Below are 144,179 nucleotides of genomic sequence, written 5' to 3'. Positions count from 1 at the left end.
TAAGGATACACTATATGACAAAAACTATATAAAATTGGACAGTACCATGGAAGAAATGAGATTTATACACCTCACACTTTATACATAAATAAGCCCCAAATGTATACAAGAACTGGATGTAAAAAGTCACATCATTAACAAATTACAAACATGGAAAAAATTACCCATCGAATCTATAGATAGAAGTTCATAAGCAAACAGGAAATAAAGGGGACAATAGAAGATAAGATGGATAATTTTGATTACATAAAATTTTAAAACTTTTGCACAACAAATCTCATAAAGCTAAGATTTAAAGGGAAACAATGGGAAAATCTTTCCAAAAAGTTTCTCTAAGGTCTCATTTCCAAGATATATGAAGAAATGATTCAAATTTATAAGAAAAAGAGCCATTTCTCAATTTATAAATGGTCTAAGAATATGAATAAACAATTCTCAAGGGAAGAAACCCAAACTGTTTAGAGCTATATGAAAAAAATGCTCCAAATCACTACCAAAGAAATGAAAACTAAAACAATTCTGAGATTCAACTTCATATACATCAGAGTCTCAAGGTTTTTGTTTTTTTAAAGGAAAACTATAAATGTTAGAATTGCTGTGAGAAAACAGACACATTGATGCCCTCTTGGTAGGTCTATAAATGAGTGCCATTCTGGAAGGCAATTTGGAATTATATACACAGTTACTAAACAGTATGTGCCCATCTATAGCGCTACTAGGCATATACCTAAAAGAAATCAAAAAAAGAAAAAAAGGCCCTTTCTGTACAAAAATATTTATAGCGACACTTTTTGTAGTGCCCCAAACTGGAAACTGGAAGAGGATTTTCAACAACTAAGGAATAATGGCCAGATAAGTTGTGGCATGTGCATTTCATGGAGTACTCCTTTGCTGTAAGAAACGAGAAAATAGATCATTTCAAAAAGACACTGAAAAAACATATAAACCTACATAGAGTGAAGTGAGCAGAACTAGAAGAACAATTTATGCTCTAACATCATATCATAAAAATTAAAAATTGTAAAGATTTTTATAAACTAACAAAGACTGAAATGGGAAGAACCAGAACATTTATATAACAACACTGTACAAACAACTTTGAAAGCTGTGAGAACTAGGATAAATGCAATGACCCTTCATTACTCCAGAGGATCAATATTGAAACATGCTACTCATTACAGAGAGGTGATGAATTTAGGATGCTGAATGAAAGATGTGTATACACACACATACACACACACACACACACACACACAATTTTTTTTCCTTTTTTTCTCAATGGAGTGGGAGATGGGATGGAGAGAAAATATATTTCTGTTATTTTTTTAAAATAGGTAGGAGTGAATATAGATACAAAATGTTGCAGGAACCTTCAGATATGGTCACTGTATTTTTTGTTTTTCTTTACTGTTTTATTTTGTTACAAGAGACGTCCATTGAAGTGGGAGTAAAATGTAAATATTTGTAACGTATATAGAAAACATCAATAAATCTATAAGCATAAAAATCTTTAAAAAGTCACTTAAGTGACTAATTTGTACATGCTCCATCACCATTAAATTGGGGGCTAAGGCCAATTATTGGGGCCTAGGGCCAGAATTCCATGGATGAGTGAATTAACTTCCCTAAGAACTGAAGAATGAATTCATGAAGATTCAGGTTTATAGGTCCAAGTCTCAGATATGGTGTGGAAGGTGCTGGTCCAATGGAAGAGTACCATGGAATTGGGATTCCAAACACATAAGACAATTTCTCCCATCACTGTGTTCTTCACATTGAGTGAATCTATCACATTTCTAAACCACTGGGGTGCAACCAGTCTTTGCGAAACAAGTAAACTACTGAGGAGAGCATACTGGAGGCTCTCCACAAAATGGTTGCTCCTGAAGTAAGATCAAATGCATTGGACAATAGCACCTTGTGGTAGTATCTTCATATTTCTTTCTTTGTTAGTTTTTGGAGTCGAGGTCTCCCTGTCCCACCCAGGCTGGAAGTACAATGGCTACTTATAGGGCCAATCCTATTACTGATTTAAGGGGAGGTTTTGACCTGCTCTATTTCCAACCTAGGCAGATTCATCCCTTCTTAAAGTAAACTGATGAACTCCTGGGTCGCAGGGGCCTACTGTTTTGGTACTGGGTTTAGCTCAAGACAACTGATTAGCTAGCCTACTGCAGCTCAGAGCTCTTTGAAGTCAAATAATCTCTCAGTCTCAGACTCCTTGGCAGCAGGGATTACAAGCATGCACTACCAGCCCTAGATTCTATCATCTCCTTTTCACAAGGCAAATATGTGAAAAATCACCATTATCCTGAGAACATAGGACTATTTATATTCTATGATGTTAGCCTCCTTCACAGCACAGATGTCACTGAGGCTGACCTTTGGTCCATCATTTCAACCAGCCATATCGATTTTGCAAATCATTCCCTGCTACCTATCCCAGTAGAGTTAATTTTTAAACACAGCCAGTCCCATAGGTTAGACAAGATATCAGAATCTTCTAAAGCTCTATGACCAGAATGTAAGAGGTCATTACTTTCATGTTGCCAAAGATATGCCTATCAAGGGCTAAAGCTACAGGTTCACTTAAGCCACTGAAAAAAACGATCTACCTTTCTGTTCTATCCAAAGACATCTTCTCAATCTTCTGAGATCTTTCTTTACAATTGCTAAAGTACATATACTCTTTCTTTATATTTACCACGATGGCTCAAAGTTGGCCAAAGTTTGAATACCACTCCAACAGGTCTCCCATCCAACCTTGTTACGTTATTGACGTTAGTGGCCTTGTAAGTCTAATAGATGTAAAAACTATAAATGTCAATGCTGAAACCATAAGGCTACATGTCTAGGCTCTCAATAGGAACTGAGCTCCAAAACTACGAGAAAGCCCTTGTTGCCATCTTCCTATTTATTTCAGATAATGTTTTGTCCTGAGTCAACCCAATAAAGCTATTTGTCTGAAGTAGGGTGGGTGTCAAAGTCAAAGGCTCTGACATTCCACAAGTTGTAGACAGAGAGGATGATTTAATTGTTTTATGGCTCTAGTGCTTATCAGCTATCATGTGGCAAAAGGCATTCTTTTTTATTAAAGTGAAGGAAAGTGGTAGGAGTACTGTAAGTCCTATTGTCAGTATTCAGTGGTCTGAATATCCACAAATAAAATCACCAACTGGCATTGCCAAGCAGAGATTGAATCAGTGCCCACTGCTGGAAGCACACTCATTCCATTCGGCTCCTGACATCCATTACATAATCCAAATGACCTTGAATTATTTCAGGATTTTGATCCTTCAGGCAATAGGGAGCCATTAGAATTTACTGAATAAGGGGTAACATAGACCTGCACTTTAGGAAAATCACTTTAACAGCTATGAAGAACATGGATTAGCATGGAAAGTTATCTAAGGTAGAGAGACCAAATATGAAGCTGTTTTAGTAATCCAGTCAAGAGTTGATGATACGGCTTTGGCCACTGGTTGATTTTTTGTTTCTTTGTTTGTTTGGGGATGGGGTTATTTTCGGTTTGGTTTTTTGTTTTGGTTTGGTTTTTTTGGTATGATCAATTCCTTCAACTAGCATCTACCCAATGGATATAATGCTGATAATAAGTCATGCCAAAGGGATGAGGTGAGTCATTTGCTAAAAGTTCATGGTTCAAGCCTAGCATATTACTCTGTTAAACTGGCATCCAGGTCTTTCCAGTAGAAAATAATTTTCACACAATCAATAGTTAGGCCATTTGTCCATCCCATGGACTTTTCACCTCACTCAGTCCAAAATATTAACCTTTCACCATAGTCTAATGACAGAATTCCAAAGCTATCTAGATCCTTTTACTCCAGAACTTGATGGTGCTGTTGATCAGTTTTGATACTTAATCACAAGTTGTTCTAGAGTCTGTCCAGTATAAATTCTTTCCTATCCAGTTGACAGCCATACCTTCTGTATGATCTAAGCCAAACTCCATATATGCTTCAAATGTGCTACTATTGATAAAATCTCTACTGATAGTATCCAGAGAAAAGCAATCTACTAAGAATGACTATCTGTCACATCAAAGTCTAAAGCAAAAGTTTCTTTGGCATCAGTAAGTAAGATCTGCTATACTGTTGTTTCCAAAAAGACTTGCCTAATGTCTACTCTCCCTGAAAACCAGAAGAAAGCTTCAAGAATAGTATAAGTCTCCATTTCACTAATAATTTCAAAGCTATTGGGACTGGCACAACAAAGGCCCTGAGATCTGAAGAGGAAGAGATGGCTGCAGCCCTTATTATCATTAGCATGTATCTTAGAACCAATAATTTGATAAACATTTTTGGCTTTCACACCTACAAGGTCAGGCATCTGCTCTATTTTCCTTTCAGAACTTTGTTTGCTAAGTGGCACAATGGATAAAGCATTGGGCTTAGAATCAGTAAGACCTGAGCTAAAATCCGGTCTCAGACACTAACTAGCTGTGTGAGCTTGGGCAAGTCACCTAACCTTTGCCTCAATTTCCTTAATTGTAAAATGAGAATAAGACACTTATATCTCTGGGTCGTTGTGAGGACCAAGTGAAATCATATTTGTAAAGCCCCTGGTAAAGTTCTTTTGCTGTCATTGGTCTTTAAGAATGAAGGACGAATAACAGCAATATTCTCTGCCCTCCATTCACATCCATGCTTCTGCCTATCAGTCTAGGAAATGTGGTCTTCCAGCAAAATGAGCTGAAAAAAAATTTTGAGTGGATTTGTCTACTACAAATATGTATTTTCCAGTACCATCTGCCTTCATGACCTCAATCCTATCTCTTTTGGCATGTGCCCAGTATATTTTGTCTCCATTATAATCTGGAGCTAAACAATTTGGCCTATTAAGAGATGTATCTGCCAAAATTACTCAGTCAGACCCATCCAAAGCTGCTCACTCAATTCTGGAGATTTCTTCCCAATCCAGCCAATACATATATTCAATGTGGGTATCCAGAACCCAGTTCCTTTAAGTCCTCTGAAATCACAAGAGGAATAGAAACCTACAGAGAGAAACTCAATAGCCAATATGGTCTTATCTAAGAGTTTGTGTGTGTGTGTGTGTGTGTGTGTGTGTGTGTGTGTGTGTGCATGCGCATGTATCTGTGTATGGTCAACTCACCTTTTTTTACTGCATTTAAGAATGAGATTCATATGGTGTCCTCCTTCCCCACCCTTTCCTCTATACTTACACATTCTTCTCCCACACCTTAGTTGTAAGAGCAAGCCCTACTCCCTTCTTCCTTTTCTCTATCTATACTAGTATATTTCTTTTGCCCTGTATTTTCTTTTCTGCCTTAAAATCTTCAGTACAGAATCAATCCAACTCCAGGTCTTCTGTTTTCTTTTTAAACCCTCTCAATGTTCTTTTGAAGCATTAAGTTTATCAAGGGATATTTGTTTCTTCTCTCCCAATTAGAATGATAGGGCTATGTTACTAACAGTCCCTTCCAAATGTTCAAATAAATTTACCTTTCTAGATTTGTCTCGATGCAAAATACATGTTTATATTTCATAAAATATGTGTTTATATTTCAAAGTTAATCAACTCTGGTCTTACCATCAGAAATTCTTGTAAATTCTCTATTCCATTAAAGGACCATTTCCTCCTCTGACCCCCACACCCCACCTCCCACTCCCCTGAAGAATTATACTCAGCTTTGCAGAGTAAGCTACTCTTGGTTATAAGCCCATGTCTTTTACCTCTTAGAATATTGTATTCCACGACCTCCTCTTGCTTAAAGTAGAACTTTTGTGATCCTGAGTCTGGTTTCCCACACTTGAACTCTTTTTTTCCTTTGATGTGGAAGCTCTGGATATTGTTTATGATATTCCTGGGACTTTTCTTTTGGGGGTTTCTTTCAGGAGTCGATTGGTCAAATTTTGACCCTCAAAGATACAGCCAAAAGTCTTATTTCTCACCATGAATTTCTATAGGAGAAATACCCATTGAGAAAAATGGTGAAAATGCTTTCACTTTATACTAAGTGTGAAAGCGTCAGAATATCACACTTGATTTTGATCTTTTGACTACAAGTCCATGCCATTCTTCTAGGGTATTCTTAAGCAGAGCTCTCCAAAAAGCAATTGGATTCAGTTTTTGGTTGTTGTTTGTTTGTTTGTTTTACAGTTTGAGGGCCCCTTCACTGTTGATTGTGTAGGAATTGGTAGAAGAAGTCAAGAGTGGGAAAAGGAAAAAGTGCATTTGGCAATACTTTAAAAAAAAACTGAAATCTTTATACACACAGTGAACCAATAAAAACCCCAACTCACTCTCACAATGATATGCAACAAGTCTTCAAACACAAACACACACACACACACACACACACACATACCAGCACAAAGCATGACTATGATGTAGCTATACAAACCTATGTTTCCAAACTAATGAAGTACCAATAAATGGGATAATCCTGAAACACTGAGGACAAATTAGAGGAACTATCTGGCACCACATAGACAGTAATGTGGCAGATAACAATGAGACCAAGAATTCTTTACCTGAAAGAGATTTCAAAAGAAAATCACAGACCAAGTACAGCAAATTAAGAGAATTCTCAGTCTAGTCCAACACATTGCTGCTTGTCACTTACAGGACTATTGCCACCTGAACATCCAAATTTTCTTTTCATTAGGTACTCTCCCCTCAGACCTTGTTGTGACTCCTGATTTTACCCTACTTTTGCATTAAATAGTGTTTCTCATGTCTGGGCCTCTCAGGTGCATGATTCATCTACCTTGTTCACAGTATGATTCTGACACCTGTCTAGGTAAGGGTAGGGATTTCTTAGCTTTCCTAGTCTCCAAACCAGAAAAGATTAAATCAGGACAATGGATCCAATCAGTCACGGCTCTCAATGGGAGCCAACACAGGTCCTGTGCCTTTACCAGCTATCTGACCCTAGACAACTTAAACACTCTGATCTTCAGTTTCTTCATTTTAAAATTGAGATGGAAGATCCCTTCCAACTTTCAAAATCCATGATTCTGTGACTTGATTTTTTTAAAAAGTCCCTTTCATCTCTAAATCTATGATTCTGTTGATCTATCAAAGACTAGAGAGAACAGGAAGAGCCAGCTATAACACAGGAATTTACAAATGCACCATGTTTCGAAAGTTTGTTTATATGTTGGTTGTCTGGAATGTGGAATACATTTTCTCATGGGAACATGGTAGTTAGGTTCCTAGCTAACCCACAAAAGCATCTTTAACCCATAATGTAACTAAAATTAACTTTGTTTATTTAGTCCCCTCCCTTCCATATGACTCATCTACTATTCATGGTGTGTGTGGTCTTCCTAACACTGTTCCTCTACTTACTACTTTCATTTTTCTTCCTCCTATTGTTCTTTCTCTTCCTTTTATCCTTTTTTCTTCTCTTTCATTCATGCAATAAACATTTATTAAGTTCTTACTGTTTACAAGTCACTTTTTTCCCCTTCTTTTGTATTACTCCTTTTCTTTCCTCATTCTCTTTTTATTCTCTTCCCACAATGTTTGGTTTAATTGCATTACAAGTTAAATTATATTTTGTTCACTAGGATAAGAACACAAGCACTATATATAATGTCTCTATTGGAAAATATTTTTTGCTCTGTCAGAACATAGATTAAGTTGATGTGCCTAAGTTGATGAGTTTATTGCCTTTATGCTAATTTTGTCATTTAGCAGGTAGTATTAGCCAGAGAGAAAGTGGGCATTAGCTGTAAGACTGTTATCCTCCCAGCCAAATGCAATGGAGGAGGCCAAGGGATGGCTTATTGTTCACTGTACCCAAGAAGGCAGTTAGTTAGTAATTACAGGAAAAACAATGCTGTGTTTCTAAATCGATGTTTTCTTTTTATAGTTGTCCTTTCAAACTTTGACGGCACTAACTGATACTATAGGTTGCTCACTAGTTCAGCACCAATGTAAAGCAATAGAAAGTATATTTTTTCTATGCTCAAGGCTTACTTTTTTAGTAGTTGTCCTCTCTTGTGGACTCTTGGAGCTTTCTGATTCATAAGACTAGCAGCATGCTTTCCAACTTAACTAGTTGTTTTTCCTAATAATCTAAAAACTGGAGTTTCAGTTTGGGGCCAGGTAGTATCTTGCCTCTGAGTTCCTTTGCCTTTTAAATCATCACAGGAAAGTTCACATTTTCATTCATGTTAGCCTTCTTTCAACCTGTGTTTTTGAATGATCCTATATGGTTTTTCAATTGCTCCATCTTGTTCCTTCTCGGTTATCCTTAGGCGTAAGATTTTACACTATAATCACCTGACAAAATAGCTACTGATTGGGCAGAATAGATATTGTTTGCTCCTCTCTTTACATGGAACACTCAGAAAAAATATATATATATATACCAAGTTCTTAGAGCAGTTTTAAGCTGTAATAGCTTTAACTATACTAAGATTTTGGGAACTTTCTATACAATAAAGTATAATTTATCAAAAGAAGAAAGGAAAACAAATTTAAATTTGAAATTTTACAAATTTAAGAAGCAGGACCAAAGAAAGGATAGCAACAACAACCAACCAACCAGTCTTGACGTAGCATTGCACAGTTTGTTAGTCTGCACATGGTCAGGCTGTCTGTCACACAGAGATAGGCATACCAAGAGCAGATAAAATGCTCTTCATCATGTTTGGATGAGGTCCATCTGACTGTTTGCAGATGGGATAGGTATATTTCTGCATTGGACAAAAACTGCACTGTAACCAAAACATCACATGTTTTTATATGGGGGAAGAGAGAGTTACTGAGAAGAGACTTGTGATGAGGAACAGGAAAGATGATCACTTCTGCTTTGAAGGGCTGGTACTTGGAGAAGAATTAGACATTCTTAGCCTAGAGGGCAGAACTAGAAGCAATGGGTTGGAGTTGCAGAAAGGAAGATTAAAGTTTCATTAAAGGAAAAACTTAGTAATAATTAGAACTATCTAAAAATGGAATAAGAAATCCCTGGGAGTAATGGTTCCCCTCCCCCACTAGAAATTTTTCAAGCTTAGATAGCCATGTGTTGGATATGTCATAGAAAAAAAATTTTTTCAGGCATTGATTGAATTAGCTGGCTTTTTTTTCCTTTTATTAGTGTTTTTTTAAAGTTTTATTGATGTGTCTTAGTATTACATTACAAACATTTACAAATCACTCTTGCCTCATGAGACCTCTCTTGCAATAAAGTGAAACAATTAAGTAAAATTAATAATATAGTGACTTCATCTAAAAGTACATAATTTCACATCTGTAATCTTGCCTTCTACTTTTTAAAAAATTAATAGAAATCTATTTTCTCTCTCTCCCCAACCCTTTGAAAATAAAAATAAAAACAAAAACTTTGTAATAAATATGCATAGTCAAGCAAAACAAATTCCCTCAGTGACTGTATATATACATACATATATGTATGCATATGTGTGTGTGTTTTGGTCTGCACCGTAAGTCCATCCCCTCTCTATAATGGATAGCATGTTTAATCATCAGTCTTCTGGAATTATGAAAGGTGATTGCATTGATCACAGTTTTTACTGTGTTGTTTGATTTTACAATGTTGTTACTGTAAAATTCTTCTTGTTCTGTTCATTTCATTTTTCAGCAATTTATAAAATTCCTCAAAATTGTTTATTTTGTTAAGATTGATGTTATAAAGCATTCTCTCAATTCTGCTTACTTCCCTCTGCATCAGTTCATATAAGTCTTTCCATGGCTTCGTGAAATCCTCTATTTTTTTCACTTCTTACAGCAAAACTCCTTCATCACACTTGTCTACCACAGCTTATTCAGCAATGCCTCAGTTGTTGGACAGCATCTTCATTTCCAGTTTTTTACCAGCACAGAAAAGGCGTCAAAGTCCCTTGTAATACTGAATTTTGAAATTGTTGTTATTTTATGAGATGATAGAGATGAATTTCCTTAGTTCTTATTCACCTTCATCAACTAATCTCTCATGGTATCACTGGATTTAGATCTGGAAAGGACCTTGGGGTCCACTTAATCTAACAACTTTACAGATGAGGAGGCTGAGACCCAGAAAGGGAACTGACAATCAAAGTCACATAGTTGATAAGTATTCCAAGCCAAAATTCAAGCCCCAAATTTCTGATGTCAAATTCAATTCCCTCTCTACCACATCATACTGCTTTTTGCCTCTTTGTAATCCTTCTTTCATAGTAATAATATGGCAAAAGACCTCTTTAAAATGTATGATGATGTTTCAGAAAACATGGCAAAACATTTATAAACTGATACAAAATGAAGTGAAAAGAACCAGATCGCTGTGCACAGTAACAGCAATGTGAAAGATTTGGCTACTCTGATCAAAACAACAATCCAAGACAAATCCAAAGGACTTATGATGAAAAATTGCTATCCACCTCCAGAGACAGAAGTGTTTTTTTTTAAAAATATAATCAATGTAGAAATATGTCTTGTATATTTTCACATATATAATTAACATCATATTGCATTCTCAGTGGCTGAGGCAGAGGATGGAAGGGATAGAGAGAATTTAGAACTCAAAATTTAAAAAGAAAAGAATGTTAAAAATAAATAATAAAAATTTTTAAGTGCTTATAATAACAAGAGTCAATTTAAGTCAATATATGAGAACCTAGGGCTCTATGATCTTTAATTGACAAGCGATAGGTTTCTGCTCTTTGTCAATAAAACTGACATGCATTCTCCATCCTGGTCAAACTGGCCTGAGCTTTTTCTTTCCCCACCATAATTTTCCATCTCCTGTCTCTGTTCCTTTGAGTAGGTGATACCCCACATCCATAACACCCCCCTTCATCAATTTTGCCTTCTAAAATCCCTCACTTCCTGCAAAGCACAACCCAGATGCCACTTCCTGCATGAAATTTTTCCTGATTATTGTTGTTGTTCAGTCATTCAGTAACACTATCTATCAATCTCATCCTCTGCCATTCCCTTTTCCTTTTGCCTTCAATCTTTCCCAACACCAGGGTCTTTTCCAATGAATTCTGTCTTCTTATTATGTGGCCAAAGTATTTAAGCTTCAGCTTTACTATTTGACCTTCCAGTGAACAACCTGAATTAATTTCTTTAAGTATTTAAAGATTTGATCTCTTTGCCATCTGAGGGACTTACAGCACCGCAATTCAAGAGTGTCAATTCTGTGGCTCTCAGCTTCCCAACTCTCCCATACATTATGACTGTAAAAAAACATAACTTTGACTATATAGACTTTTATCGACAAGGCAATGTCTCTGCTTTTTAGTATGCTGTCCAGATTTGTCATAGCTTTCCTTCCAAGGAGCAAGCATCTTTTAATTTCATGGCTGTTATCACTATCTACAGTGATCTTTGAGCCCAAGAATATAAAATCTGACACTGCTTCCATTTCTTTCCCCTCTATTTGCCAGGAAGCAATGGGTCTAGTTGCCAAGGTTTAGTTTTCTTTTTTTTTTTTTATTTTAAGCTACAAGCTAGCTTTTACACTCTCTTTCACCCTCATCAAGAGGCCTCTTACTTCTTCTTCACCTTCTGCCATCAGACTGGTATCATCTACATGTCTCAAATTGTTGATATTTCTCCTGGGAACCTTAATTCCAACTTTTAATTAATGCAGCCTGGCATTTCACATTACGTACTCTGCATATAAGTTAAATAAATGAGGTAACAGCATATAGCTTTGTCATATTCCCTTTTTAATCTTAAGCCAATCAGGTATTCCATGTTCAGCTCTAACTGTTACTTCTTGGCTACATACAGGTTTCTCTGAATATAAGTAGGATGATCTGGTACTCCCATGTCTTTGAGGACTTGCCACATTTTGTTGTGATTCACATGGTCAAAGGAGTTAGTGTAAAGCAGAAGTAGATGTTTTTCTTTTTCCATAACACAATGAATGTTGGTAATTTGGTCTCTTGCTCCTCTGTCTCTTCAAAAAAACAGCTTTGCTTTTCTGGTAATGCTCAGTTCACATATTACTGAAATTTAGCTTGTGGATCTTAAGAGTGTGAAATGAGCACAATTGTTTGGTAACTTGAACATTCTTTGGTATTGCCGTTGTTATCTTTTCCAATCCAGTGGACACTGTTGAGCTATCCAAATTTGCAGGCATATTGAGTGCATGAGGGCATTATTGGTGATGTTAAAATCTTTCTTGTATAGTTCTTCTGTGTATTCTTGCCACTTCTTAATCTTCTCTACTTCTGTTAAATCCCTACTGTTTTGTCATTTATCATGCTCATTTTAACATGAAACATTCCCTTGATGTCTCTAATTTTCTTGAAGAGATTCCATTTTTCCCATTCTATTGTTTTCTTCTATTTCTTTGCAATGCTTATTTAAGAAAACCTTCTTATCTCTCCTTGCTATTCTCTGGAATTCTGCATTCAGTTGGATATAGCTTTCAATTTCTCATTTACTTTTTGCTTTCCTTCTTTCTTTAGCTATTTGTAAAGCCATATCAGATAGCCATTTTGCTTTCTTGCTCTTCTTTTTCTTTGGAATATTTTTGTTGTTGTTGTTGTTGTTGCTGCTGTCTCCTGTACAATATTGCAAACCTCTGTCCACAGTTCTTCAGGTACTTTGTCTACCAGATCGAATCCCTTAAATCTATTTATCGCTTCCACTTTATATTCATAAGGGATGTTATTTAAGCCATACGTGTCAAACTTTCATCACCAGACCCATCTGCAACTGAGCTTTCTTTCAGCTTTGACCCAACCCCTTTATTATTACTGGAGATACTTATAGTTGTCCTCCACTCTCCTCCAGTAGCCTGTTGGACACCTTTCAACTTAAGGGGCTCATCTTCTGGTCTCATATCTTTTATCACTTTAATACTATCCATGGGGTGGCAAGGATACTGAAATGGTTTATCATTTCCTTCTCCACTGAATCACCTTTTGTCAGAACTCTTTGTTGTGGTGTGTCTGTCTCAGGTAACCCTGTATGGCATAGCTCTTAGTTTCATTGACCTACACAAGCCCCTCCACCATGACAAGGCAGTGATCCAGGAAGAGACCTTTGCTGATACCTTTCAGCTATTAATGTTGTCTCCTTCATGAAGTAATTTTTTTTTACTTCATTATATGAAAATACTTTGTATTTACTTATCTATTTGTACATGAGAATCAATGTGGCATTGTGGATGGAGGACTGGCTTTGTAGTAAGGAAAACCAGAGTCCAAGTCCTACCTCTGACACACACTAGCTATGCCACCCTTAACATGTCATTGAACTTCTTAGGACTCCCAAGAAACTCTGGAAAACTCAAAGTTATATAACTGTTGCAAATCTGTACTTGTAGAAGGAATTTATTCACTAAGAATTCCTTGAATTGATGAAACCACTGGTTCAGATTAACCCCTACAACACCACAAAAAAAAGTGTAAATGTTGTATTGCCCAATAGAATGTAAGTTCCTTGAGGGCAAGGGACTCTTTTATTCCTGATTTTGTGTCTAGAGTGCCTTGCACACTACCCTGCACATAGTAGGTACTTAATAAATGGTTGTTGAATTATTTAATAGATCAGGATGTAGAACTAATATAATAAAACTCTTTGAATTAAGTACAATCCATAGATAAATGAGATCCTCTGAATGGCAAATATTCAAGGTTTATATTCATTTACATTCAGTCTAAGTAAAAAATTAATAATAATTGATGCCCTCTGGTATAAACCTGAGTGACAAATGTACTGCCATTCCTCCTTTATACCCTAAATTCTTGCTGAGTTTGATTACAGTGCAACAATGCTTCAAGTGTTTTCCTTGGGAGACCTCTTGGAAAAGACTCATTTTTCAAGAAGGTTTTTTTTGCCTTTGGATCCACTGGACTTTTCTTCATTTCAGCCCATTAGCTCTAATTACTGCCCTGTACAAATCTAAAATAATGATCTCCATCATTGGGGTATCAATCCCTTCAGATATCCAATGATGATTATCACATCCTCCCAAGTAGTTACTTAGCTAAGCTATGCTCAATTAGCTTCTCTAATCTTTTGTTATAAATCAATCTGCTCAAGACTTCACCCTACCCCCATTTTCACAGTGATTTGCAAGTCTTTCAATTCTGTCCATAGAAGTTCACCACCATGGTCAACTTAGTCACACATGCCTTGATCTTTTTTGCTCTCTCCTCTACCAAGATGAAGTTCTAGGAGAAAAACTCTGAGGCATTTTTGAAAGGAAGTGTCTAATCAATGAGGAATATTATTTTCTAGCTGTTGTATGCCATAATTCTGTTAGTACATCCTGGTATCTTCAGGATAGGAAACATGAAGCAGGCAGATCAGCAAGTCAGAACATTTTGGTTTGAATCCAAGCTCTGTCACTTACTAACTTTGACCTTGAGCATACACATTTCTTCTTCTCTAGATATAATGCAGCAAAAGTTAAAGGAGCACTTTGCAGATATGTTGGGAAGGGAATTCTTGTTCAAGTACAGTCTGAACAAGAATGGCCTATGAATACTTTATACCTCTGAGATTCTATGATTCTGTGACTCCAAGATTTGACCTCTCTATGCCTCAGTTTTCCTCATATATAAAATGGGGATGATAATGTGCTGTTGGTGGAGCTGTGAACTGCTCCAGCCATTCTGGAGAGCAATTTGGAATTATGACAAAGGTCTGTATTCCAAAGAGATAATCAAAAAGGGAAAAGTACCCACACATACAAAAATATTTACATCGACTCTTTTTGTGGTGGCAAAGAATTGGAAATTGAGAGGATGCCCAACAATTAGGGAATGGCTGAACAAGCTGTGGTATATGACTGTGATGGAATAATATTGTGCTATAAGAAATGATGGGCAGAGGCAGCTAGGTGGTGCAGTGTATAGAGCACTGGTCCTGAAGTCAGGAGGACCTGAGTTCAAATTTGGCCTCAGACCAAATGTTTGACACTTACTAGCTGTATGACCCTGGGCAAGTCACTTAACCCCAATTGCCTAAAATAAAAAAAAAAAATTTAAAAATTTTTACAAAAAGAAATGATGGACAGAATGCTTTCCGAAAAACCTAGAAAGACTTATATGCAAAGTGAAGTGAACAGAACCAAGAGAATACAGTACACAGCAACAGCAATGTTGTATGATGATCAATTGTGAATGACTCAGCTATTCTCAGTAATACAATGATCTAAGACAATTACATAGGACTCATGAAAAATGCTATCCACCTCCAGAGAAAGAATTGATGGGGGCTGAGTACAGATTGAAGCATACTATTTTTTAAGTTATTTTGTCTTTTTTTGTCTGTGTTTTCTTTTACAACACGATTCATACGGAAATATGTTCTGCAAGACTGCATACATAGAACCTATATCAAATTGACTTCTCAATGAGGAGGGAGGGAAGAAAGAGACAGAGAGAAAGAGAGAATTTAGAACTCAAAATTTAAAAAAACAAATGTTAAAACCTTTTTTTACATGTAATTGGAAAAAATATTTTTTAAAAAGTACAACTACTGTAACCATTTGTGTCACATGTTTGAAAGCTCCCATGTAAACATGAAACCTTGAGGAAATAAAGAAAAGGGAAGTCTAAATGTGCAATGAGCTGTCTCAGCAGGCACTGTATTCTCCCTCACTTGAGATCTTTAATCAAAGGCTGGACTTGAATATGGTGTAGAGCAGTAGTGTTAAATTCAAACAGAAATGTGGGCTACTAACCCATATATAAGAATCCCTGCAGGGGCTTATTAACATAGGAAACCGCATATTAATATTTCCTGTGTTTTACTGTATTTTTATTTATTTTGTTTAAAATGTCCCAATTACATTTTCATCTGGTCCTGCCGCCTTAAGTGTTCTCACCATGTAGCATGTTTGACACCTCTGGTGTAAAGGGTTTTCTGTTTCAGATATGGGTTAGACTAGCTGGCCTCTGCTTCACTTCCAACTATTAGATGCTGTGATTCTGTGAACAAAGAAGAAGCAAATCTTTCTTTATCATGAAGAGGTCATATCATTTACAAAGGGATGTGGTGTTATGGCTATTTATAATTTCCTTTTCAATAGTCCCCACTCTTTCATTTAGAAAATGGAAAAGCCCATTTCAAGCCCAGAGTCAGAAATGTTAGCCAGAGACTCAGTATAGGTAGAAAAACAATTTGAAAGCTACAAAGTCATAGATATTCAAGTCTAAATTAATCCATTCCTCTTATTTAGCCAGCATGGATTAAAAGACCTACTCTATTCAGAACATTGTGCTAGGAACTTGGAAAAGATACAAAGTATAGACAGAGTTCCTGCCCTAATGGATCTTATAGCCTAGCAAAACAAGACATAAACACAGATAATTATACTCTGTTTTTTTAACTGGGTTTCTCTTATTTTGGTATGTCTGCTTTCCTCATCCCCTTAGGAATTTTAGTCTTTGATGGTACTTCCTCTGTTATCCTTGTTTCCCTTTCCTTCTTCAATGGTAGACTTCCTGACATATCTCTGAGTACAGACCTCTCTGGTGTGGGGTCTGATTTCTGAGCTTTTCAGCCCCATCAAGCTTCCCTCTTTCCATATCCTCTCTACTCATCTGAGTTTTCCCTCTGCTAAAGGACTATAGGAGTTTTGCCCTGATCTATCTCTCACAGTCTGTCATCCTGCAAAGTAGTATGGGCTCCATGATCAAGAACAGGAGAAAAATTGGACCTAGTTTTAAAGCTACCCAGATGAGAAGTCTGATTGGAAAAGGAGATTGGGGGCCCCTCTCCCCATCTGCAAAACAGAAAGGATAATAGCAGATTTCAAAGTCTCCTGAGGGGAACAGTCCCAGTACTTTATTGTATCAAAATTCTCTTTTGGTATGGATTTTTGTCTTTAGATGACAAGGCTTGATTTGCAAATATGCTCTTAATATGTAATACAAGATTACATGATAAATGCTTGAGAGATGCAGAGTGCTATGTGAGTATAAGTTATTAATGGCATTGGAGGTCATGAAAAGCTTCATGAAGTAAGTGATACTTGAGCTGTTTTAACAGTGGAGTAAGAATTGAGCAGCCACAGTGAGCAAAGATACAGAAGTGGGAGAAAATGGTATTTTCAAAGGGGAAAAAGTAGTCATTATGTGTGTGGAGCAAAGAGAGATGAGAGAAGGCCAGAAAAGAAGGATGGCATCAATCCATGGAGGGCCTTGAATGCAAGGCAAAGGAGTCTGAATAGAAGGATAAATTAGTCTGGTAGACAAGTACTTAGGTTTAAATTAAGAAATTCACATAGAGAATGTGTGAGATACTTAAAGTTATAAAGCAAGATTTGTTGCAGGCATAAACAGATGTCTTATGGCAGCCCCATCAACAGTGATTACAGTTCACTGCAGGCTCTACACTGGGTGCCCAAACAGCAGTGGGTCACCTCAGACTCCCAAATCCCAATTGCTGAGAGGACTAGAGGCCCCAGTGACAAAAAAAAAAAAACCTAACTGGAAAAGTATTATGAACCACTACCACCCACTGAGTGACTCAAAACTCTTCTTCAGAAGATGGATTTTTATACCTGGGGGAAGAGAAGATAAATGGAAAAGTACTGACACAACTTTGTTATTGATGTTTCACCAAGGCCAGTTCTCACAAAGTAGAAGAATGTATCAGAGTTGGAAATGAATAGGTAACAAAGAGATAGCCTGGGTGCTATACTGGTGTTCACACAATTTTAATAGATCAAGATGGTTCTAGTTTGTACAAAATTTATGTGGGCATATATTATGCAGAATAAAAGGTTTAGATTGGTTGCAATCAGCACTGTTGTACACATTTACTGGCTGTTGATCCCACAGTACTTTGCATACAGTAGGTGCTTAATTAATTCTAATTCCTTTCCCTTTTTCTTCCCTTGTTGTAGAGAGTTAACAATGATGAGATCATGAATCCCTTGAAGGATAAGGGAAGAATAATGATATATTTCTATTGTTACATGAGAAGTTACTTCCATATGGTATTGTTATCAAGTATCAGATAATGCTAACCACTCACATTAACATAGTGTTTTGAAAGTCTGCACAATACTTTCATCACTGACCCCATTTTGAAGCAATTACTGAAAGTATTATTATATTCTGCACATTTTAGAGGTAGGAAAACAAGTCTCAGAGAGGTTGGTCGACTTGCCCCCCATGGTCAGGTAGCTAGTGTCAAAGGCATAATGACCACCCAAGTTTCAGGCATTTTTGTCACATACACATGAGAGAGGCAATATAGTATAATGAAAAAAGCACAGGACTTGGAGTCTGGAGAGACAGGTTCAAACCTTGCCTTTCACACAATAGTGTGACCATGGGCAAATTGCCAAACCTCTCTGAGACTCAGTTTTTTAAACCATAAAAGGAGATAATAACATCTGTAGTAAATACTTCACAGGGTTATTGAGATAATGAACGTTAAAGCAATTTACAAACTTCAAGATCCTATGTAAATGTCAGCTGTAATGATGACATCATATTTGTCCAACTTTGTGGCAGGAATCAGGTTTTAAACTTTTTGTTATCAGCCACAGCTCCTGACATAGTCTTTATGCTTAAAGTAAATATTTATTAGTTTGGTAAAATTGAACCCCTCCTTTCCATAAGCCCTATCTCAAACCCTTAGCTGGTTCAGACCCCTAGTAGTAGAGAGCACAGGGTACTCTGTAGCTCTTTAATCCCAGATAACAATTTTAAGACTAACCAACCATCCTCCAAACCACTTGGAACATGTTCAGCCTCCTGAAGTCACTTCAGATATGACAGTAATGTCAGGGCATAGTATTGATAATTGTCTCCCTGGCAACACTTGGTGGTTTGGTTTCCATGGTGATACTCTCAGAGCCTAAACAGTAAACAAATAAATCATAGAATGAGCTGAAAAAAACTGAATCCAATTCCATTCCTTTTGTAGATGAGGAATGTGAGGCTCAGAGAGGCGATGGAATTTACCCAAGGTCACACAGCTAGTTAGTGGCAAGGTTGGGACCAAGACCCAAGTCATCTGACCCCCAGTCCAGGGCCTGCTTCATTTTTTCACTGTATTTCATTTCAATGACTATTCTAATAAGTTGAACATAATTTCAATATCCTTCACAAATGCCTGCCAAAAACTGATTCTGTGCCATATTTCGTATCTTTTTACCAAGACTTTTTGACTCCAGTTCTGCAACTTCTCTCAAATCTATCGCTTCCTCCCATTTCCATGGCTATTACCCTACTGAAGGCTCTTGTTACCTTCTACCTAGATTACTACAATAATTTTCTAATTAGTTTTCTCACCTCCCAAGTCTGTCTCTTCCAATCCTTCACGCGTCACTCCCCCTCTAGTCCCTCTACAACTTTATTATGCACAAATTGGGTCAGACCACTCTTCTGCTCACTGGGGTGGGTGACAGTTATATTATTGAATCACCCTGATAGGTCCAAATCCTGGATTGACTCTATTTAGCTTCTACGTGATAGTCATATACTGCATGTCTAAGGCATGGCTTTTCTACTTAAGTTTGTTTCTCAGGAATCAGCTTCCCCCAGTTCCTGGCTTTCCTACCACAGACAGGGAAGGCATATATCACCTGGCCTGAAATCCAGACTCCTCTTTAATTGTACATTGTACAAGGCCAGCTAGGGAGGATTGCATATTGAAATAGTGATAAAACCCCCACACCTTCTAGTCACAGGCTTTACTTTATTCCTCCATCCTGTGAGAATAAACAGTGTGTGTGTGTGTGTGTGTGTGTGTGTGTGTGTGTGTGTGTGGCGTGGGGGGGGATTAATAATTAATAACAATCAAGTCATATCAGTACTTTTCCACTTATTCCCTCATCTTTCCAAAGTATAAAAAATACATCCCCTGAAGAAGAGCCTTTGAGTCAATCAGTAGGTGATAGGATATCTGACACAACACATTCCCCGTTGGTTCTTGATCAATTGGGGCCATGATACTAGCAGTTGGGAGTCAAGAGCTTGGGGTGACCCATTTCTATTTGGACACCCTTTATAGGGCCTATAATGAACTACGCAGACTGCTGATGGGGCTGCCATTAGATACCTGCTACCTCTTGCTCTTGCTACACGATCTGCCCACCTCCTTTACTAATAATATATTTTCTTGATATCTTTCCTGCTACTTCTTTTGCATAAGCCATCACTGTTAATATATGATATTCCATGTATACCCACATATATCTTTCCATTTGTCCTCTGAGTCACCTGCAGATTTGATTCTAGGGATATCGCAATGTTTCTTGATGCACAGCAATACAATATCACCTGGGGAATGATGTTGAAAAGATGAGTTTTTGTTTCAAGCAGCAGTTTAAATGCTATGCAATTTCTCAAACAGAGTCCAGCTGTCTCTCTTCCTCCTACTCAGTTCTACAGCCCAGTTCATTGTTCTGTCTGTAATGTCTACTCAAGAAAGAGGTGCTGATAGCACTGAACTTCCCATCTAACTAAATATTGCTGGCATATAATTCTGCTATATTAAACAAAACCCCCAAAAAAGTATTCACAAATTAATGTCCTATTAAAGTAGGAGTTAAGGTTAAACAACCAACCAGCCACTATAGCCTGACAGCAGTGTCCCTATCAGAGGTGCTCAGGTAGTCCAGAGACAGGGGTCAGAAGCTAGGGTGGCAAGGCAATCGATCAATCACCAAGCCTTGGTAAGAATTTATTATGTTCCAGGCACTGTGCTAGGTGCTGTAGTTAGAAGTAGTCCCTGTCCTGAAGGAGCTTACATTCTTTATCAGGTAAGTGTGCATGTGTGTATTTATGGAGACAGAGAGAGAGACAGACAGACAGATAGAGAGAAAGAGAATTACGGGGTGGAGAGGAAAAGGCACTAGTCAGTACAGGCTTTATTGAGAAGGTGGTATTTGAGATGATCCTTGAAGTAAAGAAGGGATTCTAAAGAGTAGAAGTGGAGAAGGATAACATTTCCTGGATGTAAACAGAAACATACATAGTATTTAGAGCTGAAAGGAAGCTTAGTTTGACTCATTTTATAGATGAAGTCTAGAAAAGAGAAAGGACTTTCCCACTTCAACACAAGCAGTAAGCAGGATAGCTGTGATTTGAACATGTTTTCTCACACTATTATCTTGAGTGCTTTCCTATACCATGTTGTCTAGGGAAAAGAGATTTCTACACAGTGGCATATGATTCTTCAGTTTCCTTTTAAAGGCAAGTATACCTGCCAAGTTCTTGTAAAGTGAATAAGGGACTACATTATACAATATAAAACACTAATCTGGATCATTAAGAACCATTTTGAATATAAATTGGACTTCAGTGTTACCAAATAAATAAAAATCATTAAAATTTTGCTGAACTAATTTGATTTCTAGTTAAATCCTGCAATTTTAATGTTCCCTTAAACCTACCCCTGCTTATGTCATTTATCTTCATGATTTTGCTTATTTAATCTTTTTCACTGCTCTTCTGATCTTTCTATTCTTTAAGCATTACCCAGTAGTTTTGATGATTAGGGCATTATAATATAGTTAGAAATCTGGAAATGGTAATCTTCCTGCATTCCTATTTTTTTCCATTATTTCTTTTGAGATGCTTGACCTTTTGTTCCTCCAAATGAATTTTATTATTATTTTGTGTAGTTCTATAAAGTAACCCCTTAGTTGCACAATCTTTATAAATTTAGATAGTATCAGAACTTCATTATATCAGTTTTGCCCAACCATAAGCAATGAATATTCTTCCATCAATTTAATCTTTATTCTTATAAAATGTTTTGCAATTGTGTTTATACAAGTTTTGAGTACATCTTAGTAGAAAACAGATCTTCCTCTAAACCAGGTATTTATTACCTGGAGTCCATGAACTTGGATTGTGACTCTGTGTATGTGTGTGTATGTGTGTATGTGTGTGTAGGTATTATATATTGAGAACTACATTATAGTATAATTCCTTTCCTTTGTAATCCTATGCATTTTATTTTATGCATTGAAAAGTATTATTCTGAGAAAGGGTCCATAGGCTTCACTAATCTGCCAAAGGTATCCCTAACACAACAAAGTTAAGCTCTAAATCATAGGTTCCCAAAGTGGGCAATACTACCTCCAGAGGGTGCTGAAACATTGAGGGGAAGGGAGTGGTAATAGCCTCAGGTGCAATTGGGGAGCATTGAATAAAAATAAGGGGGCAGTGGAATCATAAAGAAGGAAGAGAATAAATTTTTGAAAAACCATTGGTACATGCTTAATCTGTTGTGTAACAGAATTAAAGTTGTAGTGATTACATTATTTTCTAAATAAACACACAAAATGCAAGTTATAACGATCAGTGGTCAAGTCTGCCAACAGGTCTTCATAAGCAAGTATTGGCAAGTGGGCATGCACATTGTGGAGAAGTCCAGCATGCATAGGCAGGAATATGTGTGTATAATGATTATAATACAATACTATACGGTTACATGACCCAATATTGTGTCATCAAAATTTCAATGAAGGAAAAAAAAACACAAATTTACAATAAATTATTAAATTTAAGATGTGTGATTTTAAAAAAAGATATACTTTATATTTTTTTGAAATGATGCAAATTTTAAAAAGAAACATTAAAGGGTTAAAGAAAGTAGACTTCCGGGGGGTGCTGAGTATTTTTTTAAAGGGGGCCAAATAAGTTTGGGAACCTCTGCTCTAAATGTTGTTTTGCCCTTGAATTAGCTTATCCAGACTTCAATCTCCTATCTCCCTGCGCCCAGGCTAACCACAAGAGGGACAATGGTCACTCTCCTAATAGTATGAACAGCATGCCTCCAGTTTCTCCGTCTGGAAAAAAAAACAGGATGTTGGCTAAGTGCTACTTTTGCAGCAAGTGCTTGATGCAAACTCTAGTGTTTTCCTGTCTCTCAGATGCTCCAGTTACTTCTGATTAGACATACCACAACACATGCAGTGGTAGAAAGTGATAAAGATGACCAGCTCACTGACTTCCTTTTTCTAGCATTAGCAAGATTTTTGTGAAGCATTTCACTTTTTGTGTTAACTGTCTTGGGTTATTTCTGTCAGTTAAACTCATGGGATCACTGTTGCAACCTACACTTTCTCAGTGAATCACAGAGTGCCATAATTGAAAGGGACCTCAGATGCCAAAATCTAGTTCGACCTATTCCTAAACAAGAATTTTCTCCATAACAGTGATGTTAAACTCAAATAGAAATGGGGCCAATAATCCAAACATAAGGATTCCTGTAAGCTGCATGTTGACAGTTTTAGAGTGTGATGTTATCTATATTATATTTTTATTTATTTTATTAAATATTTTCCAATTACATTTTATTCTGGGCCCTTGGGTCATATGTTTGACACCACTGTTCTACAACGTACCTGGCAAGTCTTCATCTGGCCTTTACTTGAAGACCTCTGTTGAAGAAGAGCCCACTCCTTCCTGAAGCAGTCCAATTCACTTTTAGATAACTTTAATGATTAGGAAGTTTTCATTTCTGTGGACCTAAATCTGCTCTCTTTTGCTTCTACCCATCACTCCGAGCTCTGCCTTCTAAAGTCAAGCTGAACAGGTTTCATTCCTCTTCCATACAACAGCCTTTCAATATATTGAGACAGTTATTGTGTCCCTTCTCTGTCTACACTGCACTAAACACCATCCCCAATTTCTTTATCTAATCCTTGTGTGGCATAGTCTTTAGTTATCACACCATCAGAGTCTCCACCTTCTGGACCTACTCTAGTTTGGTAATATACTTCCCAAAGTGAAGCACTTAATATACACGATGACAATAACTATGTAATGAAGACCAAATTAAATAGAACAAACAAACAAACAAATAAAACCCCAAATTCATCTCAGGTGAAATATGTTGCACATCACTACTAACTCATTAAAGTTAAAGCAAACATTCTTCCTTTTTTAAAATAATTACTAAACTACCAAAGCATAAGATTATATATATACTGTTTTCAGGAAATGTACTTTGCAGATGGTTTGTTTTCTAAGTTTTGAGGGGTTTGTCTGCTGTATAAAAACAAAATCGATCAATAAAAAGTTAATCCTAAACTGCAAGTATGGTCTGACAAGGTATAATGGATCACTTCCAGATTCAAGGGAAAGAGAGAAAAAAAAATAATGCTCAGGAAGCTTACCTACCTATAATTTATTGAAAGGTGAATGCCGGCTCCTTTCACATGTTCCTATAGTCTTTTCCTTCAGCAACCTGAAGTGTGATTGGCCTCTTACATCTTCTCTCTTGAAGCTGAAACCTTTTGTACTCTAAACTCAAAGAAGACTCTGGTTTGGAGAGTCCTGGGGTACTTTTGCCTTAAGAGACTGAGAAGGGTAGATTGGTTGTGAGATAAATGATTATTTCTCCCTTATATTTTTTTCTTTTTTATTAATTTATTTTGATTTATCAACAAACAAAAACTTTGAGTTTTAAATTTTTCTCCCCTTTCCTCCCTCCCTCCCTTCCTAAGATAGCGTGCAATCTAATATAGGCTATACATATACATTCTTATTAAACATATTTTCACATTAATGATGTTGTAAGTAAGAATTAGAACTAATAGGAGGAACCACCAGAAAGAGGAAACAAAATACAACAAAAGAAAAAAATAGCAAGACACTTAACCTCAATTATTTCACACACACACACACACACACAAGACTATTCAAGAGTGTTGTTGTTTTTTACAAACGTGCTGATCTAAGGGAAGAAATTCTCATTAATCTATATAAAAATTGAGATTAAACCAGATGAGAATGGATACTCAAGTTGTTATAATTTCTTTTGTTTAGTGATCATAGCTATGAATTCACTAGTTACTTTGGTTATTTCTGCCAATGTCTTCCCACCCCTGCCCTTCGCTGAGAAAAGGTCTCAATGTGACCCAGTCTATTTTGCTAGGGGTGAAGAAACTTATCACCTTAGTCTGGTACCTCTGCCTCTCAAAACATAGCCTACAATACTTTTGCTTTTTTTGGGGGGGGGGGGCAATGATAATCACTCTCTTGACAGATCAAAAGAGAAAAGCAGGGGGAGGAAAAGTAGCATTGTATATTAAGAAAATGTATTTATGTGAGAAAAATATGAGAACCAAAGGAGGAAGCATGATTTCCAACTTTTGGAGAAATATTATTAGAGGGAGAAACAAAAGTGATGGTTTCATGGGAATAATCTATAAACCACCTGGACAGAAGGAGGAAATAGATCACAAACCGGATGGAAGGATGATATTAGTGATAGGAGAGTACAGTTATCTAGAAATCTTCTGGGGGCCAGTTTTTGCCAGAAGAATAGAAATTAGGAGTGGCTAGGTGGTGCAGTGGATAGAGCACCAGCCTGGATACAGGAGGACCTGAGTTCAAATCCGGCACTTTTGTGTGACCCCAGGTAAGTCACTTAACCCTATTGCCTAACCAAATTAAAAAAAAAAAAGAATAGCAATTAATAAATTGTTGTCTTATCTTAATGCTAATTTAATCCTTCAAAAAATGGAGAGATCATTGAAAGGAGCTTCTTTTTTAGACCTCATTCTGAAATAGTTTTAGTGATACTGCTTTGTATTACTGCTTAAAGACTGATAATGCTCCCTACAGCCATATTTTTTCTCATTATTTCCTTCTAGACCTTTCTTCAAATGAGTTTTGTTATCATTTTGTCTGTTTCTGTAGAGTATCCACTTGGAAATTTGATTGGCATTGTACTATATCTGTAAATTAATTTAGGTAGTATCATTTTCATTATACTGACTCAACCCATTCATAAGCCCCAAATAGCTCTCTATTCATCTTCATTTATATCTATAAAAAGTATTTTTATAATACTATGTATAAAATTTCCTATTTCTTCCTGGCTTTTGTTAGTACTGTATAGAAAAGCTGATGGTTTTTTTGTTGCATTTATTTTGCATTCTGCTATTTTTTCTATCAAGTCATAAGTCATAAGTGACAAGCACCATGCCATGTGCTGGGGATACAAAGGCAAAAGTAAAACAATCCCTGTCCTCAAAGAGTTTACACTCTAATTGGGAGACATGTCCATATATAATCAAACAATCTAATGGATCAGCAATTTTCATTGGTAATGGGAGTTACCTCCAACCACACAGATCAGAAACCATCTCCCAGAGGTTCCCAAACTTATTTGGCCTACTGCCCCCTTTAAAAAAATTACTCAATGCCCCACTGGGATTAGGTTAGGTTAACTCTTATTTTTATTCAATGCCCCCCCCATTGCACCCGAGGCTACTATTGCCTAGATTGTTCTAGTGTCCCACAGGGGGCTGTATCACCTACTTTGGGAACCTATGAATGCCTACCCATCCTATGCACCTCTTGTCCATGTCCTTCTATTAATCGGCTTCAGGCAATGCACCCAACTAGCTGGAGGCCTTTCTTACTTTCTCCTGACATTTTATAGGTGCTAATGGCATATTCTAGCTCTCTACTTCTCATCCCTATCCCTTGCCATACTAGTCCATCTTCACTGATTTTAAAGTTCTATGATGGCATTTTGTGCTTCTGCTCATCATTGGAGTTTCTCACTGGTCAAATGTTGCAACCTGCTCATCCTCACAATATACCTGTCCATTGCCTTCTTCCAAAACTGCTGTATTCTATGTTTCATTTTCCTACAGCAGTAGAATATTTTATTTTAAAAATATGAACATTGCTTTCATGGGAAACTTTGGGTCATTAAAGATGCTTTATAATTTCCAAAAGGCAAGGCATCTAGTTCTCCAGTTTTGTTCAATTACGGACCTGACTCATTGTTCATTTTTACTGTCTTCATAGCTATACATACTGAGGGACAAGTTCTATAGGTTGTCTGTCCAAGTACATGTTATACTCTGGGTGACAGGGTTTTTAAAGAATAAATCTCAAGTATTTATTTTTAGGAACAGGAATTTATTCAATATACCATTTATACTCCTAATACCATACCTGGCCTTCACCTGAGTGGTCTTTTGAGTCATATATAGAGTTTAAATATAGGTAGGATTTGAAAGTGGACAGTGAAATAATATAACTGGTAATTAGACATTCATATTATGAAATAGTCGTGTTGGTTGGTTCACTTTTAGAATGCGTTAGCTACATTTCCTAACATCTCATCTGCTGTTATAAACATTCTAAGTGTAAACAGCATGGTATATTCTGAAAGTTGCTTTTTCACACACACAAAAAAATAAGAACACACAGAAAATAGTTGTTAGTTCTCTTCATTGTGGAGGTGGGGGAGGTAGTCCTCAACAAAATCAAGTTTATATTATAAAAAGTACTTTTGTGTTTTCTTTTTAAAAGCAAAGCTGTATTGTAAACATTTTCAGAGTTTGCTGTTCACTATAGTTGAGAAGAGCCAGCTTGGTATGGTTGGTTCACCATGACTGTTAACAAATTAAGTTCTCCCTCATCAGTCACAATCCAATAGTGCCCTGCTCATACTATAGCAGTCCCTGATGTATAACCTTGTCAAAAAGGAAATGAGGGGAATATGGGATGACCTGTTCTGGACAGAGCCATTTCAACACTATGATCACAACTTTCTTTTCTAGATGTTCACTAACCATTGCTCTCATAAAAAGATCATTACAAGATGTTGACATCAAAGTCAAGTTCAATGGGCTGTTATTTGCATATTCTATATCATTCTCTCTCTCTCTCTCTCTCTCTCTCTCTCTCTCTCTCTCTCTCTCTCTCTCTCTCTCTCTCTCTCTTTTTTGGTTAGGCACTGAGGTTAAGTGACTTGCCCAGGGTCACATAGCTAGTAAGTGTTATGTGTCTGAGGTCAGATTTGAACTCAGGTCCTCCTAAATCCAGGGCCAGTGCTCCATCCACTGCACCACCTAGCTGCCCCTTATATCATTCTCTTTTACGAAAATCAAGATATTTGTCCTTCTCCAAGCCTGAAGTATTTCTCCATGATCTTTCAAAGATCATTGACAATGGCTCAGCTATCATGCCTACCAGTTCTTTCAGGACCCTAAAATGTAACAGATATGGGACTGAGTGGAGAGCCAAGGTGGTGGAGTAAAATCAATGACTTGCTTGAGCTCTCCCCTAAACTTCTCCAAATACCCATAAAAAAATGACTCAAAACAAATTCTAGAGCAGCAGAACCCACAAAAAGCATGAAACAAATTTCCAGTCCAAGACAACCTGGATGGTCGACCGGAAATGCCTGTTGGGCCAGGCTAGGAGAGAAGCATAGGCCAACATAGGTTGCTCCATCACAGACTGGGTCCCCAGTGGGCCAGAGCAGGCCTCAAGGGACTGAATTACTGGCAGCTGTGGTGGTTTCCAGGCTTCTCAACCCACAAATTCCAAAGACAACTTAGAAGGTCAGTAGGAAACATCTGTCAGACCTGGGTGAGAGGAGCGCAGGCCAGCCCTAGCCGTAGCACAGCCCCAGGGTGGCAGCAGTGGCAGCAGCTGCTTCCAGAGATCTCAGCTGACATGTGATAAGACCAAACAACCGATTAGAATAAGATTACAAGGATCTCTTTGCTGGCACTGAGGCAGGATTCTATTGCTTTGCCCATATTTGGATCTGGGTTGCAGTCCTGGGGCAAGGGGGAGCAATGGCATAGCAGAGCTTGTGGCAGCAGAAGAGAGAAGACCCTCCTCACAGTTCCAGGGCAGAAAAGAGTGCTTGTGGTCACTCGCAGACCAAAGCACAGGCCAGGAGAGGAGTAAACACCTCTCTCTAGATCACACCACCTTAGAAGAACTGAAAACTTACAAGTGCCTAGAAGTATCTCCGAAAACAGCTGCACAAAACCCCTGAAGCTTGGGATAGTATGCCCTCCACACCGAAAGCAGAGCCCTACCTTAACAAAGAGTTAAAAAGTCTAGTAATTGTCTGGGGAAATGAGCAAACAGTGGGAAAAAAACTCATGACTACAGAATCTTACTTTGGTGACAAGGAAGATCAATATATACAATCAGAAGAAGACAACAAAGTCAAAGCTCCTACATCCAAAGCCTCTAAGAAAAATATGAATTGGTCTCAGGCCATGGAAGAGCTCAAAAAGGATTCTGAAAATCAGTTAAAAGAAGTAGAGGAAAAATTGGGAAGAGAAATGAGAGTAATGCAAGAAAATCATGAAAAACGAGTCAACAGCTTACTAAAGGAGACCCAAAAAAAATCCTGAAGAAAATAACATCTTAAAAAATAGACTAGCCCAAATGGCAAAAAAGGTCCAAAAATCCAATGAGGAGTAGAAGGCCTTAAAAAGCAGAATTGGCCAAATGGAAAAGGAGGTCCAAAAGCTCACTGAAGAAAATAATTCCTTACAAATAAGAATGGAGAAAATGGAAGCTAATAATTCTGTGAGAAATCAAGAAAAGTATAAAACAAGACCAAAAGAATAAGATAAAATAAAAGACTGTGAAATATCTCATTGGAAAAACAACTGACCTGGAAAATAGATCCAGGAGAGATAATTTAAAAATAATTGGACTACCAGAAAGCCATGATCAAAAAAAGAACCTAGACATCATCTTCCAAAAAATTATCAAGGTAAACTACCTGATATTCTAGAACCCAAGGGTAAAATAGAAATTGAAAGAATCCACTGATCACCTCCTGAAAGAGATCCCAAAAGGAAAACTCCAAGGAATATTACAGCCAAATTTCAGAGTTCTCAAGTAAAGCAGAAAATATTGCAAGCAGCCAGAAAGAAACAATTCAAATATTGTAGAAACACAATTAGGATAACACAAGATTTAGCAGCTTCTACATTAAGGTATAAGAGCTTGGAATATGATATTCTGCAGGTCAAAGGAGGTAGGATTAAAACCAAGTAGCAAAACTGAGTGTAATCAATGGGGGGGGGGAAATACTATTCAGTGAGGTAGAGGAATTTAATGCATTCTTGAGAAGCCAGAGCTAAATGCAAAGTTTTACTTTCAAATACAAGACTCAAGAGAAGCATGAAAAGATAAACAGGAAAGAAAAATCATAATGGACTTATTAAAGTTGACTGAATTTTATATTCCTACATGGAAAGATGATATTTGTAACTCATGAGATCTTTCTTATTATTAGAGTAGTTGGAGGGAATATGAGTGTATATGTGTGTGTATGTGTATACATACATACATACATACATACATAGAGGGCACAGGGTGAGTTGAATATGAAGGGATGATATCTAAAAATAAAATTAAGGTGTTAAAGAGAGGAATGTACTGAGAGAAGGAGAAAGGGAGAGGCAGAATGGGGTAAATTATCTCACATAAAAGAGGCAAGAAAAAGCTTTTACAGTGGAGGGGAAGAGAGGGAATGAGTGAACCTTACTTTCATTGGATTTGGCTTAAGGGGAGGAATAACATACACACTCAACTGGGTATGGAAATCTATCTTGCTCTGCAGGAAAGTATGGGAAAGGGATACTTAAGGGGGGCAGATGATAGAAGGGAGGGGAGATTGGGGGAGGGGATAATCAGAAGCAAACAATTTTGAGGAGGGATAGGGTCAAAGGAGCAAAAAGAATAAACTGGAGGCAGGATAGGAAGGAGGGAAATATAGTTAGTCTTTCACAACATGACAATTATGGAAGTGTTTTGCATGACTACACATGTATAACCCTATATTGAATTACTTGCCTTCTCAAGGAGAGTGGGTGGGGAGGAAGGAAGGGAGAGAATATGGAACTCAAAGTTTTAAGAACGAATGTTGAAAATTGTTTTTATGTGCAGCTGGGAAATAAATTACACAGGCAATGGGGTATAGAAATCTATCTTACTTTACAGGAAAATAGAAGGAGAAGGGGATAAGAGAAAGGGGATGATAGAAGCGAGGGCAGATTAGGCGAAGGGGTATTCAGAATGCACGCTGTCTTGGGGTGGGGGAGGGGTGAGATGGGGAGAAAATTTGGAACTCAAAATGCTATGGAAGTGAATGTTGAAAACTAAAAATAAATTAATTTATTAAAAAAAGAAGAAGAATCTTCCCATCCCAGCCTTTGTTGTGAAAGGTATCATTTTATCATTTTTTTAAAAATTGATTTGATCTTTTGGGTTATGGATCCATTTGGAACTCATTGTGGTTACGCGAAGTGAGATGTTTATCTAGGACTAATTTTTGCCAGACTGCTTTCCAGTTTTCTAAGTAGTTTTTGTTATCTAGGGAGTCTCTTAGAAGTACTCTATGCTGCTATGTTCAATTGCTTTTAGGTCTCTTTTTTTTCCTAATCCGTTCTTTTCATCAATTTTTCTATTTTTTAAATTAGTAATTTGATAGTACTTATATTTTAGTCAGTATTTATCTTAAAATAATCAGCACTTTTAAAAATAATTTTGATGACACTTGCTATTTAGCATAGCATAGTATACATAGCATAATATAATAAGTATAGCATAACAATGTTAGGTCTCCTTCATTCTGACTCCCCCCCCACAATATCACCCTTGTAATTCTTATCCTTTTGTCCTTCCAGATGAATTTGGTTATTATTTTGTCTAGTTCTATATAGTAGTACTTCATAATTGGATTGTTATGGAACTAAATCTATAAGTATTTTATTATGTTGGTACTGCCCAACCATCAGCATCTCCAATTATTTGTCTTCCTTTATGTCTGTGAAGAATGTGTTGTAGTTGTGATTATAAAGGTCCTAAATGTGCCTTGATAGTTTAGATCACGGATACTTTTTGTGCATTTTCCCATTCTTTTGAATAATTTTTTTTTCTATCTCTTACTATTGGAGTTTGTCTTTAATAGTTAGAAATGCTGATAATTTCTTTGGGTTTATTTTGTTTTGATACTTTACTGATGTTATTTCAAAATAATTTTATTTGAATTTTTATGGTTCTCTAAGTATACTATTATATCATCTGACTATAATGGCCTATGTTTATTTTTTTTACGCACCTCAAGATAATGGCATAAGAGAGAATTGGTTGAAAGAACTAGGGATATCCAGAAGATGCAGTATAGAACAGTGAGGTCAGACTCAAATAGAAATAGATTCCTGCAGGCCACTATTGACTTAGAAAACCACAAATTAGCATCGTCTATGTTGTATTGCATTTTTATTTATCTTGTTAAGTATTTCCCATTTTAATCTGGTTCTGGCCTCACTCTTGAATTTTACAGGCAGAGTTTGATACCTCTAGATTGTGAGGGACATGATAAACAGTTTTCAAAGGACTTCATGTGGAAAAGGAATTACACTTGTTCTCTTTGTCTTTAGGAATAAGACTAATGGATTTTAGTTGCATAGAGGCATATTTTGTCTGGGTATAAGGTCATAGGATCATAGATTTAGAAGTGGTAGGGAACATAGAGGCCATCCAATTCAACTCCCTTATTTTACAAATGAAAAAAATGAGACCTGGAAAGGTTAAGTAACTCACCCATGGTTACACTGGTAGTAAGTAGCCCACCTGGGATTCAAACCAGACCTCTAACTCCAAATCCTGTACTCTTTCCACAATGTCACATTTTCTCCAGGTAAAAAAAAAATTGCAAACAATTAGAGCTATCCAAAAGAGGCACTTCCTTCTTCCCCACTCCTCTTCCCTTTATTTATTTTTTCAGTCTGGACCTGTGATTTCATTGGTGTAGGAAACTTTCTCTGTAAATGTTCTGCAATTTATGCAGTTTTAGTCTTGCCTGGGGCACTGAGATGATAAATGACTTGCCCACAGTCACACAGCCAGTCCATATGAGCAGCAGGACTTGAACTTAGTTCTTTCTGATCCTGAGGCCAGATATCTATTATGCCATGGTGTCTTTTACTGGAGATACTTTAGGAGAATTCTTTTGTAGACTTAAGTTGGACTATGCAACTTCTGAAGTCCCCTGGAATTCTGAGATTCTGTGACTGTAATTGTGTGAAACTGCAAACCACTTTCTTGGACTTTTTATTCAGAGACAATCAGTAGGCACTAAGTTGTGATAGCACCTTGGGGGCAAATATAGACCAGTATCTACCTCAAGATTATGGGAATATGGAAGATGTGGGAAACAAGAGCCTCCACGATAGCCAGGAAGACAGGAGAGCCTCCACTATGCCAGAAAAGACAGAAGAATTGAACTATCTGCCTGGCAAGCATACTATGATTGCATGGCATGCTTTGCAATGGGGCAGAGTAGAGATAGGAAGTTGAACTAGTATAAATCAGTTACCACCAGGAGATGTAGAAAGAAGTGCATATACTGATGAAATCACAGATCCTTTGAAGTATTGAAGTCATTCAGGTGAAGACTAATTTGAGAAGTCAGTATGTAACTGGATAAAGGTAAATTGACTGGAGCCCTACTCTTCAGTGTGTTTTTGCCAGTGTGCATGAGTGAAAGCAGGACCTTCAGAAATAACAGTATCACATGATAGACAGGTACCCAGTGGGAGACTTTATTAAAATTTAATATATTATTTTTTCCCCAATTACACACAAAAACCATTTTTTAACATTTTTTTTAAAAATTCTCTCTCTTTCCCTCTCTTTCCCCTCCTCAGTGAGAAGGCAAGCAAGTTGATATAGGTTATACATGAGTAATCATGCAAAACATATTTCCAAGAAAAATGAAGTAAAGAAAAAGTGTGCTTTGATGTCCATTCAGAATCCATCAGTTCTTTCTTTGGAGGTGGATAGTATTTTTCATCATAAGTCCTTCAGAATTGTCTTGGATCACTGTGTTAACTAAGTCATTTACAATCCATCATCATATAATATTGTTGTTACCATACACAATGTTCTGGTTCTACTCATCTCACTTTGCATCAGTTTATATAACTGATTTTTCTGAGAGCATCCTGCTCATCATTTCTTTTTTTTTATTCTTTTTTAATATATTTTATTTTCCCTCAATTACAATTTAAAAACAATTTTAAACTTTTTTTTAAGTTTTGAGTTCCAAATTCTATCCCTCCCTCCATCCCTTCCCTCCCCATGCCCTGAAATGGTAAGCAATCAGATATGGGTTATACATGTTCAATCATGTAAAACATCTCCATATTAGTCATTTTGTAAAAGAAGTCTTGAATAAAAGAAAAAGAATGAAAAAAAGTGAAAAACAGCATGCTTCAGTTTCTACTCAAATTATATCAGTTCCTTCTTTAGAGGCAGATAGTATGCTTCATCCATCATTAGTCTTTTGGGGATTGTCTTGGATCATTGTATTGCTGAAAATAGCTAAGATATTCACAATTCTTCGTCATGCAATAATGCTGTTACTGTGTACAATGTTTTCCTGGTTTTGTTCATTTAACTTTGCATCAGTTCATGTAAGTCTTTCTAGGTTTTTCTAAAATCATCTTGCTTGTCATTATTTATCTGTTCATCATTTCTTATAGCACAATAGTATTCCAATATAATCATACACAACAACTTGTTCAACCATTCCCCAATTGATAGACATCCCCTCAATTTCTAATTCTTTGCCACTACTAAAAAGAGTTGCTATGAATATTTTTGTACATAGAAGTCCTTTTTCTTTTTGTTTTTTTATATCTTTTTGGGATACAGACCTAGTAGGGGTATTGGTTGGTCAAAGGACATTACATGGTTTTATAGCCCTTTGTACAGAATTCCAAATTGCTCTACAGAATGGTTGAATCAGTGCACAACTTCACCAGAGATGCATTAGTGTCCCACATCACTTCCAACATTTGTCATTTTCCTTTTCCCAGCGGGAGATTATTAGTAATAACCAATAGTGTATGTATTAGTAATAACTAATAGTGTAAGGATATATAGAAAGAGCAGTGAATAGAGACCTGGGGTCAAGTTCTGGCACTTCTCTTTATTGGCTCTTCAGCTTATAAAATGAAGGAGTTGTTGTATATTATTAGGAAGGTATTGTGGTACAATGGAAAGAACATTGGATGTGAAGTCAAAGGACCTATATTCGAATGTTAGTTTTGCAACTTTGTCCATTGTCATAAAATACCTCAAATACATTTGTGGTGGCATCAGTTCTCCCCTCCTTCCCTTCCCACTGAGACTTTTTTTCTGCAAATGTCCTTCCATTTGCCTTCAGCTTTAATAAAATGATATTAATAGATAGCATTTGTGTATTACAGAGGTTTACAGAGTCCTTCAAAACTTCCTCGTTTGATGCTTTTAAATGCATAAAATATATAGGATTACAAAGGAAATCAATTATGTTTCTACACTTATAAAAATATTCCATGTTAAGAAACCCCCAAAACTAACCATTTCATTTTTACAATATTGCCCCTATTTTATAAGTAAGAAAACTTAGATTCCAATGGGGAAGCACCTTATCCAAGGTCACATAGTTTATATCTGAGCCTAATATGGAATTCGGGTTTTCCAGAGTTAGTTTAAGTTTTACTTCCAGTTCCCATACTGACTCTAATTTCCTCTGAAAGGAGGAAGGGGAGTGTGCTTTAATAGAAAGAAAATTCAATGTCTTCTTCTCAATCCTCACTCTCCTTGACCTCTCTGAAGCTTTTGACACTGTTGATCACCCTCTTCTCTTTGATAACTTTATTTTCTCTATGTTTTTGAGGTACTATTCTTTCCCAGTTCTTCTCCTGTCTATTTGACCACTCCTTCTCAGTCTCCTTTGCTGGATCCTCTTTCAAATCATGCTAACTGTAGGTGTCCCGTGGAGGTCTGCCCTGGGCCTTCATTTCATCTCCCTCTATACTATTTTACTTAGTGATCTCAACTGATCCTATGGATTCAATTAGAATCCCCATGCAAATATTTCTTAAATCCATCTATCCTGCCTTAACCTGTCTTCTGACCTCCAATTTCACCATCTCCAACTGCCTTTCAGACATCTTGAACTAGATGTCTAATAGACATCTTAAACTCAACATGTCCAAAACTGAACTCATACCCTCTCCCTTTCCGTTATCTGTATTACTGTTGAGTGTGAGCCATTAAATAACCTCAGGCTCTCAACCCAGGCGTCATCCTCAGTTCTTCATTTTATTGCACTACCATATTCAATCTATCACCAAGGCCTGCAGATTTCACCTTTGCAACATCTCTGGAATATATTCCTGTAAACTGAGGCAGATGCCCCCAAGGGGGAAGACACACTTTGGAGAACCCAAAGGCCAGTTCTGGTGACTTAAGTTCCCCTTTTCCTTAAAAAGAAGAAAACCATAGGAAGACGATGCCTGTGAACTTAAAGAAAGGTTTTTATTAAGCAGGGAAGAAAAAAACATGTACATGGTAGGGTTAGGGTTAGAGTCAGAATCAGAGAGTTAGAGTCAGAGGCTTTTAACAGGACAGCCAGAAAGTTTATCTACCTTTCAAGCAAAAGAAGGTGAGGAATTTGGAGGGAAAGGTGGGCTTAGAAAGGAACGAATCAGTGAACCCTATCTCCAAGGGAAGGGAGGCATGAGGAATGCAGGGTCAGTGCTGTGGGCCTTCGATACACAAGTCAGAGGGCATCCTTGGTGATAAGCAGCCCATAATTCAAGACTTAATGAGATGTCTCCAAAAACAGGATATTTCGAGAGGCCCCTAACCAAAATTAGTAATAATTAAAAAAAAAACCAGGCTATGTCCAGTCTCATAACCTGCAGTCAGGAAAGTCTTTGAAGATAGGGATGTCTCTTGAAGGTTCATAAACCACAAAAGGCTCAGGATCTACTTAAAAGCTGGCATAATCTTAATTGGATTCAGAGTTGCTGATTTTCTGCATGTCCAGCTGGGTTTACTCAAAGGATTACTGGTACGTCTAGCCAATACAGTCAGTCCTTTCATACAGTTCTTCTAGTTACCTAGATAATTGGGGGGGGGGTGATCCTCATCAGTGGGGTTCAAGCAAATCAAGGTACCCATTTTCAATTCACTTCTGTCTTCTGACACTGCCATTACCCTGGTACGGGTCCTCATCACCTCATACCGCACACCTGGACTACTGCAATAGCCTGCTAGTGGGTATGCTTGCCTCAATTCTGTCTTCACTCCAATTTGTGATGGTTAAAAAGTGCAAGAGACATAATTTCTGGGTAATTAATCATTGTATTAATCATGCAATAATTAATAAAAGGAGTCAGTGACACTCTCAAATGCTGAAAACCCCTCATAGAATCCATCCTATGTTTATATGCTCTTGGAAGGGTGGGTATTCCTGAGGGTGGCAATCAATTCTGATTAACAAGTAACAAAAGAAAATGAATATGACAATGAAAGGTGGACCCATTCTAATGAGGGGCTGGGGGATGTGACTTTGATCAAGTCATTTACTTCCAAACATACCCCCAGTTTTGAGCAATCTAAGTAAAGAATTTATTCCCATTCAAACCTGAGTAGAACACAATGGGCTTCCCTACCTGGATGAAGTCTGAACAAAACTTTCTGTTTGGCATTCAAAACATTTCATAACCTAATTCCTTTTACCTGTCTGGTTTTCTAATACCTTACTCCCTGTTTCATACTATTCCATCCAATGATGCTGGCCTCCTGGATGTTTCTTGAAAAAGACCCTTCCTCTCTTGGCTCTGCTCATTTCCTCTGGCTCTCCCCTATGCCCAGAATGCTCTTCCTCTTCATCTCTACCTAATACCTTTCCTGGCTTCCCTTAAGTGCCAATTAAAATCCCATACTCTACAGAAAGCCTTTCCTAATCCCTCTTAATTCTAATGCCTCCCTTTTAATTACTTCCTCTTTATGCTATATGTAACTTGCCTGTACATACTTGTTTGCTTAGCTCCCATTTGATTATGAGGTCCTTGAGGGTAAAGACTGTCTTTTTTGCCTCTTTTTTTTTATCCCTAGCCTAGCACATAATACAGTGTCTGACACTGACTGAACAAGGGCTGAATGTAGAGTTAGAAGACCCAGGTTAAAATTCAGATACTGATAATTCTCTAGCTTTGTGACTCTGGGCAATTGCTTTCCCATTCTTGTTTCAGTTTCTTCCTCTGTAAAAATGAAGGGGTTAGCCTATTGGGGTTCTTAACCTGGAGATTGACATTTGTTACAAATACCTTAGTAATTATTTCAATATAATTGAATTCCTATGTTATCACACATTTTATCTCAAGTAATTAAAAACATTATTCTGATAAAGGCTCCATAAGCTTTACTAGGTTACCAAAGGGATCTATGACACAAAAATACTTCAGAACCTCAGTCCCTAAAGTCCTGTTTAGACCTGACAGCCTAAGGCTAACATGATGCACCTTGAACTCGATGGCTCCGCCCACCCTCGTCGTAGCCCCGCCCACTTCAGTCTCAGGGCTCTGAGCAGAGCTATTCACAAGTCCTGTTCTATAGAATTTTAAGTGGGTGGGGCGGGAGAGGGGTGGAGCAGAGGCGTGGAGGCCCCCTAAGGAGCATGCGCAAACTATGGAGTCCTAGGACGTCGCCGAATCTACTGCCCAGGGTAGCAACATAGACACGCGGAGACGGCACCAGCCAATCAGCTTGCGGGGAGGGGGTGGAGCCTCCCCCCTCCGGCGTTCGGAGAACATTTGGTGACTTCCGGCAATAGCCAAGCGCTGCTCCCTGGGGCTGCAGAGCGAGGCACTTTTACGGGATCGGGGCAGGAGCCAGGTAAGGGGGAGGACACCCCGAGACAGGCTCGCCTCTGCGCTCGGGCTGCCCCCGACTCCTTCGAGGCCCGCTCTCCCTCTGCCCATGTCCCCTCCATCCTCCGCCCCCACCTCTGTGATCCTGCAGTCCCCTCCAGCCGGGCTCCCCATCTCCTCCTCCTTTTGTGCTCCCTGGCTCCCTCTCCGGTGATCTCCATCCTCCTTCTCCCACCCTCCCCTTCATTTGATTCTTGTGCACTCCCTCCCTTTCTCCTTGCCTCCCCTCCTCCACGGTCCCTTTCCCATCCTCTGCTCTCTCCTTCCATCTTCCCTTCCCTGTCTTTTCCCTTCCTGTTCTCATTGGTGCCTGTCTCCCCACTGCTTCTGCTAACCTCCCTTCTCCTGCATCCGTTTCCCATCCTCCCTCCTTTCTTTGTTTCCCCCTCTCCTTTTCATTCCTCCTCTTCTGGGCTCTTTTTAACACCTCTTCTCCCCGTCATTTGTGCTCCTTGGCCTCCTCCTCTTCCTCCTTTCTGTGCTCACCCCTCTCCTGGCCTCTCCTTGTTTTACCCTTCCTCTTGTCCCCGTTTGGCCTGCCTTCGCTGCCTACCTTACACCTTTACTGCTGTCTCCTTTGTTGCCTGTTCTCCCTAACATCCTTCAGATGTCAGCTAAAAATCCTATCTTTTGCAATAAGCCTTCTCCATACTAAGAATCATGCTAATAATCTGCCCTCAGAGATTATTTCTAGTTTATCCTGTATATATTTGTTTGAATGTAGCTGTTTGCATGTTGTCTCCCCCATTGGATGGTAAGCATCTTGAGGGCAGAGACTGGATTTTGCCTTGCTCAGTATCCCAGTGCTTAGCACAGTACCTGGTATGCTTCTTGTTTTGAGTGGACTCTCCCCCTTCATGTATTCCCCCAACTCACTTCTTATTAAATGGAATCTTATAACTTTGTTACCTTTTTCCTTATCACTGATGATTGTCTTCTTCCTATTGTTAAGCTGTAATTCCAACCACCTTTCTCCATCAGATGCTGCCTCTTTTCTCTGTCCAATTAAAATTCAATCACGGGATCACATCAAGATATTGGATCTTGATAAGATCCTAGAAAAATATTTGATCTGGGACATAGGTTTAGTCTTCTTTACACTATACCATCCTTCTCCCATTTGTAAAGACTAAAAGTGTCTTGACTCAACCAACATGAGGCTTTCTCACTGGCCAAGACATGATCTCTTTCCTCCCTTTATGAGCAATTCTAAAACAAGCCCTAAACAAGAAGAGCATCCATCTCCTGATATCATATTTTTATTTATTTTCCTTTGGATTCTCTCTATTTTCAAGTAGTATCACTGATTATTCCCTTTGTTTTCTTTAACTTTATTCTTAACACTCTGCCCTTGATTATTCAATACTAAAAAAGTCTGTTCATTCTCTATTTCTTTCCTTAATGAAACTCAGCCTTGATGTAAACAATCTGGAAATAGAATAATCCTAAATTATTTGTATTAATTTATAGAAGAAATGCCCTATGTGATATGGATTCAGCCTTTTAAGAATGAAGCATGATGTGACCTTGGACAAATCACTTAACCTCTCTAGGCCTCAGTTTCTTCATCTGAAAAAGAAGGGTTGAACTACATAGCTTCTGATGTTCTTTCCATCTCTAGATCTATCATCCTATGTTCCATTCTATTTTATTAGAAGACTATAAAGACTGTACCTTTGAAATATATAGTGAGAAATAATAAACAATCAAAAATATATCCTTCTCTTGGAGATCCATTAACTAGCCATGAAAACAACCTTGCCATTACAATCAGTTGTCAATGCTGTTTGTTATGCTGTTGTATTTAAACTATTTATAGCTCGTACCTTGTACTTAGAGTTTTTATTATCTTGAAGACCAATTTAATAACTAGCTCAATGATTTTCAAAGAGTATTTTAGTTGCTTACCTTCCACTTAACTGAGAAAGAGATGGCAAGGCATTATAAAGGGTTCGGCAAGTTTTTTTTGAGGATTAAAGTTACATTTTGTTTGAATCATGTTTTCTGTATCTTACTGTAAAAGGCATTTCAATGTCAGCTTAATGTAGCTGAGTCAGTAGACTGGGATTTAAATCCTGCCTCCAGTACTTAAAAATTGTGTAATTTTGGGGAAGTCACTTTCAGACTTACTTTTTCTCATCTGTAAAATGAAAATAACAGCATTTGCACTATTGGATTGCTTTGAGGAAAGTGCTTAGTAAACCTTCAAATATTATAATAAATGCCAATTATTATTTGTATTGTTCATAACTTTAGATCTTAAGTGTTACAAAGTACCATGATAATGCGGGTTTTAAATTCTGTTATGATTCAAATTGATTTGAGGAAAGCAAGTGAGAAGGAAAATGCTGTCATATGGTTGAAGAATCAGCTATTTCTTTGCTACCCATGCTTCTGAAATGGACAAGTTCTTCTACTCATACTAGAGCTCATCACTTTTACTTAGTACCATACCAGCTGTGGTTTTCCTCTTAGTGATATGAGAGCTCATTTCCACATTTAACCTGACATCATTTGTGATGAAATATGCAGTAGCCTCATTACAAGTAACTGTACAAGCTATTACATGAAAAGGCAGTAGATATTTACTCAGCAACTAGATACTTACACATATAATACACCCTACATCTGTCACACCAGAATTTCTCCAGTTGCCTCAAAAGGTATGAGACAAAATTAATTTTAATTTAATACATTTTTAAGTGCCAGATAACAAAATTCTCATAGTCTCACTTCTAAAACAGGTTTTTAATCGTTATATCATAGTGCTTTGCACATAGTAGTCACTATAAATATTTATTAAACTGAATTGTGAATATTCCAGTTTTGTTCTTAATACTTAGGCAGTTGAGAGCAATGTCAGATCCATACCTCTTTCACTTGAAGGAGCTAGGCCTTTAATTAAGGGAATAAGGTAAAATGAGGTTTTTATTTATGTATTATTTTCCCCCTAAGTCCATCCCTTCTCCTAACTTTCCTCCTCCCAGTCACCCAGGTTCATAACTTCAGAGTCATCATTCACTCTTTATTTTCTATTATTTTTCACATCCAAGTGTGTGTTTCTCCCCTCCTCCACCTCAGCTCTCTGTGTGCCAGGGGACCCAGCAGATTGGATTCTGTGGGAAGCCCTTTCTAACCTTCCTACTAATACTCCCCTTCCCTTTCTCTTTATTGTCAAGGTGCTAAGGCTGCTCACCCACCCTACAAGAGAGAACTCAGAGTCTGATCTACTATGACCCTTGGACTTATTCCCAACACTCTAGTAGTTGTGGATAGGGCCCCACCCTCACCACATGGGCATAATTTCTCATACTAATTGTATGAGCAGGGAGTCACCAACTTAAGTCCTTCCTGTAACTGAGTGAACTCACGGACCTTACCATCTATCTCCTTTTCCATTTTGCCCTAAAGTCCATCAGGTCTTTTCATTTGCACTGCAATTGAACTGTCATATATAGGTTGTCCCCTCCAGTAAGGATATGAATTCCTTGAGAGCAGGAGACAAAATTGAGGAAGGGGCCAGTCATAAAATTCACAGCCTCAAATGTCAGTATAAATAACCCACTGTCATAGGCAAAGAGGCAGGTGTGCCTTCATAAGAATCATGGATTTGGTGGGATGAAATGTGTGACTAGACAATGATACTGCACAAGTATACTAAAAGATACAGGATAGGTAAAAAGTGGTGGGGGCATTGTTCATTAAGAAAGTATACTCAATGTGAAGAAATCCAGGACCCAGAGGATGAGCAGAATGACAGAGACAAGGGTCAGGGTCAGTGTTTAGAGAAACAGAAGTAATTTTGTCATTGGAATATGATACATACCACGTAGATAGAGTGGAAATATATCAAATTTATGTTATGTGACTTCAACTAGGCCCTCGTGGCTATGAAGCAATCCATCTGTACCTTCCTAAACATCTCATTCTCACACTCATCTAAACTGAACCTTTTTGTCCTTCCTCAAACCTTCCATGACTTCACTTTCCCCTCCCCTTCCCAGGTGAGAACCTTGCCTCATACTTTACTGGAAAAAACTGAGGCCATTCACTCCACTTTTCACCTTCTCATCTCACATCACTCAGATGCCTTCTGCCACCTTTTTCACTGCTGTCTCATATGAAGTGACCCTCCTTGGAAAGGCAAGCTCTGCATACACAAGTGATTCCATTCCATCCCAATTCCTCTAGTAGATTAACCCCTCTGTCATCCCCACTCATCTTCAATCTTTGCCTGTCTCCTGGCTGCTTTTCTACTATCTACAAACATGCCCATGTTTCTCCCTGCTAGCTATTACACCATATCTTTTCTGCCTTTTGTAACTCAATTCCTTAAGAAGACTTTCTACAATAGGTTCCTCCACTTCTTCTCCTTTCACTCTCTTAACTCTACAGTCAAGTTTCCAGCCTCATCATTCAATTGAAACAGCCCTCCAAAGTTACTAGTGTTCTCTTTAAGTGTCAAATCCAATGACGTTGTCTCAGCCTTTATTCTCCTTGCCATCTCTGCAGCCTCTGACACCCTTGATCACTCTCATCTCCTTGATACTCTCTTTTTTTGAGCTGTCAGAAAACTACTATCTCCTGGTTCTCCTCCTACTTATTTGACTGATTCTTCTCTGTCTCCTTTGCTGGTCTTCATCCAGGGCATACCCACTAACTTCAAGTATCCCACAGGCATCTGTCCTGGGCCTTCTTCTTTTCTTCCTCTATACTTGGTGATCACATCAGCTCTCATGAATTCAACCATCTCTGTTCTGATGATTCTCAAATCTACTTATCCATCTTTAACGTCTTTGCACTTTCAGTCTTGCATCTCCAAATGCCTGTTAGACATCTTGAACTATGTGCTGTGAACATCATAAACTCAGCATGTCCAAAACTTCCTAACAATTAAAGCTAGAATAGACTGCCTAGATAGGTGATGGGTTTACCTTTCTTACCAGTCTTCAAGCAGAAGCAAGACAACCATTTATTAAAAATGTTATAGTGGAGATTGCTTTCTTGTATGGACTGAATGACATGGTCACTGAGGTCCCTTCCAATTCTCAAATTCTAGTCCATACAGACATTTTCCTCTCTTATACATTGAATTGTTGAAACTCAACAAGCATTTAGTAAGCACTTATTTTGTGCCAGGCACACAAGAAAAGAACTGAAAGTCTCTACCTTCCTAGACCTTACTTTATAATGGGAGTGGGAAGTGAGAGAGGATGACTTGGTATGCTGATGTTAACAACCATATAGAGGAGGGGGGAGAAATGCATGTCACTTGAAGTTTAATCTGCATTATTAACACTTTCTTAAGTTTAGGCAATCAATAATAATAAATAAAAACAATAAAAATGTAAACAACAATAAATCAAGCCCTGATTTGTAGTATTTGCTGATTTCCAAGGTGTAAATACTCACTGAAAATTTAACAATCAGCAGACTCTTGTAAGTTGTTTGAGCTGGCTGTAGTACACTCCTGTACTATACAAGATACATACAGCACATATAGAGTAGGTAAAAGCCAATCTAAAAGGAGATGGCTTTAGCAGTTGATGGGCTTGGTTGTGAAGAGTTTTAAATCCCAAAGAGGGATTATATTTGATTCAAGAGGTAATAGGGAGCCACTGAAGTTTACTGAGTAGAGGAATAGTCTGGTCAGACTTGCACTTTAGGAAGAATCACAGCTATGTGATTGGCAGCCATGTGGAGGATGTAGTGGAGTGGTGAGAGACTTGAGGGGAGGAAAGTTAGAAGGCTGTTACAATATGAAATTATGCCCAAGAATTATAAAACTGTGTATAACTTTGACCCAGTGATACCACTATTAGGCCTGTTTCCCCAGGTGATCAGGGAAAAAGGAAAAAAAACTATACATTCTGAAATCTTTATAGCAGTCCTCTTTGTGATGGCAAAGAACTGGAATTTGAGGAGATGCTCATCAATTGGGAAATGGCTAAACAAGTTGTGGTATGTGATTGTGATGTAATACTACAGTGCTGTAAGAAATGATGAGCTGGTTGATTTTAGAAAAATAGGAAGATTAGCATGAAATAATGAAGAGTGAAATAAGCAGAACCGTGAAAACATTATATACAATAACAGCAGTATTGTTTGAAAAATAATTGTGAACGACTAAGTTACTCTAAGTATTATACTCAAATTAACTACAATGGACCTATGAAGGAAGATACTATCTACCTCCAGAGAAAGAGTTGATTAATAAATGCATAGTGTGGTTTTACATATATTTATAAATCTGTGTGAAATAGTGGCCTTCTCTACTGCAGGGGAGGAGAGTACGTGGGGAGGGTGAGAGGGAGACAGTTTGGAATTTAAAATGCAACAAAATAAAATATAAAAATAAAAACATGAAAAAAGGAGTAAAAAAGGTTACTGCAGCAATACAAGGAGAGAACTAAGCTAACATCATTCTACCATCTCTGGTTTCTAGGGCCCATATAGTATGGTATCCAAAAAGGGTTAATGTAACTATTGCAGATGTGAAGATATTTTTATATTTTATTATATAAATGAAACATTTTTATAGGAAAAAAATATGCCATTTTTGGGTCAAGATTGGAGATCTCCTGGATGGAGTTGGATTAAAACAGAAGATGGCTGGAAAAGATGTGAATCCTGTAATCAGGAACTTGAAAGAGAGAACAACGAATGTAACATCAATCATGGCATGTAAGTTATAGCTTTTTATTTATTTATGCTTTGATATAGTATTTTAAAATTTTTAAATGACAGATTCATGAAATATACATTTTAACTTTGTTAAAAACATCTTTCTGATGAAGATATGCAATGACTTTAAACATGGGATTGTACTTTGCACTATACAATTTATACTCTGTAGGTTTCAAGGAGAATAAATTAACATGTATGTCGAACTTCCTTGCTTTTTGAGATTAATCACATAAATGTTGGTGTCCATTTATTAAAAAAGCAAGTTATCAAAGTGATTCTTTGGTGACTTTGCAGGGCCTGGGGTTTTATCAAAGTGGGTATTACACCCATCAGTAAAGATTATAGCCACTCTTGTATGTCTTCTTATCCGATATAATTCCTGTCCTTGTGTTTTTTTCATTAATTCTCCATGAAAGATCTTCTCAGAGTGCTAGAGGATCAGTGTGGTACTCCAGCTGTCATTCTCTCTGTTATTCTTGAAAAATGATTGTGACTTTCTGGTCATACGTGTCCTTATTGTTGTTTTTCACATGACTTCTCTTGTTCTGCTATTTTTGTTACACTGTGAAATCATCCTTATGCCTTAAATCTGGATTACTTAAAACTCATTCTACTGAGATTCTGACTTCATGTTTCACAAGCATCTTGCATTGCCAGGGAGAATATTCATATAAGATAAGAGCTTTCAGTGGTGTTGGTGTGTTTGAGGTCATGATTTTTCAAATGTTATTTGGTCTAATCTCTCCTCATCTGAGGGAAGCTAGATGGCACAGTGGATTGAGTGCCAGGCCTGTGGTCAGGAAGACTCATCTTCCTGAGTTCAAATCTGGCTTCAGACACTTACTAGCTGTGTAACCCTGGGCAAGTCACTTTACCCTGACTGCCTCAGTTTCCTCATCTGTAAAATAAGCTAGGGAAGGAAATGGCAAACCACTCCAGTATCTTTGCCAAGAAAACCTCAGATGGGGTCATGAAGAGTCAGACACAGCAGCAAGCCCCTCCTTTAGTTCTGCATTCAGCTTGATTTTTTCCTTCTGTAGCTTCCATCCAATACAAAGTAATAGAGTCCTCGCCACTCAGAGATACTAAGAGCATTGAATACCTGCTCAGAAAGAGATTAGAGGGGACTCTTGTGTGGGCACTGGGCATAGGACTCGGCACCGTTTGGCAACTCCATTACATAATACCCAGGCCCAGGAGCACTTGCAGTCACAAGGAAGCAGGGGCCCTAGTTCCAGGTTGCAGTTCCACAGCAGAGAGGAGTGCTAGTGATTGCAGTTGCAAGAGAACTGTAGCCCTTCCTGGATAAGGACCAGAGAACAGAACAGTGACCAGACCTCTCTCTAGACCACACTACCCTGGAAGCATCAAAAACTTAAAGACCCCTGGAAACAGCTGGGAAAGCAGCAGGGTAAAAAAGCCTGAAGAACAGCAAAGCTGAAGGTAATTTTAATTTAAAGAGAATTGTTTCAGTTGAGGTATGATGTCTGAATCCAGATTATTAGCAAGTGAATAGTGAGTGGGAGGAGAGAAAGTGGAGGTAATAAGAGTATAAAGTATTTTTCCTGGGAATTTGACCATGAAAAGTAGTTGCATAGAAATGCAAAACCAAATACTATGAAGTATATTCATATATTTCTGTCTTTCTGTTCCATAATGACACAGTTAACTCACCATCAGAAGTCAGTGGTTTTTATGACTTGCTTTTCTTTAAATTAGTTGATGCCTGGTATTTTTGTGACCTTGAACAAATAATTTAATCTCTCTGGGTCTCAATTGCATTATTCATAAAATGGAGAGATAATATAGGTTCTTGTAGGTAGAGGGCTTAGTAAATAATATTATAACACTATATAAATGGAAGTTGGTATTATTATTACTGATCTTACAATATTGACTCATCAAGCCAATCCACATACTCCTGCCACTCATCAGCTTATAACTTTGGGCAAGTCTCTGAAGTTTTCTGAGCCCACTTCCATTATCTCCAAAATCTCAGAGGATAGAGTTGGACTAGGTTATCTCTAAGATCTCTTTTAGTATTAAATTCTATAAAATATGAATAATGAATGTTTGTTGCTTAATAAAAAGTCACACTTCTATAGCATATGCAAAGCAGCATCCCCAGTATAACACTATGAAGTTGGTATTATTAGTATTACATCTTCATTTTTTAGATAAAGAAACAGCCAAATGAACCAGAGTTTCAGGGCTGGTCAGTCATTCAGTAAACATTTATTAAGTGCCTTCTGTGTACCAAGCTCTTTGTTAAGCACTGGAGTTACAAAAAGAGGCCCTCAAGTAGCTTACAGTCTAATGGAAAAAACAATAAATAAATATACATATACACACACACATATGTATATAAACATACACACCTATATATCATACACACAACTGTGTGTGTGTGATATATAGGGGTGTGATGTGTGTTTATGATATATATAGGTGTGTATGTGCGTGTGTATATATACACATACATATATATATGTATAAAATCGACATAGAGGATAGATGGAAGTAAATAAGAAAGAGAAGGTGGTTGTATTAAGAGGGATTTTACTTGAGACTTGAAGGTGGAGAAGGCATTAGGAAGAAATAAGGAGGGTAGAATTCCAGGCATTAGGGACAGCCAGAGAAAATGCCCAGAGCCAAGATGAGTGTGTCTTGTTTCTGGGGAGGCCAGTGTCACTGGATCAGAGAGTGTAGGGAGTAAGGTGAAAGAAGACTGGAAAGGCGGGAGGGGACTTGGTTGTGAAGAGCTTTGAACATGAAACAGGATTTTGTATTTGATCCTGGAGGCAATAGGGAGCTAGTGGAGTTTATTGAGTAGGGAGGTTTCATAGTAATGCTGCACTTTAGGGATAGCACTTTGAAGAGTGATTGGAAGCTGGATTGGAGTAGAAAGAGAGTTCAATCATCAAACATTTGTTTAGCAAGAAAAAAAAACAAAACAAAAAAAGTGAATGGATTAGCTTGAAAAGTCACCTGTCTGGGTGCTTGCAATAGTACATTTGTGAAATTGAATTGAATTGGGCAATTTGAATTTTTGATTCACCTTGTTTTTCCCCTTTTTGATTTGGACTCTGTACTAGATATTTTTCATAATGGTGATTAACACCTCTTGCAAGTATGTGTCTCCCTGTTTTATTCTTTGATTAATATTAATAGCCAAAGTATGATCAACCAATTTATCACTGTAGTTACATTTTTTGTATGATTTTAACATTTGCATGGGAGCTATCTTATTGGAAGGGTACCTTTAAGACACTGTTTAATTCCTTAATGATTCAAATATATATAATTTACAGTCAGATAATTAATTCAGAAAATTCTATTCTCTACAATTTTTCCATCAATTTTGTGGTTGTGAAGATGTAGGATTCTATAAGATATTGAGAAAGCCTGCTTCTTTCTCATAGCTTCTGCACAGATATCCTTAATATATGTATGTGTTGATTACTGTTAGAAATATTTCATAAAGATGCTAAAGTGGGCATGTAACTCATTAATTCTATATTCTCTCAGTTGTCCTTTTCGATAAAAATGTCAGATGTTTTGCATGCCTTTGGATCTCAGTACTAATTGTCTGGCCTCTAGTACAAAAATCCTCTGTATATACTTGTTCTAGTGCAGCTCCTTTCTACATCTTTGTTTTCTTTGGTGTCAACCATACTTCGTCCTGTGGCACATTGGGACTGCCATATTAGGACCCAAATGTGGTGGCATCACTCTACTCAATGGTGAAAAGAGTTTGTTGTAAAAAAAAGTCTTTATAGGTCTCCATTTTTCATGTTTATTGTTCTTTTAATTTCATCCTTAAATGTCCTCTTGATGACTGCTTATTAGTTTAGTCTGTCACCAACCTTTAAATTTGTCTTTCCCTCCACTGCCTATAACATTCCACTATCTCGTATGTACAGTTTTTCAAATACGTTTGCTACCTTATCTTTAAACTTGGCATCGAATGCTCATGGACAAAATTGACTTAGTTGTCTCTTGTGCCAAAATTGTTGTTGACCCATTTTCCCCTTTGCTTCCTTCTACTGCTTTGTGAGGCACTTATGATTTTCAAATCACCATCTATTACATAGAATTTTGTAAATGAGTTTATATCTTGAACTAGTGGTGTCCATAGCTACTGGTAACATTTCTCTTCTTGGTAAGGACATTATTTGTTGGCTGAAGTGGTTTCTGGACTCTTTGGTCCTATTCATTAAACTAATTATTTTACCTTCCTTCAGCACTTGTTTAGCCACCTTAGTATATGGTGATACTCAGAACTACTGTATTTTCTTACATCTATTTGTCATTCTTTTGGCATCAATAATTTGTTCAGATAGATGAGGTTGTGTCTGTAATTACACCAAGTGTCATCTCATTTTTGTCCTTCTGATTTGGTGTTGATTTTACCTTTCCTCTGATTGGTTAATGTTCTGACTACATATAGATGATTATGAAATTACTACCCCAGCAAAAGCCATTCATTTTTAAAGATATAGTCGTGTGTGTGTGTGTGTGTGTGTGTGTGTGTGTATGTGTGTGGTGTATGATGTTAGGTGTTCACTATGTTTGGTGCATCTTCTGACTCTTCTTGAAGGTAGTATTCATGACCTGTAGGCGAGAAGCTTAGTATATAAGCCTTTGGCCTTTTTTCTTTTTTTCTAATTAAAAAAATGTTTTAAAATCACTGAAAGTCACTTGAAATGCTACTCCTGGGAGAGCTAAGTGGTGCAATGGATAGAGCACCAGCCCTGGAGTCAGGAGGACCTGAGTTCAAATGTGGTCTCAGACACTTGCTACTTACTAGATGTGTGACCCTGGGCAAGTCACTTAACCCCATTGCCTAGCCAAAAAAAGAAAAAGAAATGCCACTCCTTTTCCACCTTCTCCTCCTCCCCATCGAAAAATAAAAACTCCTGTTATAAACATGACAGTCAAATTAAACAAATTCCCATCTTGGCCATATTAAAAAAAAATTCTTAATCTGTCCTCTGAGTCCATCATCTTTATGTCAGGACATGATCACATTTCATCATGAGTATTCTGGAATTGGAGTTGTTCTAAAGTTCTGAAGTCTTTCAAAGTTGTTTGTCTTTATAATAATGTTATTTTATAAGTTGTTCTGGTTCTGCTCACTTCACTCTACATTGTTTCATACAAGTCTTCCCCAATTTCTCAGAAACTGTCACCTATCATTTTACATAGCACAGTAGTATTTCATTCTATTCATATACTATAACTTGTTTAGCCATTCCTCAATTGATGGTTCCCCCCTCAGTTTCCAATTCAATGTCACCACAGAAAGAACTGCTATAAATATTTTTGTTCATATGGATCCTTTTCCTCTTTCTTTGATGTCTTTGAAGTATAAACCTAATATTCATATCACTGTGTATAAGGGTATGCACAGTTTAATATTGGGGGCATAGTTCCCAATTGCTTTCCAGAATGACTGGACTTAGTAGTTCCATCATTTGCTCATTAATGTACCTGTTTTCCCACAAGCTTTCCAGCATTTGTCATTTTCATTTTTTGTCAACTTTACCATTCTGATAGGTGTGAGATATAATCTCAAAGTTGTTTTAATTTACATTCATTTAATTATTGTATTAGAAAAATTTTATATGGCTATTAATAGCTTGGATTTCTTTCTCTTAAAAGTACTATTCATATCTTTCAATCTATTGGAAAATAACTTATTCTTATATAATTATTCTTTTGAATTTAAGTCAATTCCTTATATATATTAAAAATGAGATCTTTACCAGAGAAACTTGCTACTTAGGCTTTTTAAAGAAAAATTTGGCTGCTTCTGATTTTAGCTGTATAGGTTTTGTTTGTGTAAAACCTTTTAATTTAAATATAATTGCTCATTTTCTCTTTTATAATCCTCTCTATCTCTTATTTGGATCATGGACTTTCCCCTATATAGAGACCTGATGGGTAGTTTGTTCTTTGCATCTCTAATTTACAGTGTCATCTTTTCTATCCAAGTAATGAACCCATTTTCAGATTATTGTATTATACAGCGTGAGATGTTAATCTATGCCTAGTTACTACCAGACTGCTTTCAAGTTTCCCAACAATTTTTGTTGAATACTGAGTTCTTGCCCCAATAGTTGGGATCTTTAGGTTTATCAAACACAAAGCTACTGTGTTGTTTGCTTCTATATATTATATATTTAATGTGTTCCACTGATCAACCTTTATATTACCAGAAAGAAATTGTTTTGATGGTTACTGCTTTTTAGTGCACTATGAGATCTGATGCTGCTATCCCTCTTCTTTCCCAGTTTTTTATTATTTCCTTTGAAATTCTAGACTTTTTGTTCCTCCAGGTAAATTTTGTTGTTATTTTTTCTAACTTTATAAGGTAATATTTTGGTAGTTTCATTGGTAGGACACTGATTCAAGGGAATACAGCAAAATAAAGAGGTTAAAAAATATGTTTCAGGATTAAGCAATCAACAGGCTTAGAAGCTTCACATCTATCTATCATGAATACCATCTATAAATAGAGTCCACATGTGTTGGATACAGTAAGAATCAAATATTACCATAAAAAAATCAGACTAACTGTACCTTAACAGGGAGGAAATGACTGATTATTGAACCATTTCAGAAATAGTCTATCTGTGTACAGTCAGACCTTCAACTAGTTAGAGCAAAAGTAAAAATCAACACTAAATTAGAAGGATAAAGATGAGAAGGTAATGCTATCCACAAGTCCAAATCAAACTTAAATCAGCTGTTGACTCTGAAACCTCCACAGAAGTCCAACTTCAGTCATCTCAGGAAGGAAATAACTGGTTTCTCAAAGGCTATGCCATCATAATACAGATTCAGCTCTGACAGATTTCATCAAATTATAAAGACTTCAAGTATATTCTGTAGATAGACTATTTTCCAAGGACCAGTCTAATAACTAAGTACAGAGTGGTTTGTCAGCATTAGGTTGACCCCTAGGTGATTAATTCTTTAGTCATGGCAACTCATGAAACAACCAATTACAAAATAGCTCTGTACCCTGTGTGGTGCCCCCCCCTCCCCCATTCTGGGAGATTGTAGCAGAGTAATGGAAAAGGGAGCAGGAGGTCTAAGAGTCATTCATCTTTTATGTTACTTAATATTAATTTGACTGTTGGTACTCTGTATGTGAGATCCTTGTCCAGTGAACAGTCTGAGGAACTGAACATAGCAATGACAGCATTCTTGCTATGAAGAAAACCAGAAAATATAAAATTTCAATAAAAACAATTCTTGCTTTGAAGAACATGAAAAAATATAAAGTTGCAATAAAATGGAAGAATAACTCAGTTTCCCATTGGACTGTCAGTTGAAGGCATTGATTTCATCATTTTTCAAAAAGGAAATAAGAATGAGACATGTGGTCAGTTTACCTCAACATTCACGATTAGCATAAGCCAAAAGACCACCATGAAGAGATACCTGCAGCTTAGGCACTGACATCTATTACAAAGGATGAAGCAGAGAATTCTTAGCAAGATCATCCAGACCAAATTAGCTTATACTTTGATACTCGGTAATTTAAATAGAAAGAGGAGAAGGCAGAGAAGGAAAAGTAGAAAAAAGTTGGGAAATATGATTCAGTATTAAGAATTTAATTGAGGCTTGCTTTTAGCTAGGCTGAGCCAATATTTTTAAAAGACAGTGCTGCCTAACTACATGGGAATAGTCATTCTTGATTACCTGTCTCATAAGTGTGTTGTGAAGGTCAGATAAGATTATGCATGTAAAGCAGTTTGTAAACTGTAACGTTCTCTGCGAATGCCAGCTTGTTGCTGCTGCCGCTGCCGCTGCTGTTGCTAATGTATGAGCTTAGCACTTCAGAGATCCATGGTTTCATCACTGTGGGCAGCCCTTCCTCTCTATGTCAATGACATAGATGATTTATAAATCCATCTTGATGAGCTCCTGTGATTATTTTGGTTTAGACCTGTGAGTCGGTTGGCATAGGTAAGTGCTGCTGTAGGAACTCCCCCAGCAAATGCAAATTGGCAACTTGTATGTGATAGACAGTTTATTATAGCAAGTATGTATCACAGTCAAGAAAAGTGCTTTTTCAAATTGTAGAGTTACGTAAGTACATTGTTTCCCAAACTCACACAATTCACTTCGTATCTCTAGCCCGTCCAGCTTTCTGTGCTTAGGTCTTTCTGACCCTCAAACCAGCCCTCTGTCCACTATGCCACATGCTTCTCTGCTGCTATTGTACCTCAAGGTGATAGGGTCTTTCCAACTCAAAAATCAAAGCAAATTATATAATCTTTTTAAAGTTAAAAACTTAGAATCAATGATATAACTTTAAACACAAAGGCTAATAAAGATTTTATTACACATATCTAGAAATATCAGGTTTCTGAATTGTCTTCACTGTACACGCCCGATGTTCTTATAGCAGTTACAGAGGTTATACCAGGATTTTAAATATCTCTGTGTGTACACACACACACACACACACACACACACACACACACACACACATACACTCTCTCTCTCTCTCTCTCTCTCTCTCTCTCTCTCTCTCTCTCTCTCTCTCTTTCTCTCTCTCTCTCTCTCTCTTTCTTTCTCTCTGTCTCCTTTCTCTGATGAAGTGCTTTAGTACTTGAGAAGAGATGTCACAACTAGTTCTACCCTGAGATCTGTTTTTTATATGACTTATTAGTTACTCATGTATTCTTCCACCTCTGCCCTAAACCCACAGTGCATATTTTGAGTGGCTACGATTTTATGTATAAGATATTGTATATTTCCCACATTTACTTAAGACAAGAGTACAAAAGAAAGGTTTATATGATAAAAAAAAAATTCTCCTCTCTCCCCCTCCCAGCCTCTTTCTCCTTTGAATTAACAATTAAAATTTTAAAAAAAAAATTTTTTTTAGGTGGAATAAAACTTGGACTTGCTAGGGCAGAGTTAAATTAACAGAGCCAGTTCTTTGTGACTCTGGGTCAGGAGAGGAGAAGGGGTAGATATCTGCTTCTGCTCAGCCACTCTTCGTACCTGACCCCTTTCTCGTTGCCTCTTTCTTACTTTTGTAAAGAAAGGGACAGGGTGAGAGGAAACAGAGCTCTCACCTTTCTAATGTGACTTCAGTGCTGTAAACAGAGGTCATCACCGAGCAGGAGCTACCTGATCCTTCTTTCCTTGGAATTAAAAGTAACTCAAACTCCAGACCTAAAATTTGAAAAGGACAACAGTCCTAATTCTAAGCAACACTTTTTGATCCACTCATAAAAATATATCATCATCATCGTATCTCTTTGCAAACTTGCAAATTCTGTCAAGGCTTTTCTGAAAGTGTTGAATGCAGATGTGATTTAACTTCTACTTAATGTCCCATTTCTTTTTGCAAAGGTTGGTGAAAATAACCAAAATTAGTGAAGGCTGCCACAGTGGGTTGTAGATAAAGACCCACATGCACAAACAGTTCTTTGTATCTGCTTTTTATATTTTTAATAGTAGAAAATATCAGTAAAAAGGTGGGGGGGGAACTTACTCTTATAAAGTATAAGTTACTTGTTTCCACAATAGCTAGTCTTGGAGCACCTAACTAGTACTTTAGGGTTTTAAAGGTATCTTTTTTTCCAACAGCATTCACTTTAATAAGATCAATTCTACTCAGTAGAATATATAACCATTTTTTACACATGGTTATACATTATGTTTAATGCTGTTTGTGTACTGGAACTATCTGAAGTACTTTGCTATTGAAGAGTAAAAGAAAAGGGACCTCATTATAGGATTTGAGAGCCTAGAGGACAGTGAGGCCTCAGTGAAACATTTTTTTGTGTTTGAGATGTTCTCAGGGACAGCTAGGTGGCACACCTCCTTTTAAGGCAGCTCCAAGTGCTACCTCCTACGCAAGGACTTTCCTGGTTACCCAACTGACAACATTCCTACCTATCCCCAAAATTTCTTTTGAGGACAGTGAGTTTTTATAAGTAGTAGCCCCAGTACCCTCAGTGCCTAGCACTGTACCTGGTACATAATAAGCATTTAATAAATGCTTTTTGAATTGAATTGGATGGAGAGTGATGATAGAGCTAGCTGAATTATAAAGTAAATAATTTGAGAATCATTATGGAATGAATAGTGTTATGTAAATCATCCATAATGTAGTAACAGGATACTTTTGAAGCAGATATGAAATAGTTTTTTATCCATTAAACAAAGATAAATTTGGGGCACAGAACTTGAGACTAAGTTACATAGTGAGAAATAGAACACACATTTCTTTGGTTCATGTCACTTTTGCTTTAAATTCTTCCCCATAAGAGAAATTTCAAAAATATTTGTTTCCTATAGAAGGACGTTATAACTTGAAAGGCCCTTCATGTTCATCTTTGCCAATTCCCTTTCTATGTGTTTTAAATTGTATATCTTACCTTTTCTTTTTATTACTTGATATGCCAGTGTTTAAAATGGATTCTTAATCTGAAAAAATGTTTGTAACAACCTTGTAACAACCTTTTCTTTGGAAAGTGGTTTTCTTCTTTTTCTTATTTCTCCACACTGTTTAGGCTAATAATGGTATCCAGTAAGCTTTTGGAGCTTATTCATAATTTGGCAAACTCTTTTTTTATGATGATCATTGATCATATGGTCTTGAATTCAGTTGTGAGGCAGAACTCTATATACATAGCACTAATGCATGAAGAATCAAATAAGGTCACCTGATATCGCTATTTTCTGGAAAGAGTACCAGAAATATAATAATGACATCATGAGTAATATAAAAACATTTGTTGGCATGAGTAGGTTTTTTTTTTCCCTTCCTATAGAGCAAGGTCAACACACATGGTCAAAGGTGAACATATTCAACAATATAGTGAAACTTTCTTGAATATTCTTATTTTCTCATCCTCAAAATATTTACATTTTCCTTTCCTTTTTCCACAAGATCATTTGACAAAACCTAAATTTTTCTTTTAGTCTTTGCTAATTGATTTCTATGTGGTACCTTGGCCTTTCTTTTTAATTTGTCTAAGTTTGTAGTCAATCACTTCAACTAAAGTCCCATTAAAAGTCAACATTATTATTTTCATCATTTAACCAAAATTTGACTCAATTTCTTCATTTTGTGGCACATTTGAGTCTGAACTTTTTAAAGACTCTGGTGGTGGAATACTAACTCCAGTACTGTTAAGCTAGAAAGGTATGCTGTATCCTCCTGGTGGTTCACATTGTATTTCTTGTCAGAGATGGACTAGCTCATCACTAGCTAGACTGACAACTAGGTAATGCATATTTTTTGGCCATAGCAACTCATTGAGCAATGGAAACATGGAAATATCTTGTTTTTATATGCATTTTTATACTGATTCCAAAAATGCAAACAGACTTTCTTTATCACTAAATTCCATGTAGAAGAATTGTGACCTGCCTACATAAGTAGGGGGAATACATGTTCTGATTTAAAATGATGGGTCCTTGAAATCCTAAAAATATTTCTTTGTACATTTAGCCAAAAAGGTGTTTGTTTTAGATTTAGCCTCATCATGTTTCAAATATTTATCTAGAATAGAAATTTAGTTAACTCAGGAAATAGTTGGTAGGAAAAAAAAATCACAAATTTTTTTAGTAAATTACTTTTTTACTTTCCTTGACTATATATGCTACATACCTCAGCTTGTTTAATACACTTAAATCTCTTCCACTTATATATCTTATTAATACAATACTTCTCTCCCAATTCAGATTTTCTTATCGCTACTTGTTTTCCTTCAGTATATGCTGTACTTTCTTCCTTCTCCCACTTGTCCCCATACAGAAAAAGCAAACAGAGACAAAACTTGCTCTTTCCTCTAGTACTTCTTTGCTTGTTTTTTCCCCTTCATGATAGTGGAGATGGAAAGCTCTGAAGTATACTTGGACAACAGAGTTATTGGCCTAGTTTTGGACCAGTTCTCTTTAGTCACTCTCATCTTTGTCAGCGTTACTAATTGAAGCAAAACTCCTGGTTGTTCTCAACAGGTAATTAGACTAAAAACCCCCATCCTTCTACCTCCCTATACTGTTTATAACACGGAGAACAGAAAGATGAGACATACCTACTAAGATAATGGGGAAGTAACAAATTCACACAAAGGGAAGGAAGCCCCTCAGGATACAAGGTACTATGTGACCAATCTAGCAGATGAATTGTAATCAGTAAATCAGTAAGCATTTATTAAACACCTGTGTACTGTGGCTGTACTCTCTGCTGCTAGGTGGCACAGTGGATAGTGCTCTGGGAGTTCAAATCAGGCTTCAGACCTTACTAGCAGTTTGACCCTGGGCAAGTCACTTAACTTATGTTTGCTTCAGTTTCCTCAACTGTAAAATGAGGATTATAATAGCACCTACCATCCAAGGCAATTGTGAGGCTCAAATGAGACAATAATTGTAAAGTGTTTAGAACAGGGCCTAGCAATATAGTAAGTGCTATATAAATGTCAGCTATGCTGCTGCTGCTAGATACTGGAGATACAGAGATAAAGTGAGACATGTAGTGCCTTCAAAGAGTTTACATTCTGTCAGAGAGACGAGGTGAGCAGTATGCACGTTATGTCAGTCACATAGAGTTCTTGCCCTGTAATCACTGTTCAGAATCCATTTTGTCACTTGGAAATTTCTTGGTCTTTTATATATATTTTTATGATGCATTTTAACAATACAAATAGAATGTCTCTCACCTGCTCTTTTTGGGTGCCACTTCAATTTTGAAATAAATTATGCATTATAAAGCAATGATAAAGTGTGATTTGGTTGAAAGAGGTGGAGGGATGGGAAGGGGCAGGGAAATGAGAAGTTACTAGTTGGCCTGTTCTTTGTAGTCTGTGTGAAGTCCTAGCTTACAATCTGGATCATGAATATATTCATTCCTATTAAGTGAAACACAGTATATAGCAGACTATCTTTCAGTTGTTTGCTGGGTGGCATTTGTTAAACGTATTCTAATTTTTAAAGTGTTTTTTGTTCTTTGTAGATGTTGGCATGCTTTACTTAAATTCTTAGGATGGCTTAAAATTGTGTCCGTCACTTGCATGGTTTATGTTATATGTTCAGTGAGCTAACTTTTAAAGCCCAGAGATGAAACTTTATTCCTAGTTAAGAAAGTATATGAACTTTATTGTGGCTATAAAAGAGGTGCTCAGGATAAGACTTAGGTCAACATTTACATTAGTGTATTAACTAGTTGAAAGCATGGATCTCATCACAAGCCATTTATGGTTCTTAGGATTTAGGGAGAGTAAACAAATATATCAATGATCGCACCTAGTCTAAATATACTGTGTAATATCCAAATATGTTATCAGAGTATGACCTGTATTACATAGTGAAAAGCACTACCTGTACTTTTAAATTTTAAACTTGGATCAAGATGTACTCAATGATTCCAATTACGTTACTGAGGTTCAGCATGTCAAGGCAGAGGGGAAAAAAAAGTAATAATCTCCATTTGAAGTCATCATTTTGTCCTCAGCCTCATTTATAACTCAAGCAGACCTGAAAGACTTTGTAATCCTAATTTATTCAACAATCAAACTGAGCTGTTAGCTTCTGGGATAAAATGGTGAAGTCTCCTGCAATAAAATACGTCCAAACCACGAAACTCCTCCCAAGAAGCATTAAGCATTAAGCATAAGAAGTATTCTTGGCATATCTGTGAGCATCGGGAAGTGATTGCTCTTTTGCTAGGATTACATTTTGAGCATATCAACTACTGATACTTTATTTGTGAACAAACATCAGAATTAGGAAAAAATAAACATTAACAACAAAACAAACAAAAAAAAACCACCACAGGCCTTTAAGAAAGATCTGATCCCCAAGAAACAAAAATGTAGTAAGCCCACTACTGGTTAGACATGAAAAAAAGTTTTCTTGCCACCATATTATGCATTAGACTTGGTTTAATGAAAAAATTAGTCAAGATGATGTATTGAAATGTTATAGGTTTCCTCTTTCTGAAAAAAAAAATAACTTTCCAAGTCTGAATGGGGCTAAAATTAAAGTAATATTTATGTATCCTCAAAAGAAGTGATACAAGATGAACCTGTTAGAAAGCAGGTGAATGAGGAAGATGCTACATGAAACTCATAAAAAGTGAACAAAAACTTTTTTTGGGAAAACTACAAGTCAGAAAACTACCAAGAAATTGCCATTAATCTTAAAGCCAGTGAAAATGTGGGAATAACATGTCACTCAAGATCCATTTTTTCGATTCACATTTGGATTTCTTTCCAGAAAAACTAGGTGCCTATCAATATGAGGAATGCATCTATCGAAAAATTTCTACAATGCAAAAGCCATATCAGGGCAAGTGGAATCTAAACATGCTGGTTGAGAAGAGATATTGGATATTGACAAGGGATATTCCATTGGTGAAACATAACAGGAAATCATGAGCAGCTACATTTTAGGTTAGTTAAATGAATACAACTTTATTTAATAAAAACAATTTCTAGAATATAAAAACTGTGGTTCTTGTGAAAAGAGTAGGTGACAAAATCTGAGGCCTAGTTGAAATCAATACTCCAAAATATGCTATAAGGTTTGCCTTTTTATTGATTTGTGAGAGAAAATGGGAAGGAGAGTCGATGAGAAGTGACAGTGATCTAAAAAAAGAGAAAGGATCAGTGAAACATTTGTTTTTAAAATTAGAGGAAAATATACAGGAGAGACAGCTTAGTCAGTTTACCAGCATTGATTAATCACTAGCTGATATAGCTAGAGACCAGCTACTTCCAGTGGACTCAGAATTTTTTAAAAATAATAAATAGTTGTGAGTATGTGTTAGATCTTTTTTCATAGCATCCTCTAAATGTCTAGTAGGTGCACTTGTGATGTGTCCTTGTTCAAATATTTAATAATATATATACACACACATATATACATAAATATATATATATTTAGATTAATCTCAGCTTATGTTCTTGTAGAGCAACTTCAAATGCATTCATTTAATAAAGTATAAAGGAAATAGAAACTTCTTTCTGAAGTCTGTTATCTTATATTTCTGAGTATAAATGGGCTGTTGCCCTAGTAAACTGTAAAAAATATTTTAACTTGTAAATTGCCTATTGGCAAAGGCAGATTGATTCCTAAAGTCATCGTTAGTTTGATCTGATTTTTACTATAGTTGGGGCAGAAAAAGTTTCTTGGGAACATATTTCCCAATGATTATATTAGAAATCATTGAGAAAATATTTGATACACAAATACAGCAAGATTTACTCTGATTCACCAAACATTTATTATGTGTGCCTACTTTGTTCAAAGTTAGATGTACTAGAAAGTATTAGAATAATTTAACTTTTAAAGATGTGTTTTAGGTCAAAGGGATTTAATGTTTTAAAAATTATTTAATGATTTCACAACCTCTTGAGATAATTAGTGACACTTGAGGTACCATGAAACCAGGATTGAAGATTAGCATTTGTGATGACCAAATGATCTTTTTAATCCTTTGTTTACATAATGCTTGAGATAATTTAAAATGATACTAATTGGGATTTTTAAAAATGCTTTACAATAATTGCTATTTATGTTTATTAAACTTAACAATACAAATTAGCCACCCTGGTTTGTAGGTAAGATACCTATTCTCTATCACCATTGCTTATTGTGACTGTCTTTGTAATACTTAGGATTTCATCCCATGTGTAAATGCCTCTGTTACATAGCAGTAGTGGTAAGACTATATTCCAAATACATTCATTCTAAAAGATACTACAGCAAAACCAAAAAAGAAACAATAAAGAAAGAAAACTGATTGAGGGAGATGATACAATGACAGTGTTGGGTTTTCAATTACGTTGAATTTGATAAAATGTTTGTTATGTAACTGTAGGTGAATTACCTATCTTTCATAAATAAGTGGGAGAATCTCAAAGATCAATGAAGGTTCTAGAGGCCTCAGATTCTTCTGTTTAATATCTTTACTCATTGAAAGTTACTGAAGCTATGCCACCACAATACAGTAATTGCTTTGTGTTGTTCCATATTCAAAAGATCCCCCGAAAAATCTATGATTGCAGTTATTTGGACTACGTCTAATTAATTAACTTACCTTGATTTTAAAAGGTCAGTTTAATTAGATGGAAAGTTATATGTATGCCTCTATGCATCAGTATCAGAAACAAATTTGGTCCTAACAACTAGTGAACTAAGACTAAGTAGCTAGCCTTGTAGGTGGGTGAGACTATTTCCTGAAGTATCAGTGATGTGTTGTAAGTATATAAGTAGTACATCTAGAATCTTTAATGTTCACTTACAGACATGCGAGCAAGAAGATGCTTAAAATTTGAGTTCCTCATAGGTTTGCATGCAGTTTCAAATAAACTATATATAAGAAATCAATAAAAATTTTAAAGTAATATTATAAAGTTAAAAAGTTAATAGGAACAGTGGTAACTTGTTATCCTTCATATGTGAAAATTGAGTTAACTCCCTGACAATAAGGCATGAATTGTACCTTTGTACTTTTTCTAATAGTGATAATAAATTGAACTGGGCCATCTGCCATTTATTACTTGGTTCTTTGGGGACCACTGCCATTCATTTTTATTATAATATCCAAGCTTGTGGGGATGCCTTGGAACTGATGGCCATGGAACTGATTTCTTTGTACCATATTACATTGTCATTGATAACTATGGCAGATGTGAATTAAAACTTAGGTTATTTTCAAATCTAGCATTGCCTTACTTTATTTTTAAATTTTGTAACTTTCATGTACTAAGAAACCTTAGGGTTCTTTAAAAAAAAAATAAGTACCTCTATCTCCCAGAAAAAAATCAAATTCATAAAACTGGATACATAGATGAAGCAATCTGGTATATTGGGTAGAGTGCTGAAATTAGAGCAATTAGTGCATGAAATTAGAGGGGCTTGCATCCCACCTCAGACGTAAGAGCCTGAGAAAATCAGTGAACTTCTCTGAGCTTCCCTTTCCTAATCCGTAAAATGGATTGTGAGGATCAAATGAAATGTGTGTAAAGCACCTTACAAACCTTTTACATGTCATATAAATATAAGCTATTACTACTATATGTGTGTATGTATATATTTGTATACGTATGTGTATATAGATTATGTGTTACATTTGTATATGTATGTTACATACACATAAACACACACGCATGTGCGCGTGCGCGCGCGCGCGCACACACACACACACACACACACACACACACACACACTTTGTATAGCTGAAGTTCAGAGGTGCTTATGGTGATTTTTTTTTCCAGGCTTCTCTTGATGTTAACTTTAAAAAGCCTGTTGAGAAAAAAAACAGTTCTAAAGAAATTAATCAGTAATATTGTGGACCTAATGTTGATACCCATTGTTGGCTATCTGACATTAGCATGATAAATACAAGAATGTTTGGAATGTAGACATTCTCTACTATATATGTTTGTGGTTGAAAGTAACATTTTGAAATTTAGTCAGAATGTACATGTTTGATTTTGTACAATTTGCTTGGCCTTAGGTCATTTATTTCTTATCTCAACTTGAAACACAATGTTCTTGAGATAGTAACCTTTTTTGAAGTTAAATATTAATTTTTTTTGGTAAGGCAATTGGGGTTGTGACTTGCCCAGAATCGTATAGCTACTGAGTGTTATGTGTCTGAGGTCACATTTGAACTCAGGTCCTCCTGAGTCTGGGGCCGGTGCTCTATCCGCTGCACCACCTACCTGCCCCCCTAAGTATTAATATTTTTAACTGATAGAAATATTAAGGGGAAAAAGAATAGGAATAATATTTTATCTAAAAGATATTAAAATTCATACATTTTGCCCTTTTAATCCCAAAAGTGGGTTGATTAATAATAATTAGATTTTTTTTGAGTCAAGATCTAATTATCAATTTTAACATTATAACCACAGGTTCACTCAATTGTTAACATGTATATGTAGCATATCTACTTATAATAATTATTAATATTGTTATTGATTTTTGCATTTAGACTTGAGATTTCATCAGCATAGGAGGTGCCACAGATTCAGATAGTCAGTCAACTCAGCCATAATTTATAATCCTAGAGCGTTGCCTGAGGACTTAGAGGTTAAAGGACTTACCTATGTGTTATCAGAGCAGGACTTGAACACAGATCTTTCAGATTCAAAAGCTAACTCTCTGTCCTGTCATTATTATTGTTATTGTTAAAAACAAAAAAGTGTGTATCTCCTTAAGTGTACAAAGAAGAATGAAATATAGCTCCTGCCCACATGGAGCTTACAGTTAAAAAAGTCAGTCTGTTGGCAAACATTTATTAAGCACTAACTGTGCTAGGCACTGTGCTAAGTGCTAGGTGTACAAAGAAAGGGAAAAGTATCTGCTCTCATCGATCTTGCATCCTAATAGAGGAGACAATGTATATGCATATTTCTAAGAAATAGAAGAATATATTATGATTTAAGTACACATTCACTTGTTTATAGGTGTGTGTTACACATTTCATGAGGGTCAACCCAAAAAAATTTATTTTTATTTTTCAAAGACAAAAATTTATTGAATACTTAATCATAAAGCACATTTTATTCTTTAAACATACTAATGAAAGGAAAACAAGTTTAATTTTTAAAATCTGAAGTTACACTTAAAAATTCAACCTGAAAAAATGAGACAAAATACCAAAATTATATGATTCTTCTGTGTACACTGAGTGAAAGAAAATTAAGATGGTAACCCTCAGAGTCTAGGGAAATCGTTCTGGATCCAGAATGTTTTGCATTCTTGAGATAATACCACTTTTTATAGTTATTTTGTTTTATTTGGTTTTTTTTGGGGGGTGCATGCGTGCGTGTGTGTGTGTGTGTGTGTGTGTGTGTGTGTGTGTGTGCGCGCGTGTGTCTCATTTGAAAATGTATGCCATAATGAGATGTTATCATTAGCTTTTCAGTGCAGATGAGTTCCTGTGCACCAGGGGGCAGTATTGCTTCTGTTGCCTGAGTTTTAGGATGAGAATTGTTCCTTATTTTTAAGCTGTTTAATAACATTGAAATGGATTTAAGCTATCATCATTCTTATCTTCATACAAAATAGGTTTTGACATATAGATCTATTTCAGTAATCTAAAACATAGTTGACATTTTCTCATTTTTTTTCTTGGCACATTGATTCTTCCAGAAGTTTGTCTTTTAAGCTACCTTAGCTACCTTTGGTATTCTATCATTATGCATTCATTTTGATAGCATTTTCTATCAAGATAGTACTTTATTTCAGACTTTTCTCCCCCTTGCTCCATTCTGACTGATCTACATATATAAATTCTCATCTCTGTTGTCCCAAACTTCTGGGTATTTTTTTTTATTCTTTAAAACAATTTAAAAATGCTACTTATGACAGTATAATTTTAACTTAGTATCTATAGTCATTTACTTTAGAAACTTCCTTTAAACTATATCATTTATTAATTTATATTTTAGCACAAGAAACTTCATCAATTTGAGAACTTCTACCAAAGTTAATGACAACAAAATTTAACTTCAGTAGATAAGTCTTAGATTTCATTGTCATCAACTTTGGTAGAAAGAGTTCCCAAACTCCTGCTGTGTGTCAGGCACTGTTCTAAGTGCTGTTAATATCTTCATTTTAAAGTTGAGGGAATTGAGACAAACAGAAGTTAATTGACTTGCCCAAGGCCACATAGCTAGTAAGTGTCTGAGGCTGGATTTGAAATCAGGTCTTCCTGATTCCAGGCCCAGCACTCTCTCCACGGAGCCAGCTAGCTGTTCGGATCCATATTTTAGTGGTACATTTGGATACATCTGTAGTTAGGGGGCCTGGCATGAATAATTGGCGACTGAGAAGGAGCAATCAAACATAGGAAAGGGCAGAAACCTAGAAAGCAGGAAATACTATGGAGGAGAGGGTGATCAATTGTGTCAAGTGCAGCCAAGAAGTCAAAGAGTGGAGAGGATCAATAAGTGGCAAGTACATTGGCCAGTTAGCAGATCTCAGTCTGTTAGCATTCATCCAGTAACCTCTGAGAGTTTAGTGGTAAGGTCAGAAGCCAAATTGCCAAGAATTACAGAGAGAGTGAGAGTAGAAAAAATCAGTGGTTTGAGGATCAAGGAACCAGGAGACAAGAAGAGATTGTAAATTAGAGAGAGGGCTTGTGATAGTGCAGGCATTCTGCTAAAGGAGAAGATAGAATCAAGGATACATGTAGAAAGGCCAGCCTTATTGAGAAGAGGCACTTCTTCATCAGTTACTGGAGTAAAGAAGAAGATGGGGAAGTGATGTCAAGGAGATGAAGAAGGTGAGGAGAAGAGGGAGTTCTTATAAAGAACCTTAATTTGAGAGGAGTGATTTCTAAGGGTGGGCTTTGATTGAGTAAAAACCCTATCACTCTACCCCATTTAAATGAAGTGATGAAATGCTACTTTCTCAATACTTTAACAAGATAAGAACACACTTCAGTTGAACCCAGTCAATCAAAGGCATTCTGACTAAAAGTGTGAGAGGTTCATTTGATCATTTTATGTATTTCTTACAAGGCACTGGATATACTTCAGTGATACTGCCAGAAAACCTGTTTCATTTGGCTGAGAAAACTTGGTAAAACTTATAGAGCATGCTTTAAATAAGGGATCTACTTTAGAACCTGAGAGATTAAAGCAATTGGGACTAGGAGAGAATGGTCCTGCAAAATCCTTGAAGAGGACCTGCTTGGTAGGGCAAGGAGATTGTGGGAGAGGACAACCCCTTAGGACTTCCCTTTCTAAATGCTAAATCTGGCTGACTGTTGATAACCAGATGGTTATCAGATAATCATGGCTGGAAGCACACTTGTGGGGGCTCATAAGCACTAGGAAAGACAAATCTTCAGGGGTACTCCTAGAATCCTGAGTGGGAGATATAGCCAAGCTCTGAAAGTGGGAGTTGGGATAGTTGCCCTAGAGTATGCTACAAAAGTATGAGCAATGGCATCAGATGAGAGGATGGGAGAGAAGTGCTGTTGAAGACTTAAAGAGAAAATAAAAAGTTTCAAGGACCTTTGTGCAGATGTAGAATCAGCTAAGAAAGAGTATAAGAATTATTTTGCTGTGGTCAAGGGCTAGTCAAGATTTAGATAACAGATTTGTAGTGGATTCCCCTTGCTTAGGAGACTTTCTCTAGCTCCATTTAGTAGCATATGAGGAAGAGCAGAAAAGGTGAATTGTGGGGGATAATCCAGGGTTGGAGTCCCCTTGTTGAGCAGCAATAGGACAAGATAGCTAGAAACTGGAGAACAGAAGAGAAGAAAGGGAAATAAGCATTTGTATAATACCTGCTATGTGCCAGGCACTGTGCTAAATGCTTTACAAATATTACCTCATTGGATTCTCACAACAACCCTGCAAGGTGGGTGCTATTTTTAATCCCCATTTTACAGTTGAATAAATTGAGGCAAACAAAGGTTAAATGACTTCCCAGGGTCACACAGCTAAAATGTCAGAGGCCAAATTTGAATTCGTCTTACTCAGCCCTCTATTTACTGCCCCACCAGCAGTGGATATCTAATATATATTTAATATAAAAATGACTCTCCAAAAAGATGGTGACCTGGCCATGAAACTGTCTTATGTATGTTCCAGATTGTCCAGAAAGGTGGCTCAGGAGATAGAGCACTGGGCCTGGAGTCAGAAGACCTGAGTTCAAATGTGGCCTCAGACACTCACTAGTTGTGTGACCCTGGGCAAGTCACTTAACTTTTATTTGTTTTAATCATCTGGAGAAGGAAATGGCAAGCCATTCCAGTAGCTTTGCCAAGAAAACCCCATGGACCTTGCAGTCCATAAAGTGTCATGAAGTATTGGACATGACTGAACAACTGAACAACAACATACTCTGAAAACAGTAGAGAAATTCTGTTGGTGATAAGAGATTTATGTACTCAGGAGAGTACAAATCAAGAAGCATGGAAAATGTCATTTAAACCTCAATTATCTGTGTAGTGTAGCACAAAGAGTACCGGTTTTAAAATCAGCTCTGCTATTTACTACTAACTGTGTGACCATAGGCATGTCAGGTCTTCTCTAGCTCTGTATCCTCAACTCTAAAGAGGTAATTGAACAAGAATCTAGATGATCTCTAAGATGCCATCCCGCTCCAAAAACCCTAAATCTTGATTTTAAGACAGCCATGAGCTTTCCATTGAAAATCGTGAATTCTAAATAGGAGAACTCCTGAGTTAATTTTACCTTAAGTTCTGAGTTGCCATTGATTCTTTCAGAAAAATAAGATTCTGATTAGTTTATACTAATATGATGAAAGAATAGGCCACTGAAGTCTGCATTTTTCTGACATTACCATATTCTACAATATTGGTAAATGAGAACTTCGGCCTTTTTTCTTCTTTTACTAATCTATAAGATAAAACAGGGAGTCAAGGGAACTGATTGAGTCTAAAAGTCAGTAGATAGGGAGAGATTGGAAATGAAAATGAAAATGTTCTCCCTCTTGCTTCTTCCCTCTGGCCCTTGATGTCTTTACATGAGTATACCTTATACATAATGTTATCAAATGTACCTTTTTGAGGATCCTGTTTCTTTTGACCCTAATTTAGTTGTGGTTCTTATCCCATCAAGACATAGCAATACCTGGGAGGCCAGATTTGCCACCTTACATGAGGAGCTCAAGTCTATCTTGCTTATTGACTAGTTTCGTACTTAGTATATTTTTGTATTGAATTTCAGACTGGTTTTTACCACCAACTCACGTCTTGGGTTTTGTCTCCCATGGACACTTGTAATTTCAATTGCTCATCGTCGTTCTGCGTTATAACTTCAACACATGATATCTTTGGACTTTTTTTTTTAACAAAAAAGGTATGAATAGTGGCTATGTTGCTTTCTAAAATGTAAAAATATATCATAGGGTAGAACAAGTACCTGGGCTATGCCAAATTCTGTGTTATGGTGAGGGGAGTTACTCAGGGTACGAATATTTTGCCAGATATTGGAATGTTAGAAAGAATTAATTTTTCTAATCCTTTCATGTCTAGAGATGAAAAGTACTAAACTGTCCATTCATCATTTGTAGAATTAATATTAATGACACATGCACATATATACTAGATGCATATAATTTTGAACAGCTTACAAGTTAGTGTCTCTCTTTGAGTAGTCAGTCGATAGTTACCATTTGCATTTACCTACACCTTACTTTCTCTACATTCATCTTTACTGAGATGGATATCCCTGAGTCCCTGAGTATAGAGTTACATATCGAAACACATGATCACTCAGTAATGTGTAAGCACATTCAACAATATTTACTAAGTGTCTGTCTACCATATAAGGCTGTGAGATGAGTACTTTGTAGACCTTAAGGCACAATATAAATATCAGTTCTCATAATTACTACGTGCAGAACACTGAACTAGGTGCTGGGGAACATTAAAAAAATTTAATGGGACAAGACCCTTTAATGGAGTTTATAGTGCAATAGAGGGAAATGGCATGCATATAATTACAATACAGAATAAAATATAAATTCTCATAATACATACAAAGAAAGCATCTGTGAGGTCTAAGTAGGGAAAGATAATTACCGAATGTGAGAAGGGTAGGAGAGGAAGGAAATTAGAGAAGTCTTCATAAAGGAACACATATACACTAAAATGAGTGGTAGTTGAAATTTATAGTTGATTTCTAAGACATTAAGAATTCTGACCATTGCAGTGACCAACCATGATTCTAAAGGACTGATAAAGAAGCATGCTAAATCACCTGCTAACAGAGGTGATGGTCCCAAGATGCAGAATAAGACATATATTTTCAGACATAGAAAGTGTAGGAATTTTTTTTGTCGACAATGCATATTTGTTACAAGGACTTACTTTTTTTCCATTGATAAGAGGGAGAGGGGAAGGAATAGATAGGGTAGCAAAAAAAAGGAAATAAAAAGGAAAGAAAGAAAAGAGTCATTGAGACACAGAAAAACAAAAGGCCAGAAAAAATCACAGACAAGTAAGATAGCTTTGAAAATAACATGTTGAATTATGTATTATATATCTAATTTGCATTAGATATATATTACCTACATAGAATTTATGTAATATATATTATATATACATATTTAAAAGAAAAGCAAGCTGTACATAAAAGATCTACAGTTCACTTCTATTACATTTTGCATGGAAATGCTGATTTTATTTAGTGCTTGTTAAGCTCAGAATAAACTAAACCATATGCAAAAAAATGATATGTGAGAGGATAATTTAATGAGTTTCCATCCTTATGTATGGAGAAGGTATTGATTAGATAAGAAGGTAGTCGGTAGTCAACATGGCTTTCAAAGATTTTAGGAGAGTAGGAGGGAAATAGGCATTTCTAAAGCACCTGCTGTATGCCAGGCACCATTATAAACATTTTTACAAATACTATTTTATTTGATCTTCACAACAATCCTGTGAGATAAGTGTTATTCTGATCCACATTTTGCAACTGCAGAAGCTGAGGTAGACAAAAGTTCCGTGACTTGTCCAGGGTCACACAACTAGTGTCTGAGATCAGATTTGAATTTAGGTCTTCCTGACTCTTGGCCAGTATATACACTCCACTACCTAGCTGTTGAATAAGAAGAGATTTGCTACTTTTGGTTATATAGTTTACTTTCTCTGAATTTAAACTGGTCCTGAGCAATGCAGTTTTCTACCTGTTCTGAAGCTTGCACTTCCACTTCCATAACCTTCAGTAACTGAGGGTCACTATCACACCACACCAGGAGTAGGACATTAGTGAAGGATAATATGTGACATTTATATATGCCACTTGATAGCTTAGTTAGGGATTTACAAACACTGTTTTGTTTTGTTTTGTTTATCATTATAGCCCGATTAAGGGTAGAACGGGTATTGTTATCCCTTTTTTGAAGATGAGGTAATAGACTCAATGAGGTTGAGACTTGTCCCAAAGTCATATAGCCAAAGCAGTGGAAAGAACTGGGATTCAAAGCCAGTTCTTATGACTGACCACAAATCCAGAACTTTAACATTAAAGCTACCTCTGTATAGATATACATATGGTTGTACAGACATATGAATAAATAGCAAATAGATTTTTAAAAATCATTTTTAAATTTTAAAAACTAGACATAGATTATTACTACATGTGCTTTTGTATTTTGAAATCGTTATTGGAAGAAGAAAAAGATTCTAGCATCCAAAATTTTACATAAGCAGAATGTTTGAGAAATGTCAGAATATCTGCTCAAGAACTATTTATTTGACTTTTTTAAATTAAAACTATAATTGTGTGTATACCACATTCATTTTGTTAAATGTTAATCTTATAGAGAAGTCATCAGATATTACATTCACACTAGTCTTATATGTGTCCCTGAAACTTTTACCATTTGAACACCTGTAAAATTAGTATCACATGTTTGCTCTCCCAGACTCTCAGCTCTCAGTGTGACAGATTACCAGTTCAGGACAATTGAAGAAAATGGATAATGGAAATAATTGACTTTATACAACTGGTTTTATTATTTGACAAAACAAAAATCTTTTGGGGATATATAAAAAAGAAATCACCCATTTTGTAGGCTCTGGAAAAATATTAAAGCAACAGATACAAAAGTTGAATGGCAATGTCTCTTTTGTCTTTTAGTAGTTGCATTAATTCTTGTATAATTCCACTTAAACAGTAGTCAAGGAGAACATATTGTTATCTGGGTAATACATGATAATGCAAAGAATTAGAGGCAGTTTATGTGAGAACTGAACTAGATGACATAACAGGTCCCTTCTACCTTTAAATGTATGATCATATGATCAAATAGGTGCTACTACATTAGGTTTTAAACATTACCAGGTGAGTCAATTATTGCCATACACTAATATGCTGCATCAAAACACTTAAGCAGTCAGCATAACAGTAAATGTTGGGCATAAAGTAAGGGAGTTAGTCTTGAAGATTATATACTTGAAATCCTTTATTTAAATTAATTTTTGAACAAAATAAAAAAAACTTTTCAGGTATTTTAAACTCAGTAATTAATTGGTCACCAATTTCTGTAAGATAAGAACTTGGATGAAGAGTTGAACAGAAGATAGGACCTAGACCAGTTTTCAGTAATCCTAACTGATAATGAAGTGTCTATGAAGGTGAGGGCAAAAATTCCACAGCATTGCCTGTGATTGGCTTTGCACAGAATATTGTTCTATAGAAATGAGTAAAGAACAGAAGTTTGTGGTTGTCTGGGGTAGAATGGAAATAATGATGTGTGCAATCTGCCAGCATAATTATGTGACAAATAAGGAATTCCTCTGAAAAGATCAAAAATGACAGGTATATTAAAGGCAGTTTTTCATGCAGAGAAATACTGAGTGGATCATAAAGCAAAGATAATAATAGATAGATTGATTGCCTGGTGTGTAGACCAAAACCTTCTGTTCTACAATTGGCTAATTGGGGGATGGAAATTCAGTGGGATGTGCCCAGTGGTTTCTCTCTCTCTCTCTCTCTCTCTCTCTCTCTCTCTCTCTCTCTCTCTCTCTCTCTCTCTCTCTCTCTCTCTCTCTCTCTCTCTCTTCCTCTAATTTATTCTTTGGTCTAGGTTTTTTCTCCTATCAAAAACTGAGGAACAACTTAAATATTAATGATATTTTCCTTTTTTTTAATTATTGCTGTTTCCAAACATGATTACCCTACTATTTTCTAAACTACCATTTCTTTCTTACTTTTTTTGTTCACTTGTTTTTCAGTTGTGCCTGACTCTTTGTGATCCCATTTGGAGTTTTCTTGGCAAAGATAATGGAATTGCTTGCTATTTTCTTTTCCAGCTCATTTAACAGAAAAAGAAACTGAGGCAAAAAGGTTAAGGGACTTGCCCAAAGTCACACAGCTAGTCTGAGGCTAGATTTGAACTCAGGAATGTAAACCTTCTTCACTCTAGGCTTGACACTCTATCTATTGTATCACCTAGCTGCCCCACCTCTTACTTTTTTAAACCTCTGTAATTTCTCATGAACTTATGAAATCAGCTTTCTCTTTGTGTGACACTTTGAAGAACGATTTTATTTGCTTTTTGGTTTTTATTTCATCTAGCTAAAGTCAACTATCTGGTGGTCATCAACTATAATTTTATATTTTTATCAAGCTTCTCTGTAGGAGAAGGAACAAACTGCCTACATAGAACTGGCAGAAATACCACATAGAGTAGCAGAGACAAAAAATTTCAGAGACAAGAAAATCCAAAAAAGGAACCAGAAGTAAAACTGATGGACTCGTATGTTTGTGCACTGATCCATAATGTATGAGTAACAAGCAAGAACTAGATGTTCCAATGCAAGGAGGCACTTTTGACTTCCTTGGTACTGCTGAGACTTGGATGATAGGACTTATTGACAAGGAATAGAGTAGGTTATAAAGGTGAGGTTGGGTGTCTAGCACTGTATATTAAGAAGATATTCTAATATTAGAAAATCCAGAGTTGTGGGTAACATTTGGATGAAAATCAATGGAGGCAGAAACAGATGCAATATTATCATTGAAGTATACTATGGACCACTTGCACAGAAAGAGAAGATAGATATGTTCAGGAAATAGATCACAAACCTGGCACAGAGGCATGATTTAGTAGTTGTGAGGATCAAATTAGGTAATATATGTAAAGTGCTTTGCAAACCTTAAAATGCTATATACATGCTAGCTATTGTTATTATTGTTATTATTATTAGGGGTCTCCCTTTACTGTATTCAGATATTTGTTGGAGCTTGCACCCATACCTCATCTTGACCTCTTAGAATCTCTGGCTTCCTTAAAGATTCAGCTCAAATACTACCTTCTATAAGATTTTCTCCTGGTCCCTCAGGCTGATTGTGTGTGCCATCCCTTATAAGGTTTCCTTATATCTCCATAGGATGTGTCTTGTGTATACCTATTTATGTATGTGCTTTCTCTCCTGTATTAGAATGTCAGCTTTTTCAGGGCAGGGACTGCTTTCACATTTTTCTTTGTATTCCTAGCACTTAGCACAATGCTTGACACACAGTAACGTGCTTACTAAATGCTTGCTGATTGATTGATAGCTAATGCAGAATAGCAGAAAATTTCTTGACTTATTTTCATGTCATGCTTCAAAAGGCAGAAGGAGCAATGAAGATTAACGAGGAGGATTGCCATTCTGCATATACTACCAACAAGACTTGGCTACTGAGTTAGAAATGATTTGTGATAGGGGATGAGAGGAAGCACAGACATAGTGTGATCTTCACCTTAAATTTAGTAATAACGGATTTCAGAAGTTTTAGAGAGAGGCTAGATAGATTCTCGTAGTCAAAAATTCCACAGCAAACTTCAGTCCAGGAGGAATGGCAGCATCTAAAGAATGAAATGCTTTAGAAAAATTGTGATGATGAAAAAGGGAATTATCTAAAGAAACCAATATGGGGTTTCTCTCCCCATTCCCACAAACAATGTAAGCTTATTGAAGGCAGAGACTGTTCTGTGTTTAATAAAGGGTTTTTTTAACTGAATGAATGAATCTTAGATCTTAAAAAGAAGATAATATAAAAGATGTGAGCAAGAACAGATGGAGGATATGTACTAAAACCAGGCAAATCCTGTAAGAATAGTGTAAGCAGGCCTAATGTTCAGAATGAGCTTTAGCTGGGGAGCTAATGACAACAAAAAGTATCCTCTCCCTCCTCTTTCCCCCTGTGAAAGAATTGAGTTGAATGAATGATGCTAATGGGTGACAGAGAAAAGACAGAACTGCTCAGTTCTTATTTTGCTTCTGTTTTCTCTGCCAAGGAGAATAGTCATCACACCAGAAAGGCAGAACACAAATGGCTCAGAGAGAGCTGGAACTGAAGATAAGTAGGGAGATCATAACATCAGCACGTGGTGCCCTTAATGCCAAGGGTATTTAACCTTTTTTATGTTATGGACTCCTTTGGGACCTTGGTGAAATCCATGAACCTATTCTTAGAAAAATGGTTTTAAACATGTAAAATAAAATGCATAGGATTACAAAGGAAACAAGTTATATAGAAATAGTTACTGGAATTTTTTTTAAAGTTCACAGACCCAAAGTTAAGGACTCCTGTCTTCATGAGTTTTAGATGGCAGGTTCAAACAAACTATATCCCAAAGTATTGAAAGTACCTCTTAGCCACCATGAACCTCTTAGCCCCTCTGAGTGATCTTTGAAAGCGAGGCATTGCAGCATTAGAGAGTATCAAATGTTTTCCTGCATGCCTGTTATCCCAACTACCAGAGAGGCTGACTCTGATCTCTTGAGCCTGGGAGTTGTGGGCTTCCGAGGGCTTTGCCGATTAGGTATACACTCTAGTTTGGTATTAATATGGTGAACCTTCACCAGCTTGCCTAAGGAGAAGCAGACTAAACCAGGTCAGAAATAGAGCAGATTAAAGGTCTTGTGCTTATCAGCAGTTTTATTGAGTCATATGTAGTAGCCCCTGCACTTCCAGCCTGGGCAACATAGGGAGACCCCAATATTTTTTTAAAGGGGAGGGAAGTAGGAGGGAGAGTAGAATTTTCAAACTACAAGGTCAATGAACTTGACTTCAGCTCCTAACAAAATTCTAAAATGTATTATGAAAGGATAGTTAGTAAACACCTAGAAAAGGAAGTTATGATCATAAGCGTGTGGTTTCATTAAGAACCGGTCATCCAAGACTAACCTCATTTGCTTTTTTTTTTAGTGGGTTATTAGATTGATAGATCATGGGAATGCAAGTATAATTTACCTAGTTCTTAACAACACAGCTGAAAAAACTTTTCATGTTACCTTTGTGAACTAAATAGTGAGCTAATCACTCATTTAGTAGATTTGGAACTAGTTGAGTGAATTGGACCTAAAGGGTAATCATAAATGAGTCATTGTCAGTGTGACTGACAGTCAGTGGACTGACTTTAAGAATTTGTGCTTGGCAGAGTGCTATCTTGACTTTTTTACCAGTGACATGGATCATGACATAGATAGCATAATTAACAAGTTTGAGGCAACACAAAATTAAGAGGAATAGCTAATATGTTGGATGACAAGGTCAGGATATAAAAACAATCCACAAGCATTTATTAAACACCTGCTAAATGTCAGGCACTGTGCTAGGTGTTGGGAATACAGTGAAATAGTCTCTGCCCTTGGGGAGCGTATATAGTATCTAAAAAGAAAGCTGAGAGGCAGCTAGATGGTGCAGTGGATAGAGCACCAGCCCTGGAGTCAGGAGGACCTGAGCTCAAATCTGTCCTCAGACATGTGATACTCACTAGCTGTGTGACGCTGGGCAAAAAAAAATTGCCTTGCCTAAAAAAATTTTTTAAAAAAGGCTGAAACTGTAATCCAGTCAAATAAAAAAAATTGAAAAGAGGTAAGTCTAAAGTCTTATATTTTGGTTTTTAAAAATCTGTTTCATAAATACAAGTTTGGGGAAGCATGGCTAAACAATACCTTCTGAAAAAAGTTTTAGGGGTTTTTCTGGACAGTGAATGTAATATGAACTAACAGTATTATAAGACCGCCAAAAAAATTAACATGAGCGTAGGGTGCATTAAGAGCTATATTAGCTGGGACTCAGGAGACGATAGTCCCTCTCTACTTTATCCTGGGCAGACCATATCTGGAATGTTATGTTCAATTCAGGGCAACACATTTTGGGAAAGACATCGATAAGCTGGGAGTATCTGGAGAACGGAGACTAGTATTGAGATTGTACAATATGAGCAGTTAAAGGCATTGAAGATAGCCCAGAAAAAAGAAGGATTATAGGGAGGACTTTGCTCACTAACCTATGTTTTGCAAATGTCTTCATGCATTTATTTGACTGTTCCTTAGAAGAGGGAGAGACTTGTCCATCTTGACCCCAGAGAGGAGAATGAGGAGCAATGAGTAGAAGGTGCCAAAAGGCAGGATTCAGGCATGATGTAAGGGAGCAGTTTACAGTCCAAAAGCAGTATCAGCAGTCTCAGGAGGTAGTGGGTTCCCCTGCATTGGAAGCATCCAGGTGAACACTGAATGACCACTTTTATGTGCTACATGATAGAATGAATTATTTTTTTCAAGTACAGGTTTAGTTGCTTTTCAGTGCTGAGACTGTGATTCTAAGTATATTAGTGTGGTTCTTGACATTGAATTACTAGAACATAGAATTATACTTTTTTAGGGCTGAAAGAAACCTTAGAAACAATCAAGAAATATGATTGGCAAAGGGGTTGTATTTTATAAAAGTATAATTTTATACAGAATTTTTATTAATTTATTTTTAATTTTCAACAGTCACTTCCATACACCTTTGGATTTTAAATTTTTCTACCCCTCCCTCCCCAAGATGGTGTGCAACCTGATATAGGCTCTACATATACATTCCTACTAAACATTTTCACGTTATACAGAATTTTAAAATGATATTGGGTCTTCAGTGGTCAAGAAAAAAAAGTATCTCAAGTGGCAGAGGAGAAACTTGCCCCGTGGTAGGATTTAAGAAGAGTGCTACCCAGAGAATGAAGAGAAAGAAGAGGACAGCTAACTGTACAATTAAAGCTGGAAAAGAAATTGAGGCATTTCCTGAAGAGAAAGAATCTGAAAACTCTGAAGAGGGAGCAGCTGCTTGGCTTCCAAGGAGTAATGAAGTAGAGCTTTATCAGATGAGGAATCATTCAATACAAATCAATGAAAGAGAAAAAAAGGGCTTTTTGTTTGTTTAGTTATATTATTATAAGAAAAAGGAGGATCACAGAAGGGATAGGATTTTTGTTTGGCATGGATGGGACAATGATAACTCATGATAGAGAAAAGGGAGAGCTGATTAATTCATATTTTGCTTCTGTTTTCTTTGCCAAGAAGAATGACTGTTGTGCTGGAAATGACAGATTAATGAGAAAATAGTAAAACACACCCAGTTATCCTTCACTAACTTAAGTCAGTAGGCCCAAATGCACTTTATCTTCTGGAACTGAAATAAGTGTCATATTTAATTTCTAAGGAGGGTACTATGAGTGATATGTGAAAGATTATAGAAAACAAGAGAGATACCACAAGATTGAGAAATGTAAATATTGTCCTAATTAAAAAAAAAAGGGAAAGGGGAGCAGTCCACAAACCTATATAGGCCTGACCTTGATTCCTGGGAAAATTCTAGAATGGATTATTAAAAAGATTTTTGGTAAATGTCTAGAAAAAGAAGCAATGAATACAAAAAGCTAGCATAGTTTCATCAAGGACAAGTCTGCCAGAATAAACTTATTTCCTTTCTTGGCTGTTATTAAACTAGTATATCAGGAGACTTTTATAGTTGTAATTTACCTAGATTGTGCAGAGCATTTGATAAAGTATCATACTTTATCCTTTGTATCAGAGGGATGTACAGTAGAAGATAGTACAATTAGATATATCTAGAACTGATTGAATGGCTGAACCTAGAGAGTAAGTGTTAACGCTTTCATGTCAGCTTGACAGGATGTCTCCAGTGGAGTGCCCCGTGTCATTGAACATTTTTATCAATCCAGTCAGCTCAGCCAAGCAATAGATGACACAACTCGGAAGGACACCCAACACTAGATGTTAATCAGAATCTAAAAAAGTTTTGCCCTAGAGAAGGGATGAAAAAATATATTTCTCTCCCAGTTTGCAGGGGTGGGAGCCTTTGGATGTGGAAACCTTCACTCAGTTGGTTTCTTAGTTGGTTTTATTGAAATGCTTTTCCCTCCTCCTTTTTATGCTGTGTTATAGTGGATAGTTCTTTGAATGGGAGAGGAGAGAAAAAGGATATATTTGGTTTTGTTTGTTTTATTTTGTTTGTTTTTTCCTAGCCAGTGGGGTTAAGTGACTTGCCCAGGGTCACACAGCTAGTGAGTGTTTTGTGTCTGAGGCTGGGTTTGAACTCAGGTCCTCCTGAATCCAGGCCCAGTGCTCTATCCACTGCGCCACTTAGCTGCCCCAGAAAAAGGATGTATTTGGAAATGAAGATAATGTAAAAATATATTTTATTAAAAGTTGGACTGAAGAAACTTAGTACTGATACATCTTATACTGGCATTCAATAAATTAACTTCATATATTCAAGTCTAGAGAGGAATAATTAAACAGCAATTTGGCTAAAAAAGATGAATATTTTAGTGAATTGTAGATTCAATATGATCCAGCAGTATGATGTGTCAGATTTAAAAAACAAAACAAAACAGACTAATGTGATCTTGAGCTGCATTAAGAGGAGCACAGCTTCCAGTATAAGAAGGTAACATTCCTCTAGTTCTCCTCTCTTGTCACACCTCATATTATGTTTAGTTCTGAGTGTCCCATTTTAGGAATCACATTGATAAACTAAAGAGAGTTCAGAGAAAGGCAACCAAGATGAGGAAGGGCCTTGAGTTTGTGCCATATGAGGATCACTTGAAGATTTTGGGGATGTTCAAACCGGAGAAAAAAAGCCATATTGTTATCAGTTGTTTGAAGAGCTATCACATGTGGAAGAGAGATTGGATGTGTTTTGTTTGGCCCTTGAGGGAAAAAAAAACCAAAAGCTACAGATGGAAGTGATGGAGACAAATTGAAGTGTGATGTAGAGAAAACAATTTGCTAACAATTAGAGTTGCCCCAAAGTGAGTCACCTTTGGAACATAGTGGGTTTTTCCTCATTAGAGGTCTTTAAGAGACTGAATGATCATTTTGTATGTATGTGAGGATTCTTCTTGGTTATAGGTTGGTTGGACTAGATGTTTGCTGCATTCCTTTTCTAACTCCTTTATGATGTCAGCCTTTAATAGTTCCTGTCTAATAAGTTAAATAATTTTGGCTTCAACATTTCTTATTTATTGTGCATTATTTCAGTTTAGCATTATTTAAGTACTCTAAAGGTGAATCATTATTCCTAGGAAGTAGTTGATTTTTTTTTTGAGAATTTAACACAATGTCCTTTCCTGCCCTTAATTTTGTATCACCAGAAGGGATGAAAAATAATTTGTTGAGAAGTTTTATGCATTACCATACATGTTGCCAGGCGAATTCTATAATCATAGATTGAGAACTGAAAGATCACCGAGTCTAGGCTGTCATTTTACAGAAGAGGAAACTGAGGCTCAAAGAGCCTAAGTTTCTTGTTATGATTCACACCAAATTGCTGAGCTAATGTTTGAACCCAGAGCCTGTGACTCCAAATCTAGCACTTTCCAATGCAGCATTTGCAAAGGGATGGTAGTGGTGGAACTTTTGTTCACATTTTTGTTCCCTTTGCTTTTACCTCCCCTCTTCCTAAGCCTTTTTTGTGGACAGTGGTATTGCAGTTGGAAAACCTTTAATCTCAGTGAAACCAGGTTTCCTTGATTTTTAAGGCAACTTAATACAATGGATGGAAAGATATATACATCTTTCAGCAAATTATTTGATTTAACTCTTTTGTTATCCATTTGAAAAACTAGAATGATGTATTAGACTTTTACTATAGAATCACAGTTCTTCATTGATAGGCAAATATATGAAGAATTCTTTGCTTAAAACCCTGAAGTACTTTGGAAAATGATGCTATATACCCAGGTGCACTTGATACCTGGACTGTTGCAATAGACTGCTGGTTGATCTACCTGCCTTAAGTCTCTCCCCACTCTAGTCTGTGTCTTCCACTCAACTGTTAAAGTGATCTTTCTAAAGTGCATGTTTGACCTGATCATCCCCCCCCATCCCTTCAGTCCCCCCAGTAAACTACACTGGCACCTTGTTGCTTCTGGGATCAAATATAACATTTTCTGTTTGGATTTCAAAGCCCTTAGTAACCTGTCTTCTTTCCATGCTTCTTACACCCCCAACCCACTGTGATCCAGTGACACTGATCTCCTTGTTTATCACACACACTCCATCTGTCAACTGTGGGCATTTTCACTGGCTGTCCCCCGTACTTAGAATGCTCTTCCTCCCAATCTCCACCTCTTGGCTTCTCTGTCTTCCTTCAAGTTTCAGCTAAAATCCTATCTTCTACTGGAAGCCTTTCTCATTCCCCCTTAATGCTGGTGCCTTTCCCTTTGCTGATTATCTCCAATTTATCCTGTATTTGTTGTGTTTATACATAGTAGTTTGTATGTCTCTCCCATTAGACTGTGAGCTCCTCGAGAAGAGGGACTGTCTTTTGCCTTTGTATACCCCAATGTACAGTGCCTGGCATATAGTAGGCATTTAGTAAAATTTTATTGATTGACTGTCATCCCTTTTAAGGAATATGTAATCATAAAGTGAAATGTGCATCATTTTTTATTAATGGCTTAATATTAGAATACCGATTGTGATTTAAGTAAATAATCATTGCAACCATGGATAATATTGGGGGAATATTTTTAGCCTTTAAAGTAAATTACTATATGAACTTAAGTTTCTGTGCCTTGGGATAACAGAATTATAAGTTTAGAGCTGGAAGGGGCCTCAGAGCCCATCTAGCCAAATGACTTCATCGTAGATGAAGAAAGTTAGCCCAGATAGGTTAAATGTCTTACCTTTATCTGATTGCTTCTATTTAGAGTTGATTTGAAGATTCTTTCATGTTTTTAGCCTTTTTTTTTCATTGCAAATAATTACTTTTGATAGGAGCATGCTGCACTGTTGGATGGGTTTGTTCAAATGTGTCTGTAAAAGGATTCCTGTAGTTTTAATTACCTTTTAGGCACTTTGCCTAAAAGAGAGTGACTGAAGTGCTATTGGCACACTTAGCTTTTGATGAAGATAATTTAAAACTCTGGTGGTATGTGTAAGACAAATTGTAGATTTGTGGAGACCTTGTACTTCAAAATTTATCTGTTTTCTGCACTTAAAACTTTGTCACATCATATAAGTACCATTCTATAAAAGAAATTATTTACCTATCAGGGTGAGTGATGATTAGATTATTATGCTGGTGAAAGTAGATCATGAAGTTTTCCTCTGAAATATGAGTATATTGTAGTTTTTTGGAGGCATTAGCTAAACTACTTTGATTTGGGGAAATATAATACATGTTTAATATGAAGAATTGTAGAGCATTAAATAATACTAAACTAATATACTATTTTGCCTTAGGAATGATATCTTTTATAAATGTTTATTGTTCTCATTCCCTTTAAGTTTTTGATGTTTTAACTTTTAAGAATTCTTCCAAAGAATTGTTCCATCTTTAAATGGTATTGACAGAGATTAGGCAAAGAAAGTTGCATTTAAAGAGCCTTCTACCTCTTAATTTTTTTGTTTTTGGCAAAACATGAATTTGTCATGGCTTGCTTCCCCTCTTGACTTTCTTATCAGATCCTACTGATTGATCATCAAATTCATCAGATCCTATCTGCATGATATATATTGACTATATCTGAGAGAAATGATTATTCATAATTAATGATTTGGGGAGATCCTTTTCGCTATCCTCATTTCAAGACTTCAGTCTCTAAAGGTCAACTAAACTCCTCTATCTGATATAACTCAACTTTATAAGTAATCTGTAGTCTAAGGTGAATTCTATACAGTCAAGCTTAGGTGGAGACAGATCCTTTTGTCACAGTTGCCCAAGGGTGGCGGTGGTCTGGGGATAGAGATAGCCTCTCTGTCCAAAGGTAAGGTGGTAACACTCCTAGCTGGTCACTGGAGTAAGTTCACTTCTCTGTAAAGTCCACCCCTCATTAAACTATTAACCAATTAGAGTTGATTGCTGTTTGATGGAGCACCTCTTATCCAAAGGCACATAAACCTAAGAAAGTAGCCATGAGCCCTCTTTGATGGGAAACAGGAGGATAGGGAGCCTTTTCTGTCAATAATCTGCTGGCCGTGATTGATCTCTCAAGGTCTAGTCCTAACGCCAATATCTTCCATAAATCCTTTCCTTTTTCCCCTCATGAAGAACTTCTCTTTCCTCTGAATTTGATTGTTAAGACTTTTGTTTTTATTTCTTTCAGGAACCTACCACATTCTACTTTGTGAATGATTATTTGGAAATAACGCATCTCTACTACCAGACTGTTAAGTTCCCTTAAAGCAATAATCCTGTCTTTTTCATCTTTTGTAACCCAACATTTTTTGTTTGTTTGTTTTGATTTGTGCCTTCAAAGGCCAAGCTGATTCCTACTCTACTAAAATGGGTCCATGTACTCTGAACCTTTTAAGGAAATTCAAGGAGATCATAGGCTATGTTCTACTTGGGGAAGTCTTAGGAACCTGAAGCCAGTGCAAGGAACTAGGTCCTTATGATCTTTAGCTCAAGGCGCCTAGTTGGGCCACCTTTGGGATTTCATAGAAACAAAATGCTTCTTACCTCCAGACAAGACAGTCAAAGACTCTTATGGGGTCTTCACAACTGGAATAGCATCTTACATTTGTATAGTTAGCACTAATTATAGTTTGCAAAACACTTTTGTTGTACATAAGGCTGTGTCAGAATCCACTGGACCCTGAACAATTAGCAGGTTGGGCATGCATTCTAGTATTTTTTCCCTTGAATTCTCACATATTGGTCTTACTTTTGGGCATTAAAAAAACAACAACCCAGAAAGAACACATTTCCATTTCTATCCTTGCTTCTGCCCATCTTACATCACCATAGTATCTTTTAGGCATATGACATCTGCTTTCTGTGCATTCCCTCTTGCTCCACTACTTACTTATAGCGTAAAAAACGCACCTGTCTTCACTTTGATTTATATTACAAGGCCTATTTTCTGATACTCTTGAAACAGTCAATATGACCCTTTATTTTACATAGTTAGGTTTTAGTTGGGGAGACTTCCAAATCCAAAAGCTGCTAGATTCCATATTTGGATAGTTTGACAGGAGATAGTTTAAGATTGAACATTATTAGATTTAACCTGGACCCACACATCACTGTGGATTGGAATTATTTAGTGTTTGCTGTTGAATGCTAGATTTGTTTGTATAAGGTGTTTTTTTTTCCCAACACACTTTTGCTTGTCTTGTTGATTTACAACTATTGCTAGTTCTGCTTAAGTCTCTTCTGACAATGATAAATAGATTCATTTGGCAAACTCAGGTATTTTTATTAAAATTGAATGTTGTTGAGTAGGAAGGGGCTTGTATACAATTTTCTTGTCAAAAAATGATGATGGGAAATAAAGCGATGTTACTTCCTTCTTGTTGAACATCAATTCCACATACCTTGAGTTATTCTTAGCTTATCTTCAGAAGGCTGTTACTTTCAAACTAAAGACAATTTTAGTTATTGGTGTATGTTGGAAAAAGTATATTTTGCCTGTCTTTATTTTTTGTAAGTCTAGGACTAATACATTTTTCCACATGCCTAGGAAGTAAAAACTTTAGTTTAAAAAAATACACAAATGAATGACTTTAATTTTTTTTTCTTTTTCTAAATAAAAATGTAATTTTTAAAAAACTCACAAAATCTGAGTGACTGCATTTAATGTATAAATATCCAAAGTTTTCCTATATAGCTTTTCTTGTTTTAGTTTAATGAAGTCATGTAAAATGTATATTTGGTTAATGCTTAAGAAAATATTACATTGCTATAGTAATTTAGTAAACATTTATTGAATACTTACTGTGGTAGTTGTATTAAGAATGTGTATTAGACATTCAAGCAGAAAGTAGGCAAGTCGTTTAAAAAGCTTTTTAAAAATAAATGCTTTCATCTAGAAAATGGTTCCCCGTTAGTGGTTCACGAGCCCCATAGAGGTTCATAACAATGGTCAAAGGGGGATCGCACTAAAAATAGTTTAATGGTGCTTTAAGCAGGAAATAATTGTAGAATAATATGAGTATGATATTCAATTACCCCAAGGATTCACAAACTTGATGCTGTTGTTGAAGGGGTTCATGGAGCAAAAAACATTGGTAACCACCATACTACAATATAATTGTGTTTATAATTATTTGTAAATTCTATCAGTGTCTGAAATTACTTCAGCCTATGATGCCAAAATTCTGAACATCTTATAGAATATTACCTTCTTCCTGGCATAGTTGTTTGAATAAGTCATTTCATGCCTTCCATTTTCAGAGAAAGCAGGGCAAAATTATAGATTTCCACAAATTCCAATCACTACCCGAATAGTTTCAGTGTAATCTGTTATTCCATAAATTCTCATTTTATTTTTAGAATAAAAATAGACATTTTAATGCTCAGTCTCATCAATACTTCAATTTGGATATGTCTTCCACTATTATAAGTCACATCCCATTTATATCTTCTCATCCTGTGTATTTCTTGTTCAAGTCAACCCATAAATCCTCCAAAGAAGATACCCCATGTGCTGGAAGCTTTCTGTGGGTCTTTCAATATTTACATGTTTCACCTGGAACTTTCTTTATTATCACTAACCCTTACATCATTTTTCCAATAAAAATTTCATTGATAATAGTTTTTATGCCACTTTATGTGCAAAAATCATACCTGGAATGTTACAGCCTCTTCCTGCCTACCAAATATGTCTTTGTGTCTTCAGAATAAAAATATGAATGGATTTTTTTTCTTGGTCTCCTCAATTCTAAGCTCAAAGCCTTCTTATAATATTGTGTGGTAGAGGAAAAAGTGAATGAAGAGTTTACTCAGTGATTTTTTTAATAAAATATATCTTTTCTTTCAGTATTGTAAATAGTGAGGATGACGATATATTCAACCCTGGAGAGTGTGAATTTGCAGCCAAAAAAAGGAAAAAGGATCACTTTAGGAAAAGCACAAATACTCAAGGTAAGATAATTTTTCATACATAGTTTTACACATATATGTATGTGGTGTGTGTGGTTCATTAAATCACTTACTAACTTTGGCCCTTATTAGATAGTAGGTTTTTGTTTGTTTCTTTTGTTTTATTTTGATTTTGATCTGGACCTGTGATTTTATTGGTGTGAGGGAACATGTGGCGTAGAAAATCCTACCCATGCAGCAGCTCATCTGTAACTTAAATATAGTCTTAGAGAGAAGCCTGGGGCACTAAGAAGTTAAGTGACTTGCCCATAATCACTTAAGTGTCAAGAGATAGGACTTGAACCCATGTCTCCAAGTCTGAGACCTTATTTATTCAATATACCACCTTGTATCTGTATACATATAGCTCAGCATCTTTTCTTTTCTTCCTTTTTTGTTTTTTTTTAAATGTCCCAGTTTTCAGACTGGGGCAATGGGGAGGCTGTCAAGGCTTCTGGCATGTAAAAAGGGTAACAAACAAAAACATGCTCTCTGAGTGGCTGGCATAGCTATCACAAAGCCTAATCATTGGGGCAGCTAGGTGGCACAGTGGATAGAGCGCTAGCTCTGGATTCAGGAGCACCTGAGTTCAGATGCGGCCTCAGACATATAACACTTATTAGCTGTATGACCCTGGGCAAGTCACTTAACCCCACTGCCTAGCCAAAACAAAACAAAACAAAACAAAACAAAACAAAAAAACAAAGCCTAATCATGTTGCTCCTATAATGGGAATTCAGGCCTTCATTTGAAGCCAGTTAACTTAAGCTAGTTACTTTATATTGTGTATAATTCTACCAATTTTAGTTAACTTGTTTCCTAGTCTGAAGCATTTAGTTGGAGGTGGGGGTGGAGAATGAGGATAGCAAGAACTAACAGTTGATCAACCACCAACATTGAGAGAGAAGATATAAAAACTATTTTTAAAAAATTGTAAAAGCACAGTAGTCTGATGCCTCTATTGAGATAGTTTTAGTAGCCTCTGTGTTCTAGAACAGTGTGTTAATTGATTTGTGATGATGACCCCTCGAATCATCAAAAAGAGATTAAGTTGTGCTTGTTTAAGAAGGCAGAAAATTTTAGAACGATTTTGGTCTAAAACAGTCAAAATTAAGTTTTGGTGCTATAAAGAAAATTCCCATATATAGAATACCACATTCCCTGATGAAGGAAGCATTCATATCCATTTTGGGGGGGGTGGTCATTGGTAAGGAAAACCCTAATTATGAACTGGAAACCAATATAATTAAAAATACTTACATTGTTTCTTTAAAAATGAATAAGAAATTAGTAAAAAAAATTTTGTTAGAATTTTTTTATATTTTAATTGCTTCTTTCCCATAACTTGTATCTGATATCTCTAAATACACTGATACCACTTCATTTTTTATTAATCTAAATTCACAATACTTCATTGATGTTTGCCTTAAGATGAGTCATTTTTTTCCCCAAAGAAATGTTTTAAAGAACACTTTGTTAGCTCTGAAATGTCTAATAAAGGTAATTTTTTCCCCTTAGCTAAGTAAATTATTGTGGTTATGATCACCTAAATTTAACAGTTCCATTCAAATAAATATTATGAGAAAACTTTTTTAGAAAACATAAAAACAGTTCATTTTAAAAAGTTAATTTTTATTTCAGGTTTTTATCGTGAAAAATGGATTTATGTACATAAAGAAAGCACCAGAGAAGTAAGTATTTTATCATATGTAGAATGAAAGGCTTTTATGTTACATACCTTTTTTTCAGTTTCATTGAAATAATGATCCTAGTTGTCAAATGAGTTTTGATGAGTATACTTAAAATTGAAAAATTTGCCTTCATTTAATTTAATAAATATTTTAGAACATTCTGCATGCTAGGCACTTTGCTAAACAGTATAGAGAATAGGGAGATTATACACGGTGCCTGCCACCAAGATGCTTACAATGTAATTGGGGAGATGGAAGATGCCAGTATATAAATTACGAAGTTGAAGTCTTAAATGCCTTGAGAGTAATATAACATACTATGGAGATTCAAAGAAGGAAACAAACCCTACAGTGGAATCCACAAAATTTTATGGAGGGATAGCATTTGTCAGTGAGTCAGCCAGCATTTATTTAGCATCCGCTACGTGCCAATCATCGTGCTAAGCACTGGAGAGACCAAGGCAAAAATGAAAGACCCGCCATTCTTAAAGAGCTTACTTCTATCATGGAAACAATAATGCACATATAAGTATATACAAAATATATGTGTCTATACAAATACACACAATAAGTAGCTGGGAGAGATCAGAGAAAGCCTCATGTAGGAATTATGTTTGTTGTCGGTGTGATCTTGGACAAGTCCCTTTACCTCCTTCAGCCTTGATTTCTTCATCTGAATATAAAGAGGTTGAACTAGGTGGGCTTTACAGTCTCTTCCTACTCTAGAACTATTATCCAGAGATGCCTGCATCAAGTTTTGAGCAGAGATGGGGATTTTAAGAAGTAGATCTAAGCAGGTATCCAATATTAAAAGGTCACTCCAAGTATAGGAGGTTAAAACTTTTCCTTTCTTTGACAAGCCAGTCTTGGAATTTTCATGATGCCTCATCTCTGGCAGAACTTCAGCATTTGTTGTGTGCTTAACTGTGTGCAAAGCTTTGTATAGATTAGTTTGTCCTTTAGACCAAGGAGCAAATATATTCTTTCAGCATACTTTGTAGCAATCAGGGAGAATAACTCAGGGAACAAGTAAGTGTTCATTATGTACTAATTCTGCCAAGCTAAGTTAAGTGAGAGCTTCTAGGAATGTTTATGGAAGAATTTATCAGTTGAAAAGATACCAGCATCCCCAAAAAAAGTTCTCTAAAGACTAGATTATTAAAAATTCAGCTCATTTAACTGATTTGGTAGCATTAAAAGTGTTTAACAGATATGGCTCCCTCTGTCCTTGAAACTTCTTTAATAAGATTTTTTTTAAAGATTCCTATTTGATTTGCAAAAATACAGAAAATTCGAAATAAATACATGAAAGTCTATTACATTTCATATTATTTGCCAACATAATGAATTCTGCAGATCTTGGGAGGGCAAAGAATACGAATACACCTCTGAGCTGTGTTCTGTTTCAATAGGCAGTAAAGGATTTTGTCCCTCAATTCACAGTTGCACTCTTGCACTGAACCTGTACTTGGGAGGTTTGCGCAGGAGTAGCCTGTCCCTTCACTGTAGGCACCTAGCAGGAGAGAAGAAAAACAGAAAACACCCTTCTCTTCTCTCCACTTCTGAAACTAGCCTTTCTGAGATTATTTTGAGAATTTTCAACCTCTATGTATGTAACCTCTTGCCACTATATTCCTTTCACTTCTAACTTGAAAAAGTTTTACCTATTTAAAGCATTGTATGTCTTGTATTTAAATTTGAGTTTAAATTGTAATATATAACTATGAAATTTGACGCGCAAGTTAGTATGGAGGACATCTGATTTATGTTGTCCTTGGGGGGAGATAAAGAGAGAATCTTACAATAAGGACAGTGTTCTAGGAAGATGAAGAGAGAATCTTACAATAAGTATTCTAGGAGAGAATAGTAATATTTAAGATATGTCTCTGGATGTAGAGTTACAGTTTGAAAAGAGGGACATGAAAGAAATCATGTGGCTTTTTGTGTAGCGTAAAAATCAAAATAAGAATAAAGTAAGGATTGAGTGAAATATTTTGGGTAAAGATGACAGTAGTATTAAAAGGAAATCTCCCCAGGTAGTATGCCATGAGTATTCTATTCTATATGTATGAAAAAGTAGATGTTTGCTATTGGATAATATTTTGTTTATCTGAAGAAAAAAAAATCTCAGTTTAAAACATAATTATGTTAATTTATTCTTAATTAAGTAATTTTTTTCTGTTGGCTCAGTTATCTGTTAAGATTCCATTTACCTATTAGATTAATATCTGTCTTGTCTTTTAACCCAGACCTACAGATAGCTGCTCATTCACCATCATTCTGAAACCATCCTGCTTGTCATTTCTTATAGAAGGGTAGTATTCCATCATAATAACATACCACAACTTGTTCAGCCGTTCCCCAACTGAAGGGCATCATCTCAGTTTCCAGTTTTTTGCCATCATCATGCACTCACAAAATGATAGGAGGCTTCAAAGTTTTCCCTTAATTGGTTATTCCTACTGCTACCCAGCCTCTTGTAGCAGTGGCCTTCCAATCTCCTTACTTTGACAAGCCAGACTTGAAATTTTCATGATGCCTGGCAGAACTTAAGCATCTGTTGTGTGCTTAACTGTGTGCAAAACTTTTGCTCGCTTTGTTAGTCTGACGGTAAAGTCATTTCATCCTGCTAGGCTTTCACCAAGTTTGGGCTTTTTTTCTCCCTCTTCAGCCTCAAAAAAAGGCAAAATACCAGTTTTCCTTATAAAGTGATTTTTATGCACACATTTTAAAAAACCAAATCCACAGGCATCTGGAAAATAGTACTGTTATAACTATAGCCAAACGTAATATCACTACATCAGATGATTTCAGATAAGCTGAAATTTGGTTTCAGACTGAAACCTATAGCGAACTTCCAGTTTTCCCATTAAGATCAGGTATTTTTTCCTGAATTGGAAACTATATGCAGGTACCAGTTCAAATTTAGTTTTACTTGGTGAATAAGAAATCAGGGGAAATGGTTATTACTTGAATATTTCTTTCCAAACCATGGTAGAATCTGAGAATACCACCCTTCTTTTAGTGTAGGAAATAGAGCTGTCCATGCCATGATGTAATAGCTGCCAGGTGTACCTACCTTTAGGCAGAGCCAAGATTATGGGAAGGACACTAGCCCTTAGCTAGTTTTCTTTTTCTGCAGTTAAAATCATATGTTCCATATTTCTTTTTACATCATTTAATTATTGTTGTTATATTAATCACAGTTGGCCATTTAAAAATCTACTTCATATTGATTGAATCATATCACATTGAAGTATTAATGTTGATTTAAGTAATAGACAAGAAGAGTCTTCTTCCATTTTTGTTTGGCTTCATTTCTTTTTTCTCTTCTTTAGCCTTTAGAACTGTGTATATACTTTCTAACTCCAGTGGCCCTTTATGGGCCAAGGAATACCTTTTCCCCACCCTGGTCATAATAACTGTGATTATAGTCCTGACAAATGCAAAAGTGACATAACATGTAAATTCTTGTCATGAGACCCATGTTTAGGTTCTAGTTTTACCTTTGTAATTTCCTGATAAGGAATGATTTTATCAAACCCAGGGTTTCATGTGACTGACTATCAAAGGAGGATATCCCTACATTTTTTGAAAGAACCATGAAGGCCATGCCAGTGCTACTTAGCTTGAAATACAGCCTCTTTGGAACCTACCGCTGTGAATGAAAGGAAGGAGAAGATAAAAGCTCTGTTTTTTGCCTTCTCTACCTTATCACTGTTAAAAGAGGAATAAGGGATAAAGAACAAAGAGGGCTGTCCAACTTGCCAACTTCTTGATCCTTTGTGGTTACTGATTCCATAACTGGGTGACCACACTAGGTATCAGTCAATGAAAAAGCAATTATTAAGTGCCTGTTATACTCCAGGTACTGTCGTAGGCATTGGGAATCCAAAGGTAAAACGGAATAGTCCCTGCCTTCAAGGACTTTACACCATATAGAGAAAGACAGTGGATCTCAACTGTGTAGCTCTTCAGTTCTTATTATAAGTATGCAAATGCCTGTGGTGTTATTGGTATGGATCTTCCCTCCACCAGTGTGGATTACAGCTCTTCTATAACTCCCATTAACATGACTTACGATCACTGAAAAACTTACCATTCCTGAAGCCAATTTGTTCATGAGTCCTCCAAACTTAGCTAGATTGGTTCATTCAGTCTATTACTAAATCTATACTTGAAGTCCTTCTAGCCTGATAGAACCTGTCAGAGCATTTTGACATAGCCATGGAAAATTCCAGTCACCACCTGTTGTTATCATCATGACTCTTTGTTTTCTTGGCAAAATTACTAGAATGGTTTTTCCTTTCCTTCTCCAGCTCATTTTACAGATGAGGAAACTGAGGCAAACAGAGTTAAGTGACTTGCCCAGGGTCACACAGCTAGTAAGTGTCTGAGGCCAGATTTGAACTCAGGAAAATAAGTCTTTCCCACTCCAGGCCTGGCACTATATCCACTGTACCACCCAACTGCCCCAGTAATATACTCTAAAATACATATAATTTTTATGTTTATGGATTTCTCTGTTCTCTTCTCACTATGATAATAAAAATGAGATGTTGCTTACATTTCACCTAAACTATTTCGAAAATTTGCTGTAGCATTTAATTTTTTTAGATGACTGGTTAAAATAATGTAAAACTGATATTTTCTTCTATTTTCTTTTAAGTCTTGATTAGACTTCCAGAGTGTTTTAATGTTTTACTAATTCATCAATGCCTTTAATGGTTTGTTTTTAAACTTGTATTTCAGTGTGTAGTTATTATCTCTTAATTTTTTTTTTGTTTTTAAAGAGGCATGGCTATTGCACCTTGGGAGAAGCCTTTAACCGCTTAGACTTTTCAAGTGCAATTCAAGATATCCGAAGGTTCAACTACGTTGTCAAAGTAAGGACTGGAGCTTAGAAATCTGTATTACTGTCATACATAACTAGTCTACCTCTGCTTTATAGATTTGGTATCTTGCATGTTTCATATGAGTAATTTGTGTTTTATAAGTGGAAAAATTTGTCTGTATTGCTTTGTGGAAAAACAGAGTTCAGGAAGAAATAAGCTAGCCTGTAGTAGAATTGTTAAGTTGAAAAGAACGTCAAAAAAGCTTAAACTTTTCTCTTGCTTTTTTGTAGGATTATAGTTCAGTTCCCCTCATGAAAAAATAATGATCTAATAGAGAGAAACCTGGATCCTATTTCTGCAGGAATGCCACATTTCTGAAAATTGATCTTTGAGCATAGGTAGTCATCTGTGTACTGCGTCATACCATGCCATGCCAATAACTTGGCTGTCTCAGATGGATTGTCTGATAAAAAGCATAAAATTTCTTCTATAGTGATTTTTGCAGATGTTCTAAAATACAGGTTCCTATTTATAGCTTTCACAGGAAGAAAATTTATTTTTAAGGGATAACTGATAAGCTGGAATGCCTATATTTTTCATAAAATGAAAAGTTATGAAATAGCATTGGGGGCAGCTAGGTGGCACAGTGGATAGAGCACCAGCCCTAGACTCAGGAGGACCTGAGTTCAAATGCAGCCTCAGACACTTGACACTTATTAGCTGTGTGACCCTGGGCAGGTCACTTAACCCTATTGCCTAGCAAAAAACAACAAAAAAAGAAATTGCATTTTAAAAAATACTATTTTATGGTAAATTTCATGTTATGTGACATAAAAAGAAAGAGCCTGAGATAGATATTCATATTTATTGATTGCTTTTTGTGTGTGAGTAATTATCTCTGTTCTGTTGGATAAGACTATCCCTGTGTTGTGGGCTCTTGTGTTTTCCTTTTGGAGAAAGTACAGCCAGATATTTATGAAAGTTATTATACATTCTTAATGATAAAATGTAACTTTGAAAAGTATTTTGACTCTTAAAATATTGAAAAAGATTACTGAAGAGAAAAAAAATGATATTTGTAAATTGCGTTAGAGAACAAGATATTCTTAACTCTATAGGATGTTTCTGATATAATTCTACTTAGAATTATGTCTACTTCATGACATTTTTCTGATCTTTTTGTGCCATATGATTTAGTTTTTCCTACTACTTCAGTTCTGATTAGGCAGAATTCATTATTGTTTTCTGAAATATTATGCATATATTTCCTAATTTACTTGGACAAGCTATATACCTTGGTAATCTCTTTCATAGATGATAAAACTGAAATCTCTCAGGTTAAATGACTTGTCCAATAGCACAACTGAGTTGTCCAGGAAGCAAGTCTCATTTTATTTGTTTTTTTTAATCAAATTTTTTTTTTCCACATAAGGACTGACTGAAAAAGTAATTAATATGTTATAATAGAGAGTCCTGTGTTCTAATCACAACAAGAGGTTTTGAATTTTGTAGATGGAAAGAAAGCTAGAGATAGACTAGAGCTAGATGCGAGAGAAGCCGTGGCAAGCCAGAACTTTTAAGGTTGTTTGCCTTTTTGTTTATTCTCAAGGGGAGATCCTTGTGGTCCTTCAGTCCTCTGCAGAGTAACACAAAAGTTTGGACTTTGTGTGAAGGGAGAGGCCATAGATAGACTTAGGTTGCTTATGCATTTGTCTACATTATTGCCTACAGCAAGTGGAAATTTATTTGGAACATATCCGTTTTTAGAACTCTTGAGCATTGTAGGAGGCAAACATAATAATTTTCACTAACAGCCATCTTTATTATCTTTGGTTACAAGAGAAATGTGTGTTGTTTTTCTATTCTATTGAGCATTTGTAGTAACTCTTTTCGCTGATATTTCACTTAATTGCCATAGCTTTATCAACATGACTAATGTCAAATTATCTGTGTGCTCAGGAGGTGTTATTAATACTATTGGATTATTTTCATTAATTTCAGAGGTATTGTTATTAACCTAGAAAAAGAGCTTTGTGATGTCTAGAAATGAATATTTTTTGCACTACTTCTAATGAGTTCAAGAATTTCTCTTTTTAAGAACGTATATAAAAATGTTTCAATTAAGCTTTTCAGATAACATTTTATATAGGAATCTCTAAGTTATGCCAGAATTACCATTATCAAATTCTGGAGGTTTTCCAAGTGCCTTACATTTCTTTGAATGTAATAATAAGAGATTTCAAAGTCCAATTATAAATTATTTCAGTAATCAAATGAAAAGTCTTTCTAGTTGGCAGTTTTAGTCTTTTGCTCTTGCTGAGAAACCAAGTTTGATACCCTCTTAAGTGACAAATAAAAAATTAAACTTTATATGCCGCAGTTCAACTTGTAAGATGTTAAGATAATTAAAATGTTTTGCTTTATTTTGTTTTTTGTTAAAAATATTTGAGGCAGTTTGTGCCACATAATGGGGCAGCTAGGTAGCACAATGGAGAGGGTGCTGGGCCTGAAGTCAAGAAGACTCATCTTCCTGAGTTCAAATGTGGCCTCAGATACTTACTAACTGTGTGACCCTGGGCAAGTCACTTCACCCTGTTTGCCTCAGTTTCCTCACCTGTAAAATGAGCTAGAGAAGTAAATGGCAAACTACTTCAGTACTTTTACCAAGAAAATCCCAAATGGGGTCACGAAGAGTCAGACGTGACTGAAATGACTGAACAACGTGTCTTACAATGCCAAATTTGCCTTTATAATTCAGCATTATTTTTAAAGATTACATATTTCTCCAAATTTCTTTTTAAGAGGAATGAATAACTAATGGTTCATGTAGTTTTGAGAACCATTAATTTGTTCAATACCTCTACCATGGCATGACCTCTTATGCAACTGCTTGCTGAGAACGAGAGAATTAGTGTATTGAAACCTAGGCGTTTGGGCTAATGAATGTGTCAGCTTAGAATTGTGATACAATTAATGAATAAGCCATCAGACTCTTCAGTGTGTTCCTTTTGCACCTGATGAATTTTCTGTTAGCTTTACAGCAAAACTTGAATATCTTTAATCATTAAGTCACAACATATAGCATTTGGAAAATGTCTGTTTAAAATGTTGTTCATCTGGGGCAGCTAGGTGGTGCAGTGGATAGAGCCCGGCCCTGGATTCAGGAGGACCTGAGTTCAAATCCAGCCTCAGACACTTGATACTTGCTAGCTGTGTGACCCTGGGCAAGTCATTTAACCCCATTGCCTAGCCAAAAAAAATGTTCATCATTATTTTAATAAGTGATCATAATTTCATAGTTCATTTTAGAAAAGAGAAAGAATATCTCAAAATTCTATACTAATTTCTTGCTTGGATTCATAAAATACCTTATATTTTATTTCTTAATAACTTGGTTGTTAGGAATAACACCATCTTTTCAAAACACTATTAAAGACAATTTGCTTCTGTTTTAATGACTCATTCATATTGTTAATATAGCTTCAATAAATCATTATGTCAGGTTGCTTTAAAAAAAGATGAATAATTCACTAAACTGTTAAAGTTCACCTATATCCAGAGGTTCAATAAAAATGAATTTTTTTTGTTACATTGGCAAACTATATGAAGCTAGTCATTTCTCTCCTACTGATCATATTCAATTAGTATTTCATTGTATGCGTTGAGAAACTTCCCTATTAAAAAAACTAAAAGAAAGAAAAGAAAAATTCTCCTCCTCTGATGCATCATGCCTTGTTTTCAATTCCTAGAGAATTACTAGCTTCTAGTACTTTCTGGTCCCTAGTTACCTTCATTTGCTTTCCCCTCCCCACCATTATAATAAACTAAGTTGACTTTTCTTTGGAAATTTTATTTTATAATCATCTACTCTTAGGGACACTAGCACATAAAGCTGTATTATTTTTGGTGAGCATTTTAAAATTTATGATTAAGACAATTATCAAAGGACACAAAATTGTTAGGTGACTTGAAATTTTCTCACCTTAGAGAGAATTGAATCACATCAAAACAAATATAAGCTAGAATTTTAAAGGGTCTGTTTAATTAAACAGTTTTCAGCAAGTTTGGAGACTGAGTAAAGATAAGCATTGGTTTGGTTGTTACTCAACAGATGACTTTTTTTTATTGAAGGTAATGTACTTTAACACCACTGAAAAACATTTGTTTCCTCAAAGCCCTTATTTGAAAATATGCTCTAAGATTTTTTCCATGCAAAATAGTATACATGTAAATCCTTACAACCTCCACGAAAAAGCCAAAGACATCTAGCAGCTACTTCCTCTATGCATTCCTATATGATTTAGTGATGGTAACAAAAGATAATTTAGCCAATTTCTTTGCAAAAGGTGAGTCAATTTAAGGGGGAAAGCGCTCATACTATGTGCCAACAGTTAATTTGTTTCTATACCCTTCTGAGCCAAGACATGAGCATGTCTTTCACAAGTAAGTGGTTAGCTGTGGAAGTGCCAAACTGTTTAACCCATAACTTTTTGTAATCTTACAGTAAATAGGCAATTACTAAACCATAGTTATGTACCACTAACAATCAGATTTTATTACATGCCCAACCTTACAGAACAATTATGAAGCCAGAATTCTGAAGGTGGATAAAATTCTGACTGTATCTTCCCTCTACCTCTTTTTCCCAGGCTATCTCAAAACCTAGGCATTTTTGTCCAAGACAGAAATAAAGTCTCTCTTTCATGGTATCCAGGGAGCATAGATTTGGCTTAATTTTTACATATAAGACTTTTTTACGTTATTTCTCTTGAAAAAATCAGCACAATTTAATATACATTAACTAAGCACTCATTACATATGCAAGATTTTTAGCACAAATAAAGAAAAAAGGTTCTATTGTAAGAAAAGAGGGAAAAGATAAAAGACAAAGATTAATAGACGGTATATTGAGGATGAACAACATTCTGAACCCAAACGCATCAGAAAAGGCTTGTTGGTGGAGATGGCATCTCTGACAAGCCTTGAAGGAAAATAGTGATTCTCAAGGTGGAGATGAAGTGAATGGTAGGTGCAGATGAACCAAATCTTCAGTTATGTTCTATGTTAACCTCCAGAAAGTAAAGCAATAAATAGGTGAAGTTTCTGAGCAGTTTGGGATTTGGGGCCAGGGAGAACAGAAACAAATCTATTGTCATTGAAGAGAAACAAGGAAAATAACGTAACCAGAAGGGAATAGATGGGGGAAAAAAAATTCTACCAACAACAGCACAACTGTTGGGGGGATGGGTTGGACAGAAGAATCAATTCAATAAACATGGAAGTTCTTACTGTTGTAAATTATTAAGCAGTTTACTCTGCAGGATGTTAGTTATACGAAAAAAAAGCAGAGCACTCTTTGCCCTCAGGGAGCTTATATTCATGAGATTCAATAAAAGGGTAAGCCAAGCTATATATACTTTAACATCTGCTGTGGGCTTCACTGTAGGAGCACCTGTGATCTTATCGACGTTGGTATTACCTCCAATAGTGCAGATAGCAAGCCATCCGAACCCTCATCTTGTCTTACTTTTGTCCATATCCTCCCATAAATCCACCCAGTGTGCTGGAATCCTTCCCGTAGGGATTATTTCATTTTTGTATCCTCAGCACTAAACACATCACTTGGCACACAGCAAATGCTTAATAATTCCTTCCATGTTTCCCTTTCACTAAATGAAATGTTCCTGGATGATTCTTAGTACCCTTTGCCCCTTTCACTTATTCTGCCATTAGTACTGCATCATCAGGACTGAAGGCCATTTTGTGTTTTCCCTTGTCTGATGATTTGCCATGGCTAAAGAATTGGATCTAATCTACTGGTGATGAGTCTCTTCAGCCAGACCAGTCCTCAGAAGTCAGATGGAGTCTTTGCCAGGACTGTTCTTGTAGCCTTTCTAGTATAATACAAATTACTTGAGCTCGTGTTCTGTTGGCATAGCCTTTAAGAACCCAAGTGTACCTTCATACCATGATATAACTTTTGTGATAGTTTTGATGCTAATAATACTAATGACATGTAGTGATTTATGTAGTGATGAGATTCAGGGTGTTTTCTTCCCAACCCCCTAAGATAGTGTAAAGATCACCTCATTATTAAAATTAAAGTTAAATTATGCTCAGTATTTCTATTTCCTAAAGCACGAATATATTTGATATGTTTCAGGAAACTTTTCAAGATAGTTGAAATAAAAAACATTTTGACAATATAATTTTCTTTATGACAAAGTAATATAAATATTTCTAAAACTTGTCAAATGATCATCCATTCCTGACATTTCTTATCCTACTCAAGGAATAACTTACTTATGTAGCTAGATATAATTCATGTCTTTGGTTGACCTGCATAGACAAGTTAATAAATATATTTCTCCATTTATAAATGTCATTTATAAATATTTGTACCTGGGGCTATCTACAATGAATTAGTTTATCCCTCTAGGTTCCTGGATACTCTTTCTCCTCCCTTGAATGTTATTTCACTGCTTTTTCCAGATTTCCCCATGACCTGTCTGACTTTTTAGTTTTCTTTTCAGAACCATTCATTTCCTACCTTCTCAGCATGAGTATCCCCCAAAGGTTATCAACCGGGTCCTTAATTTCTCCTTTTCTGGCGGTATACCTTGCATTTTTAGAAATCATTGTGTTAATATGATTCCTTTCATACATTTATTATTTTTAAATCTATTATGAATTACTTCCTAATTTAGAAAAGTATATCGATTCTATTTTGTTTATGACTAGAAGACCTATTTTCTAGTCCCTTTGTTATAGGTGATTTCCCCCTCATCCCCCACCTTCTGCATTTTGGGAACCTATATCATCCCTAAGAAAAAGTTTCTCCCCTGTTCCATTGTGTGGAAGTGAAACAAAACCAGCAAAACCAAAGCCAGCAGAGCACTCCTATGAACCAGGAAAGGCTTTGGGGGATGGGTCGTGGGACAGATTGTATCTTTCCAAAGATCAGCCTAGCTAATTTGGGAGAGACTCATAAGTACTCTCTGCTACAATTGTGAAATCATTAACTGAGGCTTTGAGAGGCTGCAGTCTGCATTTCTTCCTTGATAACCATTCCAGTATTTAATAGCCCTTATTGGTAGAAAGTTTTTTCTATTTCCTAAATTATTTCTGTTATGGATTTCTTATTCTGTCTGAAGCATAGAGAGTAGTTGGTTCCTATCTTTCTTGAACAAATATTTATGGGAATTTGGAGCCTTCTTTTCCATACAATCAGTAAATCCTGCCCCTTTTACTAGTAGTTACTAGCTTTTATTCATATTTCAGGATTACCATTCTACCCTCTTCCACATTTTCCATGAACTTTTTAAATTGGGAAGTTCTGAATTAAAAGGAACCTTTCTTCATGATTATATTCATCATTATAACTTGACAGGCTGACTTCAGTAGGAATGAAAAGAATTGACCTCATGGTTCTAATATAGTGTAGAAAGATAAAAATCAAGCAAGTAAAATATAGATTGATTATTATGTTAGATAGATATTCCATAATATATATGTACAATATGTGTGTATATATACACATATATGTATATGCACATGTTTAGACATACATGTGTGTGATAGTAATACCCCATAGAGATCAGAAAATTGAAAGCACTGATTTATGAAAAACTGTAAATACCATAAGAACCTACATGGTATATTGTTTACATTAGACCTAGTTAATTTTTCACTAAACCTATTTTCTCATTCCCTATAAATCCTGACCATGTGGGCCAGTGCCTATTTTCAACATTTTATTAATGGTTCTATGAGGATTTTGTTACTGAATAGGACAGTAGCTCTTTTATAATGTACCTTTTATGCGGTTACTTTTACCCATGTGTCAGTATTATATTTACTTAAACTCCTAATTGTGTTTGAAGTCGGACAACTTTAAAAGGTAACACAAATTCAAATTCAGACTGAGTTTCTGTTAGCCTGAGAAAGAGACAGACTATTTCCAAAGCTGCAGACTTCTTTTTGAGAGGAACTGAATATACAGTAGATGAGCTTGGGAAGATGTTGTTATATAAAGACTAGCCTCTCATTTTCACTGCCATCACTTCAGAGGGGGATACTGTAATTACCTAAAATATCTAAAATTAATGGCAAGTTCCTCTGAACAAAAGAAGTTTCCGCCTTTGGGAAGAGGTGTCATTTTATGTGTCCTACCAGAAATGGAAACCATATGAGTTTGGATTTGGATTCGCTTTTGAGCTGAACCAGTCCTTTGTGAACTCTTATTTTTAGAGTGTCCATTAGAGATATATGTGACTGCATCGGGCTGTCTCACCAGATGAATTTGCAATTCATCTTTCTGGTGGCAACAGAAACTATGTTTTTTAAACATTAGGCTGCTTAATCAATTAGTGATTTTTATTTGTGGGAAAAGAACAACTGGCTGCTATATTGAGACATACTATATAATTAACTAATAAATAACCAGTGTAGGGTCTTTGATGGTAGGGTATTACAAATGTTCAGAAAATATAAAAAACATTTTAAATATTTATTAGGAATAACAAAAAAGATATTTAAAATTACTAGTTCAATTTTGTTAGTCCATCATAATACTAACTTTTGTTGGTATATCTCCGTATAAACAGAGAGCTTATATATCTTCCAGGATGTGACAGTAGATAGGTCTTCTCTAAGTTCAAATCTGGCCTCAGACACGTACTAGCTACGTGGCCTTGGGCAAGTCACTTAATCACTGTTTGCCTCAATTTCCTCATTTGTAAAATTTAGACAACAATGGAACCTACCTCCCAGGGTTGTTATGAAGGTAAAATGAGAAAATAATTATAAAGTGCTTAGCATAGTGCCTGGCACATAATAAGTGCTATATAATGATTAGTTATTATTACTGTCACGTGTCCAAAATAGAACCATTATCTTTCCCTTTAAAACTGTTCCCCCTAACTTTCCTGTTTGTCTTAAGGACAACACCACCCCTTCCACTCATCCAGTTTCACAGCCTAAACTCAGCCTTGGCTCTTCCCTCTGCTTCACTCCCCATGTCTAATCAGTTGTCAGTTCACAGTGTCACTCCCATTTCCCCTCTTCTTACCACTCAAAAGGCCACCAGCCTAGTTCAGGCCATCATCACTTCTCACCTGAACTGTTGGCCTCTTTGTTCTTCGTCTCTCTGATTCCAGTCTTTCTCATCTGCAGTCCATTCTTCACACGGTTACCAGTCTTATTCCCAAAGCACAGGCCATACCATGTGATTCTTTCAAAAATTTTAAGTGGCTTACCTTCTCAAATACTTAAATAACTCTCTTAGAAAAAATAACTGAATAAGCCATAAATGAGCTCCCTGAGAAAAAGTCCCCAGGATCACATAGATTTATAAGCAAGTTCTACCAAACACTGAAGGAATAATTAATTCCAATACTATATAAACTATTTGAAAAAATAGGTAGAGACTCCTATCAAATTCCTTCTATGAAACAAATATGCCCTTAAAACCTAAACCACAGAGAATAGAAACAAAGAAAACTATAGACCAATTTCCCTAATGAATACTGTTGCCAATAAAACTGACAATTTAAGTGAAATGGATGAATATTTACAAAAATATAAATTTCCCAGATTAACCAAGAGGAAATAACTCTATCTTAGAAGGAGAAATTGAACAGGCCATAAATGATTTCCCTAAGAAAAAAATCCCCAGGACCAGTCAGATTTACAGATGAATTCCACTATACATTTAAAGAACAATTTCAATACTATATAAACTGTTTGGAAAAAATAGATAAAGGAGTCCTACCAAATTCCTTCTATGATACAAATATGATTTTGTTACCTAAACCAGGGAGAGCAAAAACAGAGAAACAAAACTATAGACAATGATTGATGCAATGAATTTGAATGCAAAATTTTAAATAGAATACTAGCAAGGTTACAGCAGCATATCACAAAGATCATCCTACACTATGGCCAGGTGGGGTTTATACCTGGAATTCAGAGTTATTCAGTATTAGGAAAACTATAACCATAATTGACCAAATCAATAACAAAAAACCAACACAAATCATATTATTACACCAAGAGATGTAGAAAAAGCTTTTGACACAATACATCATCCATTCCTATTAAAAGCATAGGAATAAATGGAGCTTTTCTTAAAATTATAAGTTGTATTTATCTATAACTAATAGCAAGCTTTAGCTGAAATGGAGATAGAAGCCTTTTTTCAGTAAGATCAGGGTTAAAGCAAAGATGTTTATTATCACCATTATTATTCAGTATGTACTAGGAATGCTAGCTATAACAAAAAGGCAAGAAAAAAATTTAAGGAATAAGAACAGGCAGTGAGGAAACAAAATTATCACTTTTTGCACATATGATGGTATAACTTTAGCATAGTTGTGGGATATAAAATAAACCCACATAAATCATCAGCATTTCTATATATTACCAACAAAACCCAACAGGAAGAGAAAAAGAAATTCAATTTAAAATAACTGCAGACAGTATAAAATACTTGGGATTCTACCTGCCAAGACACACAGGAACTATATGAACACAATTACAAAACACTTTCCTCACAAATAAAGACAGATGTAAACAATTAGAGAGATATTAATTGCTCATGAGTAGGCTAAGCCAATATAATAAAAATGACAATACCACCTAATTCCGTTTATTTACCCAGTGCCATAACAAACTTCCAAAGAATTATTTTATAGAACAAAAAAAAAATATCAAAGTTTATCTGGAGGTACAAAAAGTCAAGAATATCAAGAGAATCAATGGGAAATAACAGTAAAGGAAGGTGTCCTATCAGTACCAGATCTTAAACCATACTACAAAAGGATAATCATCAATACAGGCTGGTACTGCATAAGAAATAGTGTTTGATCAGTGGAATAGATCAGGCCCACAATATACAGAAATAACACAGCAAACTAGTGTTTATAAACACAAAGATCCAGGCTTTTGGGCTAGGGAGTCACTATTTGACAAAAGCTGCTGGGAAAACTGGAAAGCAGTCTGGCAAAAACTAACATAAACTAACATCTCACACTGTATAGCAAGATAGACTCAAAATGGTTACATGATTTTGATGTAAAGTGTTATCATAAACAAATTAAGGAAGAGCTCATGACCAAAACACAGATAGAGAGGATCATGGGATAAATTTGATTACATTAAACTAAAAAGTTGCACAAACAAAACCAGGGCAGCCAAAATTAGAAGGAAAACAAAAAACTGGAGGAGAATGTTTACAGCAAATTTCTCTGATAAAGGTCTCATTTCTCAAATATATGGGGAACTGAACCAAATTTTTAAAATAAAAGCTGTTCCCCATTTGATAAATAGTCAAAGGACATAAACAGAAAATTTTCAGAAGAAATTAAAGCTATCAATAGTCATATAAAAATACTGTCACTAATAATTAGAGAAATAGAAATTAAAACAGTTCTGAGCTACCACCTCATACCCCTCATATTGGCTAATGTAACAGAAAAGGAAAATGATAAATGCTGGACAGGACATGGAAGAATAGATAATACTAACATACTAATAACTGGTGGAGTTGTAAAATAAATCATTCTGGAGAATGATTTAGAGCTATGCCTGAAGGGCTATAAAACTGTACATACCCTTTGACTCAGCAATGCTCTCACCAGGTCTGAATTCTAAAGAGAGCAAAGGAAAAGGAAAAGTACCTATATGTACAAAAATATTTATAACAGCTTTCTTTGTGGTAGCAAAGAAATGGAAATTGAGGGAATGCTATCAAATGGCTGAACAAGTTGTGGTTTCAGACAAACTTGGGAAGACAAAATACTAACTTTTCAACTTGGCATTTAAAATACTCCACAATTTGTTTCTAGTCTACCTTACTAGACTTATTTCATATTTTCTAGCTTTTATGTACTCCCCATTACAGCCAAACTGACCTAACTGTTGTTTCATTACAAAATGTTTCACAGAATATTACTGCCCACCCCAGTTCCTCAAATGCATCTCTTCTTTATTTCTGCCTCTTACAATCTTTAGCTTCTCAGCCTAGGCTTACCTTTTGTGGTAAGCCTATATCTGCCTGCTAGTTATTAGTGATTTTTTTCTTCAGTTATCTCATATTTCCTTGTTTTACACTGTGATTTTTAAAAAATTCAAGAGACATAATTTCTGAATATTTTAATCATTTTATTAATAATGCTACTATGTCTGATAATAAAAGCATGGCCATTTGGCCATCTCTTTCTTAGACCAAAGACAGTCTTGGGTGGGCTCATGGCTTATATGCCCATTGAAAGAGGGGTGTTACTGAAGATGGCAATGAAGTCTGATTGGTTAACAGTGAGAGAATGAATATCATGAGGGGCTGAATCTATTCAAGTGAACTTTGATTATGACATTTACTTCTAAGTTACTCCCAGCCTTGGGCAGTCTATTCAAAGAACTTATTTCCACCCAAACCAGAATAGAGCACAATGGCTTCCCCACTGGGTAGAGTCTAAACAAGATTGTTAAGAGAGTTAGTTCAATCTCATTATCAGTAATGCCCTTCAAGAGACTGAACTTTTGAAATCAGGACTTTAGAAAAGAGGGGAAAACTCTGGATCTCCCCAAATCAATGATTATTAAGAATAATTTCTTTCAACATATTGTATTGCTGGGTAGAGTGTGAGTTCCTCAGGGCTGGTCATTTAATCGGCAAGAATATATTAAACACCTATTATGTGCCAGGCGATATGCTAAGCACTGGGGATACAAAGAAAGGTGAAAGAAACCCCTTGCCCTCTAGGAGCTCACAATCCAATAAGGGATACAACATGCAAACAAATGTGTGCAAAATAGATTTGAAGTCTAGAGACCTGAGTTCGAGTTCTGGCTTTGACAGTTGCTAGCTTTGTATCCACTGGCAAGTAACAATCTCTCTGTTTCTTCAGCAAAATGAGCATAATGATAAAGGCACACCAACACTGGCTTCTTCACATAATTGTCCTGAGAAGTATTTTATAAGCAGTAAAGAGCTCTAGAAAAATGAATCACTAATGTAATGGTGAGGTTTTACCCCTATGCCAGTCAATAAGATTAAATATTAAGGAACTTTCCTATAACCTTATCAAAATGTGTAGACAAGCTCTTATTCATTTTGAAAGGGCAGTTAGATTCTGGGCAGTTGGGTGAAAGGCAGATGATACTACCCCGGAAACATCTTGTAACTGGTTGACCATCAAGTCATACCTCTAGACAGGTAGTCGCAGCAGTGGATAGAGCACTGGGCCTAGAGTCAAGAAGACCTGAGTTCAAATGTGGCTTCAAACACTTACTAGCTATGTGACCCTGGGCAAGTCACAATGGCTCTCTGCCTCAGTTTCCTCATGTGTAAAATGGGGATAATAACACCCTCCTCCAGGGTTGTTGTGAGTCTCAAATGAGATAATAATCTAAAAGTGTTTAGCACAGTGCCTGGCCCATAGTAAGAGCTACATAAATATTATCATTATTATTAAAATGAGAGCATTAGGCTAGATGGCCTTTGAGGTTCTATCTATCCTTAAAGCTATGATCCTTTGACTCCTAAGCTGACAATGGAATAGTTCTCAGGAATATGATCTTCCTTAAAGGTAACTTCATACTTCAAATGGAAAGAAATCAATGAGGGGAACTGTTCTAGACCCTTGATTTTTACTCACCAACAAGAACTTGTAAGAGCAGGATTAGGAGGCAGAGATGTGACAAAAACCATAAAATATGTGAGGGAGAGGGAGAGAAAGGGCATAGTCTGATGTTGGCTGTAGGTCTTTCCAGAGCAGGTTACAAATGATTCTCTGGCATTTTCTCTGACTGTCTCTCTTGCCTAGAGCACTATCCTTCCTCTGTTCTGCCTGCTGATCTCCTCAGCTTCCTTAAGTCCCAATTAAAATACTTTCTTTTACTGGAAGCCTTCCCCAATACCTCTCAATTCCATTGCCTTCCTTCTATTAATTATTTACTATTTTTTCTGTATATAGCTTGTTTTGTATATATTTTTGCATATTTTGTCTTCCAATAGATTATAAGCCACTTGAGGTCAGGGACTACTATCATTTGCCTCTTTTTGTATTACCACCACTTAGCACAATGCCTGGAACATAGTAGGTACTTGATAGATGTTTATTGATTGATTAATTCTTCAGGGAAAGATAGAAAAGATGGATGAGAGGTGAGTTTAAGCTCCTTAAGAGAACCAGTGGAAATTATCAAGCATGGGAAATGCATAGTACTTTTGGTATCTAACTCCAACCTCACAGGGAGGCTTAATTCAGTACTTCTGTTTTGCAGAGGGAAAATGAAAAAAAGGTTTCATATCACAAGGACACCTGATGTCAGAGTCATGGACCAGTTTTAGCATATTCATTAACGTAACAAGTACACCCTGGGCCAACTGGTAGAGTAAGCTTCCCTTCCAAAGAACAATCAATAGTAAGCAATATTCACTTTATCTCAAAGAGGGAGGAAAGATGGCATTTTGACTTTACACAAAGAAAATGTAGCAATAATTCAATTGCAGAAGCTGATGTGAACTGTTAGCCAATTGGGGACAAGCAGTCACCAACTTGTCTGTCAAATGGCCTTCTATAACAAATCTGCTGAAATGAATAAGTGAGATTTTGCTTCTGTTTTCTCTGCCAATAAAAATAATCTTTGGGCTCGGTATAACACAACAGAAATGGATGGTAAAGCATTAATCTCCAAAACCAGTAGGGGAAATAATAAGAGAGCACCTTTGATACCTTTTATGAGCCCTGATCTCAAGGCCCAAATGAACTGTAGCCCAGAGCACTGAAAGTACTAGTAGATCTGATTGCTGAACCTGTGAAAGATCATCAGCAATAGGGGAGAAATGGAGAAGGGGAAACTTTGTCCCCATTTTCAAACAGGAGAAAAGAACAGTCTGCAAACTACAGAGCAGTGGGGTTGATTTTAATTTCTGGCAAAATTCTAGTATGTATTATTGAAGAGATGATCAGTGAATAGTTCTAAAAGAGATAGCAAACAAGCCTGAGTTCCTTTTTCAACAGAGTGGCTAGATGCAGGTGTGTAAGAAAGAGAGACAAAGAGAGAGCGCACGAGAGAGAGAGAGATATCTAGAGAGCAGAAATCTTGAGGATACTGTAGGTGTGTTTGAAAAGAGCTCTGGCTCTAGAGTCAGAGAACCTGGTTTCAAATCCCACCCATGGTCTGTGTGACCTTGAGCAAATCAAGTAACCTTGTTGGGCCTCAGTTTCCTCAAATGTAAAATGAGGAATCTGGACTAGATAGCCTTTGCACTCCATTCCAGCTCTAGATCTATGACCCTTCTAAGTATTTAAAAGACCATCAAATGAAAGAAAGAATATTGTATCTGTTCTGCTTGGTCCCATCGTGTAAAGCTAGGAGCAGTGGACAGATTTAGAGTTGTTGAAAAGAAAAAAAATTAACAATGATTAGTGCTGTTCAAAAATTAAATAGGCTGCCTCAGGTGTTATTGGGCTGTACCTCAGTAAAATCCTTCCAACAAACTTCCAACACTGGATGACCATTAGTCTAATAGGTCTCTCATAGAAGAGATTCTTTCTCAGGTACAGTTTGGACTAGTTGTCTTCCCAGATCCCATGCAACTATGAGAGTCTTTGATTCTATAAAAATCCAAAAGTCTGTATAGTTAATAGGCTTTGTTTTCCTTGATGCAGAATACTACTACTTCCTTTAGCTAAATCTATCCCTTACCACTAAAACAGAACCCTGTAATCTATAATCCCCAGTTGTCAAGGTAGGGAGAGCTTGGAATTTCAGTGTTGTCTTGGCCTGCCATTTCCTATTAGATACCTCTCCCTGGCACTGAAAAGCTTCAAAGGCTAAGCCTCCTCACTTTTCTCTATCCATGTTCCCATAATTGATAAACTCATTGATTGTCAACATAGGAATGGTCCTTAGACACCATTTAGCTCAGGATTACTTAACCTGGGTCCATGGATATAGTTCAAGAAGGCCATTAACTTGGATGAGGGGAAAAAAATATTTTGTTTTCACTATCCTCTAAATGAAATTTAGCATTTCCTTTAATTATTCTGAGATTGTAGAACAATGCTGCCAAAGGGGTTCATGACAAAAAACAAAAAGTTACTAACCCAAGATCTATACCCTTTTAGTTTTAGGTATGAGTCAGTCTAGCCTCAGTAAGGGAAATTTACTAAGGGATCACAAAGCTATTAATTTGAATGCAGGTGTTCTCAATTTAAATGGATTAGAAGCTTTTTACTATAAAGAGACACTGTTTCCCCAAAGATTCTTTATTGTCCCTACTGGCCAGAGGTAAACATTAACATAAACCTGGCTACTTTCTCATGGATTATACAAAACATCCTTTAAGATTTGAGTCTGAGCCTTTCATAAATATTAAATGTTTTGGTAGTTGGGCATTTAAATGTTACAGCAACATATTAGCATTTTGTAAATATATAATTCATTGTTTTATAATTTATATTTCTTTATTGAATAGTTTACATCCTATTTTCTTTTTCTTTTAAAGCTCTTGCAGCTAATTGCAAAATCCCAGTTAACTTCATTAAGTGGAGCAGCACAAAAAAATTACTTTAACATTTTGGACAAAATCGTTCAAAAGGGTAAGAATGATTGGTATGTTGGAGTCATGATCAAAAAACTTTCTGTGATACAGTTTTGGTTTTTTGTATATGTACTGCTTATATCAGTTGTTAAAGTGAGAGATGTATGAGACAGAAATTTTACATAAATCTTTTCATTCTAAATGTTTCATATTTTTCTTTTTGTGGCATTTGTACCAAGCATGCAAAGTATCATTCTGATAATCAGAAAGGTGACTTATTCCTTAAATTTTTGAGATGGTTTACCTCCTTTAGATAGCGACTTACTAATGCCCTAACAAGGCAAAATAATCAGCTGTCAGTTTTTCAATTTACACATTAGAAAATCCAGAGATTTGTTTGTTTAGGTAATAGATACTTCTGAGATTAATTAGTAGGCGTTCATAAGTGAAGGTAAATTGCCTTTCAGAAGTGTGTTTTAAATTCTCTGTCAGGTAACAGCTATACATATATAAGTGTGTCCATGTAAACATCTATTGGTGAGTGCACATAGTGGGGCAGCTAGATGGCTTAGTGGAGGGCATGGAGTCAGGAAGGCCTGGGTTCCAATCAGGCCTCAGACACTAGATATGTGACCCTGGGTAAGTCACTTAATCTGTGTTTGCCTTAATCCAGTGGGGAAGAAAATGGTAAACTCCTCCACTATGTTTGCCAAGAAAACCCCTCGGACAGTGTGGGCCATGAGGTAGTGAAGAGGACATAACTTGAATGACTGAACAAGTGTGCATATGCAGAAATCTATAGTTAAAAGTATACATGACACTTAAACGTTACATTGTTTTACATTCATAATTTTAAAGTCACTATTAATTAGTATATTGAAATATTACATTGCCTTTAAAAAAACTGTAAAAATTGCTCCTAAATTATCCACACCTCTCCCTCAAAAAAAATTACTACTAGGAAGTCACGAAAACTATCATATTTTTTTCCCATCTTGGAAGCAGGGCCTCTTCAAAATTATGGTAAAATTTGAAAAATTTTAAATTGATGATGAACTCCAGCACCAACTCTTACACTGGCTTTATTTTTTCCAGTTCTGGATGACCAGCAAAATCCTCGCCTCATCAAAGATCTTCTTCAGGATCTGAGTTCTACACTTTGTATTCTTATTAGGGGAGTAGGAAAATCTGTTTTGATTGGAAATATCAATATTTGGATTTGCAGGTTAGAAACTATCCTTAACTGGCAACAACAGCTACAAAACCTTCAGATGAACAAGGTATGTATGTGTATGTTTTTTTTCTTTACTGTACAATATATACTTGATAATACTGACAATTTACAGAATGCTTTATAAACACTGAAAGAGCCAATTAGAAATCTAAGGACTTGGGTTCAAACTCTACCCATCTTTATGCCTGGGAGCTCTTAGGCAGATCACCTAACCTCTTTGGCCCTCAGTTTCCTCCCTTTTAAAATGAGAGAGTTGAACTCCATGGTGTCTAAGGTGCCTTCTTGATTGAAAACTATGATCTTTGATCCTATGATTCTATACTTTATATATTTAATTTGCTCTAACATGACAGATTCCATATTATTAATTTCTCCATGTATCCCCAAAATCAGTCAGTGACAGTTCTAGATTTTGAACAAAACTTGTTTTGTTCTTACCAGTTATAGATTTTAAGATGAGTTAGGGTCAGAAGAAACCTTAAATATTTCACTAGTAGAAATATAGCAGGAATGGTAGTCATCCAATGGGTTTGAGGCCTTGAGTGAGTAGAGGTAAATTAATTTCGGTAACTTTTCCAGACTTTTCAGGAGGCACAATGTACTAACAGCAATGCTTTATTATTTAGTTTGTAGACCATCTAGTCCTTAAGTTCTTTATTTCCTCCTCTCCTATCTGAGAGTGAATTGCTTCTAAGCAATTATGCTAACTAGTTTTCTGAAGCAGAGTTGGCAAATAGATAATTTTGATGTTCTATCTTCTGTTCAGTTACCAAGCATTTATTTAGTATCTACTATACTAGCTGACCTTTCAAATCCTTTCATCTCTGAGATTCTGTGATTCTGAAAAGCTTCCTGGACTGTTGTGGTAATTTGCTTCTCTGTGGTATCCTGCCCAGCCAAGGCTTCTCGCTTGCCTATCAGCTTGATTGATGAGCTTCTGCATTTGATTGTTCACATACATTCTTTCCCTAAGGCTCCATTATTCTCCCTACTGCTTTGAAAGACACATTAAACATTTTCTCTTCTCCACCTTCTGGAAGGAACTCGCACCCTAACCAAGAATCTCCCCTGTAACATCCCTGATGAAGAGCCATTTAGCCTTCAACTGAGAACCTCTTGTGGTGAAGGACTCACTATGTCCCCAGGCAGTATGTTCCCCTTTTGGACAGTTCTAATAACTAGGAAGTTTTTTAATATATCAAGTCTAAATCATCCTTTTTAACTTTGGCCTTTTGGGACCAAGCAAAACAAGTCTAATCTCTATTCTCTGTGATTGTCCACAAATAAGAAAGTTACCATATTCTCCTTGACCCCAAGCTGTCTGTACTTATATTAAATATCCCCATTTCCTTCAGTTGATCCCCATATTGCTTGGCTTCTAGTCCTCATATCATCATGTTTATTCTTCTCTGGATTTCCTCTAATTTATCAGTTTTGCTCCTAGGAACACAAGGTTGTAGATTCAGAACTAGGAGAAACCACAGAAGCCATGTAGTCCCCCTGTCATTTTAATGAATAAGAAATTTAAGACTAAGGTTGAACAGGTAGTTAGTGGCAGAGCTATGGTTTGAGCCTGAGTCCTGACTTCAAATCCAGTATTCTTTCCATCATACGCCACTGTCTCCCTAAAATGTATCCAGAACAAAATATATTCTGATTATGAAAAAATACAGTTGAGACCATCCTCTTCCTCATTCTAGATACCAGCCTTAAAATAACAGAGACTAAATTGATGATAAGGTTTTTTTTAATTTTTTTGTTTGCCATGTCTTACTACTGACTTAATAAGTTCACAATTTACTAAAACGCTATATCTCTGGAATATAAACTACTACTTATGAATACTGACTTCATCCTGTACTAGATCACTTGATTTTTTGGAACCAGAATTGCAGAATTTTAGAGTTAAATGAGACCTACTCCATCCCATGCCCAAAGGAAATCCACATTATAATGTAGCCAACATGCTACAGTTAACCTCTGTTTGACATCCAGAGTTTCCACTAACCCATTCCATTCTGGGATAGCTCTGTTAGAAAGATTTTTCTTTTTTTAACATCAAGCCTAAATTTGCCTTTTTGAAATTTTCACCCATTGTTCCTGAGTCCTTGTACTTGAATATTTATATCATATCCTCACAAACATTTGCTTCCCCAGCCTACAATGGCATCCTTAATTACCAACCAGTTCTCATATTGTATGAATTCAAAGATTTCCACCGTCCTGGTTTCCCTACCTCAGATACACCTCAGCTTATCAGTGTCCTTCCTGAGCACAATACTCCAGAATACTGACCAGAGTAGTGTCCTAAAAAGGACTCTCGCCTCCTTATTCCTGGAATTGAGGCTTTTCTTACTGGAGCTCAAGATCAAATACACATCTTTTTTTTAAATTTTTTTAATATAGATTTATTTATTTTTAGTTTTCAGCATTTACTTCCACAAGATTTTGAGTTCCAAATTTTCACTTTATCTCCCCCCTCCCCCCACCCCAAGATGGCATGCATTCTTAATACCCCTTCCCCTAGTCTGCCCTCTCTTCTATCTCTCCCCCTTTCTCTTATCCCCTTCCCCTTCTATTTTCCTGTAGGGCAGGATAGACTTCTGTACCCCATTTCCTGTATTTCTTATTTCCCAGCTGCATATGAAAACATTTTTTTTAAACATGTGTAGTCCTTTATGGCTTCAGAAGCCAGAAAAAAATCCTCATTTTCAGACCTGCAGCTCTTTTCCTGGCTTCATTTTTTTTTTCAACAGGACCTTTATGCCTCACTTAAAGATAAAAATTTAAACATAAAAATGCACTGAAGAAGTAGCACATTTGTAGGGATAAATTTCAATTATAGAATCAATGAGTGCAAGGGGGGATAATAGAATCTTCACTGTTTTCATGGGGTGGTATTGGTGCCAGGTCCCACACACGGCAAAAAAGTTACTATATCATTGAGGTTAAAAAAGGAAGTAGAGAATTCAGATTGTAAACAACAAAGTAAAAATTTTCAGTTTTACTGATGAAATGACTGTATGGGATAAACAGAATTCAGAATAAAGTAGTGTCTGACCTGTTATGTCTCTCTCCCTGAACAGTGACTTATGACTTCAGGAAGCAGACACCATGAAATAAAGGTAGCTAAATAGTACAGCAAATAGAGAAATGAACCTGGAGTCAAGAGAACCTGAGTTCAGATCCTGCCTTATATTTATTACCTGTGTGGTGCTGTCGTATATACTATGTCAACTTAAGTTTCCTCCTCGGTAAAATGGGGGTGACAGTAGAACTTACCTCTGAGGATTGTTGTGAGGATAAGATGTGATAATGTTTATAAAGGTTTTTGCAAGATTTAAAGTGTTATATGAATACTAGTTATTATTATATTTTGTCTTCATGGATCAGGGACTAGTATTCCATCTCAGTACTACCATCATTCTCAGTACTACCTTAATAAATATTTATTGACTTGATAGGGATTAGTATAGAGTCTGGACATGTGGTTTCATTAGTATAGGGAAGTCCTGGGAGGAGAAATTCCTTCTACCAATGGAAGTCATCTTCTCTGTAATTTACAGTTTTAGAGAATTGTTTAGAACAGAGGTGTCAAATACTTGGCAGGCCTTCAGCACCCCTAAATGTGTCCTGAATCAAATTAAAATATAATTGGTAAATACGTTAAAAATAAATAAAAAAATATAATAGTAAACATGTGTTTTTAAAACTTTGGGTTCCAAATTTTCTCCCTTTCTCCCTCCCCACCCACCCTCAGTGAAAAGGCAATCAACTCAATGTAGCTTATAAATGTGCAGTTATGCAAAACACTTCCATAGTAGTCATGTTGTGAAAAACTGACTCTATTTCCCTTAATCCTATCCCACCCCCCCATTTATTCTATTCTTTCTTTTGACCCTGTCCCTCCTAGAAGTGTTTGCTTCTGATTACCCCCTTTCCCAATCTGCCTTCCTCTCTATCATCCCCCTGCTCTCTTGTCCCCTTCTCCCCCTAGATTTCCATATCCAATTGAATGTGTATGTTATTCCCTCCTTAAGCCAAATCCTATGAGAATAAGATTCCCTCATTCCCTCTCACCTTCCCCGTTTCCCCTCCACTGTAAGAGCCTTTTCTTTTCTTCTTCTCCTAGTATAATCCTCCCTCATCCCTCAATTTTATTCTCCAGATATGACCCCTTAATCTTCAACTCACCCTGTGCCCTCTATCTATCTTTCTATGCATACATATATATAATTTTTTCCTTCCAACTACCCTAATACTGACAAAGGTCCATGAGTTATAAATATCATCTTTCCATGCAGGAATGTAAACAGTTCAATCTTAATAAGTCTCTTATGATTTCTCTTTCCTGTTTACCTCTTCATGTTCCACTTGAGTCTTGTATTTGAAAGTCAAATTTTCTATTCAGCTCTGGTCTTTTCATCAAGAATGCTTGAAAGTCCTCTATTTCACTGAATGACCATTTTTTTCCCTGAAGGATTATACTCAGTTTTGCTGGGTAGGTGATTCTTGGTTGTAATCCTATCTCCTTTGCCCTCCAGAATATTATATTCCATGCCCTGTGGTCCTTTAATGTAGAAACTGCTAAATCTTGTGTTATCCTGATTGTGTTTCCACAATACTTGAATTGTTTCTTTCTGGCAGCTTGTAATATTTTCTCCTTGACCTGGGAACTCTGGAATTTGGCTACAGTATTCCTAGGAGTTTTCCTTTGGGGATCTCTTTCAGGAGGAGATTGGTGGATTCTTTCAATTTCTATTTTGCCCTCTGGTTCTACTATATCAGGGCAGTTCTCCTTAATAATTTCTTGAAAGATGATGTCTAGGCTCTTTTTTGATCATGGCTTTCAGATAGTCCAATAATTTTTAAATTCTCTCTCCTGGATCTATTTTCCAGGTCAGTTGTTTTTCCAATGAGATATTTCACATTGTGTTCTATTTTTTCATTCTTTTGGATTTGTTTTACAGTGTCTTGATTTCTCATAAAGTCAGTAGTCTCCAATTGCTCTATTCTAATTTTTAAGGAAGTATTTTCTTCAGTAATCTTTTGGACTTCCTTTTCCATTAGGCCAGTTTTTATTTTTAGGGCATTTTCTTCTCATTGGCTTTTTTGACCTCTTCTGCCATTTGGGTTAGGCTATTTTTTAAGGTGTTATTTTCTTCAGTATTTTTTTGTTGGTCTCCTTTAGCAAGCTGTTGACTTGTTTTTCATGATTTTCTTGCATCACTCTCATTTCTCTTCCCAGTTTTTCCTCTACTTCTCTTACTTGCTTCTCAAAATCCCTTTTGAGCTCTTCCAAGGCCTGGGACTGATTCATATTTTTCTTGGAGGCTTTGGATGTAGGAGCTTTGACTTTGTTGTCTTCTTCTGGTTGTATGTTTTGATCTTCTTTGTCACCAAAGTAAGGTAATATAGTCTGACTCTTTTTGTGCTACTTGCTCATGATCCCAGCCAATTACTTGAGTTTTAAACCTTTATTAAGGTAAGAGTCTGCTTCCAGTGTGGAGAATGTACTGTCCGAAGCTTCGGGAGTTTGTACAGCTGTTTTCAGAGATATTTGTAGGGACCTGTAAATTTTCAGTTCTTCCAAGGTGGTATGATAAGGGGCGAGGTGTTTACTCCTTTCCTGGCCTGTGCTCTGGTCTGTTAGTGACCACAAGCACTCCTTTCTGTCTTGGAACTGTGAGGAAGGTTTTCTCTTCACAAGCTCCACCATGCCAACACTCCTCCTCACCCCAAGACCGCCACCCAGAACTGTGACCCAGATCTAAGCACAGGCAAAGCAAGAGATACCTGCCTCAGCACCAGGAAAGAGTTCCCTGCAATCTCCCTCTGATCAGCCACTCGATTCTCCCTCAGTCTGTGGGCCAGAAGCTGAGGAAGCAGCTGCTACCCTGGGGCGAGCTTGGGAAATGGGGCTGAGACCTAGCTCCCCTCTTACTGCAGAAACAGACTTTTCCCACTGACCTTCTAAGTTGTCTTTGGCGTTCGTGGGCGGAGAGGCCTGGCAACCGCCACAGCTGACAGTGATTCAGTCCTCTGAGGTCTGCTCCAGGTTCGCTGCAGCCTGCGTGCCCACACTGAGCTGTGCTCCTCTATCCGCCCAGTGCAGTATGCCTTTTGGATCAACCGTCCAGGTGTCTTGGGCTGGAAATTTGCTTCACTCTGTCTTTTTGTGGGTTCTGCCGCTTTAGAATTTGTTTAGAGCCATGTTTTATAGGTATTTGGAGGGGTTTGGGGGAGAGCTCGAGCAAGTCACTGCTTTCACTCTGTCATCTTGGCTCTGCCCCCCAAATAAACATTTCGGGTTGTCATATCATACTGCTGACATACTAAACTCACAAACCACTAAACTCTCTAGATGTTTTTCAGACAAACTGCTATCTAGCCATGTTTCCCACATCGTGTAGTTCTGAGGCTGATTCGTTTGACCCAAGCCTAAGACTTGCATTATTCTCTACTGGATATCATCTTATTAGATTCAACCCAATATTCTAACCTGTCAGTCATTTTGGATCCTGACTGTGACATACAGTTTCTTAACTATCCCTTCTAGCTTTGTGTCATTTGAAAATTTTATAAACATGCCATGAATGCTTCTTTATCCAAGTCCTTGATAAAAATGGCAGGCAGCATAGGGCCAGTTTCCTGGGGAACTACCCTGGAAACTTTTCTTCCAAATTGATATTAAACCATTAATGACTATTCTTTGAGTCTATCCATTTATCAAGTACTAGAGGCAGCTAAGTATACCGTCTAGGTCATATTTCTCTTTTTTCCCCACAGGAATACCACAAGATATTTCATTACTAAAAGTAAACTAAATCTATAGCATTCTTCATGTACCCTGTTGTCAAATAAAGAAAGCAAGGTCCCCTCTTCTTTCTATTCTTTTACACTGATCAGTTAGAAACTTTCTCCTTCCCTCTATGTGGTCCCAATGTCTTTTCTCTAGGTCTTTGGTTTAGGATTCCAGCCACAACCCAAGAAGGAGAATATGTATTATACTAAGCTCCCACAATCCGTTTGCCTCAATTAGGGCTACAAATAGTTGTGATGTAGGCAAATGCATAAGAGAACACAAATGCCATTCCCCCAATTTGAGCATATGAAATTTCGCTTATATGAATTGGTAAATTCATTACCAGGAAAAGAAAAGAACAAATTTTTATATCAGTTTCTGAAGTGACATTGTGAAGTGCCCAGGGAAAAAATGTTCATAGATTAAATTCATAATGACCCCAGCTATTATTGTAAGTAAGCAATTGTCTGTTTAAGCAAAAACTGAAGGTTGGAACTCAAAGAAGCAAATTTGACCTCATAGTTGTCACTAAGACTTGGGAGGGACTAAGCCCATAATTAAAATCTGGCTCTGATTTGCTATACCTTTCTCAGTAGAAACAGGATGGGAAGGAGTTGGAAGGTGATGTAGCATTGTATTTTAAGATATATTCATGTGAGAAAACCCATATACTAGAGAAAGGAAGCTTGATGGAGAATATTTGTATGAATATTAATGGAGGGAAAAACAGAAGCAGTTGTATTATCCAAGCAGTGATACTGCAGAGGTCTGAACAGAAAGAGGAAATAGATAAGGAGTTTTGGAAATAGATTGTAAGTCTGATGCAGAGGCATAATAATGGAGAGGGACTTCAATTATCCAGTCATCTCCTGGAGCTCACTTTTTACTAACCACAGAGAAGTAAACAAAACAAAATGTGTGTGTATATGTGTGTGTGTGTGTGTGTGTGTGTGTGTGTGTGTGTGTGTGTGTGTGTGTGTTTTAGGAAAATTTATTGACTGATATATAGCTGACCATGTCTAGGGAAAAGAGGAAAAACTAAGAACATAGGTACTGTAGTTTTCCTAAACATTTTTCAGATGAATGAAATGTTCTTGTCCAGGCCCATAGATTGATTCTTATGCCAACTATCAGCTACTACATGAAGGCAAGTAGCTATAGATTTAGCATGGGGGGTAGCAGTAACAACTAATAAGTTCTTGACTTTCCTTCATGATAATCTCATCCATCCAAAGATGGAAAAGCCAACAAAAGGGAATTCAGTTTTCAGTCTGATTCTCACCATCAGGGAAGAACGGTTGTTATAGTGGAAGTGCTGGGAATCCTAGAGGAAAGCGATCATTTCCTCCTATAATTTGTGATAGAAGAAAAATAGGCGGGTATAGTTTGACATGCACAAGATTTTGCAGAGCAGATTGCCAACAGTTCAAAGGATGGATAAGTAGGAGGCCATGAACTAAACTTTGGGTAAAAGCAGCCCAAGAGGTAAATGGGAATTGATCAATGTGGTTGCACAGGGATCCCACCTATACACTTACACCCACTCACATATGTATATATGTGTATATGGGTGTGTGTGTATATGTAGATACACACATACAGCTATCTGTATGCACACAGAAAGATACATAAATGTGTATATGTTGTATATGTGATGGAATCAAGGGCAAGTAACAGAGAAAGAATATGAGAGCTTTCTATGCTATTATAAAAATTGAGCTGAGAGCACTAAAGCTCAGAATGAATCAAGAGTGTAACATGGTGCTAAGAGCCAAAAAAAAAAGGTTTTATTTATTTTGGTATTTTTAAAGTTATATTGGGGAAAAGATTACAATAAAAAAATAGGACTACAGCTTGGGGTGGATAGGAAAAGGAGAAGAGATAGGTGCTCAGTTCTTACCTTTTTTTTGCTAAGAAAATTGATAACTAGACTGGAAATGAGAGAATAGCCAAATGGAGAAATGGGGAATAGCCAACAGGGAACTGGTGCATAGGATGCATAAGGACATAGTAAGGGAACACCTATCTACCTAGCTATCCTTGATAAGTTGACTGGCCCAGATGACCCCCATTATTGGGAACTGCAAGAATTGGCAAATATTATTGCTGCCATGATATCTGAAAGATCAAGAACAGGAAATGTTACAAAAGACTGAAGAAAGGCTAATTTTGCCATGATTAAAAAAAAAGTAGAGAATAGAATTTTCAAACTATAGATCAGTGAACTTGACTTTGAATTCTGGGAAAATTCTAAAACAGGCAGCTAGATGGCGCAGTAGATAGAGCATTGGCCCTGGAATCAGGAGGACCCAAGTTCAAATCCAGCCTCAGATACTTGATACTTATTAGCTGTGTGACCCTGGGCAAGTCACTTAACCCATCCAAAACAAAAAAGAAAGAAAAGAAAAAGAACATCTAAAACATCATTAAAGAGGTGGTTAGTGAATATCTAGACAAGAGAGTCGGATTTCAAAAAGTCTTCATGTCTTCCTCAAAAACAGGTCACACCAAACTAATTTTTGACAGAGTTACTGAACTAGTCAATCAGAGCACTGTGTAGCAAAGCATTTGATAAAGTATCTCAGTGTTATTCTTGGGTTAAAAATGGAGAGATGTAGATTAAACTAAAGTACAGTTGATAATTCAGAATTGTTTGAATGACCATCTCAAAGTCATTGTTAAAGGTTCCATTTTAGTTTGGCAAGATGTCTTCAGTGTGGTGCTATGAGAAATTAATGCTTGGCTCTATGCTGTTTTACATTTTCAGTGATTTACTTTATCAGTGATTTGGGTAAAGGCATAGATGGCATGCTCCTCTGCTTTGCAGATGACACAAAAGTAACGCATTGGGTGACAGTCAAGATCCGAAAAGGTGTTGATAGGCTCAAACACTGAGCCAAATCTAATGAGATAAAATTCAGTAGGGATAAATGTAGTCTTACTGGGTTGAGGAAATCAACTTCACAAGTACATCTTGGTTAGATAACAACTTGAAAAAAGATTTAGAGGCCTCAAAAAAAGTTCATTTGATGTTGGGCTGCATTAAAAGAACCTTAGCCAACAGAATAAGTTGGCTCTGGTCAAATCACACCTGGCTGTCCAAAAGTGAAATAGGCTCCCTTTAGTAGTAGTAGATTCCCTTTCGATGAAGGTCACGAAGCTGAAGGTGGATGGCCACTTGTTGGCAATGGACTTCCCTTTCATATATTTTTTTGTACTCGATAGCCATTGAGGTCATAGGATCATAATTCTAGAGTTAGAAGGGACCTTAGAGGTCATCTAGCCCAACTTGCTTATTTTCCAGTGAAGAATCTAAAGCCCAGAGAAATAAGTTAATCCAGATCACATCAGCTGTAGGTAGCAAAGCTGGGATTCAAATGCATGGCATTTAGTTCCAAATCCAGCATTCTTTCTGCTGCACACCCCCTAGTCTCTAAGTTGTTCTTGTCACGTCCTCTTCAAGTTAATTTCTTCTGATAGCCTCCTTTCTAAAAGTCCCATTATTTACATGTCTTTATGATTGCTCTCTCTAGTGCTCATCTTGCATTTTTCCTGGTTCATATTATTGACAGTAGGAAAGAAAGTGGATGGAAGCATATCTGGCCTTGGTATGTCTACACTGCTTTGTCACAAAGCTCGTCGTTTCTGTACCCATTACCACCACTTTCCATGTTCTTTTTTATTCTCATATGATTTTATGAGTTACTCTAAGGATTTTTACTTCCCCTATGAATGCTAGTTGAAACCAGTGATAAAAGCTCACTCACAGTGTCAAGTGATTTAGTTGCATTTTGTAGCTTCTAAAAGTAAACCAACCAAATTAGCCTGAGACTGCTTAATATAATAAGTCATGGTCTTTCAACCTGCTGGTCTAATGCTGAATTGGTGCCTTATGTTTATTCATAGCCAATTTTAAGGTGATATCAGAAGTCAGAGAGTGGAATAATAATGGCCAAGGGCTTTTACAGATCACTGATAGTCTAAAGTGTAGGACATTTCTTGAAATTAAATTCAGTTTGGCCTCAGAAATCTGGTTGCTTATTTCCAACTCATGAGACTTTTTTTCTTTAATTTTCATGCATTATTCTAACAAAAGAGATTTTGGTAACCTTACAAAAAAATCTTTCTCAAATTTTAATCTACCAGAAATACATAGAATATAATTATAGATTGGTAAGTCTCTAAAAGCAGCAGCAACCTCCCTCCCAATTATCTTAATTAAACATTGCTTCCATTTGACAATTTTGTGAGAGTTGGTCCTACCAGTTCACTTCCTTGAAGCAAAATTAAATTTGCCAGCTTGGGACAGCGTGTGGGAAATCTACTGCTTCTTAGTATGCATTTTTTAAGCCATAATTGAGCCATTGCTAGATTAACCATTTTAAAAATCTTCTTTTAACAGAAATACTCTCTACTTCTAACCAGCTACCATTTTCTCCTTAAAAATTTCCCCCAAACACATTAATTTTGAGAAGTTCATTACTTCTTTAGTAGTAGCATTGTAAAAGTAAAAAGCAGCTGCATACCTTCATAGCTCTGAGATTTAATCACTTTTTTAAATTGATCTCTTTCATATCTGCCCTATTTTCTGTCAGTCACTGTAGTGATCTTTATTCTTCATCCATAAAGCAGCCATCTAACTTTCTCTGACTATCCATCACACACATTTCCTCTTTGAAGACAGGTAGGGCTTGCGTTCTCAAATTAGCAATCTGGTAGTCAGTTCTGAGACCTCAGAGGAGAAGAAAGCCCAAAGCTCCCTTAAGTCTTGGGAAATAGGTAAGGCACAAATACTGAATAAATAAAGAAAAAAAGTTACCTAGCAGCAATCAGGTCTTCAGTCTGGCTCAAACAGCTTCATTTTGCTTTGGAGATGTCTTTGTTCTTCTTGGTAGATGAAAGGTTTGAAAATCCTTTAAAAATAAGTTCTGGTACTTTGTTGTATTTTGAAAATCCAGGATGGCAGCTGTGTGGATAGTTAGTGGTTTGATTAGAACCCTGTAGTTCCTCCAGATGTTTGAAGTGATTCCTGTGAAAAGATCCATGTGTATACACTGATACATAAAAAACTCTCTCATTATATTAACTATGCCTATTTGTCTGCTCCTTAAGCACTGTTTTGTGAAGTTGAGTAGTATTGTTCTATGAAAGTGTGAAGCTGCAGGCCCTCTTCTTCCCCTAAAACACTGTGATTTTTTTCCCCCTGAAGATAAAATTAGTGTGCTGCCACTTACCAGTTCTATGATTCTTTATGAATCTTATGCTGCAATTGAAAATACATTACTGATTTTTATTTTGAAGGACATCTATTTAAATTCCTGCTTTATTTTTATCATCACAATAACTTGAGATAGGTGGGGCTGTTATTATCCCTGTGTGACTTATTGGTCATGAAGCTAGCTATTGGTAAAGGTAGGACAGGAACTCTGTTGTCTTTACTTAGCCATGTGTTCTTTCCACCTGGATTTCCAGCCTGCCTTAAGAAAGTTTCTCATTTCAGCAACCAAGTTTTTGAAATAGAAATTCTCTTCTCTTAGTGTAGGGAAGAAGGGAGCACCTGTTTAAAATTATGTTTAATTCTGGTATTGGTGGAAAGGCTATTAGATGGGGATAATTTTGCATGCACATTATCTTTTGTGTGTATATCCTGCCTTAAGCATGCTGCCGCTACTAAGCAGTAAGTATAAAGTTGCTAGCTACATCCCTGAATAAAATATGCTTAGATGTTTCCATCACTAGTCAAAAGATAACCCATGTTATCTTCTGAATAACCCATGTAATCACGTCATATTTGTATAAACTATGCAACTCTATTCAAACTTTTCAGATTTTACAAATTCACTAATTCACCAAGTACTTATTGAGCAATTAAAAACTTCAAGACAAGCACAGCTAATTGTACATTTATACAGTACAAATATTGGGGCAGCTAGGTGGTGCAGTGGATAGAGCACTGGCCCTGAAGTCAGGAGGACCTGAGTTCAAATCTGGTCTCAGACCAAACACTTGACAGTTACTAGCTGTGTGACCCTGGGCAAGTCACTTAATCCCAATTGCCTTTAAAAATTTAAAAAAAAATTTTTTTTAAAGTACAAATATTGTTTTGAAAATAGGTACCAATGTTAATAGCTTTTGTATTGCTCTTATTTTAGAATATTATCATATGTTTCATTACTTTTCCAGTATATCTTCTAGTTATTCTACTAGCTATAACTTTTTTAGGGGCTAGGGAAAAGAAAACCAAGGGGTCAACAACCAAGCAAACTCTGCCTTCCACTCACTTGAGCTGGCTTGGTTAGGCCCAGAAGTCAAGCCCTTGGGGCTATGCCATAGTCCAGAGAGCTCCCCAAGTTATTTCTTCTTAGGTCATATTTTAGGGTATAGATTCATATTTGTCAGCAGTATTCACTGAATGATTCCTATGTAAAATTGTTCCATGCCTATAAGAGTTCTCAAGTGAAACAAAAGAGACAGCCCCTATCTTAACAATTGGAAATTGGGGGAGGAGGAAGCATCCATATATTAAAAAGCACCATAAATAAGTACAGAACACTAATGCAAACACCACTTGAGGAAGGATATAGGAAGTAGTATTCTTTTTACATTCCTACATTTGCCCTATATTAAGTGTAGTAGTAACTAAAAGTTCTTTCAATGATAACTGAGGTTTGTATTTTGATACAGTAGTTCAGGTTTGGTATTATTGGACCCATGGGATGACCCTAGACAACTTGAGCCCCTGAGTTAACCCTGGAATTAAATGCAGCCTTCCTGTAGACCCCCTGTAACACAGGAGCTCAGCTCCATCACAGATTCACTGGGTTCAGGCAGACTTAGAAGAACATTGGTGCCCCAGATAAAGGGTTATATTACTTTATTCTCACAGGGGCCAACAAGACAAGGGGTGGGGACATCTGTCCCTATGGCATCCACTTAATCACTTTATTCTCACAGGGCTGGGCAAGATGAGGAATAGGAGCACTTGTTCCTACAGCATCCCCGTAATTCTCAATAGTGGCAGGTCGAGAAAAGCACAGAGAATATCTGCATTCACATTCCGCACTTATTGACCAGTGCTCGTTTGATTTATAGAGAAGCATACAAAGAAGGCATTATGCCAACAATAAGCTCATAAGAGTACATTAAGTATGGCTACATAATGATGTGTCAGCATAAAGCAAATGCAGTGTGAAGGTGTTTATGGGCTAAGGATCCTGGGAACTTATATCAAATTGGATCCATACCACCTTAAACACACCTCCTTTAAGGGAACATATGTTCAGCTCTGCTAGTTTACATAATCACATTACTTCTCTGATAGTTTTCATTTTTGTTCTAGAAGTTGTAAATATAGATTTTTTCTTTTAATAGCTTATAGCTCTTAAGATTCTCTGGTTTATACTTTATAAATTCCCAGACAACCTCACATCCAGAAATACTATGGTGGCCAATGATGGGAAGTATTGGTACATTTCAGTAGACTTCAGCAGAATTCTTCCCAAATGAGAACTATTTCACAGCTACACACAGAATCATGGCTACATGGCATGTGTATGTGTGTGTGTTTTAGAATCTGGAAGAGATCAGGTCTCCTAAGCCCAATCCAGTGTTCTTTCTTGACTGACTGACCAACCAGGCTGCTCAATAAAATAATGGCATTTTAGTTTATCAGCCTCTATCTTTATACTGACTACCATAATTCCCTAGATGATTGTAGGCATCTTCCATGTTCTTATAGTGTAGTAATTTCCACCACCTAACTTTCACACCTATACCTTTTTTGAAGTGACCGTTGTTTCATATACAATTGTAGTGTATTAGCCAGTTCAGGGTAATGATAATATTTTCTCTGGAACTGTTAAGTTTAAATATAAATAAATTATGTGTCTTTTATTGTTTCTTTCAATGAAATGCTACCCCATTTTTTTTCCAGCAAGTAAATAATGGCCTTACACTTAGTGATCTTCCTCTGCACATGCTGAATAATATATTATATAGATTCTCGGATGGATGGGATATCATTACTTTAGGCCAAGTGACCCCAACATTATACATGCTCAGTGAAGACAGGCAATTATGGAAGAAACTTTGCCAGTACCATTTTGCAGAAAAACAGGTAAGATGTATATGGTGGTAGAAATATGTTTCTCTGCCTTTTGAGAAGACTATATGTAAATATATTCATTTACTCAACTGTGCTCTGCAAAGCATTCATATTATTACTGTTTCAGCAAAACTAGCTAGTAACATTCAGAAGCAGAATGAACTGCTTCATGAAGTAGTGGGATTTCTTCTGATGGAGGTCTTCAGGCAAAGGTAGGATGTTATGGAAGGAATTCTTGTTCAGGTAAAGTTTGAACTCGATGGCCGCAGAGGTCCCCTCCATAGCTGAGGTTCTGTTTGTGATTGTCACACGTTGTCTGATCCAAGTGCATTTTGTAGATTGTAGAGAGATATTGTTTGATATGTGGGAGAAAAAAAGTAATTCCAGAGAATAACATGATCAAGTGATGTGAATTCTCTTTTCATGTCCTTTTTGGTGAAGGACTGTGGAAGCAAATGTTGAATTTTTTCCCTTAAATTGTTAGTTTCCTTTTACCTTTACTGATATAAGCATGGATATACACTATTCTTCATCCTTCAATGAGCGTTTTTCTCTCAACTCTTTGCCCTTCCTACCTCTCCTTTCATCTTTCAAGAGAACTTCTTTGTATCTAAATATTGTCCACAAAGATCTTATTGTATTTAGGCTCTTAATGTGTAATTAGGACATGAAAATAAGAACTAACTTGTGTCAGACAAACTTTATGTGGAATTTATCTAATATCAGCATTTAAAATTGCTGAGGAATTAAAGTTACATAAGTCATGTACTTCATAGTTATGTGTCTAGTTCTCAACATGGCATAGCTTTGAAATTTATTACAGATTAAAAAGGAATTTGATAAGTGAATAGTAAAAGAAAGAAGATTAAGTTCTAAAGGTGAAAGGAATGTGAGAATTTGTTGGGAGTCAAAGAAGGACCCAGGAGAATAAGGTGAGAGAAGATTGGGAGTAAGAAAAAAGAAAAGTGTGGGGAGGTGCCTTATGAGATAAAAACCAAATCTTAGAAATTCTTGCTTCCTCTCATATATGGACATTGAAACATCATAAGGTGAATGTTCTTGAAACACCTGGAAGGCAGACTTTTTCTTCTCAAGGCATGTTCATTCTCCAGTTATGAACATTACATAGTCCCATTTTGGGAAGTATATTTTGGAGGCACTTGCCCTAATTCCTCTGCTTTCTCATACATATGCGTATATGTATTCTTAGTCTCTTAGAATTTTTTTCAGTCACTGTTATTGATCAGGACTATCCACTTTGTTGTTAATGGATTTTCCCAAGTGAGGAAATACATTGCATTTGTATAAATCCAGATTCCAGAGCATTATAGGAACAACTTTTCAAGGCTTCTGTGAAGTTCTTAGACCTTTTTGCTACAATTATCACTAAAGTAACTTACATGAGTCACTTAGCTTTTTAACATTTAGATTAGTTGGGTTTTATGTAGCAATTAGCACTTGGAGACATGACATTTATGTACAGATTTTCTTAGACCAAGAAGTATAAAAAACACATAATTGTCAAAATTGACTCACTAAAACTGTCTATAGTTTATAGATTTATAAGTCTACGTAGTATATGGTTTATAAAAATATTGAATATGAGATATATGAATATCATTTAGAAATTAATTTATGTAAATCTCATGCATTGAGAAATATTTCAGAATCTGTGGCAGGGTGGGGTGAATTCAATATAACAATTTTCACTTGAATCTCATTATTTTAAATCCTATATATACATGTATGTATATTTACATATATACATATACATATACATATACATATCTACATATAAAACATTAAAAGTTAAAATCTTACCAGAAGTTACAGGGTTAAGAAGAGCACCATGCATTTGTTTTCATATTCCCAATGTGAAATTAATGAAAGGAAAAAAATAAAAGCCAAATATTTGTTTTAACTTTCTAGGAATGCATTTTAAGTAATTTTTAAAAGATAATATTAGCCATATATATCAGTAATTGTTATCTAATGATCCCTTTTGAAACTCATCTACCTATTCACCTCAGTATAATTTATGACATTTAAACTGGGGGAAAATAATTTGTACCATAATTTTCCAGGATAAACTAAATGAAATTTATTTCCATTAAGGTAATATAGACATAAGATCCACCATGGAGGATTGAGAAATGAGGAATTTCCTTAATAGAACTGATGAATGAGTAACAAGGGGAGGCTGCAGATCCTTTATAAAAATAGATGGGTCTGGGACTTTCTGAGTGTTAATCTAGTTGATATTTAAGTAGTTGATTTAATTTAATTTGAAGAAAGCATAAGTTCAATGACTATATAATTATAAATGTACCATCAACTTACATTTTGTGTGTTTTATTCCCAAGTTTTCATCTGTTCATTTATTCATCCAACCCATATTTATTCAGTATCCACTTTGTGCAAGGCACTATCTCCTAAATTCATAATAGGTAATAAAATTGTCATGAGAGTACAACTAACATTACTCACATTGGTTCTTGTTCTAAGAATTGAAGCACATTTTCAAAGGTCATTAGAAAAAAGTGTTTGGGAGAAAATAATCCCTTTTTATTAGAAAACTGAATTAGTGTGGGTGTGCCTTTCACCAGCAGCAGACTGGAAGCAGCACTTCACTGGTTGGCTCTTTTGTGAGTTACTATGAACAGAAATATTCATCTCTTGTTGGTCAAACCTTTCTAACTTGCTAGGCTGAGACTGAGAGCTCAGAACAAGATTTTAACGGAGGAATGAATATGAGTTATAATTAAAGATTATGCCTTTTGGAGATTTGATGTATACTATCCTGGAGCATCTGAACAAACTCATTGTGACTTTTTTAGAAAAAGGAAAAATAGCACTCCAGGAAGGGTAAAGCTGCTCACAGAGCTGGCTCATACATACAAGCCAAACCTGGATAAACTACCTCCTTTTGATTTATACTGAACATTAAAGTTAGGACTCTTGGAAGAATTTCACAGACCTTTCTGAATGTGAACTTTGGGCTGTTTTGATGCTAAAAAAAAAATTCTACCTAAATCCCATGGATTCAATTATCATGTCTCTGCGGATGATTCTTAGATCTGTTCATCCAACCCTATGGTCACTTTCTAACCTCCAGTCTCACATCTCCAACTGCCTAGTGGATGTCTTGAATTGAATGCCCATAGATACCTTAAACTCAACATGTCCAAAACTGAACTCATTATTTTTCCCTCAAAACTAATCCCTCTTCCTAATTTCCCTATTACTGATGAGGGTGTTGCCATTCTTCCGATCACAAAAAGCTCCCAATCTAGGTGTCATCGTAATTTTTTGCTTTCACTCCCATTATCCAATCAGTTGCCAAGTCCTATAGATTCTACTTTCACATCAGCTGTCATACACACCCCTTACTCTCCTCTGACACTGACACCACTCTGGTACAGTCACTTGTTATCTACTCCTGCACTATTGTAATAGCCTTCTGGTGGTTCTTTCTGCCTCCTCTCTTCCCATTTCTGTTCATTTTCTACTGAGTTGTCAGAGATCTTCCTAAAGCACAGGTCTGACTATGTCACTCCCTCTAGTCAGTCAACTCCAATGGTTCTCAGTTACCTCGTATCAAATATAAAATACTTTGGTTTTTTAAGCCCTTCATAACATGGCCCTTTCCTACCTTTCCAGTCTTGTTATACGTTACTCTTCTCTACTATTCTATGATTCAGTGCCATTACCTTCTTTTGCTCTTCCTGGCATTGGATACTCTGCATTTTCACTAGCTGCCCCTCATGCGTGAAATGTTCCTTCTCCTCATCTCTGCCTCCTAATTTCCTTCAAATCTTAGCTAAAAATCCCACCTTTTGAAAGAAGCATTTCCCAGTTCCCCCTTAATATTAGAGCCTTCCCTCTGAAATTATCTCTAATTTACCCTTTTCTATCTTACTTACACATAATCAATTTGAATGTTGTCTCCCGCCTCTTCCCCAATTAGCTTATGAGATTTTTGAGGGTAAAATCTTTTTGCTTTTCTTTGAATCCCCAGTGCTTACATAGTGTCTGACACACAGTAGGGGCTTAATAAATGCTTGTTGACTTGACGTGAAAATCTATTGCAGTTTGTTAGATTTTAGAGCAGTTTAGTCAGCATGACAGAAATGAACCAAAACAGAATTCCAAGGGAGGTATTTCTTTTACTGTACTCACCACTAGAATAGTAACCATTGTAACCCAAAATCATTTAAATGTACAATGCTTCATGTACTCACTCATAACATTTCTTGAGCATGGAGTTAGTGCAAGTCTCTTCAGCCTGAAATTGTTATCTGTAACACCCATGTCATAGATCCTATGGTAATGGTTTAAAAGATTCTAGGATTTATGACTCATTGTTTAGCATTGATATTTAAAAATTCTCATACATTGTAAAAAGGACATTGCCTGTATTTAGTTTTCTTTGGCTTTAGATCTGTTTAGCCACAGATACATCTGGTCCTACAATATATAAGATAAAAGAAAAGGCAGCCAGTCAGAAATAATTTATTAGGCAATTATACTGTGTGCCAAATACTAAGCTAAGCATTGAGGATACAAAGAAAGGGAAAAAAAAGGGTGTCTGCTCACATTCTGATGAGGAAAGCAATACACAAATCACGTGTATATAGAAGACAAATTTAGAGTAAATGGGGTCCAAGGAGGGAATAACCTCAGAGGAGAACCATTAAGGTTTGTCAGCCTGACCAGAACTGGCCTCTTACTTGTGGGTGGCCAGAGCCCAACGAAGCAGGCTGGAGATGGAAGAGTCAGGAATTAAACAGAAGTTTAATTTCAGAGTGAGGGAAATGGCTTACAAGCAAGGACACATGTGCTAGAGCCCCACCCTTGGGGTGGGGGGAGGTGAGGCCCAAGGCAGTGTGGATAGATCTCCTTGTTGTTTGTCTTTTGTTCTAGAAGAGGACCATGATGTCAGGAAGGTGATGCCATGACTTGCGAGTGAACTGGATTTAAGTGAGGGAGGGCAATACAGTCTGGTGACCAGCCTCACTATCTCAATACTTTTACCAATGGCTGTGCTGGGAGCTGCAGACCTGATAGTGAGGGGTAACAGCAACAATGTGACAAGTTTGATTCATGGCAGGACTTCATGACCAGAACATGGGTACTACAGGTGCTTGTCCAAACTCAGAGACCACCTGATGCTGGTGTGAAACAATTCTGGGATTTTGCTGGGACTGAGATCATCCACAGGGTGAGCGCAAAGGATTATTGTTATACTAAGCTCAGGGCATGGCTTGCTTGCTGGGCCTTAGCTCTGGAAAACAGGGTGTCTTCCTAATATCTTGACAGGATAGGGGATGGGGAAAGTCCTCCTGAAGAAGGTGACATTTCAGTTGAGTCTTGAAGAAAGCCAGGAGGCAGAGGTAAGGAGGGAGAGTATTTAAGTCATGGGCAATAGTTAATGAGAAAAAATGGAGTGAAGAAATGGGACTCTTCTGTGAGAATAGCATTTAAGGCCAGTGTTGCTACATCATAAGAAAAGGTGTAAAGTCTAATAAAAAGAAAAGGTAAAACAAACTTGACCATTTTAGTCTAAATATAGGCCAGACCCTTAAAATTAGATTGTCTTGAAAGGAAATATCCATATAGTTATACAGTGAAAAATAATACCAATTATAGGCCACACTCAGGTCTTCTATAACTCAGATTTTGTGGGAAAATGTGGTTTATCAAACTGATGCAGCAAATACATTTCCAAATGCCATTTTCCGTCACTGGGGAAAAAAATAAGTAACTTTGAATCAAGACACCGGAGAACTGTGAGCATCCATTCACAATGACCAGTCTGGGTTTTTGTTTTAAGAATTTTATTCCTCTAGAGCTAGAGAATCTATTACCAGTTTGTTTTAACAATGCTACCTTAATTGTAGCACTTTGAAGAGATCAACAGCTAACACTGGAATTTTTTTAAAAAGTATGAATGAATGTTTCTTTTAAGGGGAGAAGAAATAAGAATCATATAGATAATTGAGGCTATAGATTACTCTCCTCAAAACTTGAAAATTATGAATTCTTAAGTATGCAAAGGGTCCTAATCTAAGAGTTAATATTTTATCGAAATGAATTCAGTTTTTTACAGCAATTACTTTCATTTACATTTTATGTGGTTTTAAAAAAAGAAATAATTATTCTTAATGCTATAATTTGAAAATTATCTTCTGATTCTAAAAATTTGCTTTTCCTTCTAGTTCTGTAGACATTTGATACTCTCTGAAAAAGGTCACATTGAATGGAAGCTGATGTACTTTGCACTCCAGAAATGTTATCCCATCAAGGAGCAATATGGAGACACTTTGCATTTTTGCAGGCACTGCAGCATTCTTTTTTGGAAGGTAAGTTTTTAAAATATACTGGGATTCGAGGTGTTAGAATTTAAAATTAGAAATTCAAACAAATTGTTAACTATTCTAATATATGTGTGTATGTATGTGTGTGTGTGTGTGTGTGTGTGTGTGTGTGTGTGTGTGTGTGTGTGTGTATAAAGTACGATTGATAGTTCTAACTTCATAGCAATTACAACTACCTCGAAAAATTAAATGACCTAGCTGCCTTTTTACACAGTGAGATGCCCACCACTAGAAGTGTTTGAAGTAGGGGTGTCAGGGACACTGTAGAGACGATTCTGGAATGGAGTGGGAGGATATACTAGCTGATAGGGAGGAGCTAGAGCCAGCTCATACATGCTAACAAACTGATTGTTAAATTTTTAGTGTGAGCACTTCTCAGAAAGCAACAAATGCTACAAAATCAGGGCTGAATTTGTTATTTTGTTGATTGTCTAATCTTGAGAAAGTAGTGGAGAGAATATTAATAATTCAGATTAAATTTAGAAGTATGTCATGTATACTTTCCACAAGTTATTAAACATTCACCAGCACAGTCTGGTGCTAGGTGACCAGTAAGGGCATCCACCTCTAAGATTCTGTGCTTCTGTGTAATCATTATTAAAATGTATTTGGATATTAAAATCCAATTGAAATCAAATGAAAATGAGTTAAATTAGACAGCTTTTTTTTCACATAAGTAGACTACTTGTAATATGTATTTAAAGAGTTTTGTTGTTTAACTGCTTTTCCAGTGCTGCGTCAGGCTAGGACTGCATACCCTGCAGAACTGTGCAAGTGAAGTTTCCTTTCCCCTTCCGTCCTAGCAGTCTGGTTAGAACAGGTGCCTCACCCAACTCTAGTCTGGAATTGTCATCTTGAGCCAACAGCCATTACACACAAAGAGCTCTAGAATTTCACTGCTCAGCTCTTAATGTTTTTGTGCTGAGCCTAGGCCCAGGGATCCATGTCTAGCCCTGGAAAATGCCAGGGTTCAAAAGGATGACTATGAGAGTGCAGCACGAAGAGCTTTTTGACTTACGCAAGCTGAGATCTGAGCTGGGTATCAGTCCTGTACGGCAGATAATCAGGCCTTTCATGTCATTGGGTTATTAGTTTTAAATAATCACCCACAGTAACAATGCATTTTTCTAGTTCTTATAACTTTTTTCTTTCCCTTAACTTGAATTAGTTTCATAAACAATATAGTTTTAAAAAATCTTAAATTTAGAAAATAACAGGTCTGTTATGAAAGAAATCTTAGCTATATTGATTTTACAGTCATAAACACAAGAGTATTTGGTTATATATTTGTATGACTGAGGGTTAACAAGAAGCCTAACTCTTGAAAAGATGATTTAAGGTCACTTTTTTTTTTAATGACTCCTGCCATCTCTGAGAAAATATCAAAAGAGTAGGTATTGAAATCATTCTTCCTCATTTTTTCATTATTTCTTTTGCTGTTTGCTATCCAGAAAAAAAAAGTGCAGAAAAAAAGTATGCTATTTATTCAGTAATGTTTCTACATATTATTTCTTTCTGTTCTGATCAATAGCATAGCAACAGATGATCATTATTGGCTCTTTGAAATGCATTTTTAGTGCTTGAATTTGAATCTGGATGTATCTAGTATTCAAGGACTTCACTCCAAACAAAACAATGAGTCTGTAGAGGGGAAGACCCAAGTTGGAGGAACTGTGAACCCCTTGTGGGTTCACCATGCTGACCCTGGCTCTCCTCAGTTCCTCCCTCCTTTCTGGGAACAGCATCACCTCTCCTACGGATGCAAAGAGTGAAGCTGACCTCTGCTGCTCTGTTCCTGTCTTTAACCTTGTATTTGTCTGCTTCACAACTGCCTTTCAGCTAGGAGCAAATCTTATTTCTGCAATTTCTGAATGTCTTTGATAGGTGACAGATTGGATTTGCTTTCCTTTTGTTATCTGGAAATTTCTCTTTCATTTGCTCCAAGGTGGTTTGTAATGAGAAGTTGTCAGAAGAGATAATTTAAGTGAGTTTTCAAAGTAGATTTTTAATTTCAGATTATAATTATCATGGCTGTACAGCTATAATTTTTTTTGATCCATTGGTAGCTACAGTGGATAATGAAATAATGTCCAGTACTTCTTAAATCTCATCAGCAGCAGCTTTGTTTTTACCAGACTTGTGATTTCATTGGTATAGGGAACTCCTGGTAAAGAAACTCCCTCCACCAGTGCTAATCAGTGCATCTCCTCTACAACTTAAAGTCTCAGAGAGCTAGCTGAGGCACTGAGAGGTTAAGGGGAACTCAGCACCGGAAACACAGGAAGTCTGTCAGAGGTGGGACTTAAACCTAAGTCTGCCTGATAAAAAGCATCCTATAGAATTACTAGCCTTTGCATATGTAACTTAAAATAGGATTTTTTTTTCCTAGCTTCCTTTCCCAATGACTATTTTGCTTCCAAAAGAGGGGAAAAAAGAGCACACAAGATTATAATAGCCAAGATACTAAGATCAGCATTGAAAATAGTCTTTTTTTTTAAATTAATGAATAGTTTTAAAAGATGTACAGATGTGGGGAATATTTTCTCTTAGTTTTCCGAGATGGGAAGTTTTTTCTTTTAGTTTCAGTATACTTGTGAATATGATCTTTAATATAAGTTTTCTATAACATATTCTGGGAAGAAAGAAAATGAAAATCTGATTTAGTGGCAGAAAAGACCCAAGTTTTAGTCACACTTCTGCAAACTACTAGCTATGTAACTGTAGACAAGTCCCTTCCCCTCTCTGAGTCTCAAATAACTCATCTATAAAATAAGGGGATTGGGCTACATAATCTCTAAAGCCACATATCTAAGGCTCTACAACATATTTTGTTTATATAAAAAGACTTAAGTCACATTGAAAATACATGGCCTTTCATCAGACAACAAAAGGAAGTACATGGCATAAATTGGCAAAGATGGAAATACTCTGTGTTGGAAGGGATGATGAAAGATTGGCACACTGATGCAGTGGTTGGTGGAATTATGAATTAATATAACCATCTTGGAAAGCAGTTTGTAATTATACAGATAAAATATCTAAAATGTCTACTCTCTGACCCAAGGATTCCACTACTAGACTATATTCCCCAAGGAGGCCACTGGTTAAAAAGAAGTCCTATAATCATTTGCACCACCTACCTCATGGAGGTTATTGTGAGGAAAATGCTTTGTAAAAACCATATGGCATTCTAAAAATATGGATAGTTTTTTAAGCAAATTGAAAATATAAAGAACTGGATTTACAGAAAAGATAAATTATTTCCTATAGAACTTGACCAGCAGCTGAATATATATCTTAAACAGACAGTAACAGACAATTGGACAGATGGCCAATGAGTTGAGCCTGAAGTTGAATAGGAGGAAAAGAAAGTACTGATTGCCTTACAGATATTGCAAAGCTTTTTAAACAATTCCAAGGTTCCCATGGAAACAAAGGCTCATCTTTTTAATACCAACATTCTACCAGTGTTACTTGCTATATGACAGTGAGACATGAAATACAAGTCTCTGAAGAACTTTTCAAAAATGAATATAACACACAGAGGGCATTGAAGAGGCAGATGCTTACTGTCAGCTGCCGGCAACATGCAGACTTCAAAGAATAGGAGCAAAAAATGTCACCAGTGATTTGAATAATGGGAAGAAAAGATGGTTGGCCATGTGTCAAGGGCAGGGTGACAAGTAGATAGCCATAATTCCCTACTAGTACCCTAAGTATCAGGGGAAGGACACCAGCATGATAGACAGACTTTCTGTAGATAAATTATGAGGGGACATGGACAAGAGTCCCAAAAGTTGGGGCAGAATGTATGGGTTGTGATTTTCATTGTTGAGGTGAATTCCACCCTTCCCAAATAAGATCCCATATAAATTAGATTCCGTGAAGTCAGCCCTTCCAGGACATGACATTATCAAAGAATTTGTACAAATTCTAAAGCAAGCCTAAAATGAAGTAAATATGTATTTTTAATACTAAGATACTTTTTTATTATCTTGTTCAGGGGGATATAGAGCATACTTCTGCATAGATAATCCTTTTTAGTAATTGCAGCTATTGAAGCAATAGCTTCTTTTGGGGGGGGGGCTAGGCAATAGGGTTAAGTGACTTGCCCAGGGTCATACAGCTAGTAAGAGTCAAGTGTCTGAGGCCAGATTTGAACTCAGGTCCTCCTGACCCCCAGTTCGGTGCTCTATCCCCTGGGCCACCTAGCTGCCCCTACAGTAGCTTCTTTATAAAGGAACAAGTCCCAAGAATAATCAGCTCACTTTTGTTATTCAGTCATTTCAGCTGTGTCTGACTTTTCGTGACCCCATCTGGGGTTTTGTAGTCAAAGACACTGGAGTGATTTGCCATTTTCTTCTCTGACTCATTTTACACACGAGGAAACTGAAGCAAACAGAGTCAACTGACTTGCCTAGGATTACACAACTAGGAAGTGTCTGAGGCCAGATTTGAACTCAGGAAGATGAGTCTTCCTAACTCAAGGGCCAGCACTGTCAATTGTACCACCTAGAATCTCTTTGCTTAGAGTCAGTAGTCTTTATTTTCCTATATCAGCAAATCGCCTGGGGGGGGAAATAGCATATTAGACTTCTCCCACATTTTCTTTCTGGAAGAACCCAAACTGTTTTTTATTCAAAGGTTAATCCATTCAGTATGCCTGCATGTACAGTTCTTACATTGGAAGGTTTACCAGCTATAGATTATAATTCAGGAATCTCAGTGAAAGGTCCTCAAATCCAGCTTTCCCCATATAGGATCGTAGGACGATAGATTTTGAGCTGGAAGGGGCCTTTGTGGCCATTTAGACCTATGTCCTCATTTTACAGAAGGAGGAACAGAGACCCGGGGAAGTTAAGTGACTTACCCAAGATCACACATAGAGTAAAAAGCCAGATTCTCTGACTTCAAAGCCAGTGTTCTTTTCACTGTACCATGTTGCCTTTCATATCATGGGCATACAGATATATTAGTCATACAGACTGCATATGATAAATGGCAGTGGCGAAGCACAATAAGCCTTTCAAAATGGATTTTTATTCCTACTATATCTCTGCTCTACCTACCAAAGCTGTAATTAGAGTGAGATAATAATAAAATAATAGTATCTAGCATTTTTATAGAACTTTAAGATTGAAGAAAAAGCATTGTACATATCTTATTTAATCTTCATACCATTCCTGTGCAGCAAATACTAATATTATCCTCATTTTATATGTGAAAAAACTGAGGCTGAATTAACTTTTTAATGATCTCTGACTTGCTTGGCCAGGGTCACACAGCTAGGAAGTGTCTAAGATGGGATGTGAACTTAGAGCTTCCTGACTCAGAGTCAAATACTTACTCATCTATGGCATCTATCTCTAAAGATAATCAGGTCTTTGACCCAAGGATCTTAAATTTGGTTCTGACAGCTCTTCTGCTCCTTTAGCAGAAAGAAACAACTGTGCTCAGCACTTTGTTAGCAAAAACAATCAGTTAAGATGGGAAGATACCAGATGATGTTCCTTCTTCACACCCCATATCCAACAATGACTGCTGTTCAAGTGAACTCTTGCCCAGCTCTGGCTTGTTCCACACCCCTAAGGGTTGCCTCCTCAGAATCAGCTTCTTGGTGTTCTCGGGTTTGTGCCCACTGGAGCCAAGGTCTCCAGTTTCCCCTAACACAAGATAGTGTCCCTAGGCTCTCTCCCACTGTGGAGCCTTGTATTTTCTCCCCAAAGTCCCCATCTTCCTCCTTGCCTTTGAAGGATGCTTTTCATGGTGCCATTCCCAGGTGCTGCCATTGCTAGGTCAGGGTTTTGTAACCTGCTCACTCTTTCTCAGGCCCAATTTTCTCTTTTCAACCTACTATCTGCAGATCCATTGCAAAATTCAGATATCTGAGATGGGTCAATGCAGAGAGCTTGCAGAGCTAGATTCTTTTGAATATTTCAGCTTGGTCTTTTGAGTACCAATACCCGTGATGGTTATCTGAATTTCATTTTTGAATGTCAGTAAGTAACATTATACTCATCCAGATCTTAGTAAAACTAGAGGTGAACTCTGGGAGAGGGTCCTTGTGGTCTCAGAATTTATAGGGATAAAGTATATGAGTTAAGGAATGAGGCAGTTAGTGGAGAAGGGGTCATTCAGTCTCTGCATGAAAACATTCAATGAGAGGAAATCAACAACCTCCCAAAACTTAAGGAAAGTCTCCTTAGAGCTACCCCCATGAGGAAGGTAGCATCAGAAGCCAATTGCCATTGTTGGTAAAAGGATACCACTGCCCCCACTGCCAGTACTAAATCTGTTCAAAACTCCTAGTGCAGTAGAACAGTCTGCCTTCAGCTCAAAGCTTACAGTAGCCTAGTCTCTCCAAGATCAGGAAGAGAAATCTATCTCTTCCTGAATACAAGTCCCAGGATTCACAGTGAGGCTTTGGATCCCTCATTCACTGCCTGCCAAAAGGTCAGTTGTCTCAGAAGCCCAGTTTACACTGGGTTTGGGGGAAGTCAGCAGTTGGATAAAAAACAAATCTTTTTATCAGTTAAAAAGGCGCTTTCACCTATGTATTATAGCAAATTGGGAAAAAATTCCTGATGACCAAATGTTCTTCAGTTCAAAGTTTCATCAGAACAGAAATAAGGGAAAGATACTAATCATGTCATAACTATAATGACCCACAACTTTGCATTGTTTACTTGGCTTTTTGTTCCTTTTTTGAGCAGTACTGGAAAGTCTTAAAAACTTAAAGTAATTGGACAAATTCCAAAATGATTAATGAGGAGAAATGGTGAGGCATTAAAATAATCTAGCCTAGAAAAGATATATAGCTATAAGAACACAATTCAAGTATTTTGAATACATTGTGACAGATATATTTTTCTTCAAGCAAATAGGATATTGAAAAATCCAGATTTACAAAAGGTAATCTGGGGTATGGAGACTTATTTTACAGAAGACTTAGGTTTTGTTTTACCAGGTTTTTTTAGTTGCTTCAAATAGAAATTTCCCATGTCACTTTTAAAAATATGCTTTACTTTCTCTATTTTTTGTTTGTTTTTTTAGGCAGTTGGGGTTAAGTGACTTGCCCAGGGTCACACAGCTACTAAGTGTCAAGTGTTTGGTCTGAGGCCGCATATGAACTTAGGTCCTCCTGACCTCAGGGCCGGTGCTCTATCCACTGCATATGGTTCACTTTCTAAAATTTTTTATTTTTACACTACTAGATAATATTTTTGGAACTGAAAGGGACCTCTGAGGCCATCTCGTCCAATCCCCTTAGTTTTCTGACAAGGAAACTGAGGCCAAAGTGGTTAAGTTACCTTAAGTTACATAGGTATTAAGTGACAAAGCTGGGATTTTAACCTAAATCCTTTGGCTGCAAATCCAGTACTTTCCATTGTACCACGTTATTGCATCCTTATAGAAACAGACATAAGGTATGATATATCTATTTGGTCAGTAATAACATGGTCATAGTCTAAAGCCCTCCTACACTGCACTTCTAGTGAGAAGGGGCTCAGTACAGGAGGAGGACTGAGTGGTTACATAACTATGCAAGTGGTTTACAGGTCATCCCTCACTGCTTCCCTTCCTTAAACAATTGAGTTGACTGGAAGATAGTGACGATCTACCACCCTTCTCTAATGAATGATAAACAAGAGGAAAATACATTGTCTTTGCTGTAGTCATGCTGTAACTTGAACCAGCTAAAAGCTCGCTGTTGGCCAAGCTGAACTTCTCTGCTGCATAAATTAGTGATTTAATTTTATAAATTTCATCTTATCTGCAACCATTTTAGGCAGGAACAATTTCTTTATAATAGCATAAAGTACAGTCGTCCTGCACTCAAGATTTGAAGAACTTAGGACCATCAGATGTGAGGTTTTAAGCTCTGCCCCACCCCTTTCCCCCTAATTCATTTTAACCTGTTTATTAGAGAAGATGTATGCTAGATTAAAAGTACCTCTGCCCAGGCATAGGGTTCCCGGGACAGAATATTGTATACATTTTCAGATGTAGGCACTCTGTTGGATCTTTTGGCTCCACTGGGGTTGGGGTAGGGTTGGGGTGGGGGTGGGGGGAAAGTCACAAGAGGAGGGTTCAATCTGGAGGAGGTATTTTTAAAAATAAGTAACTGAGCCCAACTACCTCCTGTTTTATGTATCTGGTTAAGTGGGTGTATGACTTCTCTTGTTTTGATTTTTGACTCATGGTTACCTAGGGAATAAAAATTGTTAAAAATAATTCAGTGAAATTAGTAATGGTCAGAACATTTTTTTTTCAATTGAAGCTAGGGAAATAGCTTGCTTTTTATAATTGCATGGATTATCTTTCAGGGCCAAATTACTTACCAGTTTCCTTCCCAATACTTTTGACTTGTAGATAAAAAGAAAAGTTACATACATGCACTCAATAATTTATATTCTTAAAAATAAATCATTAGAAGTAAGAATATGGTAGGCAAATCTGAAAATGTCCTGTTGTGTTTATTGAAATATCTCAAATGTGTATTATTCTAGGATATACAACACGTGTTATATATGTACACTATAGGGTTCAATGCATGAAAGAAACAAATGCTGATCTTATATTTTAAAGATTGACTACTTCTTGCTAAAGCATGTCTAAGTAACATAGCAAAATGTTTCCCAAAACATTATTGTGATTTGAGGTATATAAAGTAGAAATATTGGTATTTCCCTGTGTCCTTTTCTAGGGATATTTTTTGGAGTTTACTTTATGTAACTGCTACATTGATAATTTATCCCTTTGAGAGCTCTGAAAGGAAGAGCATGCTTTTTTCACTGTCCATGATGATTTCTTCGAGTCAATGAATTTTTGAGATACTTCTTGTTGTCTTGTGCATACTTTTTTTTAAACTAAGGTTCTGTATGCCAGGATTTCATTTCTTTAGTTTGGCAGTTTTGGATGAAAGAGAGAGAGTAGGTTTTTTTTGTGGTGAAATTGAACTTTCTTTTTACAAATAATGTGTCCCAAACCTAAATACTTAAATTCTGTCTGACCCCTTCCCAAACTTAACTTTTCCTTTTTTACTTTACTGCATTCCCTCCTGCTTCTTTCTTCATGATCTTCAAGGACTACCATCTTGCTTTATTATTTAAGGTACTTTCATGTTTTACCACATACACTGTGTCCGTCTGGAATAAACAAAACTAGAAGTAATGTTGCATCTTGTGTCACTTGTGACTTGTTCTGTTACAGTCTGTACTGGTCAGTCCTAACTCAAGAGTTTTTCATATTTTGTATTGCATGTTTATGTGAATGACTTATTATTTTGAAAATATGAAAGAATTGCATGTGTCCTGTGTATTCTTTATTTCTCCCTATGCTTTACTATCTGTCTCCTAGCATTCAGACATTCTTATAAAGATTTTAAGACTTTTTTTGTATCATTTTTCTTATTATGTGAAACAGATACCACTTATATTAGAAGCCATCAGTAGCAGTTCTAGATTTCCTATGTCATGCATGTTGCCCATTTTACTCTGTGTGAGTTATTACTGCCCAACTAAGCTACTCTAACTCCCACCCTTAGCAGTACCAGAGTTGTATAACCTCTTTCTTCCAGGAACCTAACTAAGGCATTAGGCCTTTCTTGTATTGACTTCCATATTGAAGCACCTAGTATAGTGCCTATGGCAAACATCATTGTAAAGTGCTTTCCCATGCCCCTAAAAAAGTAAACTTGTATTCTTAGCAAACAGAAGAAAAATCTGAAAGTGAGAATTAATCAAGTAGTGCATTTGGAATAAGAGAGACAGGAATGGGGATCAGTGCTGGAGTAAAAGGAAGAAGGAAGTAAGAATGGGAGGAAATCAGATCACCTCAGCTAGGGCTGCAGACAGCTCTAGGGTTTTAATAGAAGAGAATATTCTTAGGCATAAAAATGAAATCTTTTTGTTGATACTCTTATCATTTTAACCTTAAGAATATGATCCTTTTCTTGGGGACACTCTCTAAAGGTGAAGTATGTTTATTATTCTTGACTGACTTAAATAGTAATTCCCAGAGGAAATCCCTCAACTGGAAACTGTCATTGCTGTAATTGCCTGAACAATGCTGCTAATAAAAAAATCAAACTTTCATAAACACACCCTCAAAATAGTGTCAAATATCCTTGTACATTTCAGCAAATAATTGAGCTTTAAAGAAAGAACTCTGCACTTTGGGATATTACTCCTATTTTTGCCAGCCTGTCTATGTAATGTCCGTCTCCTGTCCTCTCGCCCTCTACAGGATTCAGGACACCCCTGTACAGCTAACAATCCTGACAGCTGCTTCATGCCAGTGTCACCCCAGCACTTCATTGATCTCTTCAAATTTTAAATGCAGGCCTTGCACTTTGCCTCTTTGTTTTTAAAATGATGTGTGGTATGCTTTATTTGCAAGATCTAATGGTAAATGTGTGTGGTAAAAAGGGATTGGGTGGGGGTGGGGCATCCCATGAAGCCTGGGTTTGCTGGAATGAATATTAAATCATTTTCGAAGTACATGATCTAAAGAGAATGTGAGGTAAAAATATACGTACTTTTGCAAATTGTAATATTTATTATTTGACTAATGAGATGGGGTGATTAAGGGAAGAGGGACTCACACAACATGTATTAGTTCCTTTTTAAAAAAGTTTTGTACACATTAAATTTTGCACATTTATAAATATAATTCAGCTAAAATCTTTTGGACTTTGAGAGTCAAGCCATTTACTAATAAACACTAATGGCCAAGTACATGCAAATTTTCAGTTAAGGTTTTCCTGTTTTGTGGCAAAGGATCAAACTGACCCTTCTGTATATACATTATGCAGAATATTTATTTTTCTTAAACTGTATTTTAGTAACTGCATTGGATATGTCCAAACCAGTTATTATTGATGTGCAACTAATCTAGGGAAACAGTAGCCATATTGTTTTGATTTGTATTTGTTAAATGGGATAACATTTGTGCAAAATGATGTCTAGGCTAAGGAAAATTATAACCTTTGACTGTCTTGTCTTCAGGGCAGCGAATGGCCCAAGCTACTGGAAAGACCTCTTACTTGCTAAAGCACTTATTTACAAAAGCACCGACTTTTTTGTAGCAACTTTTTTTTTGTATCCTAAGCAGAAATACAGAAATAAATCCAATGCTGAAGAAATTCAGGAGTTAAGCATTTGTCCAGAAATTTAGTCACGTACAGCCCAAAACATATTCTAAAATATTGCTTGTTTTCAAAGTAATTTTGTAGACAAATGTAATAAATCATGATTATCTGTTGGTTTCTTTTTTGTCATTCTTTTAAACTTTAATGAAAAAAAATTAAAATCATAGACTCTGATCTTAGAGATCCAACTTACTTGACTCTCTGCCTGATATGTGAATACTTCTTTGCAATTTCTCCAACACATAGTGAGCCAGCCATTAATATCTTCAGGAATGGAGGGAACTCACTACTTCAGAAGACATCTCATACCTTTTTCTCCTAGGTGACAGAGTGGATAGATCACTTATCAGAAATCAGGAAGACTTGAATTCAAATCCAGCCTCAAACACTTAATAGCTGTGTGAGCCTGGGCAAGTCACAACCTCTACCTCAGTTTCTTCATCATAAAAAGGGTAAGAATAGCACCTACCTCCCAGGGTTGTTGTTAGAATAAAATAAGATTTTCATAAATGTGATTTGTGAACATTAAAATTCTATATAAATACTAGGTATTATTACTATCCAGAATTGCCTCTGGTGCCACATTAACGAAAGAAAAATAATTTATTAAGCACTTACTATGTGCATATGTTGTTGTTGTTAAGTCATTTCAGTCATATCTGACTCTTCATGACCCTATTTTGGATTTTCTTGACAAAGATACTAGAGTAGCCTGCCATTTCTTTCTCCAGCTCATTTTACAGATGAAATTGAGGCAGACAGCATTAACTGACTTGCCCAAGGTCACACAGCTAGTAAGTTTCTGTGGCCAGATTTGAATTCAGGAGGATGAATCTTTCTGACTCCAGGCCCGGCACTCTTTCTACCATACCACCTAGCTACTATACATATGCATGCATACATATATGTGTATGTTTCTGTGTGTGTATGTATATGTGTGTGTGTGTGTGTATGTATACATACATACGTATGTATATATATATATGTAAGTAAAATGCAACCAGTCCTTGCCCTCAAGAAGCAAGCATTCTAATGAAGGAGACAACATATATAGGGATGATCACTGAACTTATGGGAGCTGATGAGATCACCAAGAAAGATAATATCCAGGAAGAAGAGAAGAGGACTCTGGACAAAACCTTGAGGAATGGCCAAATTTGGCTGTGATCTGGATTAAGATCAAGCAGAGGAGACTGAGAAGGAATTGTCAGACAAAGAGAACTAGGAAAGAACAATGTCAAAAAAATCTAAATAGGAAAAAGTATCCAGGAGAAGAAGGGGATCATTAATGTCAGAAGCAGCAGAAAGGTCAAGAAAGACGAAGTTTGAGAAAAGACCATTAGATCTGTGAGAGAACTTTGGAGAAAACAATTTCCAGAACAAATTGGAAGCCAGCTAGCAGACAATTATAAAAAGAGCCAGAGAAGAAGAAGTGGGGGCACTGTGTGAACAGAGTTCTCAAGAAGAAGGGAAAGATGATAGTGATCAAAGGAAAGTTGTTTTTGTTTTTTAATGGCGGGACAGAAAGTATTAGCATGCTTGTAAAGTAACATGAAGGCAACCAATAGATTAGGAGAAACTAAAAATTAGTGAGAGTGGGGATGACAGTAGGGACAATCTGCTGGACAAGATGGGATGGAATCGATCAAGAGTGGTCATTTACCTAGACAAGGAGAAGGGTCACCTCTTGATGTGAGACAAATGAAAGAGGAGAGTGGAGGAATGAGGAAGAGAGAAAAGGGAACTCTTAGTAAATAACTTTTCAGTAAAGTTCTCTACTGGAAGGAGAGGAAGGTGTCATAGGGGGCTTGAAGAGAGGATAATGCTCAGGAAAGCACATTGATGAGTATGATAGCAAGCTGATTAGGGAATCAATAAACATTAACTACCTACTATGTGTGTTGTGCTGTGCTGAGTACTAGAGATACAAGTATGAAAAATGCCCTCAAGGCACTTACAATCATATGGGAGAAGATAACACACTGAAGGAAGCTGAAAAGCCGGAGGGGGAGGAGGAGGGAAGTACCTTATAGGGGGCATGATGGAGGCACTTGAAGGAGTACATCTGGATGACAAATGAAGATATGGCTGGCCTTGGTGCCCTCCTTCAAAGGAAATTTGAGGAGGTATAAAAAGGACTGACTTGCTACAGTGCTGACCCAATTGAAGTCATGCAATATAAAGTTGTAGTGTTCCCAGTGGGCTCAATTTCTTGTACTCCATTCACATGAACATGAGCAGAGGAGACAGAATAATTAAGATTCAACAAGATGTTACTGTCATAGGGCAAGGACACAGAATTCAAGGAAGGAAATAAGCACCTATTAAACACTTACTACGTGCCAAGCACTGTATTATGTGCTTTACAAAAATCTCATTTGATCCACATAGAGAGGACAGTGTAGATTTAAACTGGTTCACCAAGCAGTCAAGATAGGAAAATGAAGATACTGTAGCCAATATAAGGGCAATGTCCTGGGAAAGAACATATGTTGGAGGTTATAGGATGAAGAACAAAGTTACAGGTCATAAGGCATAGGGAAAGACAATGATAAGAGATTATGATCAGATAATGAAATTTTGAAGTTCATGAAACTGAAGGTAGAATGTGTATGTGTGTTATGGCAAGATCAAAAGTATGACAATCTCTGGGTCATTAGA

At 36.5% G+C, this 144,179-nt stretch overlaps 1 protein-coding gene and 2 pseudogenes across 3 annotated transcripts; 1 reads left to right on the top strand and 2 right to left on the bottom strand.

The window, feature by feature from the left end:
- Positions 1-1,676: 1,676 nt before the first annotated feature.
- On the bottom strand, positions 1,677-3,315 carry LOC144454101 (low-density lipoprotein receptor-related protein 6 pseudogene; annotated as a pseudogene).
- A 250-nt stretch (positions 3,316-3,565) lies between these two features.
- LOC110198605 (low-density lipoprotein receptor-related protein 6-like) lies at positions 3,566-5,168 on the bottom strand (annotated as a pseudogene).
- Positions 5,169-38,282: 33,114 nt separating this feature from the next.
- On the top strand, positions 38,283-141,631 carry FBXO25 (F-box protein 25). Of its 3 annotated transcripts, XM_020972992.2 has the most exons (11): positions 38,287-38,411; positions 44,988-45,130; positions 84,668-84,771; positions 86,410-86,459; positions 91,253-91,345; positions 107,811-107,904; positions 108,942-109,126; positions 123,819-124,001; positions 130,208-130,351; positions 139,454-139,480; positions 140,615-141,631. In XM_020972992.2, exons 2-11 carry the CDS (start codon positions 44,997-44,999, stop codon positions 140,702-140,704), a joined length of 1,104 nt encoding a protein of 367 aa, XP_020828651.1. In that variant the 5' UTR covers positions 38,287-38,411; positions 44,988-44,996; the 3' UTR covers positions 140,705-141,631. The 3 variants fall into 3 exon arrangements, with proteins under 3 accessions (XP_020828654.1, XP_020828651.1, XP_020828653.1); XM_020972995.2 differs by lacking the exon at positions 123,819-124,001 and having other exon boundaries at positions 38,283-38,411; XM_020972994.2 differs by lacking the exon at positions 139,454-139,480 and having other exon boundaries at positions 38,293-38,411.
- Positions 141,632-144,179: the final 2,548 nt, after the last annotated feature.

Source organism: Phascolarctos cinereus, unplaced genomic scaffold (genome assembly GCF_003287225.1).
Source record: "Phascolarctos cinereus isolate Bilbo 61053 unplaced genomic scaffold, phaCin_HiC Scaffold_2;HRSCAF=192, whole genome shotgun sequence".
NCBI lineage: Eukaryota > Metazoa > Chordata > Mammalia > Diprotodontia > Phascolarctidae > Phascolarctos > Phascolarctos cinereus.
Note: the sequence above shows the minus strand (reverse complement) of the source record. Positions and strands in the feature narration are given on the sequence as shown.

What these genes read in the sequence shown, in the direction of transcription:
- FBXO25 (XM_020972992.2), top strand. Translation starts at nt 44,997, where the DNA reads ATGCCATTTTTGGGTCAAGATTGGAGATCTCCTGGATGGAGTTGGATT. An exon ending in GAAAAGCACAAATACTCAAG is followed by an intron (nt 84,772 to 86,409) that starts GTAAGATAATTT and finishes TTTTTATTTCAG; the next exon opens with GTTTTTATCGTGAAAAATGG. An exon ending in GGTTCAACTACGTTGTCAAA is followed by an intron (nt 91,346 to 107,810) that starts GTAAGGACTGGA and finishes TTTCTTTTAAAG; the next exon opens with CTCTTGCAGCTAATTGCAAA.